The following is a 144,179-nucleotide window of genomic DNA, read 5'->3' on the forward strand; positions in this document are numbered from 1 at the left end:
GAGCTGGGTTTGCAATCATCATTTTGAAATCTGTTTGATTAGTCTTGAAGGAGACTTTCCGGCTGGACGCTAGAAAAGGGAGAGAATGCTATACTGGCTGAATCTTGGGTGATGGGTAGGGTTCAGACACACACTGATAAGTGTAAAGGACATTCCCAGTGCAGGAAGCAGCATGATTAATGGCATAGAGAAGGGAATGTGCAGGGCAAATACAGGAACCTGTCTAGAAATGAAGAAACTGTACCACGTGCAGCTGTGGAGTTCAGCAGGCCTGGCCTCGCCTTGCAGCTCAGGCCCTTCCGCTGCAGCTGATTCATTGTGGGGAGCTTTCAGATGTGCTGTCATATGCTCAGTGGGCCTGGAGCCAGCCACTTCACATTTAAACCTCATAGATTGAAAAAAAAAAAACCAGCCAATTGCAGCCGAGGGTCATTTTCATTTTCACTTGATAATTCAGTTCTCTCTGGCTGTGCTGCCAATTTCTAGGTGAGGACAGATAGAACAACATCTCCACTAGATCCTTCTTATGTCTTCTCTTCTATTTCTTTTCGATAACAAGCCTCTGATGTATTCCCAACCTTGGGACGTTTGCATTTCTATTGTCTCTATTGATATACGTGTCTAATGTGCTGTGAGAGGAAGTGACTAGTTATGCATTAGAAGGAGGAACAATTTCTCAGTTCACAGAAGGTTGCAGTGTTTAGTGCCTAAGGCCAAATGTTTAAAAGTGAAAAAAATCCAAATTGCTTAGACTAATTTTGTAACAGTTTGTTGAAGTATAATATAATTCACCTCTGGTACAATTCACCCATTTAAAGTGCACAGTTCCAATGTTTTTGGTATATTACAGTATTAATATTTTTCAATTGTGGTAAAGATGTATAGAACAACATCATGAATGTAATTAAAATTTGCCGTCATGACCATCTTAGGTGTACTATTCAGTGCCACTAATTCATGATGTTGTGCAACCATCAACATGATGTTTCCAAACTTTTTCATCACCCTAAACAAAATGCCTAGAATATTGCTATGCTAACCATTCTGCTTTGCTCCACTCCAAGCCCAAAGGACAGGCTGCTGGAGGCTTGTTGCCTTCTGGAGATCACAGAGGCAGAGGAAAGGGCACCAAGTACAAGGGCCCACGGCCTTCAGATCTAAGCCCTGTATTTTGCACAAGAATTTATTCAACCATTCCCCACTCCTATTTCTAACTCCCATAGGCAACCATTTTCAGGTCTTTATGTACATTATTCTGTTTTATGTTGTTGTAAAATGTATACAGCTTTTTGTACTCTGGCGTTTTTAAGCTGTGTAAGGTATCTAGGCCTAGAACTAGATAAAGGGGTAAGGTTTTCCTTCACTGTTTCTAGACTGTCACTGAAATCGGCCTTTCCCCCATACATTCTCCTGGACACACCTTTCTGATTTACATTAAAGAAAAGCACACACACATTTCTCTATTGTGATCTTCCCTTCAACTAGATGTCTTTTATGAGCAGTATAGAGCTTAAAAGAGAAACTATACTCCTTGGTTCCTTTCTTCTGAATTCTAACTCACTATTCCAGGTGGTCTGTGTCCAACAGGTCTTGGCGACTGAGTGAAGCAGAAATGGAAAGTACTGAAGACACGTGGGGTAGCTCACGGAATCACGGAAAGGCTGGAGGTCCTAGATCACAGGAGGCTACAGAACTGGTCTGGGAAGGCCATCATTGTTGCTGAGGAAGAACTGACTAGCTGCCATCCTGCCATCAGTTCGTGTGGGATGGTGCTCTGTCCTCACTGCCTTTGGAAATCAGATTCGTTATTCTTCACTGCTTTGGGTCACAATGGGGGGCTGGTGCATTTGGCCAAACAGAGGCCTGCAAAAGAAATGTCTGGCTGGCTTTTTTTTAGCATCTAGAGTGGGAGGCGAACTCTGTCTCTTGCTAAGACTCAAAAAGTGAGGAATTTCTCTAACATAGGAAAACAGCTCCCAGGGTGAGCAGCCAGAAGGGTCAGAAGGGTCACAGATGCCCCTACACGTCAGAAGCAGCAGGTGTTCTGTACAGATCTGAGTCAGTTTAACGTTTTCCAACTTAGTTAAGTACTCTACATTGAAGTTTGCTGGCCTCTCTTTCCTTCTGCTATTAAAATAAAAAGTTATGCTTAGACAATTTATTTTAACAAGTTCTTTTAGTAAGGTAAAAATTCTGACATCGAAATCTCACAGTATTTTTTTCTTTTTCAAGTTTACATTGTTGTGTTTGAAATATAACTGCAGAGCAAGACTTTTCCTAGTAAGCTTAACATAGCTTATCTCCAAGATTCTAATCAGCTTCTTAATCTGAACCAATATTTACAGTTTTGTAATTTTCAAAGTTGATTTTTCTATTGCCTTTCTTGCTTTAAACTAGCACTGTCAGATTTTCTTTTAAAAAGTGTGTATAGCTTGTATTAGTATAAGGCAGAAAAAGAGAAAACAATGTCAGAGTTAAGAATGAAATATAGGGGAAAAATACTGCTATTTTTGTAACCAAATCCTAGGTGAACAATAATTTCTATTAGTGAAACATCACTTTATCCAGATTGCATTATTTCTCAGGTAAATAGGAGAATTTCTTGTCTGTGAAGAGCTAGTTTGTATTTGTTTACTAGTTAGGAAGTTCACTCTTTATTTTGTGAAGCTTCAGAATCTTAGTTTGCTTCACCTAAGTCCTATTTATCTGACAATTTCTAAATAAGTAATGGCATCTGAGCTATCACTGCTCAAATTCATATTAAATGTACCTTCTCACCATTTCCTGCAGCTTTCTGGAAATACACTAAATTTACTCAATGATATCATATCTCATTTGCCCCACAAACCTTAAACTCTAATGAAACTGATGAAACTCTGGGGAGGAATTAGGCACTTGCCTGACATTAGACCACTGTCCATTATAAACTAGACCAGATTCCAGACCTACCTATGTTCCTGGATAGAGAGAACAGCGGTGTTGAATGAGATAACAGGCATCAGAAAGACAGCATTGCTGGTGGGAGGGGAGGTACTTTGTGTCATTTCCTTTCAAATGTCAGAAATCCACGGCCCATGGTGCTGCTGAAGCCTGTTCTTGTCTCTTCTTAGGACAGGCAAACTTATCTGACCCCCGCCCCCCTCCAAGTCAGGTAATGTAGAAAGAAGCTGGTGTGGGAGGGAAGGGGAAGCCAGCCAGATGGTGGAGGCATGGAGATAAGGATGGTCGGGTGAGTGTGAGTGTAGGTGTGCAAATTAGCTTTTCTTACCTCACCAAGAGCCAGTGGTAGACAGATGACTGCACCCTTAATACTACCCTTTTTTAATCCAGCAGGCAGTAGTGGTTGATTTTGTGGTTTTGCAGAATGCATGTACTTTTTTCCTTTTCAAAAGGTGGAAGTGGTGGAGGGACGTACAAAGGGAAAAATCTAGATTTAAATATTGTATCTAAGAAAAATTGATCTTATGTCCTTCCATCTTTTGCAAGGTGTCCCATTAACTAGGTGCCCATTCATACTTTGACAATACTAATGGAAATTTCTATTCCTTCTATTAAAAAAGTCAATCCAAATTAATCAAACTATGCCTGAATATCTAAAAACAAAAACCAAAGAAATGATAAAAACTGACTATGAAATCCAAACTCAACAACCATAGTATCTCATTGGCTTACAGATAATGGTAAAAAGATTCAGCAGAGCACATGTCAGAAGTACTAACATAGGTCCTTCCTTGCACATCCTGTCAGTTTCTGTGGGGTGGGGACTGTGTCTTGATTATTTCATAATTTCTCTAGAGCTGGCTATTGTGGTATTCACTGAAAGTTTGTTAAAAGGAATCAAGTTAAAGTAAGTTGATCGCTACATATACTATTTAATATTTGTGTAGTTACTGACTCTTTGTCAAAATAAACAGCGAGCACATCAAAGCAGAATGGTTAACATTTTGAAAACTCAGTGTTGTAACAGGCACTGATTTTTCTCAGTACTGCTCTCATGCTTTATATGCTAAATTAAATAGTACCTTTCCAAATGGGGAAGTAAAGATTCTAATATCTATTTTTGAAGAGGAAAAGAAAGGAATAAATATTTCCTGAGCACTCACTAGGTACAAGATATATTTTACATGTATTAGTGTATTCAATCCTTTCAACATCCCTGTACATAGTTCTTTCTCTGGTTTTTACAGGTGAGAAATGAGGGTTCACTCATGTTAAGTAACTTGCTAGACGTCACATAGTGTGTGACTGAGCAGGATTCACACCTGGGTATTCCTGAATACCCTGCACTGTCCTGCCTTTATGCTACCTGAATGCTGCTATCTCTATTGGTCCCCCAGTTTCAGTTTTATTTTCTAGTGATTGGATAAATCAGCACACTCCACCTTTAAAGTATTCTTCATGCTTTTTCTCATCTCCAGTCCCAGTGGCAGACGTAGATCAGACACCAAGATCATCAACTGCTTAATCTCCTACACTCAAATCATTTTTTGAGCTTTAAAAGAAATAGGAAGGGAAATAGTGTATTGCTGGTGATCCACAAGAGTATAAAATCTGATCCTAATATGCAATTCTGTAATCTGCTTCTACCAAACTTCCAAACCTTGTCATTCACACTGTGCTTGCTAATATGTGACACGTGTGTCTTATTCTTGTATTTGATATGTATCCTATTGGATGAACATCTTTTAGATCGATCAACATGTCTGATGTTAACCAAATTGGGCCATCTGATATACCTGTGGGGCAGGTGATGTATCTATGGTTCTTGTTCTCATTGCTTAGCACACCACACTCAATTTTTTAAATATTCATCTTTAATCAAATGGTTGATTTCCTCTTGTGCCTTCATCAGTAATCATGATCAAGTTTGCTGCAAGCATTTGAGATGACATAGTAAACCTGAAACTGAAATAGGCTGCAGTTATTTAAAGAGAAAAGGTCTTACATGTTATGTACTGTATTTGGTTCTATTTTATCAACAATAGTCACTAAGATAAACATTACAGATCAGACTCTTATTTTCAGACAACAGTAACATAAAATAGTAAGTTTTTCAAATGGAATTCTTACAAAGTCTTTTAAGTAATTGTTTTGAGAATTTTAAAAAGTATCTCTTGACTCATGTCTACCAGCGGGCTTTGCTCAAACAAAGTATGTAGAAGTATCTCTTAGATAAGGAAGACTAGTTATTGGAAATGACTGATGGGTGAAGGGTCAGGGTACTTAAGTTGTCCATGGTTGTCTACCACTCTACTTAAATGTGAGGGCCTGTGGACAGAAAAGTGAGAGCATTTCACCATCTACAGTGTCTGCCTGGGACATTCTGCTACCTTGAAGAATCTTAAGATTTGGTTGAAATGATAGACCAAAAAGCAATATGCTAACTTCCAAATGACTACTATAGAGGATAAAGCCACAGGGGCTCATGGGAGGAATGACACCTTGATTATTTTGCGGGGAAGCTTTACTTTTAAAAGTAAAAATGTAGGACTCACCTCTGTGACTTTCCTTTCTCCTCTGACAACTGAGGCCTCTTTTCTCCATCTCTTACTTTGAGATAAACTCAACTGAAATTCCTTAATGGAAGCACACAGTAAATGAAAAAAACCTGAGAGGTTAAGATTAGAGAAATGAAACCAATTTCTTTTAAATGACAATGGGTTTTTGAAAATCTTGTGAAACAGTTGATTCAGGTTACCACAGGGTGATTTTTTTCAAGCAAATGTCACAATGACGAGACTTTTCTGCAGTCACGGCTATCACGGCTTGTCTGATCTAGTTACTTCTGGTATGTAACTGTATACACACTTACATGGTTCTGGGGGTAGCTCAGGAGCCCCCGTGAGACCAGGGGCAGGAACAATGTGCTGTATTTTCTCTGTGTTCTCCATGGCAGTGTCTTATAACTTTATCATCCATGATCTCTTCTGATAAACCCAAAATTCTCATCTGCCCCCAAAATCTGTAAAGCCCCTTAGGAACAGGAGGCTCTCTGTCTTTCCCCACCACAGCCAGTCGAGAATCACAGCTTTTACAAAGCCTGTCTGGTTAAGGAGACTTAGTCAAACTTTTAAATATGTACTACTAAAGCCATAGGTAATTTTTTTGCTTTCCGAATATAAAATATAAAATTATATATTAAATATCCTTTATCAGTCACAATGCTACCTCATGTTCTGCTAACTCCCCTTTTCTCCTCTTCATCTCCGTTGCGCTTTTTGAGTTAAGCTTGTGACACGTCTTCAGTTGTTTAGAAACTTGCTATGTTATTGAAAGATTTTAGGTCCCTGGATTAAGAGAGATCAGTATTTGTATCTGATCAATAGAAGGCTCAGTGCCCAAATACATAATCTGATAAAATAAAATGACAGTAGTAGTGAAAAACAATTTCATAGGTAGAAACTATTGTTTTAGATTTCTTTCTTTTTTATTAGGTGCTTAGTTTGTAGTGTTCACATTCCAGTCTTCCCAAGACAAAAATGGCAGCAGTTTTCGTCACTGGGTTTCACCCTTAACACCTCAAATACATCTTTTAAATCTGATCAAGCCCAGTTTAAAAAAAAAAGGCTGTATATGATTTCTAACACCTAAAAAAATTACACAGGTTTTATAGCATGGGTGTGAAAAATGAAGAGTCCACAGAAAACTTTAGAGGTCAGGCAATAAACAAGGTGGAAACTATCTACTTACAGAAAATAAAGAAGTTTCAAAGTATATTTTGTGAGTTTTTAAAGCTAATCTAGAAGAGAACAGAATGTTTTCATTTATTTTTTTGTGATAAGATCTACATAAAGTGAAATGATCAGATCTTGTGTACAATTTCATGAGCTCTGATAACTGTATTTATTCAAGTACCCATAACCCTATCATTTCAGAAAGTTCCTTAACAACCAGTTCCGATTTCTTTCACATTGATTACACCTACTTGTTCTTGAATTTCCTGTAGCTGAATCATATAAAATGTACTCTTTCTATTGCTGCACATAATGCTCATGAAATTCATACATGTTGGTGCATGTATCTGTAGTTCATTCTTTTTAATTATCTAATAGTACATATACCATGATTTATTTGTCTGTTCTGTTGATGGGCATTTGGACTGTTTCCAGTTTGGGCTGTTATCAATAAAGCTACTCTGATCTTCTTGTACAAGTCTTTTAGTAGAAATGCTTTCATTTGTTTGGGGAGTAGAATTTCTGGACTAGAGGGTAGGTGAATTTTTAGCTTTATAAGGAACAAACACTTTCTGAAGTGGTTGTTACCATTTTAACACTCCCATCAGCAATATATGAAAGATTCAATTGCTTTATTACTCAACATATTTTAGTAAATCAGAGAGATCCCTATTTACTTTTCAATGTCTTCTGTCTCTCTTCAGGGACTTTAACAGAATCTTTTTGGTAATGTTAAATTGCAAGTATGTGGGTGTCCGAATTCCAGATATTTCTTGCCCAGTTTCTAATATGCATTCTCAACATAAACAAGTAGAAGCATTTACACAGCATACAGTCATCTCATTTTTTTATTGGATAGTTCTGTCTCTGAAAAACTTGTGTAAGGCTAATTTTTTGTAAATCAAGTCACTTACTGAGATAAGTTTCCCCTATTTTAATGTTCAGTTCAAATCCTCTTTTTCCATGATGTCCTCTCTTGTCCTGGCCTCAAGAGATTTCTTCATTCTCTAAATTTTAGCAGTCCCAGTGATCAAATGTGACTCCTTTGGGCCTTTATCATGCATGACTTGATTGATTAACCTATTTATCTGCATGTATACATTTCATTTTCGCACAAATATATTCCATACTCAGTATCTTTATTGAGAGAATGAACCACATTTCATACTTAAAAAAAACAAACCACATACTTTAAAAAAATCTTTCATAGGATGCAGTGTAGTTCCTTGCATGCAGGATTTACTGAATAAAATTTCTGACTCAATTGGTTTTCTATTTTTGTTTTGCTTTCAGCAAGGCATAACTGTTATGGTTTGGCTTAAATAATTACTTGTTTTAATTCTATGGCAATTTCTTCAATTTTCCATTTTTCTTGACTAATGAAAGCCAGGCCTAAAGTTAAGATTGACTAGAATCTGCTTCCCAGACTTCCCTATTTCCTAGTTTAAAGCATTCCCCACACAATGTGGTTTGAAATAAAAAACATGCCATAAGGAGATTAGGGATTCCATCTGGGGTTCCCTTTAATTCTCCCCTGGGGCTGTGGATTGCCATTTACAGGCCTCCACAGAGTACTGGATCCATTTGTCAGTCCCTGGAGGTTGACATTCTTTGAAGCCCAGCTCACAGATCATCTGTCTTCAAGCAGTTGACTCCTCTTGGATGCAGAGGCCTGTCTCGTCCTTGGGGTACCTACACTAGGCTGTTCATGCCTCCTTTTCAGTGCCTGGTACTGTGAAGCAAAACTTATTTTTATGTATGTTTGTCCACAATTGGCTATGACTTTTCAGGTATTCTAAACCTTTAAGGGTTTCTATTTTAACATTTTTTAAAACATGCAAATCTCCGGAGAGGTTTCAGCTGGGGAAAAGACTAATCTTATGGCATTCTACATAACAGGGCTGGAAGTAGAACCATTAATAAGGACACTATCATCACTCAGAGCGCCCAAAGCTCACAGATGAGAAGCAGCCCCGTGACTTTCACTAATGTTTATGTACATGACTTGATTAATATTTAAAGAACATCTTGGTCTCATTTTTGCCACTGTTAAGGTAACTGACCTGTAATTACAGACAAGTTCCTAATGCGTTGTGAGGTGGCTTTTTAGGTTATTGTTAAGGGTGAGTGAGGCTTTGCAGTCATTTGAAACCGTCTGGTTTCAAGGGCAGTCCTGTCCCAGCTAGGCAGCCTTAAGGAAATTCATTTATAAAAAGGATGAATTTTCAAATGGAAATAATCCAATTCTCCTATTACAGAGCAGCTGTGTGGATGGATAACCCACGAAAAACCCAGTGCAGGGCACAGAGCTAATTCCAACAAATGTCAGCCTAAAAGTTAAAAACTTTTCAAAGGGATTAATCGACATTCTATTAGGAATAGTTGCCAATTACAATTTAGGTGGTCCTTTTTAAAAGGAAAAAGTCATTTCTACCTAAATTTTCACTACTTCAGGTTTGGCTGCATCGTATTTTAGTGAAGGATGACAACAGCTTGTGCTATGTACTTCAGTCACATTTTAATGATATCAATTGTGAGGTGGTTTTGATTTTATAAACCCCTAATTTGTTAAAAAATACACAGATCATGGACCGATCACCAGTACTGGTAGCAAATGATTTAATGACAGGGCTCCTGCTTTTTCTGGGGTCTTTATCTGTCGGTTTGCAGACCCGAGCACGTCAACTTGGCAGGGAGGAAGTGCTCTGACAACACCGGTTTCCATCTGAGAGGAAAAAAAAGGCTTGGACAACAGCGCCGATTACGTAACCACAGCGGCCGGGCCTCCAGACCCTTCTCCGACGCCGCTCCGCCCGGCGGGTATAAGGTTACAACGCCGAGGTCGTCCCGGCCTCCGCGAGTTCTTACGGGTGGCTGCCGTTGACGTTTACATTTGAATTTCCCTGAACTGCCGGGTGTGGGCGTGGGAGCGGGCCCGCCCCGGAAATCTCCGGGCTCCTTCCCGCCAGCCGCCGGCCCGCCCCATGCAGGGGTTCCCGCGGCGCGGTGGGACGGCCCGGCGCGCGTCGGGCCCAGGGTGGCCGGGCGGGCGAGCAGCCCGAGCCGCCCCTCCCGACCGCCCTCAGCGCTTCCCCCGCCACGCCCAGCCCAGCGCGCCCGGCCGACGGTTGCTCCGGAGTAGAATTTTGAATTCACAGGCCCCGCCCCCGGGCCGCCGGGCGCGCCGCCTGCTCCCCATTGGCTGATGACGGTCAGGTGGGGCGCAGAGCGCGCTGGCCATGTTGGGGAGCGGTTGGGGAGCGGTTGCCGTGGTCTGAGCTGCCTCCTCCTCCTCCCCATGGGCCCCTCTCCCCGGCCCGCCGCGCAGCGCCGCGAGCCTGAGAGGAAGCAAAGTGCTGCGGGCGGGAGACTCGGCGGCGGCGCCGGCGGCGCCCGTGGACCCTGCTCGACCTTCCCGGTAACCCTCTCCGCGGTCTTCCCGAGTGTGTGTGCGCGTGTTTCCTTACAAAGGGCATTTTATGACTGATCGCTTCGTAGGCCTCCCCTTTTGCCCTTTGTGCTGTAACCTCTCTCCCGCCATCGCAGGTGCTGCTTCCTCCCCACGCCGGCCTCTCCGCGCGCGCTGGTCGCCGGTGTGTGCCTTCGGTCCTGCCTTCGCTCCTGCAGCGCCCCCTGCTCATTCTCCGCCGCCGATCGCCCCACTGCCCACCATGGCGACCCCCGTGCCGCCGCGGGCGGGCAGCCGCGCCAGCGGCCTTGCCACTCGGCTGAGCCCTACGCGGTTGTCGCTGCTGCAGGAGAAGGAGCTGCGCGAGCTCAGTGACCGCTGGCCGTGTACATCGACAAGGTGCGCAGCCTGGAGACGGAGAACAGCGCGCTGCAGCTACAGGTGACGGAGCGGGAGGAGGTGCGCGGCCGCGAGCTCACCGGCCTCAAGGCGCTGTACGAGACCGAGCTGGCCGACGCGCGCCGCGCCCTGGACGACACGGCCCGCGAGCGCGCCAAGCTGCAGATCGACCTGGGCAAGATCAAAGCCGAGCACGACCAGCTGCTCCTCAAGTGAGTGCTCGCCAGGCGGCCGCGTGAACTCTCCCGAGGGGCTGGGGCTGCAGCCCGAGCGGGAGGACGGGGTCAGTGCCCACGCCCTTCGGAAGGGACAGGGTGTCCGTCTCCGGGAAAGCGAAGGGATCGAGTGTTTCTTACTGGGGGGGAGGGGTCGCTGAGGGGGCTCGAGTTGCCGCGATGGCAGGACCGGCTACACCTTTCCCGATCCGGGATACCTAGCAGGACCGGGTGAGGTGCGCTCATGTGGCTGCGGAAGAGGAACACGCCCGGCTTCGGGCTCGGGACCCCGAGATCCAGAAGGGTTCTCCGGCACGGAAGCCCCACGGGTCGCTGGGGTAGGGAGGTGGCGTCTGGGCGCGTGCTTGAACGCGGGCCCTGGTTTCCGGCCAGGCCCGACCTATTTACTTTTCTTTACATAAAAAAACGTAAGGGCAAAAAGACTGCGGTAGGGTGATACCAAAATTACTTACCTCTCCTCATCACCCTCCAGAAGTTTTCTGTAAGCTCTGATTTTCGTATCCAAGCCAACCTTTACATCGAGAAGCTGCTCATAGTCATTCAGCTGCTGCTGCATCTGGTCCCTTATTTCTGCCATCTCCCTCTTGTCAGACAGCGTGTGCCGAAAGTGGTCTCTTTCTTTGGCAAGGAAGTCCTCCAACTCTTGAATCCTCTCCAAAGATGCTCTATACTTCAGATTCAAGGGAACACATTGACTTTCTAGGAACATTAGTGTAAGGCTGGAGGCACCAGAGGGAGGAGTGAGCACGCCAGACACTGGCCTGATGACGTGCCAAAATCCCCAGCTACTGCCCCCTCTCAACCTGGATAAGGTACCTTAGGCTAGCCAATCCTCCCGCCGCTGTAAATCTAAGCTCTGGCTCCCCCTACCTCCTTTAAAAACTTGCTGCCTTCCCTGCTGGGCATGACTTCTTCGGCCTGTGACTAACCAGACCGGCGAACATGGCCCGGGATTGCGTCCTATTAAACTTTTGTCTCCTTTGTAACCTCCTCGCCTGGTGGTTTTGGCTTGATTTTACCTTACAGCTGGTGCTGAAACCCAGGAGGGAGATAAGGTGTGGATTTCCGGCTGGCCACCGGCAGTTCCCATCCCTCCTTCCCTGATCTGGGACCTCCTACTCTCAGCACCTCTGACAGCGATTCAGTGAGTCCCTCCTTTCCCCCTGTCTGTTTTCCTAGTCCTGTTCCACCTGGTTCGAAATCGTAGCTATGTCCAGATTCTCCAGGCATTAAGCCTGTTTTGGTCCCGAGATAGAGGAGACATCCTCACCCAGGCTTCCAGATCTCCGGCGAAGTGCTGGACACTTCCCTGTTTCCTTTTAACCTGAGTGAGCTTGGGATGCTGAATTCGCCAGTTTAGGGGCTCTGGGAAATGGGTAACAGACATGGAGAACCAATCCTCTAAATTGGAGGCTCAGACCCCTCTGTGGTGTCTCAAATCCAATCTGGCAACCCTAGATACAGTAGAGGAGATCCATAAATGGAAGCTGGTCCGACTCTGTTCTCAGACTTGGCCCCAGTATCCTCTAGACAATCAATCTCACTGGCCCTCGGAGGGAACTTTTGATTTTAGCCTCCTCACCAACGTAACTAATTTCTGTTGCTGAACTGAGAAGTAGTCTGAAGTCCCGTGTGTTCAGGCCTTTTGAACATTGCGCTCCCTCCTAGACCTTTACGTTAAGTGTTCAACGACCCAGGTTCTCCTGGCCCGATCTCCAGTTAAAGATTGTCAGCCTCTTCCTCTGCCCAGTCCTTCCTCCTTTTCAGATCCACTGGAGGACCTTGGTTGCCGGCCTCTCTCAGCTCGCGATCCCCTCCCCCTCACCTGCATTGCTGCCATCTTTAAGTTCTTTGCCCTCACACGTGCTGCTGCCATCTTAAAGTCCTACATTCTCAACCATGCTGTCTTCCTGCTCATCTCTTCTGGCGGCTGCACCACAATGGTTTACAATAGCCCACTTCTCAGTGTTCACTGAAAATTAAAGTTCCTAATGGTTTTAAGGTCTAATTAAAGCTACTTAAAGAAGAATACATCTCTACTTGCTAAAAAAAGATGTGTGTTTTAGTAAGAGAAAGTATGAACAATAGAAATTCGTTTTGTTGAGGGTAAAAGAAGGTAATTGTTCTAAAGTACAGCTATTTATTTAAAGAGGGAGATCACTGAATGTAAAAGGAAAGTTGTAGAAAGCTTGTGGAAGAATTTAATGTGGTCATGCTACATAAAATTAAATGAGTCTCCATATCAAGTACACAGCAAAATTATAATTTTGTTTTCAGTTAAAAAGACAAAGTTTTCTTAACTGTTAGTCTGCTCTTAATATTGAAAGATTGCAAAAGGTTCTCTAATTGTTTTATCAAAGCAGTTTCTCTTACTTAAAGTCTCAATGGGTTGAGTATTTAAGATAATGAGATCTTAATGTGAAAAGGACCAAAAGCTAAGCTTTGCTAATAACTGTAACCTTCTGTATTTGCCTTTAAAATCTTTTATTGTCATTCTAGTTAAGTAGATAAGTATTGTTTCATAGTGACTTATGATTCTATTTAGACAAATGACTTAAGAAACTTTAATAGCTTCCCAAAATCAAATTCAAAAAGGTGCTTTTACCTCTAGTTAACTCCGATATATTCCAGAGAGCCCCTGGAACATGTCAGAGGAATTTTTTCTCATTAGAGAAAGTATTTGGCCAATTTGGCTTTTTTTTTTCTCATTAGGGAAAGTATTTGGCCAATTTGGCTTATTTATCTGATATAAAATTACCTGCTTAATTACCTAGAAAGCACTGTCAAAGGGAATGATGCTAAACTTTGTTACTGAATGTTTTGTGTTACAGAAATATCCGAATTTCCTTGTCAGCTGTCTTACAGTAAGCTCTCATCAGATCTTTAACCATTGTCATTTGTAAGTCTTTCCTCATTTATAGTCACTGTTTTATTACTCCTAAACTAGTAAAGAACTAGATTTCACCAGAACAAGTATTAGTTACATGAGACTTAAGTTAAAAAGGCAGAAGAGGGACCCCAAACTCCACTCTGACCTGGTAACCATGGCCTTTAAAGTCTTTAATACCTGTGATGGAGAACATGAAAGGAGGACAGTGTCCTGAACTTGAGCCTTTGCGGCAGCCCTGTGGCCAGCAAGACGGGTCTCATCACACCAAAGATTGGACCAGAGCTCGTGAGCCTCCGGTGCGGCCAAGAAGGCCACTGGGCAAAGAGATGCCCCAACCTGACCAATAAGCCGACCAAACCCTGCCTAGATTGCGGTAAGAGAGGTCATTGGAAAGTAGTGCCTGGTTGGGGAAGGTCATACCCCCACAACAGAGTCTCGTGGGAGGCAGGTCCCCCTGAGGGACTCCCCTCTGAACCTGCTGAGCTTACTCAACGACTGGAGCTGCCTGGACTCCAACACCCCTATCACCCTTGCTGAGCCCAGGGCCACACTGGGGGTAGCAGGTAAGTCTATCTCCTTTGTGTGAACCTGACAATGCCTTCTGAGGTCTGCCTTATAGCGGAATCCTTTCCCAAATTCAAGGCATGTATGAGTGAGCTCTCCTGAATGAATTTTCAGGTGACTATTAAGTAGCTTCTTGCTTGCAAAACATGTCCCACACTGCATACATTGGGACTGTTTTGCTTATAGGGTCTGGGTCTCTCTCTGGGACTGTTTTGCTTATAGGGTCTGGGACTCTCTCTGGGACTGTTTTGCTTATAGGGTCTGGGACTCTCTGGGACTGTTTTGCTTATAGGGTCTGGGACTTTCTCTGTGACTGTTTTGCTTATAGGGTCTGGGACTGAGGGGCCCTTCCCTGCTGGAGCTCTTAGCTGCCTCTCCTAGAGAAGGGCTCTGATCATGGACAGGTGCTAGGCAATCCCAGGGCAGCTGCTCTGCGAGGGTTCCCAGTGGATTTTTCAGCTGTTTGGAGCGTTTGGGTAAATTGAGCCCATTTCCACCTATCACAGAGCCATGGACTCCTGGTATCCCTTCCTTGGAGTCCTGGAATTTCCTCTCCCATGGCTCTTGATGCCCTTCATGCATGGGGGCTACCTACTCTGTTTTACCTTCCTTTCATGGGTGTTTACATCCTTCCCAGGTCTCGGTTGTGAGTGTCATGGGAATCCTCTCTAAGCCTCTAGAGACAGGTCCGGTAGCCTGCATGTTTGAGAGCCATCCTCTTACCCACTCATTTCTAGTCATCCCATCCTGTCCCATCCCTTTGTTAGGGAGGGATCTACTCTCCAAGCTTGGTGCCTCTATCTCCCTGCCTCTTAGTCATCCCCAACCAAGCTCACTGATCATCTTAGCCAACATAAGTTGTAGCCCTGAGGCCTCCACAGACCCTCCTGTACCGTCGACCGGCGTTAACCTGATAGTCTGCGACACCTCTACTGTAGTGTCGAGCCATCATGCTCCGGTCCCATCTGCCTCAAAGACCCATCCTCCTCTCCTTCTAGACCCTGATTTCCTATTTCCCAAGCCCATCTCAAGGGCATCCAACCTATCCTTAACCATCTTCTTTCCCAAAGGCTTCTGGTACCAACTAATTCTCCCTGTAACACTCCAATCCTTCCAGTCAAGAAGCCATCGGGGGCCTACCAGCTTGTTCAAGACCTGCGGATAATCAATGAGGCTGTAGTCCCTCTTCACCCAGTCGTCCCTAACCCTTAAACTCTTACCGCAGGTTCCCCCGGACACCTCTCCTACCTACCTTACTTCTCGCTCCTAAGAAAGATACCCCCTTGTCCCACCCAATGCTTGTCTTTCCATTCTTTTGTCCAGGCTATGAACAAACCTCAGTCTGTCTCCCATTGTCCGGACAACAGTATTGGACAGGGCAAAGCCTGGGTGATCATGCTAGATATATCTGTCCTGAGAGACGATGACAACATATCTGCTAGAACCTTCAGCCACTGATAGGTCGGACAGTAGAAGTGCACAAGACCATGTGGGTACATCAGTACTCGCCCCTTCCCTCCAAGCTGCCTCTGGCCTCCCACCAGCCTCAACCCTACCCACGCCGCCCCTCCTCAGCCGGAAGTAGCCAGATCGAGTCAGCGCCCATTATAACCAAAAGGCTGGAATGTAAGGCTGGAGGCACCAGAGGGAGGAGTGAGCATGTCGGACACCGGCCTGATGACGTGCCAAAATCCCCAGCTACTGCCCACTCCCAACCAGGAAAAGGTGCCTTAGGCTAGCCAATCCTCCCGCCGCTGTAAATCTAAGCTCTGGCTCCCCCTACCTCCTTTAAAAACTCACTGCCTGCCCTGCTGGGTGCAACTTCTCCGGCCTGTGACTAACCAGACTGGCAAACATTGCCCGGGATTGCATCCTATTAAACTTTTGTCACCTTTGTAGCCTCCTCGCCTGGTTATTTTGGTTCGATTTTACCTTACAATTAGCATAGGTAGCTATTTTAAACTATTTCCTGGGCTGGAAAACAAATAGAACTCTAAGCAAACTCGAACATAGAATTCAAAGGATTTTTACTTTAAGAAATTAGAAATCACAATACCTCCAATACAAAATACAGACCTCAAGACAGTTTTGGCTTATAGAAGACTAAAAAAAGATGTCCATGAGTCCACTATTAAGTACCATAAATGTGCATGTAATTTTTCTGTATTTGAACAAATACAACAAATTTTTAAGCTGTGATTTTAGTAAAAGTCAAGTCTGGCTCCCCTATAAGCCTTTTAGCTTTAAAGTATAAACAACAAAACTAAACTAAAAAATAGGAAACTAATTCATTGACAAAAGAAACCTAAAAATGGAGGAAAGTATGCTTGAGAGAACTGCTAGAAGTATTCAGAAACTGAAGAGAAGGGATCTGGTTACCCCTCAGGCTGCTGTGCTCTCTCATCCTCAGCTGGCACACAGACTATACAGTATGGTGTGGTCCATAAATATTGTAAATATAGAAACTTTATATTTGGTAATTTAAAAATGAGAAATCACACACCTTACACCAGAAAGTTCATCTTAGCAACCTTGTTGCTCACAAGGTGATTATTCTGTAATTTTCCAAGATAGAATTCATCTTAGTAGCCTCAGAAAATGACAAAGGTTATCAGCTCATAAAGACTGCTGGACAGTGTAGGCCCTCAGAGTCACAAGGAGCGGCATTAGAGCAGGAGAAAATATTGTGCAAAAAACCAAATCTGTATGGCTAAAGATAAAAAAGAGCTCCATATTGTGCAGAGACACTAGCCTCAAGTTAGTAAATTTATTTCAAGCATGTAGAGGTTAAAAGTTTTGAAATTGCTTTACACATACACGGGTTAAACAACTTAAGTAGATGGGAGGGTAGAAACCAGATTTTTTAGTCTCAAGAGAAAGTTACAGATAAGCAAGAAGGAAACCTAAAAGAAACGCTGTGGTAGGGGGTTAGCATCACACATCTGCATGAACTCCTGTTCAGCTTAACATAAACACACACAGAGATAGTTCCAGTAAGTGTGCCAACATAGGTTAACACAACTATATACATTACCCAGCTCTGTCCACAAGGGGGCCCAGAAGCAGTGACCAGGTACCAACAGACATTCAGGGTGCTTGGCCCACTGGTTCAGGCAGTGGTGATAGGCATAGCGCCCGGGAAGCAGGAAACAGCTTTTTCCTACCCCAAGGCACCAATACCACTCCCTTGCAACCCCCAACATTGCTTCAGGGGCTGAGCAGCTCCAGAGAGTAGAGCTTCTGGATTTTAGAGGGTGCCATATACAAATATGGAATGCCAAAGGAACCTGGTTCAGAGTAAAATTGTTAATACAACTGAGCAAGACTTAAATGACATTGACCTTATGAATCTTGAAAGGGAGTTCAAATAAAAATCAACATGTTCATGGAGGTACTGAAAGATATTCAAGAACTCAGGAATGAATTCTGGTTGGAGATCCAATCGTTGAAGAGCACAATGGAGGGTATTAAAAGCAGATTAGATATGGTCAAGGAGAGAGTAAATGGAATAGAGAAGAGGAATACAAAGAAGCTGAGGCACAGAGAGAAAAAAGGATCTCTAAGAATGATAGAATATTGAGAACTGTGTGACCAATTAAAATGGAACTATTCACATTGTAGGGTTTTTTTGTTTTTTGTTTTCCTCTTTGGTATATGCTTATTTTCTGAGGGATTCCAGCTACCCCTAATGTTTCAATTTTCTTTTGAAATATTTCCCAAATTATGTTCTGTACAATACTTCGCAGCAATAAGTCTGGATAGAAAAATACATATAATCAAACACACTATAATAAAATCAAAATTATTGGTTATTTTGTTCTATAATGAAATACACTTAGAATTTTCTGTATGATTCATAATGTAAAGTAACAGTCATAAAGTAAATCTTATGATAGTTCTGAAGTAAAAAACCCTCAACGATATTTAAACTAATCCTTTCCAATTTCTGAAACATCACATCATGGTGCATTTATTAAATCTATTGAAATTGTGTATACTAGTTTGTCAAATATTGGCATAAAAATTGATAACTTATGTATGTTACATACATATACATAAGCTATAATATGTGTGTGTGTGTTTTATATATATATTCCATCCTTTTTTATCTAATATCCAAAACTGGATTTCCCAAATCTCTCATATACCCAAAGGCACTTCAAGATTATACTGTCAAGTATTAGGCCCGTTGCTACGTCAATGACCTAAAGTCAAAGACCACCAGTATATCTAGTTAACAAGTTGGGTTTATTTCTGGTTTCAGTGAGGGAGAGTGCATAACACAGTGAAATGTAGGGAATCTCACTACAAGGATGTTAGAACTCATTTAGGATTTGGGTTTAGTCTGAATAATTTTGGAGAGGATCTAAAGGAACAGGAGCTAGATCTAGGTTAGGTGCTATCAGCAGTCAAATCTATGATTGGGCATCTCAATTTATGTGTAGTAGGGCTGGCTAGAGGAGGATACAGCTGTAATTGGTAAAGAAGCAGAAACTCATTTTAGCTGAAAGAGGGGAATGTTGGTATTTTGTGGGTTTCATAATGATCACCTTTTTGTCTTAGTCATCATCATAGAGTTACCATTGTTCAATGTTAATGTTCGGTGAGATTGTTTATGTCCAAGTGCAGAAAAACACGGCTTAGACTGCAGTGTGAATTTTGTGCCTTAGAGTTACGTAACTGTGAAGGGTGGAATTGAGTACCCGGTTAAGTCCAGAATATTTTGAAATGGAAATAACAGACTTTCTTAATATCCAAGACTATTAATAATATTAGAAAATGAATAAAAGCTGTATCAATATGGGTGAAAAGGGGTTGAGCAGTGGATCAAATGAATCCTCATAAAAAAACAGACGTTAGCTAATATAAAATGACTCTAGGTTATACTGGCTTTTTAAAATTGATGTTACATCAATCTGAAAATAACAGTTCTAAACTGATGTGCTGAAACCTTTCCAAGACTTAGGAAGCTAAAATTTGATGAACAAGGAGATGCTGCCAAGAGTATATTTACATGAAATAGGAAAAGAATGCTTCTATATCTAGTACTAATATTAAATTTTATTAGCTCTGTGGCCCTGGGTAAGTCACTTCGTCTTTCTGAACCTCAGGTTCCTTACCTGTAAAACTATGGGAGTGAATGGATGCTGTACATAGACTATCTTAATTCCATAAGATAGAAGGTACAAAAGGCTCCCCTAACATGCTGCAAATGCTTTAGAAGTCTACCTCAGATTTCTTCCATGAAGAAATAGCAGGTTTCCACTTAGCATCATTATGTTCTATTTAATCTAAAAGAAATAATGGTGAAGGATAATTTAAGGTGTTCCCTACTTGCCTTTTCTGCTTCTCCTGTTTAGAAGACAAAATCTATTCCAGTGAGACATCAAAGCGGTCCCTTCAGAGATTCAGCATGCACTGAATTAGCTGCTGCACAACCAGCCTCTTTTTACTCACTGTTCCCTTCCTCCGTACCTTATCTCTAGTTGGTCTCACTTGTTTTTTATTTTAGCCTTTGAAATATTGATTTATGTAGTTTCAGACTCTGTTTAGTGTAAAATATCCTAGATTGATAATTCTATAATAACTGTGACAGAGATTGAGAGTTTCTCCTACTACCAATTTTCCTCTTCTGATATTGTAAAATTATTGAAGTTTAAAGCAGAGACAACTAAAAATATATTCATCTACCCAGAATATATTCTGTTTTAGCCTCCTTTACAGATAGGTTGGCCACCTTACCAATTTCTGACCAAAGGGACATAAATGTCAGTGGTAGATACAGCTTATGTTGACGTGAACGTGCCTGGTGCTCTTCCTACTTTCTACTGGCTGGAATGTTGAAATAATGGCAGGAGCTCCAGCCATATTTGATAACATACAGATGAAGGCCTCATAAAGTAATGGTGAAGTCAAAATTTTGAAGGGCTTTGGGTCCCTGATTATTTTGTTGAACTTGTCATACCAAGTCTAGGCTTTGGCTTGAGTAAAGAGAAGTAAAAAACAAAAATTGTGTGTTTCAGCCATGGTAAATATGGATTTTCTGTATCATTAGGGTGAACCTAATTTTCTCTGATATGATGATAATGGTAGCCATATTAAGAGATATTATTCCCTTGATTTGCCTACCCATTTATCACTTTCTTTCCTGTATAAGTATCTATCTATCCAAAGGAACTCAGTGCAGTATGGTGAGATAATGTTAGACATCGAACTTACATAATATAAAAACAAGAATATCTGCCTCCTTTCCCCTTCTCCCCCAATACTTCCACCTGAATCCGAAGAGCTTTTTCCCTTCCCCAGCCAAAAGGACAGGAATTACCAAACATATATGTAAAGGCTGCAGAAAGTTTTAAGTAAACAAACAAACAGGAACAAAAAGAAGAAAGAAGGGAAGGGGGAGAGAGGGGAAAAGAAGAGGGAGAAGAAATAGCCACTGGTCAAAGCAGAATTCAGAAATCTTATAATATACACAGGCAATGTTAATTTTCTTGCTTGGATAAACTGGATAGAGTGAATGGGCAGAGAGGAAAAGGAGTTGAGAGAACCATGGGGCAAAAGAGAATGTGATGGAGAAATTGAGAGTCTCTGCCAAAGTTTCAGAAAACTGAGTTTCTTGGTTATCAAAAGCCAGTTTTTGCCTATGGAATGTTTGATTTCAATTAAGATTTGACTGTCTTAGTCTCCCATCTCCAGACAATACATCCTCTTAAAGGCGACCCTTTCTCTGATGACCCAGGACAATTGTAAGCCTCTACAAAGAGGCTTAGACCCTGAAATTTGATTTTTTTATGTGAATGGAAACCTTGCATATATTCAATGCAGGACAAATGAAAACAGTTTTGAATCACACATGAAGTGGAGCTGTTTTGAAGTTTACAAATATACAAAGTATTGTAGGATAAAACAGAAAATAAACGAGATAAAGGAAAAGAAGGGCAGGTCCCAAAATAAGATGAGAATAGATTGATGGTTAATAGACAAAATGGATGCCACAATGTCCTGTTTTTTTTTTAATGATGAGCCATGAATTAATCTCTTAAGATTATAGTGCTAATGTACATGGAAAAATACAGCAATTTTATGCTCAACGTGTCCATAATATATATCCTGCTGTTTAGAAGTATAATTAATGCTGACACTAAGATAGCAAAGAAACACATTAGTGGGTCCTTCTCCCTGAAACCATAATTTCATGGAAGACATTCTCAACATCTGTAGAGTAAATGTTCATTTTTCTTGTTCTTTACTCTGTAACTGTCATTAAAAAGATGCTTATGTATTTGTGTTCTACAGCTGGGCAGCATCCTAGACCTTGATTCACCAAATGTTGTTTCAAAATATATTAAAAAATGGCAGGGGATTAATCTTTCAGCCTTGAGAGACTAACAGGATCTGGGATAACTTTTTGCAGTAAACAATCAGAAAACTATATGAAATGTATGGAAGTTCATATGTAATTCATACATAATTTTCACACATTGGACAATAGAATAGCACAGGGGTGTAATTCCTGAAAGAAAGCAAGTGAATGAATATATACCTACTTATGGAGTTTCTTTATGCTGTCAGTATCAGTATTAATTATACTTTTAAACAAGGTGTATTTTATGTTATAGATGTTTTCAGTTTTTAAAATGTTTACTATTAATTTGTCCCCTGACCTCTATATTTTCTGTAATTTGATACTTAGATCTGGAAGCTAAGTAGGATTCTGATTTTTTTAAAATAAAACACTTGGTAGTACTGTGTACCTCCATGGGAAGGCATGAATATTTGACACCTTCTTTGACATCAGTACCTATTTTGATTATTGTCTAGCTCTGTTAAGCTCTTAATGGTTCCAAAATGGTGACATTTTAATTAATCATTAGTTTTTCATTTAGGAGTTATCCTACTTCTATAGAGAAACTTTCCTTTTCAATTATTTGCTTATTTTAGGGTACAGTTGTAGGAGAGGCAAGTTAAGTACTTTATAGTCTTTATCACTTTTAAAAATGAAGTTATTTTCAGCATGCTTGAAAAATTGACCAAGGAGTTTTCTGGGCTTTTTGTTTGTTTGTTTGTTTTGTTTTAATGCTTTAGAAGACAAGTGCCAACTTTGGAAAAAAGTTTGCCTCGCTGGGGTCTTAATCCTGTTCAGTTGATCAGTTGGTCAGGGAGTAAGTAAAGACAGATACTATTTTCCATAGACATCAAATGTTACATATAGGCTACTCAACTACATTCTTCCTCTCTTTTCCTAGATTCATTTCAACCAAATTGAAATGTTACTGTTCCTTAGTAGTTTTCTTTTTCCTAGGAGAAATACAAAGTGAACAAGAATCCTAGGGAAAAAAATAAGTTAGGCAGAGGGGTATGTATCATCTTGAGGTGAGGATTCACAAACTAATTAGGGTGTTGGGGAGACCAAAGTTAGGTTGAAGTTTGACTAGTCATATTGATTTCCAGGGTGAACCAGTATAGAAAGACCCCTCTCGAACCAGCTGTGTTTTAGGACATAGCAAAGGTGAAAAACAGGGAAGCTAGTTTCTATTACTAAACTCAAGAAATGATTGCTGGACTGAAGGACATTACTGCTGGAAGTAGAAAAAAGAATGCTAGAGACTGCATAGGCCCTAGAATGAAGAGATCAAGATCAATGGTAAAGTCAGAGTCTAATAAAGGAATTGTTTTAAAAAGCTGAGGAATCCAAGGGTCATTTTCACGGGGCCATTTACACAAGACTTGAACAGAAAAATATGAAAGGAAGAAATTCTCAAAATGCTCAAGGGCTTAGTCCTTAATTTATTGTTGGGTGACCTAGTTTTTTTTCACATTTGGGGGAGGTTGTTGATGATGTATGTTTGACTATATGGTAATTTATATGCTTTATATATCTTTATCAGACTAGAACTCAATTTTAAATGGATTTGCTCCAGTTTTTGCTATTTGGATGATAAAAATTCTGTTAATTCTAATAGTGCTTAAATTAAGCAATCATGAATAATAACCTCTTGTCAGTAATCCTAGATGGAATGATAACAATTGCTTGACATCATCATCAGCCTGCAATGTTAAAAACCACCTTTATTTTCAATATTGAGATTTAGCAGCATAATTCAGGCCAACAGTGAGGATCTAAATAAAACAAGGTGCTAGAATTTTTTCACTTGCTTAAAATTTGTTATATTGTTTGTAGCTCAAAGAGTATTATATCTTACTTAGTATATGTCCAGTCATTAATATAAGAAATATTAATAATTAAAAAAAAAAATTATAAGTTCAAGACCAAAGAAGCAGTAGTATAAATAATGTTCTATCAGGGGAGACAGATCAACAAGGTTGAATAGGTAGGATAAAACTAGATAATTAGAAATTATGAAAAGGTCTAATAAGAAATTATGCATTTCATGTGAGTGCTACATGTGTCTTTCCTACGGAAAGTATGTCAAATCCAATTACTGATTGAAGTATTTTAAGAAATTACAATTTTTTTATTAAGGTATTGTTGAAATACAATCTTATGAAGGTTTCACAAGAAAAACAATGTGGTGACTACATTCACCCTTATTATCGAGTCCCCCACTGTACCCCATTGCAGTCACTGTCCCATCAGTGTAGTAAGGTGCCACAGAGTCCCTGCTTGTCTTCTCTGTGCTATACTGTCTTCCACGTAACCCCCCACACACCATGTGCACTAATCATAATATCCCTCAATCCCCTTCTCCCTCCCTCCTCACCTGCCCTCCCTCTCCCCTCCCCTTTGGTAACCATTAGTCCCTTCTTGGAGTCTGTGAGTCTGCTGCTATTTTGTTCCTTCAGTTTAGCTTTGTTGTTGTACTCCACAAATGAGGGAAATCTTTTGATATTTGTCTTCTCCACCTGGCTTATTTCACTGAGCATAATATCTTCTAGCTCCATCCACGTTGTTTCAAATAGTAGGATTTGTTTCTTTCTTATGGCTGAATAGTATTCCATTGTGTATATGTATCACCTCTTCTTTATCCATTCATCTACTGATGGATACTTAGGTTGCTACCATATCTTGGCTCTTATAAATAGGGCTGCAATAAACATAGGAGCGTTATGTCTTTTTGAATCTGAGAACTTGTTTTCTTTGGTAAATTTCTAGGAGTGGGATTCCCAGGTCAAATGGTATTTCTATTTTTAGTTTTTTGAGGAAACTCCATATAGCTTTCCACAATGGTAGAACTAGTTTACATTCCCAGCAGCAGTGTAGGAGGGTTCCCCTTTCTCCACATCCTTGCCATCACTTATTGTTCCTTGTCTTTTCCATGTTGGACTTGGCCATCCTAACTGGTGTGAGGTGATATCTCATTGTGGTTTCACTTTCCATTTCCCTGAAAATTTATGATGTGGAGCATCTTTACATGTGCCTCTTGGCCATCTGAATTTCTTCTTTGGAGAAGTGTCTGTTCATATCCTCTGCCCATTTTTTAATAGGGTTAGTTGCCTTTTGGGTTTTGAGGCCTGTGAGTTCTTTATATATATTGGATGTTAACCTCTTGTCAGATATGTTATTTACAAATATATTCTCCCATACTGTAGGATGCCTTTTGTTCTACTGATGGTGTCCTTTGCTGTACAGAAGCTTTTTAGCTTGATGTTTTCCCATTTGTTCATTTTAGCTTTTGTTTCCCTTGCCCAAGGAGATGCATTGAGGAAAAAGTTGCTCATGTTTATATTCAAGAGATTTTTGCCTATGTTTTCTTCTAAGAGTTTAATGGTTTCATGACAAACATCCAGGTCTTTGATCCATTTCAAGTTTACTTTTGTGTATGGTGTTAGACAATAATCCAGTTTCATTCTCATCCATGTAGCTGTGCAGTTTTGCCAACACCAGCTATTGAAAAGGCTGTCATTTCCCCATTGTATATCCAATCCTCCTTTATTGTACATTAATTGACCATATATACTTGGGTTAATAGCTGGACTCTCTATTATGTTCCATTCATCTATAGTTCTGTTCTTGTGCCAGTACCAAACTGTCTTGATTACTGTGGCTTTGTAGTACAGCTTGAAGATGGGGAGCAAGAACCCCCCCCACACACTTTATTCTTCCTTCTCAGGATTTCTTTGGCTATTCGGGCTCTTTTGTGGTTCCATATGAATTTTAGAACTATTTGTTCCAGAATGCTGTTGGTGTTTTGATAGGGATTGCATTGGATCTGTAGGTTGCTTTAGGCAGGATGGCCATTTTGACAATACTAATGCTTCCTACCCAAGAGCATGGGATGGATTTCCAATTATTAGTGTCCTCTTTAATTTCTCTCAAGAGTGTCTTGTAGTTTTCAGAGTATAGGTTTTTCACTTCCTTGGTTAGGTTTATTCCTAGGTATTTTATTCTTTTTGATGCAATTGTGAATGGAATTGTTTTTCTGATTTCTCTTTCTGCTAGTTCATCATTAGTGTATAGGAATGCAACAGATTTCTGTGTATTAATTTTGTATCCTGCAACTTTGCTGAATTCAGATATTAGATATAGTAGTTTTCAAGTGGATTCTTTAGGGTTTTTTATGTACAATATCATGTCATCCACAAACAGTGGCAGTTTGACTTCTTCCTTACCAGTCTGGATGCCTTTTATTTCTTTGTGTTGTCTGATTGCCATTGATAGGATCTCCAGTACTATTTTGAAGAAAAATGGGGAGTGTGGGCATCCTTGTCTTGTTCCTGATCTTAAAGGAAAAGCTTTCAGCTCTTGCTGCTAAGTATGATGCAGGCTAGGAGTCTGTCTTGTATGGCCTTTATTATGTTGAGGTGCTTGCCCTGTTTACCCATTTTGTTGAGGTTTTATCATGAACAGATGTGGAATTTTGTCAATGCTTTTTCAGCATCTATGGAGATGATCATGTGGTTTTTGTCTTTCTTTTTGTTGATGTGGTGGATGATGTGGATGGATTTTTGAATATTTTACCATCCTTGCATCCCTGGAATAAATCCTGCTTGATCATGATGGATGATGTTTTTGATGTATTTTTGAATTCAGTTTGCTAATATTTTGTTGCATATGTTTGCATCTTTTTTCACCAGGGATATTGGTCTGTGGTTTTTTTTTTTTTGTGGTGACATTGCCTGATTTTCATATTAGAGTTATGCTGGCCTTGTAGAATGAGTTTGGGAGTGTTCCCTCCTTTCCACTTTTTGGAAAACTTTAAGGAGGATGGGTACTAGGTCTCCAATAAATGTTTGATAAAATTTAGCAGTGAAGCCATCTGTTTCAGGGTTTTGTTCTTGTGTAGTTTTTTGATTACCAGTTCAATTTCGTTCCTGATAATTGGTCTTTTCAGATTTGCTGTTTCTTCCTGGGTCACCTTGGAAGGTTGTATTTTTCTAGAAAGTTGTCCATTTCTTCTAGGTTGTCCAGTTTGTTAGCGTATAATTTTTCATAGTATTCTCTCATAATTCTTATGTTTCTGTGGTGTCTGTAGTGATTTTTCCTTTCTCATTTCTGATTCTGTTTATCTGTATATACTTTTTTTCTTGATTAGCCTGACTAGGGGTTTATCTATTTTGTTTATTTTCTTGTAGAACCAGCTCTTGCTTTCATTGATTCTTTCTGTTGTTTTATTCTTCTCGATTTTATTTATGTCTGCTATAATCTTTATTATGTCCTCTTTCTAATGACTTTGGGCCTCATTTGTTCTTCTTTTTCTAGTTTCATTAATTGTGAGTTTAGACTGTTCATATGGGGTTATTCTTCTTTCCTGACATAGGCCTGTATTGCAATATACTTCCCTCCTAGGATGGTCTTTGCTGCATCCCACAGATTTTGCAGTATTGAATTATTGTTGCCATTTATCTCCATATATGGATCTCTGTTTTCATTTGGTCATTGATCCATTGGTTATTTAGGAACATGTTGTTAAGCCTCCATGTGTTTGTGGGATTTTTCATTTCTTTTGCATAATTTATTTCTAGTTTTATACCTTTGTGCTCTGAGAAGCTGGTTGGTATAATTTCAATGTTTTGGAATTTGCTGAGTCTCTTTTTGTGGCATATTATGTGATCTATTCTTGAACATGTTCCATGTGCACTTGAGAAGAATGTGTATCCTGCTGCTTTTGTGTGTAGAGTTCTGTAGATCTCTGTTAGGTACATCTGTTCTGATGTGTTGTTCAATGCCTCTGTCTCCTTATTTTCTGTCTGATTGATCTGTCCTTTGGAGTTAATGGAGTGTTGAATTCTCCTAGAAAGAATGCATTGCATTCTATTTCCCTTTTTCATTCTGTTTGTATTTGTTTCACATACATAGGTACTCCTGTGTTGCGTGCACCGATATTTATAATGGTTATATTCTCTTGTTGCATTGACCCCTTTATTTTTATATAATGTCCTTCTTTGTCTCTTGTTACTTTCTTTGTTTTGAAGTCTGTTTTGTCTGATACAAGTACTGCAACTCCAGTGTTTTTCTCCGTATTAGTTGCATGAAATATCTTTTTCCATCCCTTCACTTTTAGCCTGTGTATGTCTTTGGGTTTGAAGTGAGTCTCTTGCAGGCTGCATATAGGTGGGTCATTTTTTTATCCATTAAGTGACTCTATATATTTTGATTGGTACATTCAGACCATGTACATTTAGGGTGATTATCGATAGGTATGTATTTATTGCCATTGCAGGCTTAAGATTTGTGGTTACCAAACATTCAAGGGTAACTTCCTTACTATCTAAGAGTCTAACTTAACTCACTTAGTGTGCTACTACAAATGCAATCTAAAGGGTTTTCTTTTCTCCTCCTTTTTATTACTCCTCTATTCTTTATATATTAGGCATCATATTGTCTACTCTTTATCTATCTCTTGATTGACTTTAGGGGTAGCCAATTTAATCTTGCATTTGCTTAGTAATAAATTGTTCTACTTTCTTTACTGTGGTTTTATTGTGTCTGCTGATAGCTAAATAGCCTTAGGGACACTTCCTGCTATAGCAGTCTCTCCAAAATACACTGTACAAATGGTTTGTGGAAGGTAAATTATCTCAGCTTTTGCTTATCTAGTAATTGTTTTATCCCTCCTTCAAAGTTAAATGATAATCCTGCCGGGTAGAGTATTCTTGGTGCAAGGCCCTTATGTTTCATTGCATTAAATATATCATGCCACTCCTTTCTGGCCTGTAAGGTTTCTGCTGAGAAGTTTGATGACAGTCTGGTGGGTTTTCCTTTGTATGTGATCTTTTTTCTCTCTCTGGATGCTTTTAATAGTCTGCCCTTATCCTTGATCCTTGCCATTTTAATTATTATATTTCCTGGTGTTGTCTTCCTTGGGTCCCTTGTGTTGGGAGATCTGTGCATTTCCATGTCCTGAGAGACTATCTCCTTCCCCAGATTGGGGAAGTTTACAGCAATTACCTCCTCAGAGACACTTTCTATCCCTTTTTCTCTCTTTTCTTCTGGTTCCCCTATAATGCAAATATTGTTCCATTTGGATTGGTCACACATTTCTCTCAGTAATCTTTCATTTCCAGAGATCCTTTTTTCTCTCTATGCGTCATCTTTTTTGTATTCCTCTTTTCTAATTTCTATTTCATTTATCATCTCCACCACAGTATCTAATATGCTTTTAAATCCCTCCATTGTATTCTGTAATGATTGGATCTCCATTCTGAATTCATTCCTGAATTCTTGAATATTTTTCTGTACCTCCAAGAGCATGTTTCTGATTTTTATTTTGAAATCTCTTTCAGGAAGATTGATGAGTTTTGTTTCACTTGAACCATTTTCCGGTGTTTGTGGGATTTTGGTTTGAACCAGGTTCCTTTGACATTTCATATTTCTATGTGGCGCCCTCTAGTGCCCAGAAGCTCCACGCTCTTGAGCTGCTCAGCCCCTGTAGCAATGTCGGGGGTCGCAGGGAAGTGGTGCTGGTGCCTGGGGGGAGGAAAGTGCTGTTTCCTGCTTCCCAGCTGCTATGCCTGTCTCCACTGCAAGAACCAGTGGGCCGAACACACAGGTGTAAGCCTCTATGTTTTGTGTTTTTAGCTTCAGTAGGTGGGGCTTCCCTCTGGCTGGTCTGATGACAGGCCAGGGGCTGCTAGTTTGTGAAAGAGCTGCGGGCTGGCCGGGTCAAAGGCACATCAGGCTGCATTTCACAGTGGATGTCCTTGGAGCTGTGTAGCCAGCCAGGGGGATGGAGCACCTGAAGCTTCTGAAAGTTCCCAATCTGCTGTGCAGAGTGAGCCCATACAATTTTGTCTACCTGTCCTTTCTTCTGAGCATTAAGCTCTGTGTAAACCTTGCCCCTTTGACAGCCCTCTTGCTGTTAGGAAATCTCTCAGATGGCCTGCTTTTCTTTTGTCCCAGAGCAGTCAGATGTGGATCCAGAGTATTCCTCCAGGGCCAGGTGTTCAGCAGTCCCAGGCCTCCACTTCCTCCCCACTCCATTTCTCTTCCTCTCTTTGGTGAGCTGGTGTTGGAGAAGGGCTTGGGTCCTGCAAGATCATGCTTTGGTACGTTACCCTGTTCCATGAGGTTTGTTCTTTTCTCCAGGTGTATGCACTCTGGCACAGCCTTCTTTCTGTTGCTCTTTCTGGTTTAGTTGTATTAATTATATTTTTGTATTATATGTCATTTTGGGAGCAGGCCTCTGTCTTTATTCTCACACCGCCATCTTTAATCTTCTCCCTATCTCTAGGCTGGCGTCTTAATACTGCCACTTTCAGAAGGGTGGACGTGCAAGTGCGTATATTAAGGATGATCCACAATTTGCATTGTTATAAAACAATATTCAACCGAGTAAATTTGAAGATCTAATATGCTTTATTAACTGATTTGTGAATGGGACAGAAGCCCATTTATCATGTGGAAAGATGCTTCAAGGTGGTATACAAAAATGGAAGGTTTTTATAGACAGAACGGCGGGGCAAAATGTTATAAACAAAAGAAAAGAAGGGACTGTTTCAGGCAAGGTCACTCTCACTTAGTGGAAGAGCATGGGGGTCTTATCATATAGATGACCTCTTCTTCTTTTTGGGGGTGAAGAGTGCTCATGTGAGAGATTACCTCATTGATGCTGGCCAGAAAATGCCTGATTAACTAAGACTACATTTTGGGGGGAGGTTGAAACTGCAGTTAGGCTGGGCATTAAGGCCTGGTCTGGTGACCTGGCCCAGCACATGCTCATGGGCCAGTGGCTTTCCATTTTAACAGCAACAACTATTTAGAAGAGGTTGAAAAGTAACTGAAATATAGAGAATTTTGAAATTTTCTATTGCAGCAAATTAAAATTTGGCTTTAAAGCATTCTTGTTTCTTTATCCTTGGCATGGATTTATTTTCTAGGCATTCTGTCTAGAGCCTCCTCAACATGGATACTTGTAGGGAGGAAAGATACACATACTTAATCTGAGACTGAACTTCATAAAGATTGTGCCACATAAAATAGGTGCTGAATAAATCCTTTTTTGATAGTTTGAGGATGGTATTAGTCTTCTGAATTGCACTCTCATTTTAGACTAATCTATAATTCTGGTTTATGACTTTGTCATATCCATCACTGCTTTGTGGAAATGTATACCCAGATCTTAGATTACAATGTGGCATTGATTCTGCAGTAAATTTTATGTTCATACTGTATCATATCATAGTCAATTAAGGAACTAGCAAATATTTTTCGATGGTGATTTAATTTATTTGGATTTTATAGTAATTTTACATGTGTAGGTATACACGGACTGAAAAATAAAATGATCAAGAATCAGAAATCTCAGACCCTGGTGGGAGTTTCATGTAAGGAATTTAACTTCTTCAAAATAATAGCTCTTACTGTCTTGGAATTTTAACTTTTCTAAGTTTGATGGAGTTCAGTATTTTTTTCAGAAAGACAGAATGGTTTTAAATTTGTCTTTTACAAATTTCAAATTAATATCTAAAATTAACTGACAGAACCTTATTTTAGATCATTCAGAGGACCACTTATAACCAAGTAGTAAGATGAGATTTGACAGTTGGCAGTTGATGTTTGCCTTGGCCAAGTTTCTCAGCCCCCACACTCCTGATGTTTTGGAATAGGTGATGATTACATTTGTAAACTCTGCAATATGCAGTAGGTATCTCTAACAATGAAATAATGCGAATATTTTTTATTCACTTAGCTCTGAAAATTTAACTGCCCATATCCACTAGTGGGTAGGATTCCTTCTATGTACAGATTGGAGTCTGTTGCAATAAAAACATGATAAAAATACATTTTTAATATAAAAAATCATCTACCCTTGGGTGTACCTTTGCAACTATATGCTACTATGTGATTATTACACATTCAAGCTGAATATGTATGTCATAAAGACACTACGAGAAAGGAAGGAGAAATAATACTTGTTATAATAGATATCAAAGTCTTATTAATAAAAATGAAATGTAGTGTGTTAGGTGTTATATAGAAGAATGGTTTGATAGACTTGGCCTGTTCCACTGCAAAGAAAACAAATGATAGAGAAGCTAAAATATGTAGAAAGAGATTTTTAATATATACTGTCTTGGATTTGAATAGTTAATGTTAAAATAAATACCAGAAATGCCTCTGTGGTTTCTAATGTGTTTCACTTATAATTAAACACAAGTCTCTCAGTAAGCTGGCTTACTTGGCCATTTGTATATAATAAATGTGCAGTTTCTTGGAACTGTGATTTGTATAACATGGAAACAAAGTAGACACAAATATAGTATTTTAAGTTATTAAATACTGAGTGCCATATTTTCATATGATGTATTGAAGAGAAGAAAATGAAGTCAACTACATTGTCTCATGGGAATGTCCTTTTATAATGCAGAGGAAGCCTCCAATGCTGTGCATTCTTAATTGTTCTCTAAGAAGGAATGTTATCCAAAGGATCCAAGTCAGAGAAAAATATTCTGGGGTTCCACTGTCCTTGTGTGGTGTTACAGGAGAGGGTCCATAGCACTTCACTGTAGTTGGTTAAATGGCAAAACATAGTAATTTGGCTTCTTTTGTATTTCTGTGCACTTCTGGGTCTTTTATATTTTGGGATTGCAAGCTATAACTAGTTTCTAAAAATATGAGAGTGACATGGCTTTGGTAAGTGCATAATAATGAGACTGTAGCAGCTGTAAGGTGGCATTAGAGTAATAATCACTTTCAAAAGCTTATATTACAATTGTTACACACCTCACACAGTGATCATATAAATTATGTGTAAAAAGTTATTTATTATTTACCTCTTAAGGAAAATAACCTGTTATACAATAATATTTAAATTCAAATATCAAGTCTGGAAATCTCTGAAAAGCAAGATGCTAGACACAGACCTGTTTCTCTCATTTCCCATCTTCATTTACAGACACCGTGAGTTAGGTGTGCTTTAGTAATTGAAGTGATACTCTTTTTTTTATTATTATTATTACAAGCAGAGTAGTTTAATAAGGCAAAGTACACACTCGAGGAGGGAGTGCAGGCTTGCTCTGGAGATGTGGTGAGCAGCCTGAAGTGATACTATTCTGTTAACTTTTTGCTTACCTTTCTAACTCAGATTTAACCCAGCTAACTTCCTTCTCTTCACATTTGGCAGGACAGCCCTGACTAGTAGTTTCACTGGGTAGTTCCCCAGCACACACCTCGGAATTAAGAAAAGAAGGAGGTTCGGGAGAACTTCTGCTGTTCAGTCCACTATGGTCACAATGAATTGTTCAGTTCCTCAGGCTGGGGTAATCTCTTCCAAGGCTGGCAGCCCCATAAACCTTAATGCCTCCTTCCTCGCTGCCCAACAGGCTTCTGGCCTGTGGCTGGAGCTCCCATGGTAAGGGGCATAGCCTTCAGATTGCAAGTGCCTTTCCTGGGTGCAGTGAAGTAGTTTTATTAAGGTATCTGCTTTTCTAAGACCCCTGTTGCTTCTCCCTTACCTTTGAAATCCAGTTCTCTTTCTCCTTGTCCTTGGATCATCATTTCCTTCTCCCTCAAAGCTTTGATGCCAGTCTAGGACATTGCAGAGCACCAAATCCTCTTTTCAGGTTCTATGGAAGCCCAGATATCCAAGGGCCAGAAATGTGGCTGCTCTAAGGAGAAGAAAGGAGTGAAAGGGGAAAAAATTATTTTGATGTACAAGAACAACAAAAAGAAATATGAATTTTTCAGAACATTCTGCAAAATCTAGTCACCAAAGCATCCTTAGATTTTTTTTTTTTTTTGAAGCACTTAATGTATACACTCTTATAACCAAGGCATGGGAATGTTCTTCCAAAAAATAATGTTAACAATCAAGTAAAAAAATCTATTAAAAAATATGAAAGAGTGGCATATGCTTTCAGACTGCAATTGGAAGAATATGCTTGTTATAGTCTGTTCAGGCTGCTGTAACAAAATACCTTAGTCTGGGTGGCTGAAAACAGAAATTTTTTTCTCACAGTTCAGAGGCTGAAAAATACAAGGTCAGTCAAGGCACGAGCATTCAGTGTCTGGCCACAGGTCCTTCCTGGCTTGTAGACAGACAGCTGCCTTCTCTGTGTGGTCTCATGGCCTTGCCTCAGGGCATGCTATTGGAGAGAGCATTCCTGTTTCTTCCTTTTCTTGCAAGGGCATTAATCCCACCTCCAGGGAACTACCCTCAGGACCTCACTTTAACCAAACCACCTCCCAAAGTCACCACCATCAAGTGTCGTCACATTAAGGATTAGGGTTTCAGCATACGAATTTTAAGGTGATACAAATACTGCATTCACAGCGATGGTTACAGGAGTACTTTTATTTAATAAACTATTTTCAGGTGTAATAATTCACTTTTATCACCAAAGCAATCATGCTGGCCACCATTTTTCTCTGTTGACTTCTATTGTTATGTGATAGAGTACGAATGGCAGAGTCTTTATCCAGACCTGGTCTCTTTTTCCCTGGAGTTATAATGTCATCTATATCTGCCAATTCAGTATTTCCCCTAATATGTCTTGCCATTTCTTTAAATTCAATAAGCCAAAAACTGAATTTTTCCTATTTTTCTTGGAACATCCCTCCTGGAATTCTTATTTCTCTGGTGTGGGCCAACAAATCACCCACTCATTCAGTTTCCAAATTCAGTCAACCTTGAAATATTCCTATATTTTATCCCATGTCAAGTATGGTCCTTAAGTAGAATATACTTGATCTTCCTCTCTATTGTTACTGATTCTACTGTTAGCACTTGTAATTCAGGCACTTATTATTTTATGTCAAGATTATTGCCATTGTCTCTTTTCTATTTCAACTCCTTAAAGACTATTGTGGCACTTGATTATTCCTCCTGTAGCTTACCTTGGTTCATGTCACTCCCATCCTTAAGGTTGTGGATCTATTCTCCTCCTTACATGTCTATGAAAACAGTTGCTTAATTCTGGCCATCAAAGTCCTATGATCTAGGCTCATTTCCCTGTTATATTCAGCTATATTAAATCCACTGACAAAAATCTTCCTTTCTTGCCTTTATTCCCCATTCCTGGTACACTCTCTGAGCTCCTTTCTGCCAGTCCTTATTTTTGTGTTCTTTGAGGCCCAGTTTTATTCTCACCATCTTTATTAACTTTCCTTGATGTTCCAGTCATTAACTCTCTCTGTCAGGAGAACTACTGCTTCGTATAATTCTTATGTTATCCACTGGACATGTGACATCCACTGATTTGCATTTTATTTTATTTGGTTTCTAAGGTAAGTTTAAATTTACATTTGCAATTCAAGACATGTAGATGTGTAATTTTCTTTATTTTTTTACCCCTGAGATTGTGTTGTTCGGAACTGGGCCAAGTTCTCAAGTTCACATTTTCTCTTATGAAGGGTCTATTGATTCTCAACCACCTTCCATACCAGAGAAGGTCCCAGGAAATTTTTTAGGTCTCTTCCATGGCTCTCTGAAAGTGTGTGTTAAGCTAGATGAGATGGTGCTACCACTGGGTCTGCTGTATTGTGGTCAACTCATAACAGCATGTATCCAAACATGGTCACTTCCTCTCAGCTTTCTGAGGAGGAAGTAAGAGACTAAAGCCAGTGTAAGAGATGCATCTCACGTACCTCTTTAAATTCTTGTAGCCTCCTTTGCCTCACAACTCTTGACCTGTTGCTTAGCCTCAGTTATAGCCATGGCTTTCCAATTCTGTACATTTGCCCAGTTCGGCTACCTATGGCTGACTACTGCCTGCTAACTCAAACCTCTTGCGTCTCCTGCCAATTGCATGTTGGGACTCAGAAAAAACACTACCCTACTAGCTGGATGATACAGATTGGAACTGTGAAGTAGCTGACTTCCTATGGCGAACACTGAATATTCCAAAAAGCTATGAAGACAAATATTATCTCTCTCCTGCTTCCCTCTGAAGAACTTCCCCAATGTATAATTTACCTGTGGAATTTGTTAAAAGATTTCCCTCATTGCCAAGTAGATGCCTTTGCTGAGAAAACAGCTCATGTAAACAATGGCCAACATGGGACCATGAAGCAAAATGATGAGTTGCTTCCCATCATTTCTCATGTATTCTTTCACTGACCAGCTCTAAGATTATACCTTACCAAATCTTATGGGTGTTCTGGTAGCAGTTCCAGTGTAGGTTGGCAGTGGTTTTTCTCCACAACATCAAACAATTCTCTGATGCCAGCTGGGTGTCCTATAGCTCAACTCAATTCTGACACTTTTTCTGGAGATAGTGTCAGATTCCACATTCCACATTAGAGGCTCAGTCCTATGAGACTGCTCCCCCACCCCCACCCCCTGCCACACACACATACACACTGTCACCTGTGCTTCTAACTGACCAGCTGTAGATGGGAGTCTCCAGTAGCCCCCTCCTCAGGTTAGATTAATTTTCTAGAGTGGCTTATGGAACTCAGAGAAATATTTTACTTACTAGATTACCAGTTTATTATAAAAGGATGTAACTCAGGAACAGCCAGATGGAAGAGATGGATTGGGCCAGGTATGGGGAAAGACCTTGGAGCGTCCATGCTGTCTGAGAGCACCACTCTCCCCAATCTCCATGTGCTCACCAACCTGGAAGCTCTCTGAACCCCATTCTTTAGGGTTTTTATAGAGGCTTCATTACACAGTCATGGTTGATTAAACCATTAGCCATTGGCAATTGATTCAACCTCCAGCCCCTCTCCCCTCCTTGGAGGTAAGGGGGTAGGACTGAAAGTTCCAAACACCTAATCACAAGGTTGGCTCAACTGTCAACCTGTCAGGTACTTTTCAAAAGCCACCTCATTAACTCAACACAAGACAATTTATTGTTCTCATCACTGGAAATTTGAAGGGTTTTAAGATCTCAGTTCCAGGGAAAAGGTGGGGTGGGAGTGGAGGACACATGACAGTACCACAAAGACCAAATATTTATTATGAATATTATGATTAATATGAATCACAACATCACACCAAGAAGGCATCAATGCTTACTTGCTCCTGCAGGCTGGCTTTCTAGAAAACCTTGGCTGGATCACTCCATAAGTCACCCAGCTGGGGTACTGGACTTAATTGGTAGATTTCCCTGTTGCACTCTAGGATGTGAAACCTGAATAAAAGATCATAATCAGGCTCTAGATTGAAGTTCAAACTCTCTCTTTTCTCTAGTCCTCTCCAAGTGTTATAGGAGATAGACAGCCAGACATGAGCAGGGAGCGGGGCAGGACTTCAGCCAGTGTTTATATTAGGCGAGATGCTTCCTTATATTCTACACATTCTCTGGAAGCTTTCTCTTGGGATCAAGGGGAGTGGAAATATAGGTAACAGACTGGCCAAAACTGGCTAGTTCCAACTTGGTGGAGAAATTGACCCAAATTTCACTCCAGAATCCACTAACATAGTAAAAATCACACCTCCTGCTCCTTGACAGTTCCAATGAAAACTAAATTTAGCCAAAACTCCCCCAACCACCTACATTTCTGTGTTTTATTCATTCATTAAGCACTCATCAAATTATGGTAGAATAGATGCCAGACTGATAGTGTTTGTCAAGCTAGTTGTACTGATGTGTATTAATAATTAAACATTGATTAATTCAATGACATTTTATCTTGAAAAATATGTAATACAAATTTCAGTAAATCCCATTTTGTATTAGTTTTTCTGCTCAATTTTGGAAGACTTTAAATCACTAGGGCTTTGTTCAGAAACCTATAGCCTGTTGGAAAGAGTCAGTTTACATACAGTTGGGTTTTTGAAGGGGGAGAAAAAAAGTATAATTACTAGCAGTGATAAAAGCAAAACAGAGAGAGTTCGCTCACAAATAAGTTGGTTTCACAAATAAATTATGAAAATCTTCAGCAGTTTGTCAACTGTTACAGTCAAATCATATATAAGCATTGATGTGCTGGATAGTTAAGCACTAAAGTAAAGCTGTAATCAAACTTCCTGAGTATTTCAATAAAGAGAGTCTTATTAATTTTGCTTCTGCAGGTAAAGTGACATTTTTCAAAGAGGGTAGTATTGGCCCTCAAGACTGGGGCTGCTTTTAACAGCAGAGACAACAGGGAGCCAATGCCTTTCTCCTCCTCCTTTGCCACCACATGAAAACATGGCTGTGAGGCTGTGGCCTGAAGCAGATGGAAGGACGGGTGACCCATTTTCCTCATGATCATCACCGGGGCCCACCTTTCTTCCCACCCCTCCTAAGATGCTACTGTAAGCTAAAATTAAATTTGGCTTAAAGCCCAGTGAAAAGGGATGCTATAGAAGTGGTTTCTGCTCTGCTCTGACCATGCTTTGGGCTCTGCAGGCAGCAGAACAATTAGATAGAGTCAGTACTTTGTGCTTTGAGCTCAAACTGTCTTGAGGGGTGACTACTTTTATCTAACTTTAAACTTTCTCAAAACCATGAATTGTTCAGTATGTGTGCATATGTGTGTGTGTGTCTCTGTGTCTGTATTTGTGGTGCGTAGACACAGCCATACATGGTACTGGGGAGGGAGTCACTGTTGATGTCTACTTATACAGAACTGTCCAGGCTGGCGCTACACCCTTAACAATTTATTCCCCCTGTCTTTATCCCCACATGTGTGCAATGCAGCAGAAAAGGAGATCTGCTCATAAGGTATATTGTCTTTCTATTCCAGCCTTTTTTTCTTCTATTACTGTTAAGGGTAGAAATGTGCCACTTTTTAGGGCCTGATTCAATAATTCAATTTTTTTCTGCAGGAAAGTCCTTAAAGGACAACTATTCAGCTAGGGAGACTTATGACATGATTTTTTTTTTTAATTGGTCAAGATATGCTAATCTTAGAAAAGTTTCCCAGTTCTATCTAGTACTTTTTATTGTCAGTGCTTCAGGCAAGAAGAGTGTGGTATATTCTTTAAAGAGACTAAAAAGACAATTGAAGAATTAGGATCCAGACAATGTAACCTAATTTTCCACTCTGTCATTGAAGCAGATGTCACAGAATTCAGTAATCAGGGTGATATGGTTTTATTTTTTGAAACATGTAGAGTAAAACAATGTAAGAACAGAAATGGAAATGGTGCCAATTTAAACAACTTTCTAGTGAAGCATAAGAAAAAAATATAGTGTTATTAACACATTTCTTTGACAAATGTTTATACTTATTTTGTTATATAAATCCCAATGTATGCTAAGGGTTTCTTAACATATACTCATGATTACTCCTCTACACAAAAGATGAAAAAATTTTTCCATGAAGGGCACATTGCATTTTGGCCCAGAGTGATGGAATTTGATAATCCTTCACTGTTGGAAAATTTAGATATAATGTTGGAAAATGATGATGGTGTCCTGAAAGCTGCAGGGCAAACAGAAACAACCACTGCATTTTTAGAATAAACATATCAATATATGACAATGCAGATATTAGGATATTCTTTCAAAACAATCAGTAGCTGTAGTCTTGGTCTCCAGTCATTCTAGGTAAATGCATTCATAGCAAGAGCTTACATGGCTTTATTTGGGGAAAGAACCAGAGTGTGTCTTCTTCCTTATTTGAAAATCTGGCTGTAGCTAGAGACCTCATTCCCCTTTTCCCAAGTCTTCCACCCCTGATCAGGCAAAACTATTAAAGTATTTCTTGACTTAGACACGAAAGCAGGGATTGGCACACTTTTTCTCTTTATAAAGGGCCAGATAGTAAAGATTTTAGACTTTTCAGGCCACTTGTTCTCTGTCACAACTACCCGAGTCTGTGTGCCAGTCAATAGTAGCAAAAGCAGCTATTGAGGACATGTAAATGATGGGCCAGGTTGCATTCCAATAAAACTTTATTACAAAAGCAGAATGTAGGGCTGTCAAGGGTTTGCTAACATCTACTATAGGGCATTGGATCATGCTTTATATCATCTGTCAGGTTAGCTCTAAAAGTAATTTCCTAAGAAAACTGAAGACTTCTCCACTACCCACATTTTACTAGATTCAATTTCCAGCCAATGTAATAACACCAAGTGGCAAATATTTGTTACTCTGGCAAGAAACAGCCTCCTATTCTTCCTGAATGTGGATGTGTTAAATCTGCAAAACAACTGTGAGATAAAAACTTGCAGTAAAATGCAAAAATTAGCTATGTGTATTTAGAGCTGGCTTGGAAAACAGCTCAACCAGGGACTGAATCATTGGAACAAGGTCTGGGCTGGTCCTCATTCTTCCATGTGAAGTGCCAGTCATAGTACTCCTTTCTTCAATCATATATAATAGAGACAGGCTATGGAAGAGCTGCATATACTCAGCTGAAAAACTCTCAGCAGGGACTGCCAGGGAAAGAAAATGGTTAGTTTAAGAAGGAACTAGAACTAATTGTAGTATTGTTGGAATAGTTATCACTTACTGCATGTCTATACTAGACACTGTATGATCATAGTCCTATTTAATCTTCAGTTACTCTTTGAAGTAAACATTGGGAGCCCCCATTACTTAGAGAAAAGGCTAATAATGCCAAAGGATTGGTCCCAATAAACTGAAAGGAGATGATGGATTCAAGTTGTATGAATTACAACAAATTCAAGGAGGATGGCACCAGTGTGCTATTCAAATCTGATGGTGGTTGGGGCCACACCAGTAGTTTGTTTTACAGTCTATCACCCTAGCCAGTAGCTGGGTGGGGCACGGTGGGGGAGGGGGGACCCTGAGGGAAAAGACTTTGCAAGGGCTGTAGGTCCAGAGAAAGGATCCAGCCCTATCAGTAATGAGGCACTTACATAAGTATTTTGGAGAGCCCACGGATTAGGGTAACCAAATGTCCCAGTTTGGCTGGGACTAAAAGCTTTTTTAGAACATAGGACATTCAGTGCTAAAACCTGAAAAGTTCTGAGCAAACCAGGAAGGGAATTGTGTGTGCATAGGTGTTTGGGGCTTACTAGAAGCTCATAAGCAGTGCTGTGCTAAAGCTGGTCCACAACTGCTCATGAGAGCCCATTGTTAAATTTTCAGAAATTTTATAAGTCATTTGTTAAACTGTTATTAAAAATTAAATGATATAAATGTACAGTAAACTATAGTGACATGTTAATAAATACTTATAAGTTACCACTTTCTAATTTAGGGATTTCCTCTCACTTATGATACTGAGGTTATTTATGTTTATTGTATCAATCCGGATGGTAAAAACACTACAAAACGGTGGGCTTTTGCCTATCTTTTCCCAAATGTGCATTCAATGGCACCATGCTGGTAGCTTGAAATAGGAAGGAAAGCGTCTTGTTGTTTGTCTAGAGAGTGATGGGGACAATGTTAATAATGCAGATTTTATTTGTTTGTTATAATGAGTAAAATGAACAGTGAAGGCACATGTTGGAACTTGACTCAGTTGTCAATGACCTGAGCAACATTTTTTACGGAGGAAGATAAAGGTTCTCAAATACTGAAGAATAGTTCCTCTTTTTTCATTCGTGCTATATACAGTATAACAGCTGCAGTCTCTGATTGGGCTCCGGGTATAGCTAAGTCTGGGCACTTGCAAGCAGAAAGGGATTGTGCGAAGAAAGTTATATAACAAACAACAGAAGAGACAGCCATCTTAGTGGTGCCCATGCTCTTCATTCTTCCCAGATTATATAATTATGTTCTGAAGTGGTACTTCTTCCCTGAAAGTCCTCTGTGGTTAAGTCCATTTATACCTGTAACCAACGAGGTCACTTAGAATGTAAATTCCCTAAAGGAGAGGCTGAGATTATTTTGTTTGTTGCCGAATCCCCAAGACACAGAGTAGGCTCTAAATACCTGTGCACTGGGTGCATGAATAAATGATTGAATGAGTAAATTCAATTTCATCATCCTTTCTTAGTGCCAGAAGTGGCGACCTCTCATTTCCTAAGATTTCCTTGTTAGGACAGGAGTAATAGTAACATTATTTACACAAGTACATTAATCCACTTAAATTAGAGCTGGGCTTCTCAATGTTTTCCCTATCTTTAAGGACAGAGCCAGCGGCTTGGTCTGGGGTGGAAGTGGCCTGCTTTGAGAATACAATGTCTTTGTACTTTTGTCTTTATACTTAAAAACTCACATTGATCTTTGCATTTTTCTCCAAAGAGCACTGCATTTTTATTACCTTATAAGATCTGTGAAGAGCTGTTGATGAAGTACATTAACTAACTTCTCTTCTGTAAATCTTTGAATAAGACTGTTGTTCCAATTAAATACTCTTAGTTTACCCTATGAGAGCTTATTCACACACACTGGGCATGCACTCCAAGGTTTCCTGTAACCTTGTTTGAAAGTTTTGCAAAGCTACTCATAAAATCCTCTCTGAATAATTTACACAAATATTGGATTCCTCTGTAAGGATTTACATTTTAGGTAAAAACAAATAAACAAATAGATATTCCCTCCACCATCACTGTTAAAAAATAAAGACATCATAAAAATGCAAACTGAATGAAAACTGTATTTTTTTCTGTAGGTTTTTAAGGACCCTACTAAATGTGAATTCTATTTTTAATGTTATCTTACTATATTCAAATGATTCATAATATATTAAAGGGCCAGTTACTTATTAAAATTAGATATTTTAAAGTCTTTGAATGTTTTACATAATTTTATTCTTTTCTTAATTTAATTGCTTCACATTAAAATTGAACACTTACGGAAAGAATGTGATACTAAGTTACTATGATAATATATTTCAGAGCTAATTGGTAACATCCTTGATGATAAAACTAAGCAATATGGTAAATCTTTGAATAAGACTGTTGTTCCAATTAAATACTCTTAGTTTACCCTATGAGAGCTTATTCACACACATTGGGCATGCACTCCAAGGTTTCCTGTAACCCTGTTTGAAAGTTTTACAAAGCTACTCATAAAATCCTCTCTGAATAATTTATACAAATATTGGATTTCTCTTTGATTGGGCAATGACCCTATCAAAATATTTTAGAATGAGAAAGTGTGAATTTTATTTAGATAGATTAGTTCAGCTCTTGTTTCTTTGGTAATTATACCTTTTCAGTGGTTTCGGAGACAAGTTGTGCCAAGAATAGCAGATAGGTGCTAACAAACACAAGTGGTCTAGAATATTTCTTGGCACAAATTTCCTTTTAAGTCCTTGATGAGGATAAATATGTCATTTAGGATGTTTCCATGCTTTCAGAATTATCCATGCTAAGCAGAATTCCCCTTTAAAACATATTTTAAGTAGAGTCTTAATTTTTTTTTGAGGTGCTAGAATTAATGGTGCCTCAACCATTTGAACCTATGGAGGCTCAAAAGTATAAAATTGTCCTCAGCTTTCTGATGAGTCCATATGTATAATTCAAAAATGTCATTAAGATAACATAAGAATGCATTACCTTCTTATAATTCATCCATTTTCTTTTTTGACTGAAGGTTTGCCTGGAATCATATTTGTCCCTTGGGATGAGCAATAAATATTATTCACTCTCTAAATTTCTCAGAAAATACTAAAAGCACTGTGAACTGTTATCTGTTAGCCTGGAGCAATTTCAGTACGTCATAAATTTTAAATAAGACAAATGTCATAAATTTTTTTAAAGAACTTTAAAATAGGTTTTAAAAATTAAATGATACCTAAAAGCTGTTTTGGAAAATTTTATAAAATCAAAATCCTTTCTGTTTCTTTCCAAATACCCAGTCCTAATGAAAACTATAGAGGAAAACCATTTATATAATTTCTTCTAAATTATAATTAGATAACTATTTCCAGAATTACTTGTTGAATTTCAAAGAGTGATATATAGAATCTAGGGAGACAATTTATTTTTATTTATTTTTGAAATTAATAGACTGTATTTTTTTAGAGAAGTTTTAGATTTACAGAAAATAAAGCAGGCTAGAGAGGCTGGACTTGGGTATTTACACTCTGGTCACATTTCATGGACAACCAGGGTTTCTTTTCTTTTGGAAACATAAGACTAAGACCTAAAAATAATCTCTGAAGCTTTTTCATTTGTAGTATCTGCTGTTCATTTTTCTGAATTTAGTTGACATTTCTCAGACTATTATTTCTGTTTACCATTATCATCATCCAACCACCATCCTTTGGACATACATTCTGGATAACCTACATATCTTAGAAGAAGTTGCTAATTTGCAAGAAATGTCACAAGAGAAAATCATGGCACCATTGAACCTGAACTAATCTATCTAAATAAAATTCACACTTTCTGATTCTAAAATATTTTGATAGGGTCATTACCCAAGCTGGAACACAGTGTAGTGTACCGAAATTTAATGTGACATTTATAAATGCCATCCAATGTTTCTTAGCAGTTAACAAGTAGAGAAAGATTTGTGGTCAACTTTTGAAAAATATATATTCCTATAGATGCTTACAAGATTTCCCCTAAGAATCGTTATTGTGAAATGATTTTTATTTACTTAATTGTATGTGTGTGTGAAAGAAATAGTATTTACACTCTATAAATAACTATAATGGCTTGTTTTTGTACAAGTATTTCCAATAACAAAATCAAGACTGTATTTTTACAATAAAATTTTCCTTTTGGAAAATATTTTAATTGAAGATATTGCAAAATTTAAATAATGCCTTATCAGATATTATCAGTTAATTTAAACAAATTTAAAGTGAACTCCATCAAATTTTGTATTCATAAATAAACAATCCCAAGGAGGAGGAAACTGTTATTGCTCCTTAGTGTGAAACTTCTTGTTTAATCCCCTTCTTCATTGTGGCTCCTCCCACTGTTAGATCCAACTCTGCCCAGGCCTTGCCTGTTCTTGCCCATTCCTACACCTCCCTCCATCTAACTCTTTGAGACTCTCTCAGCTGTCATTAGAAACCCCTTTCTGCTGTACATATCCTTCATTTCACCTTCAATTTCTCCTTTTTTCTCTTCCCTTCTACCTTCTATTCCTACTGATGTCAGGAAGGGATGACTTACCCAATAATTAATTATTTTAATCTGTATTTAAGTATCCTTCATTCAAATCAATTCCCCTCCCCAAATTTTACATTAATAGTCATAGTGTGTCATGAGAACACAACTTTAAGTCCTTCTACCAGGATTTCGGGACAGGAGCATTATTCACACAGTATTAAATTTTGGAAACACAATTACTCTTACCCCTGCTGATTCCCTTTCCCACAAAGTAAATGCCTACACGAGGAGTCTCCTGACACCACCTTGGCTCATGTGAGAAGTAGGAAGGTTTTATTAATTTTTAAAGTTCACATAACTAAAACTTTTACAAAATTAAATTTCCTCTTAGAGCAAGTCATCCACTCTCTGAATCTCTTTTCCAAGGGCTTCTGTATCTGTCTTAAATTTTCATTTCCTCTTGGCCAGTTTCTATCAACTTGACTGCATCCCACTGATAACCACAGACCCTGCAAATTTCATAATCCCTCTCCAAATCTAATGATACTTCATCTGAGCTATTTCAGCCATTTGTCAACACAGCCAACCATTGAATTTTATAATTACCTGAAGGAATTTCATCTGCAAATGCACCAAATCTTGGTAATTCATAAATAAAGAATCCCAAGGAGGAGGAATTTGTTAGTTTCTTTTATTCTTTTATTTCTTTTATTTCTTCCTTGTTGATTTTTCTATCATTTTCTCCTACTGAGAATGTCCAATAATTTTCCAACCTTCTTCTGAAATTTGTCTATTCCCATGACAGAACATGTCTGCAGATGGCTCTATTCAGTAAATTTAGAACTTTCCTAAATTTCTGCTCTCAACCTAAGATTATTTTGATTCATCCTGCTATTTCTTTGGCTAATTTTCAAATTGTGCTCTTGTTTGCCTGCTCTTCTGTAATCTGGAAAGACTCATCTGTTAGCATTTACTTTCTCTTACCTCTTCATTAGTTACTCTTTCTCTGATATAGTGATCCTCGAACTTTGCTATTCTAAAATTTTTGTAATAGCTGTAAGAGAGGAAACACCAGAACCAGGGAAGGAAAGAGGCTATTAGGTTGATATTTGTTTGGATTATGTGGCTGGGTTTATATATTCCATGTGTCACTAAATTATCTTCTGATCTAAAATTTCATTGTATATATCATGTGTATATGAATCTATTTTGTAGATTATGAGAATATAGACAATTATCTTTTCGGCTTCATTTTTTTCAATAAAAGCATGTAGTTGTGAGATTAGCAGGAATAAATTATTTCAGCGTTAGATGTTCCAAGAAGGCAGGCACTCAATTGACCTTGTTCTCAGCCGTATCATAAAGACAGACAGTTTAGCAATCTTCCCTTTTCAAATTATATCAATGAAAGGAACACTGGGAAGAACTTAGATTGGGAACTAGATAAATCTGTTTTTGCATATCATCTTGTAAATTCACCTTAAAATATCTCTCCACTAATTCCTGTATAATATGGAAGTATTTTAGTCTGATGTTTGGGTCTCTTTCAAGGCCTCTTCTTTGACAACCCCACTTTAAATATTCATTTATTTGGGAGGTCTGCCTTAGGTTTTTCTGTGTTAGGTCCATTAGTATTCTTAGGTTCCACAACGATACAAGCAAAGAAAATTACATGACCGTTATTTTTTAGGATTTTATGTACAGAGTTTCAAATAACAATTTGAAAATAGCTTCCTTGCTAGTTGTAAGTATGAATTTGAAGATATTATTATCTTTATTTGTCTTTCATAAGCTTTCTTTAGCTTTTTATTTTTTCTAGTCAAATATTGGGTCAGTTTTGAAAAATAGATTCCATTTCTTTCAGTTGAATTTTGATATTGGGATAGATAAGCATGATGTGGCTATTTTTTTTCTTTTTTATGAAAAGCTTTAACAAACTCTGCGGCCAATACTCTACCTATAATTTTGAATCCACAGATTATGGCACAGATACTGTCTTTAGTGGGAAAGATGCTTTGGATAGAGTTCAATAATATATCAAATGCTTCAGAAAGGAAAGTCTTATAACCCTGTCTTTGTTCTAAATTTACCATAAAATTACATAATATAATCAAGGTAGGGTTACTTCAAAAGGTGGATTGATTTTATCTTTAGAAATGGAAAAAATGCAATACGAAAAATGATTGATGCTAGTGTATAGAGATGAGTTCCATGTTCTCTGCCCCTTACAGCAAAGGGAAATATGTATGAATAAAGCTTTTTGGTGGTGGCTGCACCTGTGAGAACAACTGAGTGTTTGGGATGAGCTCAGAGGAAGGAAAGTAAAGAGGAAAGGCATATGCACCCATGGGATAAAGAGTTGAGATTGATAAATGACAGTCAATGAGAGGCACGAGGAAATGTTACGGGATTGAAAGCGGCATTGTATAAAGACTTAGAGTTAGAAACCCCAGCTTTAGGTGGAGTCATTTAACAACTTTAACTTAGGAGTAATAAGTTTGTTGTGATGACTTATAAAAATGATTTAGCATCATCATTATTGTGGTTTATGGAAAGCACTTTTCAGAGAGTGGTTCAAAATCATGTATTACTTAGGATGGATGGCCATAAAAATGAGGACTGAAGCTTTAGAGCAATGCCTGTGTTGTAAATATTTATATTTCACATTTTTAGATAGTTCTCACTTTTTCATAGACTGTCATTAAATTTGTTTTTTTCTAAATACATTGTAAGTCTCTAATGCATTGTTTCTTTTCACTTGGACCTAAAGATGCTCTCTTTTTTTTTTTCCTTTGATTGGAGACTTCCTAAATCATAGGAATGTGAAGTATTCTTGAAAGTATGAAAAAAAGTTTTCATTTTAACTTTTCTCTATAGTTGTATGAAAACACTGTTTTTTTCCGGATAGAAAATCAATGGGAAAATTAACAAGTGAGCAAAGCAAATGTGAGACAACAATTATCTTCATATGAGATAGCTTGTACCGTTTCTATAGAAATTAGAAAAAAATAATATGCAAAGAAATAAATAGAAAGTAAAGGAATAAATTTGTGGAGATTGCATTAATGGAAGTCATATTTTTAGGAAGCTGGGTTTTTATTTTTATTGAGCTCTTGTGAATTTCCCTTTTGGTTTAAATTTTAATATGCATTGTTCCATTTCACTTATATTCTTAAGCTACTTGTTAAAAAAAATAGTTCAAAACATAAATTCTAATTTTTCCTATTTTATGACATTATAAAACAGGTTATATAAACATGCTTTTTTATTACTAATAATCAAAGACTTTCTTTTTTAATGGAATATCAGTTGGGAAAGTAGGTATAATGCCATTTTTCATCACAAAAGGATAGAATATATGGCTAAGTGGGCAGTAGTAGAGAATATTGATTACTCTTTTCCATACTTGTTATTGCAAAAAGCTCATCTTTTAAATACACATTCTCTGATCAAATCATTATACAAAATGTATTATAATTTACATATAAATTTAAGATTGTCTGCCTGTAAGAAGATGATAATTATATTTTGTGTATAGGATTGCTGTCCTTCAGAACTTTACTTACTAATCTTAGAATACTGTCATTCACTTTTTCTATCTTTAAACATACTCAAAATTTTGGAAAAATAATGTTTTAAAACTTAATGGCTTATATTATTAAAGTGACCATGAAGACAGTTATAAGCAATTGATTAACTATATATTCCATATATTCTAATTGATACATTTTATTTTTAGATGTACTCTTTGGAAAATTATGGGGTAGTTAGAGGTGAGACATATTCAAGCATTTTGTAAGACAAATAATTAAATGCCTATAGGAGACACTTTTTATGTTCACCCTCTATAGCCTCCACTCAACTCTGAGTAAACACTGGAGACAATTAATGTACAGGTGATATTTGTCCACATCAAGTTCCTGACGCTTTCTGCTCCTCTGCGTGAGGGTTTTCTCTAGAACCATGAGTGCTGTAAGGGATATGGCCCCAAGAATGCAGAATTATATTGGCTAGCTTTTGTTTACTTCCCCAAAAGTTTTGAAGAAAGATGGCAATATCAGAACAGCCAACTCTTCACTCAGAGCATGCTCTAAAAAGCAAAACATATCTATGACTGCATTTAAAGATATTCTCATCTCCTGAAGCAGAAGAGAAGATTATGCTAAAAATTAGGACTAGGACTTGATTATAAGAGTAATGAAGCTATAGATATAGAGTAGATGGAATGCATAGTTTTGAGTATCTCCTGTATGAGAGGTCCTGAAAGGGAAATAAGTGAAACCCTAAAACATTTTACCAGAGGGGAGATACTCAATACAAATGGAACTCTGAGGTGGCAGAACAGTCTTAGTGTACATCCTTAACCATTTTCATTGATGCTTTGGAAAAGCTGTTTTGTTTTGTTTTTTTTCCTAGGAAATGAAAAGTGATTGTCAGTTACAAGCTATATGTGAAAGGCTGAAGTCCTCCTTGGTAGCAAACAAAGAGGCTAATGTCTCCTGCAGTAGGAGAGAATATCAAGCTGAGAATCAGACTTAGAGCCTGATTATCAGAAAAGACAATTTCCAAAAGAAGCTAAACTCTCAGCAAAGGCAGGATCTGCTTGTGATGGTTAGGACCCTGGTTGGGAAAGAATGGGACCCAGATACATGGAAAGGGGATGAGCTGATGTCCCTCCAAATCAAGAATTCTCAAATCCTTCTGAGTTCTCTGAGCCTACAGAAATGGTGTTCCCTTCCCTTCTAAGAGGCAAAATTCTTCCATTGCTTTAAAATTATGTAAGATAATGCAAATGCTTTTCCCCTACAGGTCATGTGTGTCACTCAGGGTTAGTCCCTCTGCCCTTTCAGGACACTAGGTCATAACCTAGGGTTAAGTTATGACCTAAGCCATGTCTGTCCCATAAACTGTCAGGAATCAGCACAATATAAGTGGGCTTTCATTTTGGGACCACTCTCATGGGGTATGATTAAATACCTTGGTAAGGACATATGGAAAACTGATGACTCATGCTAAGTGAGGTAGAAATGTCAGAGTTGTGGTGACATGTCGGGGAAGAAAAGATTTAAAGGGTCTGAGAAGTGGGCAAGCTGGAGAGAATATACTATACAAGGCTGGAAAACCAAACATGATGTTATGGAAGGCCAAGGGGACTGACACAGGCTCACAAATAATAATGGGGATGACCGAATCCTGAAAAAGTAGAAGCCACATAGGAGCAGTTAACCTCCATAAGCTGGATGGCATTTGTCACAAGGAGGGGTAGCATAGGAGTGGCAAATAAAGGGGGTTTGACTGCCAAGTATTACAGATGTTTAACAGAATATGTCATCCCTAGGGAAAAGTCAGTGAGAAGCTAATGAGGGTACTATTCAGTTTGTACCAGTAGAAGGTAAAGATGTGGACATCTTGGAGACTGAATTCTGGCTTTCACGATGCCTTGTCCAGTTTCTAGACCTGAACAAGTTTTCCAACTTAGAACTCTCTGAAGTGGCCATCGTGGCAGAGAAAAGAGGCCATGTATAGGTCCAACAGCATAGGCTTTCTTTAACCAAGGCTCAGTTAGTTCCTGCTGCTACCACATAGCACAATTATTCAGAAATTCCTACTGTCCACCTGGGGACAAGTTGATGCATTGGACTCCTTCCTTTCTGGAAAGGTCACATATTTATTCTTATAGGAAAATATATATTTCAAGTATGTTTGCTTTCATCCACACAGAGCTCCAGTCAATACCATTACCCAGAGAGGGTGTTTGGTCCACCAGCAGGGGATATCACATATTAAAACAGACCAGGGGACCCTCTTTCCCTCAGTGGAAGTACAGAAGTACACCCAGGACTGTGGGATCTCCATTTTCTACCATATACTGCACCATTCAGAAATTATCCTGATGGTAGAGTGGGAGAATAACTAACCAAAGATCCTGTTAAAATGCCAAGCTAAAGGCAATACTTTGTCAGTTTAGTGATCCTACTGTCTTGTAGGCAGTATGTAAATTGTAGCAAATACTCCAGTACTATACTTTGTCCTTAATAGGAAGAACATAGGGGGTGGAATGGGAGGTGGCCCACTTAGCATCACTTCCAGTGACTCACAGGGAGACATTTTTCTTCTTGTCTGTGAAACTGCACTCCACATGATTAGGGGGTCTGATCCCCAAGGGGACAGTCTTTTCCATGTGAACACACCAAATGTCTCATTGAGCTATAAATTATGGCTGCCACCTGGGCACTTTGGACTGTTTGTGTACATGAACTAATAGGCAACATGAGGAATTACCATCTTGCCTTTTGGGTACAAATTGTTCTGGGCTGGATTTTCTGGAGCAGACAGAAGTAGGTTTGGAGTGTAGCATGTTATTTAGCAGCTCAGTCTATGAAAAGAAGAGGAAAACAGGGTTGAGTACAGGGAGAAGCTGAGCTGTGAGGATATCTCACAAGTCATGGTCAGATAGTGGGGAGCTTTGGAGCACATACTGCTGGTCAGAGTGGTCCTGTGTCAGGAAGAAATGGCTGGGCTTTATGCTCCTAGATCAAGTCACCAAATACTGACTATCCCAGGAAGATGCTGAAACTGAGAGCTGGGGCTTCTGTTGATTGCACTTCTGAGAGAAAGCAGAAATTTATTCCTTGAAAGGAGATCTGAGTAGAGTTTCTGCATGTCTACATCAAATGTGATCCTTCACAACATTGACTTAGAACCACATTTATTATAAGGAGCTTATAATAAAAAGGTAGGATAGGCATGCAGTCCTATCACACCATCTGGAGGCTGCTGGCTGAGGGAACATTGGGATGGCTTCTCAAAGCTCAGCTAGGGAACTACATAGGAATGATGGTCTTGGTTGAAGCCTGAATGTATATTTGATAACAGGATACAGTGTATAGTGAACCACTGGCTACTGAATAGTGTTGTGTCCCCCTTAGTTTAAAAAGTCTGCTCTTTCTAATAGAGCAGGAGAGAAGGAAGAAGTTACTGTATTCTTGGATGTAATCAACACTGATAATCATGAAGACCTAAGGTTGCTGATATGGCAGAAAGGGTAGAGCAGGTCTGGAGGCTGGAAATCACTGTGGTGCCTCTTAATATTTCAACAACTGTCAGTGGAAACAGTAAATGTGCAATTGCAGCAATCCAAGATAACTAGGGGCTGGTACTTCTCAGAGATTAAAGCTAGTCCATTCCACAGGGTAAACAACCTAGATCAGTGAAAGTAATGACAGAAAGAAAAAGATTTCTAGAATGGGAGATAAAAGAAAGCTGATAAACATCACTTACTGTCTTGGCACCTCTTGGAGCTATAAAACTCCAACTCCAGCTTCTTTAGTAACTTGCAAGAATTAGTTATTAATTTAGCTTTCCTAACCATCTGGATAATGCCTTGAAATATTAATAACCAAATGCACACAACATGGGGCATAAACAGATTTGGGAGTTTCAAGGGATGGATTGTAGCAAACTAGCAATTCCTTTTTCTGTATCCTCCAGCTTGCCTCTGAATTCACTTGAAACTGTACTGTTCAATTACCCTGCATTCTGCATTCCGTATCATGCAGCAAGTATCTCCATCTGTCTTCTTCTCTGCTTAGTGCTTTCACCAAAGAAGTACTTGATATTTAAGCTAGGGAAATTCTCAACAACCTCAGCCATTAGGGTCAGTATTCTCCATCCCTCTGTAGGGCACCCGTGAGACAATTCTATTCCCAATTGTCCGTAGTGGTAACCCACTGCTTATCTTGTATTGGTTCTTCTGTCTTCCCTCTCCTTTCTGACTTCCCTGTTTGTTTATTCTTATCACTACTCAGCTACACCACTTGTGCCAAATACTATGTCTTGGTGTCTGTTTTGGGGAAATTCAAACAAGACAATGATAGCTTCCATAATTACATTTATTCCGAAGTTTTTGAAGTTCCTAAAGCAAACAATGTTCCCAAAGCAAAATTATAATTAAGATGCTACAACTAAATTGTCGACTTTGTTAATACTGCTTCCAAGAAACAAAGGCTAGTGAAGTAAAGCACACTCTGAGATTATCATGTTCCGTTGACAATTGTCTGAGTCAGTTTATCAGGACGCTACTTAACGTATCAAAGAGTTTTGCATGTACATTGTACATTAGGCTTCCAAAGAAACTGTTTAACCTTTGTTCAAAGAGGTGCATTTTGAGAACATCAATGCAGTTCACCTGATTATACATACTTCTTATGGAATGAATTGTCAAATCACTGTTGTATACCACAAACCAATGTAATATTGTATGTCAAGTATATTTCAATTTTAAAAAGATAAATGAATTTAATGACCTGCCTGAAGCATTACTCTAAATTAATCTTCCAAGCTGAAGCTTTGGGTACCCCTCCTGTAGACTTGGCCTTACCTTGCACACTTGAACCAGCTGCCTCCACAGACAGGTGTTTAAGGAGCAGTGGGTTCCTGGCCTCACCTGGGGTACTGTCCTGACTTTGTACCATTCTCCACCAAAGTTGCTATTCTAATCTTCTTGCCTGTAACCCTGTCCAGTTTCTTTTGCTGTAGACCTTTCAACTAACTTCCTCTACACACAAGTCTGATAATAAATATTTTGGCAATTTAATCATTTTCTTGGTAATATGCTTAGAAATGCAAACTTGATTTTATAGAGATTCTCATAATTATAGTTTATATTATCCAGTCCTCTCATTTGTAGTTGTTACACTTTGATAATATACTCCCTTGAACCTCAGAATACATTCTTTTCTATCACAATGTGAGACTCTTAAATTTGTGCCTATTGGGATTAAAGAATGACTTGGGGATAGAACACAGATGGCTGTCATAATGACATCAGTGGCACCATTTGGGAAAAAGAGTCACTCCTCTCCTCTTTTTTTTTCTGTTCATTAGACCAATTGTATAACAGCTTTCAAAAAGGGTAACATGAAGGCAACTTTTAAACTAAATTTAAGACTTAGTTTTCATCCAATTGAGTGAATCTCAGAAACAAAGAGTTTTTTTGCCTACCTACCATTTTGAATTTTAACATCATAGAAACATATCGCTTCTCTTCATTAATGATTCCATAAAATGCTATAGCATTTTATTTTCAACCCAGCAAGTCAGAAAAAAATTCACTTAAAATCTTAATTAAAACCAAATCTACAACAATTAACAACTTTTTCTTCCTCTCAGTATTTCTATTTACCTGTTTGCGTTTCATTTTAATTCTCTTTAGGACTCTTCGAAAGTTTTCTTAGAGTTAATTACTGGACAGCAAAGTCATATGAGTAACTGAAGAACAGTGTAAGAGTTCTCTTATGTGTTCATGCAGTGCTGTGTTAAAAAGTTTCTTTTTTACATAATAGTATATTGAAAATGATTATATTTTATAACATACTGGGGTTAACAGAAAAGACTGGTCACTGTTAGATGGATATAACCCCTTGAGGAGTCTGTCTAGTCCAGCCCTTTCCTGAATATGCAAAGCCCAGTGATATTGATATCCCAGCACGCCTGTAAACCATCAACACCATCCTAGTGTGCTTGACACATTTGTTGAGAAAGTCCTCTCTACTGCTTTATGAGACTTGCTGATTAACCTGTGTACATTTTTCAACTCATGTTTGGGTAATGATTCAGGATGATTTAGGCGTGAAGGGTGTATGAAATCTCTCATTTTTCACCTTAATTGGAAATGGCTTATATCTTAAACAATATAACTATTATTTTTCTATAATAAGAAATGTTAAGGCATCCAAATTTCTCTTCCTTTCTTCTTTCTTTTACCATCTGGTATTAGATAATAACATTACATTTGTATAATGATTTTCTTGAAATTGCTAAATATGTTAGCACATCTTTGTTTAGTTGTAAATTATATACTTTGGCTCTTGAATATAGTAGATAAATAAGTTAATCAACAGACTTCCTTTACCTCAAATAGTTTTTCATTCTTTTCTTTCCAAGTTATTAGTTCTATCTAAACATATTGTTGAAACATATAATATTTATGTTCTGTGTTGTAATTTTAATCCTTAACATTTGTCTTAGATTGTAATACTACACTGAAACAAACACAGTGATCTTTGTCAATCCTTTAGCAATGGTTTTCAAGTCAATTTTTGACTGAAAGTTCTTTCTATACTTGAAGGACAGACAGCCGGAAATAAGCTACTTGACTCACATTTTCTTTCCTTGAGTATCTTGTTGGATTGAATATTACTTTGTGGAAATCTGAGGCTATCCTACTTTCCTCCAGTTATAAGCTTATATCATTTTTTTGCTAGGTTACCCAAAGAATGCTTTATCTTTAGATTCTACTAACAATTTTGAAAGAATGTGTCAACACAAACCACTCTGAATTCATTTTATCTAACACATAATGTACATTTCTTCAATATGCATATTCAAGTCTTCTTACTTTTTTGTTTCTGGAAGGGTAAAAAAATTTTTTTTTGGAAAGCATACAAACCTTGTTTTGATTTTCTTTTGGAAAGTGATGTAAATGTGTATATATTGGATCTCCTATGTCTCCTTTGTATTCTTTCTAATATTATTTTTAATTTTAAAATTATTTCTATTTTTTAGCTGTGGTATAACATAATTTTATAATAACACATAACATTATATTAGTTTCAGGTGTACAACATAATGATTTGATATTTGTACATGCTGTAAAATGATCACCACAGTAAGTCCAGTTACCATCATGACCATACAAAAGTTACAATTTTTTTTTCTTGGGATGAGTACTTTCAAGATTTACTCCTAGCAGATTTCTAATATGCAGTGCAATATGATTGAGTGCAGTTACAGTGCTATACACTACATCCCCATGATTTATTTTATAACTGAAGTTCAGCTTTTGACTCACTTTACTCATTTTGCATTTGCCTAAATCCCCTCGCTTCTGAACCGCCAGTATGTTTTCTATATCTATGAGTTCATTTTTGTGTTTGTTCATTTGTTTTCCTTATTAGATAATAATAAGCATTACATATATAAGCACAATCATATGCTATTTGTCTTTCTCTTATTTCATTTAGCATAATACCTTCAAGGTCCATCCAGGTTGTCACAAAAGGCAAGATTTTATTTTTTTTTATGGTTGAATAGTATTCCTTTGAGTGTGTGTGTATGTGTGTGTATAAAATACACACACACACACATTTATCCATTCATTCATTAGTGGGCACTTAGTTGTTTCCATATCTTAGTTATTATAAATAATACTGTATAGATCTTTTCAAATTAGTGTTTTCATTTTCTTTGGATGAATATCCAGAGTGGAATTGTATCATATGGTATTTTTGGTTTTAATTTTTTGAGGAACTTCATACTGTTTTCAATAGTGACTACATCAATTTACATTCCCACTAACAGTGCCCAGTGGTTCCCTTTTCTCCATATCCTCACCAACACTTGTTATGTCTTACTATTTTGAAAATAGTTTTATAGGTTTGGGATAATTTTGATTGTGGTTTGATTTGCATTTCCCTAATGATTAGTGATGTTAAGCATCTTTTCATGTGTCCATTGGCCATCTGTATGTCTTCTCTGGAAAAATGTCTATTCAGGACCGCCACCCATTTTTAACCAGATTGTTTGGGTTTTTATTTTTCTGTGGAGTTGTATGAGTTGTTTATGTATTTTGTATGTTAACCCTTTATTGGATAGATAATTTACAAGAATTCCGCCCCCCCCCACCAGTAAGTTGCCTTTTCATTTTGTTGGTTTCCTCTATTGTGCAGAAGCATTGTAGTCTGACGTAGTCCCACTTGTTTTTGCTTCTGTTGCCTTTGCTTTTGGGGTCAGATCCGAAATATCATCAGTATTTACTAGTTATAACAGTATTTTTGTGGAGTCTTTAGTTTTCTACATATAAAATGAAGTTGTTTGAATGCAGTGACAGTTCTACATCTTCCTTTCCAATCTGGATGCCCTTTATTTCCTTTTCTGGCCGAATTGTTCTGGGTAGGACTCCCAACACTATGTTGAATGAAAGTGGAGGGAGGGACGCCAGGCCCGGCCCGGCCCCCGGACAGGCGCCCCGTGCTCCCACGGCCCGCCTGCTGCTCCGAGCCGCCGCGGCGGCGGCGGGCGGCCCGCGCGAGTGAGATGCGGCCTCGGGCAGCCGGGGCGCGGGCAGCGGCAGACGCTGCAGCGGGGAAGGCGGGCGCGGCCTCCTCCGCGCGGAGCGCGCAGTGCGTGCGGGCGAGTCCGCCGGCACCGGGCAGCCGCCGGCCACGCCGCCTGCATACCCACTTGTTTAGGCCTCGTTAGCCCCGCCGAGGTACCGACTCCCCCTCCGTGGAGGCCCCTCCGGACCCCAGGCCTCACGCCTCAGCCTTGTTCGCGGCCGCTGCGCCCCGAGGTGGCGCGGCCCCTTGAGGAGCAGGAAAAGATGTAAGAAAAACAATAGATTTTTTTAAAGTGACGAAAATTTTGAATTCAGAGTTGAATTCACAGATTTGCAGAAAGTGAGTGATGCTGCAGGTGATATTGTTGACAGAAGAAATTAAAAGTGGCTTTGAATTTAAACCAAAACACCGAATTGCTCATAAACCTCACTCCAAACCAAAACCTTCAGATATTTTTGAAGCAGAATTTGCAAACGATGTAAAATCCAGGGATTTGCTTGCTGATAAGGAACGGTGTGAGCTTGACTTGAAGAACGAGAGACAAGAATTGCTGGGTGAACTGGATAGCAAGCCTGATGCTGTGACGGCAAAGAGAAGATCCAACATCTGAGGAGGAAAAGGAAGATTAGAACATAAATGTGGATGTGATGCACCAAGCAACGGGCCCTGTTACTCCCAGCAGTTGTTGTAAGGATGTTACAAATTCAGAACGCTTCAATTGTCACGTGAACAGTCAACTGAACTGTTCAATGAATGGTTCAAATTCTTATCACAGTCATGAGGAGGAGGAGGAGGATGGTGATAATAAAAATAGCCATGATGCTTTGGGGGCTGGAGGTAATGCTGTACCAATAATCACACTGTCTAACCTAAGAGGGTCCGAATAAATACTTGGAAAAATACGACTTTAAAATTCAGTGACAAGAAAGAAGCTAAGTGTAAACGAAAGAACAGCTCTGGCAGAGGTCATTCTGCTCAAGAGCTGCTTACTATCCGGTTTCCTGCTGACATTTACACAGCCTTTGTTGATGTTGTGAGTGGAGAGTATGTCCCTTCTAAGTCAATCCTGAAGTGTCGCAGCAGGGAGAACAGTGTTTGTAGTGATACCAGCGAAAGCAGTGCTGCTGACTTCAGTGACAGGAGGGGCATTTTGAGGAGCATTAACTGTGAAGAGGTTACTTGTAGTGACACCAGTGAGAGCGTTTTAGAGGAGGAGCACGAAAACCATCAAAAGAAACATTTGCCCTTATCAGGGACACCTGAGGCTTTTTCTGGAACTGTGATAGAAAAAGAATGTGTATCACCCTCCTTAACACCACACCCAGCCATGGTTATCCTGTGCTACCCACTATTCCAGAACGAAAAGAAGTTCTGTCACAAGTATCAGAAGAAACTATAAAGAGAGTTTCAAAGTTCAAAGCTGCCAGAATGCAGCAGAAAAACTAGGCCTGCCTAGGAAATGGGAGTTTACATCCTAGAACCCAGTTTTGCATCTCTTTAGAATATGTATTGCAACATACGTGTAGTATGAAATAAGGCATCCTGAATTAATTTGGCAGCAGGTTCTCTTTTATCAGTGGTGTTAAACAAAATCAAAGTAAATGTTTGAATACCTTAATATTCAACTTGTTTTTTTAATTCTCTTAGTACTGTCAACACTGTTGTCTAAGTTTGCCTTATGAAGCAATGGAAGTATTTCAAATTATTTTTCAAAGAATGTGTTCATATGAATTGTTTTTGTGTTTTGAACTAATTAAAAAGCAATTTTGTACCAGCTGTGAAGTTGTGCATACCATATGGACTATTTTAAAGAAATTCTTTAAATTTCAGAGAGATTCTACAATTATATTACTTGCTTGAGCATTTTAAAGGCACCTTAAAAACATCTACTACTTCTAGGTTTTGCAGTTAGGTGGCTATTTAAATAAACCTCTCCCCTTTGACTGTCATCTGTCATCTCTATGGCAAAAAAGCTACAGGTACCCATGGGAAAGTTCTTTGATTGGAAGAATAATGGTATTTTGTAAAACAATTTTTTCAAGTAAAAATTTTATGAATCTTGGTCTCTAAAAAAAAAAAAGTGGAGAGAGTGTGCATCCTTGTCTTATTCCTGATGTTAGAGGAAAAGCTTTGATCTTTTCACCATTGAATATAATGTCAGCTCTGGGTTTGTCATATATGTCCTTTAATATGTTGAGGTACATTCCCTCCATAGCCACTTTATTGAACGTTTTTATCATAAATGGGTGTTGAATTTTGTCAAATGCTTTTTCTGCATCTGTTGTAATTATTATATGACTTTCATCCTTCAATTTAGCAAACCATACCTGAAATAAATCCCACTTTATTAGGATGTATGATCTTTTCAATGTATTGTTGAATTCATTTTGCTAATATTTTCTTGAGGATTTTTTGCATCTGTGCTCATTAGGGTTATTAGCCTGGAGTTGTCTTTTTGTATGGTGTACTTGTCTGGTTTTGGTATGAGGGTAATGCTGATCTCATAAAATGAATTTGGAAGCATTCCCTCCTAAGTTTTTTGGAAGAATATAAGAAGGAAAGGTATTAACTCTTTCATTATTTGGTAGAATTTGCCAGCAAAGTCGTCTGGTCTTTGGCTTTGTTGGGAGTTTTCTGATTACTGATTCAGAATCGCCTTACTAGTAATTTTTGTATTTCTTCATGAATTCAGTCTGAGAAGATTGTATGTTTCTAGGGATTTGTCTATTTCTTCTAGGTTGTCCAATTTGTTGGCTATAATTGTTTGTAGCTGTTTCTCACAATCCTTTGAGTCTCTGGTATAGTTATGATGTCTCTTCTTATTTTTTTGAGTCCTCTTTCTTTTCTCCTCTGTAAGTCTACCTAAAGGTTTATCGTTTTTTAAAAATCTTTTCAAAGAACCTGCTCTTAGTTTCAATGCCCTTTTCTATTGCTTTTTTGTCTTTATTTCATTTATTTCTGCACTTTATTATTTCTTCCCTTCTACCGACTCTGGGCTTTGTTTTCCTTTTACTAGTTCCTTTAGGGTACAGGGTTAGATTGCTTATTGGAGATCTTTCTTGTTTTTTTGAGGTATCTCTATAAACTTCCTTCTTAGAACTGATTTCCTGTATCCCAATCATTGTGTTTCTATTTTCATTAGTCTCCAGGTATTTTTTGATTTTCTCTTTATTTGCTGAACCTTTCATTAGGTGTGTGTGGTTTAGTCTCCACATGTTTGTGTTTTCTCCAGTTTTCTTCTGTAGCTGATTTCTAGTTTTATTCCGTTGTGGTTGGAAAAGATGATATGATTTTGGTCCTCTTAAATATTCTTAAATTTATTAAGACCTATTTTGTGGCCAAACATGTGGTCTATCATTAAGAAAGTTCCATGTGCATTTGAAAAGAATATGTGTTCTGCTGCTTTTGGAAGGACTGCACTCTGTGTATCTGTTAAGTCCATCTGATTAATGTGTCATTTAAAACCAATGTTTCCTTATTGATTTTCAATCTAGGTGATCTGTCCATTGACATGAGATATCAAAATCCCCTACTATTATTGTATTGCTGTCAATTTCTCCCTATATGCCTGTTAACTATCACTTTATATATTTGGGTGCTCCCACATTAGGTACATAAATATTTTTAAACGTTATACTTTCTTTTTGGATTGATCCCCTTATCACTATGTAATGCCCTTGTCTTTTTTACAGTCTTTGGTTTAAAGTCTATTTTGTCTGATATAATTACTGCTACCCCATCTTCCTTTTCATTTCCATTTGCATGGAATAACTTTTTCTATAACTTCACTTTGAATTTCTGTGTATCTCTAGATATGAAGTGAGTCTTTTGTAGAGAGATGGGTGTTGTTTTTATCCATTCAGCCATCTTATGTGTTTTGATTGGGGCATTTAGGCCATTTACATTTACCGTAATCATTGATAGGTATGCACTTACTGCGATTTTGTTGATTGTTTTCTGATTGGTTTGATAGTTCTTCTCTGTTCCTTTCTTCTTCTCTTGCTCTTTTGTGGTTTGGTGTTTTTCTTTAATGTTATGGCTGGATTCCTTATCCAGCCATATGTGACTGGGCAGTGTGCATTGTGGATCTCCTGGGTTCTTGTCTTGAAGGAAAGAATTCAGTTTAGAGACCCGATAGAGAGTTAAAGCTGCAGGGTGTTTTTATTTAGCAAAGCAAAAGACAGTACACTCCTGAGACTGAGAAGCAGGCTGACCCCAAGGGTGGGTAGCCACTCATTGGGCTTTACATTGTGTCTTTTATGGGGTTTATTTGGTTTCCTCCCTCCCATTTGATCATTCTAACATGGTCTTTTGGATGTCTTGTTTCCTCCTCTTCAGCCTCTTTGTACAAGTTGTGTTTGTCATTGAACATCTAAGAGAGATGCATGGTGGGGTCAAAACTTTAATGTAAATGATACAATAATGATATGGTGGCATCAGGGTCATTAACAACAAGGTCTTCTGTAAGTGCATGTGCTCTAAAATCAGGAAGGTCCCAGTAACCGTATCTTCTGTTTATCAGTTTGTGCTGAACCACTGAATGGGTTGGTCTGAAGGAGACAGGGCAGTCTCTGGCCAGAGACTGGGTGGGTGGCTGCCTTCCTCTCTCCTCTCCTGCTCCTGTCTCTCTAACTGCCTACTCTAACATTGCCACTTTATTTTTTGTGTTATCTATTATGTGTTTTTGGTTTGTGGTTAGTATGAGATTCATATATGCCAAGCTACATGTGTGTGTGTGTGTCCATCCTCTTCTCAAAGGAAAGAATTCCAGATACAGAGTTAAAGCCACAGGAGTTTTTAATCTAGCACATGTATGTAAGATACTCTATTTTCAGTTGCCTGAGAGAATCCCACCAGGCCCCGGCCCCTCCAGCAGACTATTTCAGATTACCAAATGAATTTCCTTCTCATACAGTCTGGACGTATTTCAAATTGCTGCTTTTGCACTGGTCCCAGGGTGAACGAGTTTATGTGTGAACCCTTGAAAATCAGAATCTCAATTTCCTATAGCCTTTTGAGTCTCCTTGAAATAAGTCCCATTGTTTTTCAAAGCAGATGTTCTGAGGGGTCATCTTTCCACTGCAGGTCCCAAAGATTGGGTACCTGACGTGGGGCACAGACCCCTTACTCCGTGGAGAGCTCCGCATGTGTGAGCTCCCTCCTCACTGTGGGTCACTGCCCTGGAAGGAGGGCTGTTGGCAAGACTGTCTCTGCCTCTCCTTCCATCTCAGTGTGGCCCTTTCATCGTCTGTTCAGAGGAGCTATTCAGCTAGTGTCCAGGTCTTTTTCAGAGGGAACGCTCCTGTATGTAGCTGTAGCTTTGGTGTATCCATGGAAGAAGGTGAATTCAGGCCCTTCTTATGCCTCCATCTTAAACCACCTCCCCTCTCTATCATTCTTTACTGTTTAGTTCTATTTCTTTTTGGTTGCATTGTAAATTACATTTGCATAATGTTTGTTTCTTTTGTGTGCTGTCCAATATTGTTTTCAATTCTGAGGTTTCCCTTTTCATTCCTAACTTGTGTCAGACTCAGATTATCACTCTGCTCAAAGCCCACGTCATCTTGATTTCTAAGATTTTACACACTCTTCTTTTCTATTACCTCCCTAAGTGTCTACTCCTCTCATTTTTTCAGTTCCAGAACACTTCTTTTTGGTGTTCCTGGAATGGGCGAGCCATGCTCTTGGGAGACTTGGCTCCTCTCTCTCGGTACAATGTTTTTATCTCAGATGTCGGGATTCCAGATTGTCTCAGTTCCTTCAGGTCTTTTCCTACAAAGTCATAGTGAAGCCTTCCCTGGCTACCCAATCTACAATTTCAGTCCTCTTCCAAAATGTCATATCCCCCTCTTTTTTCTTCTTACCTTCCAACACTATCTTTTTTTTTTTTTTTTGGTATAATCAATCTACAATTACAGAAAGAACATTATGTTTACTAGGTTCCCCCCTTTACCAAGTCCCCCCCACCATATACCCCTTCACAGTCACTGTCCATCTGCGTAGTAAGATGTGGTAAAATCACTACTTATCTTCTCTGTGTTGCGCAGCCCTCCCCGTGCCCCCCACGCACTATACAGGCTAATTATAATGCCCTCTTTCTTTTTCCCCACCCTTATCCCTCCCTTCCCACCCATGGTCCCCAGTCCCTTTCCCTTTGGTAACTATTAGTCCATTCTTGGGTTCTGTGATTCTGCTGCTGTTTTGTTCCTTCAGTTTTCCTTTGTTCTTATACTCCACATATGAGTGAAATCATTTGGTACTTGTCCTTCTCCACTTGGCTTATTTGACTGAGCATAATACCCTCTAGCTCCATCCATGTTGTTGCGAATGGTAGGATCTGTTTTTTTCTTATGGCTGAGTAATATTCCATTGTGTATATGTACCACCTCTTCTTTATCCAATCATCTACTGATGGACATTTAGGTTGCTTCCATATCTTGGCTCTTGTAAATAATGTAGCGATAACATAGGGGTGCATCTGTCTTTTTCAAACTGGAGTGCTGCATTCTTAGGGTAAATTCCTAGAAGTGGAATTCCTGGATCAAATGGTATTTCTATTTGGAGCATTCTGAGGAACCTCCATACTGCTTTCCACAATGGTGGAACTAGTTTACATTCCCACCAACAGTGTAGGAGGGTTCCCCTTTCTCCACAACCTCGCCAACATTTGTTGTTTGTCTTTTCGATGATGGCGATCCTTACTGGTGTGAGGTGATATCTCATTGTGTTTTTAATTTGCATTTCTCTGATGACTAGTGATGTGGAGCATCTTTTCATATGCCTGTTGGCCATCTGGATTTCTTCTTTAGAGAACTGTCTATTCAGCTCCTCTGCCCATTTTTTAATTGGATTATTTGCTTTTTGTTTGTTGAGGTGTGTGAGGTCTTTATATATTTTGGATGTCAATTATTTATCAGATCTGTCATTTATGAATATATTCTCCCATACTGTAGGATACCTTTTTGTTCTATTGATGGTGTCCTTTGCTGTACAGAAGCTTTTTAGCTTGATATAGTCCCACTTGCTCATTTTTGCCTTTGTTTCCCTTGCCCGGGAAGATATGTTCATGAAGAAGTCACTCATGTTTATGTCCATGAGATTTTTGCCTATGTTTTTTTCTAAGAGTTTTATGGTTTCGTGACTTACATTCAGGTCTTTGATCCATTTGGAGTTTACTTTTGTGTATGTTGTTAGACAGTGATCTAGTTTTATTCTCTTACATGTAGCTGTCCAGTTTTGCCAGCACCATCTGTTGAAGAGACTGTCATTTCCCCATTGTATGTCCATGGCTCCTTTATCAAATATTAATTGGCCATATATGTTTGGGTTAATGTCTGGAGTCTCTATTCTGTTCCACTGGTCTGTGGGTCTGTTCTTGTGCCAGTACCAAATTGTCTTGATTACTGTGACTTTGTAGTAGAGCTTGAAGTTGGGGAGTGAGATCCCCCCACTTTATTCTTCCTTCTCAGGATTGCTTTGGCTATTCGGGGTCTTTGACGGTTCCCTATGAATTTTTGAACTATTTTTTCCAGTTCATTGAAGAATGCTGTTGGTGATTTGATAGGGATTGCATCGAATCTGTATATTGCTTTGGGCACCAACACTATCTTTACACTATTTCATTTCTTTACCTTGATCATGTCTCCCCCGCCTCCAAAATTTGTGTCTTTACTACTATATTTCTAGGAGTTCATTGAATAATGTTAAACAAATGAATAAAGGGATTATAGATTTTTTCAACTTTATTTTCCAGCTATTGTATTTAAATATAATTCTTTCCCATTAGATTTTGAACTTTTCAATAAGTTATTTTCCAGAATCTGATGCTCTTATAGCCTTCTATACCACTTAATTTTATTGATGTGTTACTTTCCCTATTTTCTTGAAGCTATTAAATCATTTAACACTTTTCATCTGATCATTGCTTTGACCAAATCACCAACTTCATTTAATCTAGTCTTTATACTTTTTCAGAAAGATACATGGAACATTAAAATAGATCATTGGAATTTTGGGTATGGTTGTAGTTTATGGATTTGCTGGTCTTCATTGTAGGTATTAGGTCTGGGCCTTTTTTATTGTCAAATACCCACCTCTCAATGTCTTAAGGTTTTTCTTTGGAGCTGGTGAGATTCCCTGGAGAGAAATTATCCACTCTAGTACTTAAAAGGCGTAACTTTAGCTGCTGGTATTCTCAGGCCAAGTAGAAGGAAGGACATTGTACCTCACCGTTTAATAGGAAGAATTTCCTTTAATCTCTTTCAGTCTGGTTTCCACATCCTCACTGGTGTCCATGTGTTTCCCAGTTCTGCATCTCTCTTGTTAAATCTCTCCAAGAGGAAAATTCTGATTTTCTTCTAAGGAGGGAGAAAATTGATTTCTTATCCACAGGATAGGACAGAAAATCTGTAGCTGAGTTTCAGGGGGGCTGTTCCTCCAAAGTCCTTAATTTTTCTCTGATTCTTCAGTGTTTGCTCTCTATTTCTTCCCTGGCCAGTCTAGAGTTTGGTTAAGTCATCTAATACTAGTATATCCGTCTTCCAAATTTTATATTTAATTTCTGTAATCACCTTTCCTATTCTCTTTCCTTTTTGGCTTATGCATTTTTCTTTCTTAAATCTCTTTACTGCAATTTCAGGAGGGAGCAGAGAAAAACACATTTCAATTACTTCATTTAAAAAAGTAAAATTATTTAAACAGTTCTGGTTTTGCATATGTAATGAACAATTTTTAGTATACTTTATACGTAATAATTTCCAGTTAAATTCAGAGCAATAGAATTTGGGCCATTCAGTGTCTTGTATTCCTTATTTATAAGAAAGGAGAGTTAACACAATAGAGTAGAAAAAAGAAAGCAGAGTGACTTAGGATATGTAAAGGCCAGGATCTGAGCTGTGAAGGTGCCGTTTACTCTGTCTCTAGGCAGTTCTTCACGGTTCTGGGTCTCCATGTCCTTCCTCCTGAACTGGTTTAGGTTTAGATAAGTGGTTCCCAAGATCATTCTTAAATAGATATTTTAATTTTTATTAATATAAATAGGATTCCATTGGTTTGTGTATTTTAGCATAGATTCCATGGGATCACTCCCCAAATATGTAAGTTGATTATATTGTGCTACTACTATATTGAGATTTCTGACTCCATTTTTTTATTGCATGTCTTATGATGGAGTTATGATAATTTGCCTCCCTACAGCAATACTGAAAGAATTTAATCAGACTCAGCTAAGTTTTGCTGTGCTCACAGGCCCTATTGAAGTTATTATTTGTCAGATAAATATGGAAATCATTAAAGCAGGATAATTACCTAGAGATCATTGACCCAACTTTCTCCTATCACAGATGAGGAAACTTAAGACTGTATAGTGATAAGGATTGCTCAAGATCAGTGAGATTTAATTCCATCTCAAGATTTAATTCCATCTACTGACAAGACCCTGAACTGAATTATTCCAAATCATGACCCGATCAGGATTCTGTCACTGTTGTAGTCACTTTATTTGTCATATTATGTTTTTGTTTCTTTCATTGCACACAGTGATTTTTAGGTGTCACTGATGTCCACCTTTTAAATTGGTAAAGTAGCCTCATAGCTTATTAATTCTTGTAAACACTTTATGTTTTTCCATTATTGAGTTCTAATTCAGTTCGTTAGTCCTGAGCATCTCTTGTTATTTTACTCCCAAAATGTAGTAAAAGGGAGCTATCAAAAATGACAAAATGTCATCATCAGAAATTTCAGATGACAGCTGAAGAAATGAGAATTCTTGTTGAAACATTAAACCTGTCCCCTTTAGATTTATCCAATTAGTTCAATTAGAACTGCAATAAAGAAATAACATTTTAGCATTTTTATTCTCCAAACTTTATTGCCAATTTTATGTAGTGTAAAATGACGTCTTTACTTTAAGACTTTGTTTTAAGAACAAAAGCTATCTTCTTCAGGAGTCAGTATTTTCAATCATATGATAACTATAGTGGTTAGGGGTGGGTAGGGAGGTATTCAGTTTTATTTAAAATTAAATTTGTGATGTAATTTACCAGAGTGTAGCTCTTCTCTGTAGATAGTAATGCTCATCTGGGAGATTTCTTTCTTGCATGTTTTAAAGCAATTTGTGAATTCCATCAGGAATGGCACAAAAAATGTTAGATTAGGAATATGCACCAGTAAATTTACTTAATTCCATTAAATATCTGAGGTACCTAATTAGATTCTGAATGTTGGTTAAGAAGCCTACACATTTAGAAAGCTTTTACATCAAAATTCTTTTTTTTTTTTTTTTTTATTGAAGGGTAGTTGACACACAGTATTACATTACATTAGTTTCAGGTGTACAACATAGTGATTCAACATTTATATACATGACAATTCTAGGTACCAGCTATCACCATACCAAGCTGTTACAATATCTTGACTATATTCATTACATCCCGGTTACTTATTATTTTACCATTGGAAGTGTGTACTTTTGTGTGCATACCACATTTCTCTCTTTATTATTATTCTTAATAAAATGCTGAAGTGGTAGGTAGATACAAGATAAAGGTAGAAAACATAGTTTAGTGTTGTAAGAGAGCAAATGTAGATGATCAGGTGTGTGCCTGTAGACTATGTGTTAATCCAAGCTAGACAAGGGCAATAAAACATCCACGTATAAAGAAGATTTCGCTCAGAACAGGGGGGGTGAGGTTCTAAGCCTCACCTCTGCTGATCCCCAATTTCTCACCTGATGGCCCCCCTGCGACTGTGCCTGTCTTAGGTTGTTCCTCCCTTGAGGAATCTTACCCGTCTCTGGCTAACCAGTCATCTTCCGGGGCCATACAGGGAAATGTAAAGTTGGTAAATGAGAGAGAAGCCTTATTGTTTGAAATGGTCAGCTTTTTATTTCTTTGCATATTTATGCCCTGTAGCTTCTATGCCCAGCATTTGTCTTGAGGTATCTTTACCACTTGGAAGAATTACGATACTCGGTAAATTTGATATGAGGCACGAATTCTATTTAAGGGTTGTAATTAGGAAGGAAGAAGAAAAGCTATAGAAGTAGCAGGCAGAAGAAAACATGGGAAGATTGATTATTTCTTTGACATATCTTCTTGTAGAGTAACTTCAGCATGTATAGGTTTTCAGCTACTACTTAAATTGCGCACACACATTAACATAATAGGAGTATAGTTACATAACCAAAGCATACCTGTAATTACCAGCCATCTCCAGTGAAACCAAGAAAACCAGTTAGGCACCTTAGGCATTTGTGAAAACTTATCTATGATATGGTGGATATTGTCCAACTGAACTTGAACATACATCAAAATTCTTAAATTCCTAAATATAAACTTGCATTTTTGGCCACAGGAACAGTTCTGTTGATGTATTCTGCTCTTCAAAGTTGGGTGGGAAAGGCGTCCCCCACCTGGCCCCACTGGGGGCAAGGGAATTTCTCTGCCTACCGGGACTGCCCCCCTGGGTGGGGGCGTTAAGACCGTGCACTCCGCTCCCCGCCCTCGGAGCAGCCCGACCTGGGGGCGCGGCCGCCGCTGTGCAGGGGCCGTCCCGGCGGCAGGTGCGGTGCGCGGGCCCTGGCCTCCCCGCGCGCGGCCTCCCGGGCGGTAGGCCGCGAGGTCCAGACAGGCGGAGCGGGGGACGGCACCCGAGGGCCCGGAGGCCGAGGAGGACAGGTCGGCGGGCCCCCTGGCTGTCGCTGTCGGAGCCCGAGCGCGACCTCCAGGATCCGACAGTTCGCCGGCCGCGGCCGGACGCCGGGAGGAGGAGCGCGAGTATCCGCGGCACCTCCCGCCGGCCCCGAGCCCGCGCCGCGACCCACGCTGCCTTCCCGGCCGGCCCCCCAGTGACACCCGCCTCTGGCCCAGCGTCGGGGAGCCCGGCCCCAGGCCGCGTGCGGGGCAGCGGCCGAGCGGGAGGAGCCGAGCCGCCCGGCCGCAGCCCGCGCTCCCGCGGGCCTGGCGCGCCCCCGCCGACAGACAGATCCCGCCCCCCCGGGGATCGCTGGCTCGTTCCCGGCGTCGCCGCGGTCCGTCCTCGTTCCAGCCGTGCTGCCCCGGCGCGCAGCCTCTGTGGCGCCCTTGCTGGGCTCCGCTGTCAGCCCATTTTTAAGAAGCATCAGGGCAGCATCCGCTGTGATTGTACGCTTTGTTTTTTTACCAAAAGATTGGCTGACTTAATCTCTCGCTTCTCTACCCAAAGTTGTGGCCATATGACAAATCTGTTTGAAAAACTTGGGTCCTTTCTCTCTAGGCAAGTGTTTGCTGCCAGTGAGTATCGCGCTCCACTGTGAGGGTCCCGCAGGAGGTCCTGACACATTTTTTAAGCCCTGAACCTGAGCTCAAGGGTTCCCCAAATTATCCCGATTGTCACCCGACCGCTGTGAAGGGAACAGCAATCAAACGCGGCAGCTCTTGAGTGTTCACGGAAACCATCAGCGTCACTTTCTGAGAACCGGTTGCTCCCCACAGGCGGGGCCCGGCCTGTGCTCTGTAGCGCCGCCTTCCGGCCCGTAGCATCCTCACTGCCTTCCACCCACGTAGTCTCCCTTCATTCGCCTTTTGAATGCTGGCGCCCCAGTGCTGGGGACAGCAGTGACCGTTCACCTTACGAAGCCTATCCTGTATAGACCGTATGTATGGGCTCTATAGGCACAGTTCTTTCAAGCCCTACTTTTAAAAATTCTGATATTGGTAAATCTAGTAATTGCATACCTGTAAGTTTAAAACTCCAGCATTGCAGAAGGGGGCGTGTCATCCTCCCTGAGTTCCCGGCTTCCCCTTCACAGACACAATCAAGAGTCCAGGCTCATATATATCCTCCCGGTTACCGGCTGTGCGTGTGCAAGCACGTATGTATATACTCTCCACTTGGTTTACACAAGCTGTGGGATGTTATACTGCTTTTTTATTTAAGGATACATCTTAGAGATCTTTTTGTATCTGCATCATAAATCCTCCTTGGTCTTTTTAACTCCACATAATAAATGCTTCATAACATAGGTGTGCTATATTTGAGTTAACTCGATAATTATGGACTTCTAGGTTGTTAACAGTTTTTTGCTCTTGCAAACAATGCTACAATAAATGTCCTTATATAAATGGCAAAAAAAAGGGGGGGAATACCTCACATTGTACACTAGAGATGAAAATGGGGATCCTAGCAATCCTACTTTCATTTAAAGGTTTGCAGGCTAAGTGGTCATCTAAATAACCCAAATCATAAATGAAACTTCACTAAAACGCACACAAAAAAGCTGAGTAATTGTAAAATAATTTTGCATTTTGGAATTTTAGGTCAATCCCAGTAGATTACAGGGCTCACAAGCTTAATATTGACACCAAAGCTATAGGACACTCTTTGAGTCTTTGCTTCTATGATGTGTTTCAAGGGATATGATTTGAGTAAGGCCTGTTACATTTGTATTCACCTTCGTTTTTCTAGTTTAGCTACTTTCGGTTTTGTTAACAGTTCCTTTTTTTTGTCTTAGCCTTCACTGTTGTGAAGCAGCAAACTTTCTCTCCACTCTTAAAAAGAAGTGACTTTTCACTAACATTACACATCTTATCAAATGGCCTAACAGAAATCTTAGATTAAAAGGGTCAAGGGAAGCAGAAGAAAGACTTCGTAGCTGCTACAACTTATCCATGTTCAGTGTAATTTCACATACTGTTCAGTAGCTTTTCTTTCTCCAGTTTTTAGGGTTTCTTAAATCTCTCTTTTCCAAAATACAGAAGGATTGTTCTGAGTTAACAGGGAACTTTTCCCTTTGTATATCAACTATTTTTGCCAGGGAAGGCACCTTTTTCCTGAGGGTAATGCAGGTGGGTGTCTATACTGACAGAGGAAGACAGATTGTGGAAGGTTTTTAACTACCTTCTATCAGGTATGTTTCACTGGCAAAATAATACTTAATGTATGCTTGCTTCTGGTGATAATTGGAATATGATCTCAAGATAATATTCAAAACCCCAGAATAAATTAAAGGAAAAGCGTTATAGCTAGCATAATTTTACAAACGAATGAACAGTTAACTGAGGATATTCATGTTATATTTAAATCAATGGAAAAGGTAGAATTGATTTAAAAATACACACAAATTATAGTAGGAAAAAAAAACCTAGAAAATGCTCATAGTTTCTTTGTCCCAAATTGGTATGTTTTCTCCTTTAAGAATTAGATCTTAGGCCACTAGCTTTGTTATTGTGCTAAAATTAGGAACATAATTAGATTATGTCCTGGTTTGATTTCTATACTGGGAATAAATTTACCACAGAGTGTGTTTGTGGCGTTTGATAAAGGTATTTTTATTATATAGTTTGTTGGTTCGTTCTCATCTCAGAATCTGCCTTCTTTTTATAAGGAAATTTTGTTTGTAAGCAAATTTCTTTGGGACTGTGTGTTGGATAGACACTTAAAACATGCATCAACTCCCTTAAGGTAATAGCCTGTGAGGTTTAGACCGCCCATTCTTGGTACAGAATCTAAAGGAGATGTTTGCATTTTGCTCATTGCATTTTGCTCAGTGTCATGCTTTTCTGCATTTCTGTTTCCCTCTTTGTACTTTTCACCCTTTTTGCATAGTTAAACCTACAAATCTGGTAAAAAAAAAAAGAAGCTCCACCAAGATTTTCCAAGTTTACAAGGATTATGTTTACTAAAATAATACTTCATTCAAAATTGGCAAATTACTTCTGCCTTTCAATATATCCAGCAGCACCCAGTTTCACTGAATTTGGGGATGTATGTTCACAGCATTACATTTCAGCAGTACTAAGATAAAAATGGCATTACGGGGTTTGTCCAAAGATGCTCCCCATCAGTTCAGGCGAAATTCCAGTTGATTTAATGCATATATTAAACCACCCGTGTGCATTTTAAAGGAATTCTAATTTATAAAATGAGTAACTTACTAATAGAAGAAAATAGGGCTCAATATATACTTCTAAATTGCAGGCTCAATAGGGAAAAAATTCAGAAAAGACTAAGTGTTGACGTCATCAGGGAAAACACTTAGACATTGTAGCTTAACTTAAAGAAATGGAAGAACATGGTTAAGACAAGAGAAAGGAAATATTTGAACAAATCATACCAGCAGGGGGATTGCTCTACACTGAAAGGCTATCTCACCGCGACCCTCCTTACCCAGAATGACTCAGGAGCCACAGGCCCACGCAAGAGACTTTATTATCTGAAAGAGAGAGTGGCTGTCCCAGGGGGGGGTGGGGAGAGACGGAGCAGCAGAGAGAGAGAGAGAGAGGGAGAGAGAGGGACAGAGACAAAGAGAGAGAGGGCAGCAGAGAGACAGTCAGACACAGAGACAGAGAGAGACAGCAGAGAGAGAGAGAGACAGAGAGAGAGCAGCAGAGAGACAGACAGAGACACAAGAGAGAGGGGGCAGCAGCGTGGTACCTTTTATTTTGGCGGATCTGCTCGGCCTGTTGCTTTGGGGGAGGGTCGGGATGTTTAGAGATAAGGCGGGGTAAACCCAGTCAAGCCCCAGGCAAGCCCAGGCATAATTCTCACCGGCTTATGTGCTTGGGACCATGGGGTAGATGGAGGATAAATTACTATATTCTTACATACACCAGATAGAACTGCATTACCCTGTTAGGCTCACTGTTACATAGCTCACAATAATGGGCCTTTATTTTCCTTTTTCAGTGGCTGGCTGTTGAATTCCTGGAGATTTCACGTCTGGTTGTCATATAAACTTAAGCTCTGGCCTAGTGAGGATTTAAGTCTCCGTGAGATCCTGACAGGGCAGCACTTACTGGTCAAAGAGGGTGAGGGAAAGTCTTGAATGAATAGGATGATATTCTTGGACAGAAATTTTATCTTGAGAGCTCTACTCTGAATGAAAGGAAGCAGATACCATCTCACATCCCACCACCAGTGTGTAGGAAGAAACCCAGTACAGGACATTTACACCTTGGTGGAGAGAGCAGATTCTGAGTTATCCAGCATGTCAACTGAGGTCTGTTGGTAATCTCCAGCTATCAAACTCCAGTTTACAGGAGAGAGGTTACCTCATGGGAAAATAAGCGTCGGAGCTCTCTGCCCCGAGAAACAGTCCCATGCCCATTGTCCCAGCTTGGAGGCTAGGACTTGGACATTGTTTCTCTACACAGATTCAAATCACTAGGCTAGCAGGCCAGTATCCCCAAGAAAAAGAGAGCTCAGAAAAGTAAAAATGTATTTTAACAAAGTAACCGCTATAAAGGAAACACAGTAAAATGAAAAATCTTAACTGGTTAACTAGTTTTATTGGACCAGGCAGAAGAAATATAGGGGGTGATACTGGGATCACGAATCAAGAAAAATTATATATTAAAAGTATTGACTGGAAATACTGAGTCTGCATAATAATATATCTGATTAAAAAACCGAACTCACTAAATGAATTGCAGAATAGATTCAGCTGAAGAACAAGTACATGAACTAAGAGGAAAGGTCAAGTAAATCTCCCACAGCAAAGACAATCATGACCAGGTGGGATTTATTCGAAGAACCACAAGTATTCAGTATTAAAAAGTGTAGTAGTAAAATTCACCGTATTATATCCAAGAATAAATCCCATGTGACAAATCCTGACAAAGCATATCACAAAAGTTAACATCCATTCTTGATTTTCAAATGATTAAATAAAATTAAAACTGATGAGTATTTCCTTAACATAATAAAAGCTTTAACTTAAAATCTAACAGCTTAGTGGAGGAAAACCTGGGGCATTCCCTCTCTAATCAGGAAAAACACAAATGTATTACCATTACTATCACTGTTACTACTTAATATATTACTTGAAGTATTAGCTAACACAATTAGAAAACACAAGCATATTAGAGGAATAATATTGTGGGTTAAACCAAACATAAAACTAACATATAGATCAATAATCATGTATAAAAGCACTTACTTGGACAGTACATTGAAGGTATACCCCATTTAAAACAGTAAAATTAAGTATCTTTGACTATGCTCAACAAGAAATATGTAAGTATGTAAAAGTTGACAAACACTATAATGCTTTTGTTAGGATGGAAAGAACTGAGCTCTGTGTCACAGGGAAGTCAGATAAAGTGAGATGAGAAACCACGTTAAGAAAGCAAGGTGAATTTTAACACTTCACACAGAGTAACAGAGCAGGCCTGCCTAAGGTGAGACCGGCCTAGATGCTCATTCTGAGGCTTCTTTGATGTGGTTTTGGCCGGGCAGAGAGGTCCTTGATTGACAGCTGTCAGCTCTCTAGGCTTGTTCTGATTGGTGAAATGAGGACAGGGGCTGTGCTGTGCCTGTGCTTCTGATGTTTCTTATCTGGGGAGACCCTAGACAGTTCCTGAGTCACTCTTGGACCCTGTGGCTTCATCTGATAAACTCTCTGAGTCATTTCTGGCTTTCTGGCTCTATTTGATCAACTCCCTGAGTCATCTTTGGCGGGCCCTCTCTCCTTTTCATCTACTCATTTCTGTCTTTGTGCCTGACACTTCAGAAGAAATCAAAAGGAGACTTGAAAAAATAGAAATGCTTTCAATATTTTGGATATGTAGTTTTAGCATGAAACAGATGTCCATTATCTTTAAGTTTATTTATAAATATAACAGAAACCTAATAAATATACCAAGAGAATTCTTTCATTTTTTTTTCCCCCTGGAAATACTGAGCAAATGGACATTGGATAGGAGGGAGGAAGCAGTGTCCACTTGAGATACCACAGGGGAAGCAGTGACATCAAAGTGATGGACAGGGCACATACTGAAAGGAAGCCAGGGACACAGAGAGAGTTGGTGGCAATGGAACATTCCAGGAGGGGATTCTAGAAGAGTAAAGAGGTTGGGCCAGAGAAAAGCAAGTCTAGAACACTATGAGGATGCTGAATGGTACCTGGTAGACCAAGATATTTGACCACAGAAAAGTACTTTGGATTTAATCTTCTCGGAGATTTTATAATAACCCTCCAAGGTGGAGGGTTTTTATAGATGTAGCTGTTATTGGCAAGAAGAAGGTAGAGAGAAGGAGGAAATGCCAGTCATTAATCCCGAGCATGTATGGTGCCATACCTGCATCAGTTTGGAGTGTTATATGATAAAGGCAATCACTTCAAAGATCCCCTGGGTGGGCGCTGGGCTCATAGTCATATTACTGATGAGAGTGGAAAGCTGAAAAGATATTTGTGAGGTAAAATATAGGTCTGTATGTGTTTTGGCAATGTTGTACTTTACCTGATTCCTACTGCTGGAAAACAGTGATGATTAATAGTGCCTTCCCCTAACCCCACCTTTTTGTGTTTTAGGAAACAACTTGATGCAGAGAACCACCCTGTGACTTAGACAACCCTGTGATGGTCCCCTTGATTACCTGTGGTGATGCAAGGAGAAATCACAGCGTGAAGTAACTGTATCAGTGTGCAAAAACAGAAAGAAGCCAAATACTGGCAAAGAAACCAGTAAATAATTCAAAATAGGAAATAGCAAGATGGAACTCCAATCCAAAGTAGTGGCATTCCAAATTCTCCACCATAGCCTTCTGAAAATGATTTTTGTAGTTACCAATGAATCTCAAAAGAAAGGTGTGACCTGAAAATGAAAACATGAAGTAAAACAACAACAACAACAGGGTGGGGGTGGGCATCTGATAGACCTTCTTGGCAGTAAGAATGATGGAGAAGAATTACACGAAGACAGGTTCACAGTCTTTCCTCTGAGAAAGTGATAGTGGTGACAACTTCTTTATTATGAACTCAGGAAAGTGGTTGCCATTCTTCAGTTACGGAACAAGAAAAATAAACCCACAAAGGGTTATCTGAAAAAGATGTACGTGAACTCTATGCCAACGTGAGAAATGACAAAAACAACGACAGAAGCCAGGAAGGAATCAGTGTTCTTCCATTCTTTATTTGAATATAGAAAACTCTAGAAGCAATTACAGAGAGCCAACTCTGAAACTCCATGTTTTCAGCACTATGAATCAAGAAATCAGTTTCTTTAAAACTAAAACACAGCAATTGAAGTGAAGGAAACAAGAGGTGAAAACATAAACAATCTACAATTATTGCTTCAGGGGGAAAATTTGCATCAGTGATTGATTAGTAAGTTCTTTTTGTGAACATTTCCATCTTAAACGTCCCTTGTCTTTTTGTTTTGTTTCTAAACTACCCTATTATTTAAACATGCATTTGACTAAGTCTCTGTGGAGGTGTTATAAGAAATAAGGTGTTTTTGTTTCTTTCCTTTTTTATGTTCAAGTTATGTTTACCTAAACCTTTTACAAGTCAAGTACATATGCAAACTGATTTTCAATAATATGCTCCAGAATGTTTTCTCTATGAAATAATTTGGGGACTATACTTGCCTCATATTTCTCATTTGTGCTAATCATGAAGTGTATGTAGTTCACTGCTTCAGCTCTGCTTTTTTGCCTTGAAATTGCCTTGAAATTAAATGTTGAGATACATTTAATAATAGAAAATTATGAGGCAATTGTAGCTATTTAAAAGAGATTATCTTTGTTAAAAGTTATTCTTGTTAACTAGGATAGAAACTTATTATGGGTATGCAGATAATGGATTATACAAATAAAAATTAATTTATTATACTTTAAAAAGTAAGACAAAATAAAGTAAAACAGAACCCCAAGAAATCTCAAATAGTGGCACTAGGCATCTAGTACTTATGCCTCTGCTAAAAGATGTATGTTTGCGTATCATCTGTTTGTGAGTAACTGCTTCCTCTTGTGGTGACTGAGTTAGTTTATTAAAAACTTGTGGAACATTACTTTTTCTTATTATGCAAACTCCCATAAAGAAACTTAACTACAGGTAACTTGACAAAATGAAATGGTAAATATCCTTTTATCACCATGGGAAGAGATGTTTTTATCACCACAGTTAGTAAAAGACAGCCATTCCCAGAAAACATCACTTTTTGCACCTAATTTGTCAGCACACACAAATTAAAGTGCAAATTTAAAGTAAATTTAAATGAAGAAAACAGTGACATATTCATCAAAGCGGCACAATGCCAATTTTCAGGAGAATTTTAGAAAAGAAATTATTTCATAAGATTGTCAAAAGCAAGTAAGAATTGCCATCTTGGCCTAATAACCGAGAACAAGGAAAGGGAATTGACCAAAATGACTAACATTAAGATTAAGTAGGATGTGAAAATATTTTGACAGAATAAGTACTGAAGGTACATTAGCTATTTCAAATATCTTTACATTAGTTTTACCAAATTTGCTTTGCTAAACTCTTAAATTTGCATTTGACTTAGATTTGTCATTTCTTATATCCATCTTACGTGAAAATACTCAGTATGCAATAAACTCTTGATATATGTGTATCCTCTTTATAGATACATGGATGAGAGTTATTAACTACCCATGAAGGGTATGCAGACTTTTATCCCTTAATCTTCAACTCTAGGATTGCCAGCCACCACTTTAATATGCAGGTTGGGACAAAGAAAGTTCAACTTGCTTGCCTAATATCCAATAGGTACTAAGTGACACATTTGGGATTCACGCAGAGAGCTTTCTCCCAAGTCCGTGCTCTTAAACTACTCTGAGTTACATTTATAAATCTGATTCAAGCCAGGTTATCATAGGAATTAAACTCACTTGTCTCTTTCCTTTCAAGCTACACATTCAATATGGAGTTATGATGGAGTTTGAAGTAGATCGGAGGAAGGGTTTGGGATATCAGCCCCCTCGTGTTTTCTTTGCTTATCTGACCTACTATTCTACCTTCTACCAGTTGTCAGAGGCAGAGGCTAAGTGGCCAAGAAACAAGAAGGTAACTCACAGCCTACTTTTCATGTCCTGTTTTTCTTCCTTGTACTCAGCCTCACACTTTTCTTTGGACAGCTTTACTTTAATAGAGAGACTTGGTAGAAAATGGATGTTCACAGTAGGTTGTGAGTCTGTTATCTAAGCTTACCTCGTGAAAGCCAGCATCAAGCAGGCATTATTCTGGTCAGTGTTTTGACCTTTACACAGTGTGCTGTTTGGGAATGTTTAAAAGTGAAGCATTATTAAAAATTCCATACCTGGTTTATGACATCAGGATTTCCACTGATATAGAAACCTGATAAGAAATGAGTTTAGTAAGATTATACACTGTATAATTAAGAGCAGCATTCACAACAGAACACAGTTTCTCTAGGTCCGGGAAAGACCATTTTCATTTCATTTTGTCTTAGTTTAGTAGCAAGACTCCACATTCACTAGTCATACGGTCAAGAGGATTGCTTAACAGTCTGAGACTTTCTCAACCTTTCTTCTATATAAAATATGACATATCCAGTTTTTGAATTTTAAGTTTTAAAGCTAAAATATTTTGTTAGAGTACATACATGTTCTATTATGAGATTCATTGTTTCTTCAGCTAATGTAAATTAACCAATTAAAGCCAGAGAAGAGCTCAACATACTTGTGATTATCTGAATTCATTCATCTTTATTCCAGGTGTCTACTACTGTTGCTAATGGTAGAGATATACCAATGCACAAGGTAGGTCATGGAGCCAGCCTTTAGAGGGTTTACATATTGGTGGACGTCTTGTTTCCTGGGGACTTTTTTACCATTAAAATTTCAGTAGTAAGCAATTTATCATTGACTCAGCCCAACTTTGTATATACTTGTAGTTGTACATTTAGAACTCATGTCATGGCCTAAGTGACTACTAAATGTTAAAGGGCCGAGGTCAGAAAAAAGTCTTGACCCTATGAGAATGTCTTCATGGAAAGGAACCTCATTGGGCAGTCATAGTTAAATAATTATATGTATTTTACTATCATTGGATGGTGTACCACACTGAGTCAGTAATGTTACTGAATGTGTTTCTGTGCTTTCATAGATCATTTTTGAAGTTATTTTACATAAATATAATCAGCTATCACATAAATTCCACCTTGTACTGATAAGAGGACAATCATAAAAGTACTAATCAAGACTAGTAGATTCCTTTAAAAATCAGAAACTTTCAAAGATGTGATGACAATACTAAGAAAAATACTTCTAAAGGAGGGGGTACTAAAGGAATGCTAAACTGATTATCCAAAGTTTTCAAACTATTTTCCTCAGATTACATTATTGAACTTTAGTATGAATTTAGTGTTTTTATATAAGTAATACATATTAAAATGGAACCCAAAAGTTCTTAAGAGTTATATTTCAAAATTACTCCAAATTACTCAAATATAACCATTTTTGACATTTGGTTGGATGTCTTCCTAGTTGAATACCCATAGCTGTGCCTAAATACAAAGAGAAGGAAAAATGAATAGATGGGTGTAAAAAAGGAATGGAGTATAGAAAGAGGAACAGAAAGTTATTTTTCAGAAACTGAATCATACTGCAGTTATTTAATTAAAATACTAAGCTTAATTATACTTGAATTTATCTGAAAAAAATAGGAATGAAGCTAAGAGTGTTGAACTTTAAATATTTCATAGAAGTTTATTAATACTTAAAATACCCCTTATGATTAAGAGTAACAGAAAACAGATGGGTATAATTTTAAGTTTCATTTTTACATAGTATCAATGCAATCCTGCCATTATGGATGAAGCAAGCACATTTTTCTCTATCTCCTTTCTACCTGGCTCCTACTTTGTGCAGCTGTTTCTACTTTGTAAAAATGTCTAAAATCTGTACTCTCCTCTGTGATCATAATCTCTGTACTTGGGTTTTATTTTGGTATTGAAATCAATTCAGTGCTCCTCTGGTCATTTTACCATATTCACAGTATAGGAGGGATTTTTAAAAATCACTTCTTGATTGCCTGGATTTCATTGTCAAGTTTTTTGGAGGCATTTTCAAGTAAGGCTCATCCTGGATGCTATAAGGCTGAGAATTCTGTTGGCTCTTAAAACTTTATGGTTACTCATGCTTGGCTTTTATTTAACTTCTGAGGACCCACTACCATGCCTGGCTGAGGATACAGAGATGTATACATTGAAATTCCTGACTTGGAAAACTTTAAAGCTGACTGATAAACCATATACTGTACTGAATACAATAACAATTAAGCCCCCATTGTTGTGTGTTTGAGACAGAAACACTGACTGAGCAAAAGCACAGAGATGACAAACATGATGCACAGGGAACTTTAGATTTTAGATAGTGCTGTGCACAGGGAAAGACAGAAAAGGACAACAAAGTCTAGAGCAGGGGACCTACACTGGCCCTTGAGGTCCCGAGATCCAAACTGTCTTCATAGGAATTAGTGCAACGCAGTTGAGTCAATCAATTCCCACTTCCGTCTCCACCCTCAGGTGCTTATTGTCAATATTGTACTGCATTTTGGCATGAAGCATTGCATTTGTGCTTTGTTTCTGTTTCTTTTCCATGGCATTTCCATTCATGTTTTGAGTTGGCTCTATGGCAGAGTTAAGTGACTTTTTCAGGAATGACTCTTGTAACAATTTTTTTTGATGCACATTTGACAATTTCTGCCAGTTGCTTTTACACTTGAAAACAACTTGTCTGCAGATCATACTGCAGTATTACACCTTCTTTTTCCAAGCATCTGCAGATACTCTACCATTTTCAAGCAATATATGTTGCTTTATGGAAGAGTAAAGTCAGCTTGATGTTTAGCACTTGCCATGACTTGCTTTTCCTCTTAGGATACCTGAAGAATTTTGTTTGTTTTATCATTTTAGGAAAAAAAAGTAACTGCAATTTAGGAATTTGTGGTTACAGGTCTTCATCGTAAGGGGTGTTTTACTGTGGCATACCTTGCATACTTGTCTGGTTTATTGGCTAACCTTTTTATTGTTACATTACATCATTTCAACTTTCTTTTTTTATCTGTCTTCTCATTGTGTATTTGCCCTTCCCTTTATAACTGTTCTCAAGTGGATATGTCAGTTTTTCAGTTGGAAGATGTATTCTGTTATTCTGTTTCTTTCTGGTCTTAAGTTGTTTATTTATCCTGTTTTGACCTTGTCTACATTTTTATTTCCCCTCTGCTTTCCATTTTTATTTCTTTGGTTTGTCATCTTGTCTTGACGTCCTTGTTGTACCAAAGCCAGTTGCCAGTTCTATGGCATGAAGAATTCTAATGTACTTCTTTGTCTATTCCTTGGGTTACATTTTTCAAACAGAGTTTTTTTTTCTTTATTTCATTCAACTTTGTTTTCCTCAGTATGTTTACCTAATTGTTATGCTCTCTTTTTTTCCTATTGCTCTTTATAATTAGGGATTTCCATTCTCACTCAGCCTACTGTATTTTACTGCTGGTGAATTTACTTTGACACTCTCTGTGCTTGTCTTGGTCTGGGAGCTGAGAAAAAATTCTCTTTCCACTCACCCCCTTGGAAAAGAAGTCAACCTCCTCATCCCTGGAACCTGTGAATGTTACTGCAAGTGTCAAAAGAGCCTTTTTGGGTGGGATTTATTTCAAGGTTTTGAAAGGGGCAGATTATCCTGGATTGCCTGTGTGGGAATGATGTAATCACAAGAGTCCTTATGGGAGGAGGTAGTGGGGAGAGAGAGAGAGAGGCCATGTGACAGTGGAAGTGGATGTTGTAGTGATGTGTGCTAAAGATGAAGGAAATGAAGGTGCGCCAGCAATGTAGGCAGCCTCTAGAACCTGGAAAAGGGAACAGATTCACCCCTACAGCCTCCAGGTGGGACCAGTTCTGCTAACATCTTGATTTTAGGCAGTAAGACCCATAATGGAGTTATGGTCCCCAGAACTGCAAGATAAGAAATTTGTATTTTAAGCCACTTACACAGGGGTAATCTGCTGTAACAGCGATAGGAAGCTCATATTATAGGGTATCTTTAGAATAATCCTTTCTCTTAGTTCTAGACCTAATCTAAACCATTTTATTTTGAGAAATAACTTTAGTTAATTATTGACTACTAAAGAATTCTCCTTAGTCACTAGCGTATGGTTATTTCATTGATTTATATTTTCTTTCTGTTCCTGATCTCCAATTCCTTCCTGATGCCCTGCCCTGTAGGCATATAGTATAATGGGCTTGGCTTTTATTCTTAGAAATGTATTCTGTTGTATTTATCAACCATATGTTGCTTAATCATTCTTTTTGAGTTAAAAACTAAAATGCCCCTTCCCTTCCATTATAAATAATGCTGTGAATATCACCCTTGTAAAGATCACGTTTTAGAATGAGATTATAGGTTCATAGGTTATATGTATATTTAATTTCATTAAATGTTGGCTAATTGTTCTCCAACACAGCTACATAGGTCGATACTTCATTTTATATCATGAAGGTTCCTTTTTTAATCCATATCCTTACAATTCTTTATATAGGTTTATCTAACTTTTACCAATTTGGTATGTGTAAAATAATATCTAATTTTTGGTTTGGGTTTTTCCAATAGCTGACAAGGCTGAGACTATCTTGGGAAATGTGCCTACCATTTAGTGGCTGCAAGAGTCTGAGCCCATGTGTGTGGAACAGCGTGAGGCAGGACCTACTTGAGGTAAAGAGGGCTGAAGCTGGCTGGATCACGGCCTGGCTCTAGAGCAACTGCTCAGTTTGAAGGAAATACATATTGCCCCTCAGGGAGCAGACAGTCAGTGGGAAGGTGGAAGCAGAATGGAGCTAACTAGAGTTCAAACCCTGTGCAGAGCCCATTGGTTTCCAGGAGACGGGGGCCTAGAACAGAAGCCGGGGAATGAACCCTTCATGCTTGACGAGCTCAGGATTCACGATGAGGGCCATGGGAGGTAAATCCAGGGGCTTCCTCTTTCCCTGAAGGCTCTGGGGAAGTGATGGGGAAGAGAGTTTCAAAAGAGACAATGGGTTGTTGAAATACATGAGCCTATTCCCTATAGTGGGGAAAATTCAATAAATGTTGGGGCTGTGGAATCACAAGGTGTTTCCTAACCCACTATACACCTACACCTCACATATAACTTATATGTGTACATATTATATGGTACTGCTAAGATATGACAGTTATCATTTTGTATGGGGCAGGAAGGTTCTAAGCCTGGTTCAGGTAATGCCTTATTCTCACCCTTGGGGAGATTTAGTAATGTGGTTACACTAGATACATAAAGTAATTATCTTTTCTTTAATCCACATCATTGGTTCCCAAGTTTTGATATGAAGTGCAAGATAAAAATTCAAGTTGATAAGAGTTTGTGTTGGGTAAAAGCCCCCCCCATCAGTGGTCTGCTCTGATGCATGTGTCAGAATGCTCTGGAACCCTGTCTCACATCATAATGGCCCTCCTGGTGTACTTAAGCACCAGCCAGGCCAGTGAGTGAGTGAGTGTGGAGAGAGCCTCTCTAGTTGCTTGTTGTTCTTGGATAGTGAGTGCGGAGAGAGCCTTTCCAGTTGCTTGTTGGTGGATATACTGACTTCATTCTTCACTGCCATCACTCGAACCTCTGGCAGCAGAGTTCCAGGGAGGAAGGCTCACTTCTCTGAAGTGTTCAGCCATGAAGCACAAAAGGAAAAGGAAACATCTTGAAACCACACGTTCCCCCAAAGCTGCCAGGATGTCAGGAGGTGTGTCAGTGATATTCTCTGAGCATTGGGGATCTAAAAATTGTCTTCTAAAGAAAAAGAGCAAGGATTCCCACTTATGGGAGAGAAAGGGCAGGAAGGCAGGAGGGAGAAAAAGTGTGAGTGCATCGGTCTTTCTAAGGGATCCTATCATCTGAGGGTCAAGAGCAGGTTCCTGTGACTAGGTCCTTGTCTCTGTGGCATAGGACCTGTGTTCCCTACATCGTGCCGCTCTGGGTTCCTGTATCACAGATGTAGTGCCTGATTAGTATATCTTTTCTTATATAATATATTTCCCTTTATTTGTTTTTTTACAAAACAGAGGGCATTTGTTAAGTAAGTGGATATTGTTATATGTTTTCCAATAATACTTTTTCCAGTTTATGAAGAATGTGTGGCTCATAGAGGTAAGTAAATATTTAGGAAAAAAGTTTGGGTACCTAAAATTGGAGATGCAGGGATGAGAGTGTGAAGTCAGATAGAAAATGACTCGATTTCTTAGATTGTCTCCAACATGAAGACCTTTCTTTCATTGTCTCAGAGCATACAGATGTAAATGTGAGGCTCCTTTATGAAATGTACATAAAAAACCAGCAGGGCACACACACATGCACTTGCACACATATGTACATACAATACCATTTAACCACAATGGTTGAATTGAGAATGTTCGGTTCTTTCAAAGTGGGAAACTGAAATAATTGTGACTGTGAGGTTTAAAAAGTAAACAAGTCCTGTGAGGAAGAGCCAGTGCTCAGCAGTGGGAGGAGACAGATCAGGACCAGAACTGAGGGTCCCAGTGGTGGCTCATGAAGGGAACGTGACATTTGGATTTCAGCACACCCCAGTGGGGCCTTGGGGGGAGGCTTGGAAAGTGAGTCTGTCTTCAATTCAGCTTCAATACAAATAGTGCTTGTTCAGAGATATTTTTTGTGTAAACTATGAAACATGTAAACCGCATTCACACCAATTTGTACATGCACACACACATGTAGCATAAATAACCAAAGGGGAAGACAGTAATTTCTAACGTAATGGCTTTCTTAATATGTACCAGGTCCAATTATATCACTAACGGAGTAGATTCATTAGTTGGAGTCCATTAGGCCTTAGTAACTAATACACGAAGGAATGTATCTACTTCTTATGTAACAATGAGTGTATGTGAAGGAACAGGGCAAGCCTCCCTGCTGACAAAAACTTTTTATCATTAACAGTCAGCTTTCAAATAGACCCCAGGTTATCAACATGCCAGTTAGCTGGAAAAGGGAAGAACACGGCGGGGCACAGAGGAGGACTTCATGCCTATGCCTGGTTGGGGCACGTGTCCTGGCCACTCATTTCCCACTGCAGAAAACTTAGTCACATGGTCAGAACTACTGTAGCTCCAGGGGGAAAGGCATTCCAGGCCCAGGGCCTCGGCCCCCTCTGGAACCGGTGAAACCAAGACAAGTCCAGGAAGAGAGCAGGTTGGGAGAAAGGCTTTTCTTCCTTGCAGTCACTGGCAGCTCATGCTCCCCAGCCTGGCACACACTCCACTGCCCCACCTCTGCTGGAGACAGTCTGAGTCACCGTGGTGTTGGCTGAGAGTGAGAAGGGGCTGAGGAGGAGCCAGGCGGGGAGACAGGGTAATGCGATGGCCCAGGCTCAGAACTGAGTCCCTTCCTTCAGCAGGGGCCATAAATGACCCCTTGCCCAAGAACTGCCCGGGGGGGGGGGGTCCGTTTCCAATCTACGGGCAGAAATGTGTAGTGTGGGTGTGTCTGCCTCCTTCGAAAGAATTTTTAAAAGAGCTGAATAGGGAGGCTAAGAGTCTTGGAGAAATACAGAAATACATTCTCACAAGAGGAGTCTGGGGCAAGTGTATAAAATCTTCATTAGAGCATCTCCAGCACCATGGCTGATGCCCAGGAATTCCCTGCAAAAATGCTGTATCTCTACCCCTTTCTATATTTATATTGACATCCCTATCTTTCCATACATCAATATATATACCAATCTAGATAGATAGACAGACATGCAGAATTCTTTTAAAACCTGTACACCCATGTCCTCTAATTATATAATTTCACATGAGGACAAAGGAGCTAATAGCCAATTTTAGTCACTAGTTTTTGATATTCTGTGTACATCTTTAGAAATATAACACACAAGATTCCCAAAACACTGACATCTACTACACACAATTTTCATAATTGTTGTTTCCTTGTATTTGGGAGCAAGTGAGTTTTCAAATGCTTCATTTCATGGGGGGTTTCAATGCCTAACATGATTGTCCACTCAACATATCTTTTTGAATCGATACAGGTCACAGAAAATGCTTCATCTTTTTTTTATATTCCTTCCTCAGAATTCGAGAAGACTCAAGGGGATTCTCCTGAGCCGGAGGCACAAGTGGTGGTCGGAGACTACAGTCACACACGAGAACAGTCCTCAGCCTCTGAGTATTTCTCCCGTGCGTCCTCTCCAGGACAGCTTCGTGCTGCTGCTGAGGACAGTAAGGAAGATCACAAAGGTTGGGCGGGATGAGTAGCTGGGGTGGCTCAGCCCAATATCCCTGCTTATCTCACTTTCCCTTCTAAAATAGGAAAGGGCTTCAGGGCAGAGGAACTAAGACGGAAGCCTCTGTGGAGGGACAAATTTGGGGTGTGCTTTCAAGGATAGGACAGTTCCCCATGTGAACACTGGGACAGCTGTGAGATAGTGGGCTGTGCTGATAACAGTGTGGGAATTCAGTTACCACCTCTTCCCTCAGGTCAGCACAATCTCACACATGCACGCATGCACGCCAGCACACACACACAGACACACACACACACACACACACACACACACACCCTATATTCCTCCATACCAGGTACAGCTGCATTATTCCTTTTCACTTTCTCTCTCATATGCACAAACCTTCATTCCAGATGCGTCTTTCCCATTCTCTACAAGTGTTACACAGGTACACACTTGCGCCTTCCCTCCTCATACAATCATTCTCAGACTCTGCTGTCTACAGACTAACCCATAAATAATGTACACCCTTTCACACAGGTAGCTTGTTTTAGCTCCCTCAGAGCCAGCGTACACGCTCAAAAACTCCTAATGCCCTGATGGGAATGCACTTTCATGTGCAGTCTTTCTTTTCCACGTACCACCTCACCCATAAAACCTTCAGCCCAAAGCCTTCAGCCCTTCAGAGAGCTGCGCTTCTGGGGAGCCCCGGCACACTTCCTCCAACACGCTCCGTCTTAACTGTTTCACAATAAGTACATGTACCATCCCTGTTCACTTGTATTGTCTCACCACACACACATGTACACAGTCATTCACCACTCCCTTACCTATATGAGAAACACTCACCAGGTATGTCCCAGAACATACATAGACCTCCACACCCTCATTCCCACATAATCACACCACACACATACCTCAGATAAAATATACCACACACAGCATTCATTGACTTCACATACATATGTACCTGGGGGCCATGTGCCCACATAGGAATATTCTCATGACCATCCCAACTCCTACAGACTTCACACACTTATTCTAGTTTTCTTGTTTGAAACTTCTTTTCCCAGGAATCACCCAGTTACCTGAAGATGTTCCTCGTGTTGGGGCCCTTGAGATGACTCCGCCCCAGGTCTGGGAGGAGTGGGAAGCTTCCTCCTCCTCTCCCTCTTCCTCCTCCTCCTCCTCCTCCTCCTCCTCCGCCTCCTCCTCTCCCTCCTCTCCCTCCTCCTCCTCCTCCTCCGCCTCCTCCTCCTCCTCCTCTCCAGTCCCTGTGAGTCAGCAGGGTGAGTCCTCTCTGTTCCCACAACACATGGACACAGCACCCATCAGGGAAATTTATTACAGGCGTGTCTTTCTGAAAAGAGATGTGACTGTCTGGTGGGGTGGGGTGGAAGTGTTGGAGCCCACCTCTAAAAAGACCAAACTGGTGCAGTGTGTTTTTCCTCAAGCGGCCCGAAAAACATCTGGGCCTTTTTAACACCAAAAAGCCAGAATGCTTTTCTGAGGAGACCCTCTTATGTGTCTACACCGAAACGCCTCACTGACATGGAGTGCAGCCCAGATAACAATGCCCTGCAGTGGGGGCAGCCGGCTGGCAGTGCAGGGGAGCCTCCAGCCCAGAAGGAGGGCTCCAGGGCCAAGACACCCCAGGGGCTGGGGACCCTGGACAGCGGCTTCAGGTGCCTGGGCTGCTGCCTGGTTTTCCGCAGCTTGGAGGTCCTGCAGGACCACGTGGAAAATGCAGCCCGTGAGCGCTTCAGCTGCCACGTTTTCAACCGTGCCTTTGCTCAGATGCTCAGCAAGCACAAGAAGAGAGCCCGAGAGCTGGGAGGAGAAAATCAGGATGAGAACGTTTCCCTGCCAGACCAAAAACGTTCTCGCAGTAAGACATCCTCCTGCAAGTAAACAGACGTTTCAGGCCCCAGAAGAGTGAAAGTGAAGCAGGCCAGCCTCTACTGAGCCACCACTACTGGCCCTTTCAGCTCCTCTTTTTTGAAGGACTTGGCTGTTTTAGCTGTTACTTTAATTGATTAAGCATCCTCACTAACCCTTCAATAAATCATTTTGCCTCAATTAGCCAGTCATTTACTGTTGTTTGTAATCTAATGTATCTTAACGGATGCAAATTAGCTTTAACATGATAATTTATTTTTAATCATTGAAATGGTATAGGGTAGAAAGGAGTAGCACACTATAGTCCTCTCAGTTTGTACTGAAATAATTAGGGGTATATACTTACACTTGGTATGTATACTATGTTCTTGATTAGTTAGGAAGCTGTGTTGAAAGGTTTACATATGTATACAAAATAACTGGAGTTCAATAGAGTAGACCTGGGCTTAAATTCTTTACGAACTCTTAGCAGTTTTGCACATTTTTGGGTCAGTGCTCTCATCTTCAAAGAGGAGAGAATGTTACCTTAAATAATGGGAATTGTGAGGGTAATAGACACAGGTAAAAGCACCTAGTATGGTGTCTGGCATAAATGGAGGCTGAAAATAATTTCTTATTCCTTTTTGAGATTTGTTTTCTTTACCTCTGAGAATCAGCAGTTTGATTAAGATGTGTCTGCATAGGGTCTTTAAAGTTTTTAGTTTATATTATTTAAGATTTGCTGAACTTAAAAAAAGACCCTTTTAAATGTTGACATAAACTCACAAGAAGTTGCAGAAACCCCATGAGGCAGCTCCCCCAACGTGATCACAGCGCATTTATCCGAACAAGGAAATTGTTTGGAACAACACCATAGGCCAGACTACAGGCCTTCCTCAGATTTCACTACTATGGCAGGTGTCATTCTGCTTATGTTTTCATGTATATTTCTATGACATTTTACCATGTATAGATTTATATGCCCATCATTGCAATCAAGATAAAGAGATGTCCTCAAAGCAAATCCCTCATGTGGCTCCTGTTACATCTGTCCTTCCTTTCTCTAACTCTGGGTGACCACTTACCTACTCCCCATCTCTATTTTTCTTCTCACGTCAAGAATTTTATATAAATGGAGTCATTTAGTATATAAATTGTGAGATTTTTATTTTTTTTATTTCAAACATAACCCTTAAGACCCAGCCAGGTTGTTGCATATATTGATAGTCTATTACTTTTATTGCTGAGTATTCCATTTCATGATGTAGAACAGTTCAGCCTATCATATATTCAAAGGCATTATGCTGTTTGGCATGATTTTTGATTATAGGTAAAGCTGTGACATTAGTGTTGAGGTTTTTGTTATAAATTGTTTTTGTCTTTTTCATACAAATACCTAAGAGTGTTAGTGTTTGGTCATATGGTAAGAATGTATCTTCCTTAAAATCTCACCAGTTTCCATAATGACCTTACCATTTTTGCATTCCCACTGATGTATGAGTAATTCTGTTTGCCTGCATCCTCACCAGTATGTGATAGTGTGAGTGTTTTTAAGCCATTTTAACAGAACGCAGAAGTGTTTTGTGTGGTTTTAACGTGCATTTCCTTAATAACTAGTTTTGCTAAGCATCTTTTTCTGTACTTGTCATTTGCATATTTCCTTTCTGAGTTTTCTGTGTAAGCTTTTTGCCCATCTATTAGTTGGGTTGCTTATTATTGATAGAGCTCTTTATATGTTCTGGATATGAATTATTTGTTGTATATGTAATTTGAAGATATTTTCTCCCAGTTAGTGGCTTGTTGTTCTCATTCTCTTGACATGGTCATACACAGAACAAACGTTTTTAATTTTTATGAACCAGACATACCAGCTGTTTTCCTTTATGGAGACTGCCTTTGGTGTCATGTCTAAGAACTTGTCACCTAACTCTTAAGTTCCAAAGATTTTCTCCTCTCCTCTTCAAGTTTATAGTTTTAGATTTTACACATAGTTCCATATCTGATCCACTACAGTTCATTTTTGTATGAGGTGTGAGGTTTAGATGGATAATTTTTGGTTACTCATGTCCACTTGTCCCAGCACCATTTTATAAAAAAAGGCTCTTCCTCCTCCACTGAATCACTTTTGTAACCTTGGTCAAAAAATCCTCTTGTCACATTTGTGTGGGTCTGTTCCTGGTGCTGCCACTCTGTGTCACTGATCTTTGTGTCTGTCCCATGCTGTACTGTTTGCCGTAAATACTGGTGACTACATCTTATCAAATGTGATATCCTAAGTTTAATATATTTTGCATAATTAAAAGCTTTTGATTTTGTGGCAATTATTGATAATTAGAAATTAAAGATACTAGTGTTCTTGTTTCTAAAAACATTCATGTAAATAGTGTCATATTACTACTGAGAGGTGGACTTGAGAATATAAGGTACATAAAGGTAATTTCATAATGACACGCCATGCTCACTTGTGTTTCTTTTGTGTGTTTCAAAGCAGACAGAAGTAACATATTAGATGGGAGTTGTTGCGTTTATTCAAAATACAGGTAAGGTAGGTAGGTCGGTAGATAGGCAATTACATACATAATCCCAATAGCTTTAAATTCTTTAAGAGCTTCCTGCAGTTACTCTGAGAGGTCGGTGTTGACATTTGTAAATTAATAATCTCAGCATTTAGAAGGTGGGTTTTCATGTATGTTATGTACAGTAAGTCCAAAAAATTGGAAACCATAGGATAAACTGCTTTAGAATTCCATTTTCCTTATGCTTCTACACTCCTTGTGTACTCTTATGTTTTTAGTTGTTTTGCAAACCCTTTTCTGATCATAAAATGAAACCATAGTACAAGACCAGAATACAAAATTCCCTTTCAACCAGGAATAAAGTATCCAATAGTTAATCTGAAAAATACTATAAATACGTTAAAACATCCAGGAAGACTAGAAACATAGTGAAGATAATTTGTGCACTTTACTTTTCTCAGATTAAAATTAAAACTAATGATACTTCATGTGAATCTGTGTCTATTGTTGCCTATGAGAAAAATGTCATCCTCATTCCTCTGTGTCAGTTTTTTCCTGTGATTTTTCTGTCATTATCATTAATTCAGGCGGTGCCTTGATTGAACTGCCTGTATGTTTCTTGTAATTGGGGTCCATTTCTTATGTTTGCCCATTTGTAGACTTTATCAAACCTAGGAAAATTTTAACCATTATTGCCCATCCCTGGCGCCGTGCCCCCTGGCGGCCCCCCCTGCCCCCCCTACCCGCAGGCCCGCTGCACTGTGGGTAGGCGGCGGCCCCGGCCCCCCTCCCCCCAGCGGGCACTCTGCACTGTGAGTACGCGGTGGCTGCGGCCGCGCTGAGGAGCCCGCGGCGGCGGCGGGGCGCGGGCGGGGCTGCGTGAGCAGGGGGCTGAGGAGCAGAAGCACGACGGGCGGCTGAAGATCGGGCACTGCGTGCTGGGGAACACGCAGCTCTTCAGAGTCATCCCGAGTTGGGCGGTGATGGCCTTTATCCTCTGGGTGGATTGGCTTATTGGATGTAAGCCCCTCGGATAGGGCATCCCTTTGATGAGGCCGCTCTTCACAGTGGAAGCAGGCTCGGAGGGGCTGTATGTTACCTGCTGGCTCCCTGTAGCTGGGACAGCAAATGCTTCGAAGCAGGATCTGGTAGGCACCATATTCTGTCCCCACAGAATATTAGTGATATATTTGTGAATATTCTAGTATGTCCTTTCTACTCCACCAGATAATATAAAAGCCTTGCCCCTCTGAAGGTTTTGTTCAAAGAGTCTTTACTTAACACTTTGACTTATGATACTCATAGCTTATGTCGTGATTTGAAATAATAAATACATGGAGATATCCGAGAATAAACACAGTGGACTCCACTACAATAATTCCTGTGGTCTCATTTTTTAATTGCTTTATTTACAAAATGAAGAAAATTAGTAAATGAAAATACAAGAGAGAAAAGTCATCACAAAAGTAAAATTATTCATATACCCTTTAACAGGAACATTCTCTGAACTCATTTAATCTGTTTAGCATATTTCCCTACTTTTTTGTTCATTAACGACATAGAAAAATATTATCCCATGTTAGCAAATACTCTTCTATAATGTGTTTTCAACTTCTATCCTGCATATGTTATAGAAAATATGACATTTAACTCTAGTGTTAGAAATTTATTTTTTAATGTTATAAATTTACAAATAATTGTTTACAACCATGTTGGCACATGTATTAGTTTTTAAAAATTTTTTGGAATGAATATCCTGTCCTTTCTCTTTTTTAAGTGGTATGCTCAAAAATTTTGGTTCATTTCATGTTTTTAGAGTTAATGACCCAAAATAGACTTGTGCCCAGGTGAAGAATACTAAGGATGTTCATAGAGTGACAGCCAAAGAGAAATGTCACAAGCTATAGACCTTTGTTCATGTATCAAAGACCCCAAAGGTAATAGTGTGTGTGCACTAAAGGCAGATAGCATGAAAATATGAGGAGAGAAGTATATTTCAATAGAGATGAATTTAAAAATTAATTTTATGACTTTCTGGAAGATAATTTCAAATATCCATTTTTTTCTCCATCACTTTGAGTAAATAAATGCAAAGAAAAAAATAGAAAACTTATCCAGAGTTTAAAAGATCTGCTAGAGTTTGGTGAGAACATTAAAACAGAATAGAAATACCTAACATAAAAATATATCTGGAAACAAAATTGGATACTAACATTTTGTGAAAGGAGTTTCTCTTACAATGTAAAATAAAAGAGTGACTTCATAGTCTAGAATACTTGAATTTTAAATGTCTAGAAACCTAAAAAAAAGCTTGTAAAAATTTAAATACCTGTGGCTAAAGCAAACAAAACAGTCATCTGTAGTGATTTGAAACATTTATTTTCTTAGGGATTGTATGTGCATGATCTATGAAAATTATCTATCTTTGGATTACACATACATTATTAAAGCATGCTGATTGTTAGTGGGATAAAACAAGTCCCTTATACAGTTTTAAGTGTGTATGACTTTTTTAAAAAGCTAGCATAAAAGAAAAATGTTTCCATTTTTAAAAATTATAGCGATGTGTGATTGAAAACTTTTTCCTTTTTTACTGCTGTTATTCCTCACATCTGGTATGGATTAAACATATCTAGGCCCCTGATCTTTAACCCTAAGTTGCTGAACAGAAATCTGATAGCCCATTCTTCTCTAAATTCTGTATTTATAGAAAGGAAAGAAAAATACTCAGCTTCCTCCAACATTTTAGCAGTCTTTTCTTTACACTAAAATGTCGCTTTTTTCATGATGTTTACTTAGATTAACCATTGCATAGTTACACACCCAAGATAGTCAGAATATTGACCCAACAGTCGTTCTTAGAGCAGGCACATAAAAATCAGCAGGATATAAACAACTTCATAAAGAATGATGAAGTTCTAATGGGGCTAAAAGAAATTGGGTTTGATTACCTTGATATCTCAAGGAAAACAAAATATGTACCTTTTTTTTTAAAGTTCTTTTTGCAAGTAATCTGTTTACATAATTGTTGGCTATTACAGTTGCTGTATGTAATATGTTTGTCCTAATGGAAATAATCTGAGTTGATAAAATTGGAAAGGTTCTGCCTTGATAATTTCTACAATGAGATTGTTACTGGTTTAGAAATTTGGCTCAGCTTTTCTGATAACAAGTTGTTGATAAATTGTTAGCTAAAACCTTGATAAAAGAAGAGCTGCCAGAGAGGAGTCACATTGCTGCACACATAGGCTTATGTTGTGGCTTTTGGCAATGATGTTGGAAAATAAGGCAGCCAATGTATTCCTGTTATTTCTCCTTGAACACAGAAAACCTCTTCATAACCATTGTGGATTCACTTGCACTGTGCTGTGCCTATTGCACAACTTCCCAGCCTCTCACTCTTCACCAGGAACCTGAGGATTGATGTTTATTTTGGCTCACTAGAACTCGGATCCAACAAGATGTGTTGAACCTCAGCATTTTAGGATGATCAAGGGCTCTGTGCTGCTTTTTAACTCACTGCTCTGCTCTTTTTATTCTTCATGTCTATTTTCAAAGTTTCTCTTCTCTCCATCCCATGTTTCTGTGTAACGTGTGGATAGAATTCAGTTCCACAAAAGCACGCAACTATCATCTATGCTTACCAGTCCCGGATCCAGCTGCTGTGTGCAGAGGTGGGGAGGGCTTAGTTCTGCCTTAGGCTCTTCCACGAGCCTTTGTCATTGCAACCAGATCACTTAAACCAACGGCATCGAGTAGGGCACGCAGTGTAAAGCATCATATGAGCCTTCTTGACTCTGAAGACTAATGCTTGTAGTTTTTGTGCTTTCTTTCTGTTTTTAGCATTTTAATGAAAGAGAATGAATAGGAACACTCTTGATTTTTATCATACACTAGGAACTTTGAATTTTTTTCTTAATCTAGGACTTTGAGGGCAGAATTTATGAAAGCTGTCATAAAGCCCCTTGTTTTCGTAAGACCACAGGCATCAATAATGTGTCAAAGATAAACTAGACTTTACACTTTTATCATCTCTAGGACTTAGAGATGTCATCTTTCATATCAGTCCATTTCCCAGCAGAAAACAGTACACTAACAAGGCACAATTGGCATGAGCTTAATGAAGGATTTTTAAATTTAATTAAATTATTATTGTTAGCTTTGGAGAGAGAAAAGTGTCTTTGTTGTGAACAATTTTGATTAGAAATTCAACCATGCATCTTACTACGTTGATAGACAGTAAGACACACCTCAATGGAGGGGTGAGGATTTGACAATATGGGTGAGTGTTGAAACCACACTGTTGTATATGTGAAACCATCATAAGATTCTGTATCAATGATACTTTATTTAAAAAAAAGTTCAGCCATGCCTTCATTTTTGTTTTTGTTGTTTTTCCTTCAGTTAAATTCATTACAATTAAATTGAATACTTTTAAATAAAAATAGAACCTATGAGCTCAATTTTATAAAAGCACATATATCCCTCTTTATGTAAATATATCAAAAAGGACTCCACCAATATTTACCTAATGTTAATAAGTTATTTTTGAATTTAAGATGTTTCAAATTGTATATATTTTTATTTTCTGCATCATTTCAGTTTGGTATAATAAGGTATAATTTCTGCAAAAAATTACATTAACTTAAAAAATAGATCTGAACAAAATTATGTAAAGATGTAAACAGTTAATTCTGGGTGGTGGAATGAAAGGTTTTTAGAAACTATTGTAAACTGTCAGGGAAGGTGAGTGAGTCCAGGGCTAATGAAAGTAGGAAGCTGCTCCTCTCTGCAGGTGTGAAGGGGCTGGAGGGGAGAGTCAGAGGGTGTCTGTGCAGGATTTGTGGCCCTTGGGAGAGTAACCCCTGTACTGACATTCGGCCGCCTCAGTGGGAAGGGAGCTGGGGAATAAGGACCAAACAGCTTTCTCCTCCTACTCTCTGATCTGTGATAGGAAATCACTGTTCAAACATGACCAAACTAAAGGATACAAAAGGTTTTTGTCTTTGTCCACAGAAAACAAACTCCTGTGGCACAAAACAAGGCAAAAATACTTGGAAAGGGGACAAGAAAAGGCAGATAGGGAATGACCAACACATGTGTGAGCTGAAGCTTTGAACCTAAAGATCTCAGTTCTTTGCTGCTCCATGATTGTGCCTGTGCCTGAAACATAGCTATCTGCCATACTTGAAATATATTCGTGCAATTTCTTATATGGTCTAATTGTAGAATGGTAAGTCTGATTTATTATTTCCATACTGGTGTATTTAAAACATGTTTTAGAATCCTCATTTGCATTTTTTTTAGTATTGATAGCTCCTGTGTAAATGGAAGTATCACAAGTATCTTGAATGATACACAGAAACTAATCCAGAAAAGTTGAGTTTAGGATTGCTCAAGTTTTTCCTTACAGTCAGAGAATAATCAGGATCTGATTTGCTCTCCTTCAGGATTGTTAAGATTAATGTCATGTTATTTTCTTGTTTGTGTAAATCTGTAGATTGGAGTATAGGCAGGGGCTGAGTTTAGGTTCTGGGAATCCTAAGGAACATTTATTTGCTTCTGAAAATATATATAATGCCACAGAAACATATAATATACAATATCTGGGGGAATGGATAGAGGCATTTTTTTGTCCCCTCATCAGGAATGGGTCTCTGTGAGAAGTAGATGTAATACAGTGGTTTTTCTGAAAAGTGGCAAAAACTCCTTGCTATTACTGAAACTTACCAAAGAACATATCTCTCTATATTACTAGGAAGGACACTGCTTGACAGGTGGCACTCATACTTCAGTGAAACAATTGTTTAGAAATGAATAAAGAACTATGTTTCATACCATACCTCATTGCCATATGGTTTCTATTTCTCTTGTATTTTCATCAATTTCTCCTAAATTACACAGTTTAATGTGATTTATTGTGCAAATGTTCATGAAATTCATTTAACTGCATTCATCAGTATGAAGTCATTTAACAGTTATATTTAAATTTCAAAAAATGAAATATTTTATTATTAACATAAAATAGTTCTCATAGAAGTACAGAAAATTGAAATGTCACTATGAATGTAGCTAAGAAAATTGGATTATAAGCAAGACATTTTTGGCAAAAATAAAAGACACTATTGATACAAACAATGGTAAGAAAATATGTAAAACAGTGAGCCACAGACTCTTTGCTTTTTAATTGGTAGAAGCAGGAAATTCAGATATTTATCCCATGGTATTTACAAAAGCATTTCGCAGCATTACTCTCTAACTGGAAAGGGAAAACGGAGCCAATTACTATTCTGATTGTTGTAGGAGATTCCAATGGACATATTCTATGTAGAACATAGGCCTAAAGAGAGAGTAATAACAAAATACATAAGGATTTCTAGGCCATTTCAAAATAATTACTCTCTTAGTAATTGATGTCCATATAGCTATTATTTTCAACTCAGAAATTCCAGCAGAACCACTGTCCAATGGAGCCATGGTGGGAATTTTCACTGAAATATTTGTAATTTGTTTCTGTTGGACCTGGATATTCAGCCCATTATCTATGTGGCTATCTGATGTATCTGGTTTCTCCAAATTGTGATTGAGTAAACTTTCCTCTTCAGAATTCTTTGATTTGTTGTTTTTTCAAGTCCTTCTCTGAAATTTTTATGTATTGGCAAATGGCAGTTTTTAGGATTAATTTTCAAAATTAACCTAAATGAAGGCATTTAGGAGCTGTACCATATGTTAGAATGCTCACATTACCATGAATGTGGTATTGGAAGCATATCTAACTTTTTAACACACCCTTTAAAACTGGAGTTTCCATGTTTAACAATAGTTGTTCCTGATTATGACAAGTTGAACCAGTTACAAAAAATGCAAACTTGCACACAGTCTCAATTATGGCTCCTCAAACACCAGAGTAAAATAGCATTAACTCTTTCTTTGTATTTCTTCTGTCAGACAAAGTAGTGTTTTTGGACCACTAACTGAAAACTGAATTGGTCAAGAATTACTGAACTATTTGTATTGTATTAAAATGATTTCACTTTATCATTATGATAGATTTGTCACTAATTTTAAATGACGATATTTTTTCTATTTCATCAATATAAACTCAATCCTAAATATGATAACTGCCACATAGTAAGAAATAAGTAAATATTTGTTGAATAAATGATAAGTGATTTTTAAAAATTGAATGATTTTGGTTCTAGTATTCTTCATACTTGTTTTCCCCAAAACAATGAATGATATTGGAAGATATTATACAAAATTAAGATGATATAATAAGTATTCAAATTAAGCAACCTAGTAAAATTTATAAAATGCTGTAAAAACTTAGATGTAATTGTATTTTTATAAAAATTATGCCTTATAATTTAAGTTAAAAATCAGATTTGGTGTTCTCTACTGTGCTAAAAAAACAGGATGCATATAATTAGAGTATGGCTGTCTTGACACAACTTTGTAATTTTATTGATGAGAATTTAAAGGATTAAGCCATAAGAAATGAATAAATATGCATCCTGTTTTACCAATTATTTTCCCCAGGACAAATGCATTAGTGTAACATTTAGCTTGAAGTCTTCTGTTGTCTTGTCAATGGGTTTCAGCTGCAAACAAGTTCACTATGGATTCAGTGAGACTGAGGAATGACAATGGAACATTCTTGGGATAAAAGGGTTTATTGCCCAACTTTGTTCTCCTGGCGATAGTTCAAGCACTAGGATGTGTCTGCATCCAGCAGTCTGCAGATCTGTGATCCTCCTTGTAGTCCTCCTTGTTTCTGCCTCCGCCTAGAGCACTGGGCAGAGCTCTTTATATAGTGACTCAGTCAGTAATAGCCTAGGAGTGTGGGAGCATTAGTCTAGCAGCAGGCCAGTTACATCATCAAGTATTTTAGGTTCAGGTGAGGATCCTGGCCATTGGAACTTCCATTTTCCCCACCTATGTTTTTCTCCCTTGTCACATTTACTACTTTGGTTAATAATAGGTTGATTTTATTTGCATTTATCCAGTGTTATTCCTTTTCAGTTATTTGAACTGATGGTACATGAGAAGTTAAAATATCGAAATTATCTAAAGTAGTAAAAAAGAGCCTTTAATAGAACAATATTGTTGCCACTAAATATGAAATACCCAAAGTACACAGTGTAGAAGTATTGTTGGGAAATCCAATTCTGGGAGGGCTCCTTGTGTGCTAAGTCAGACCTCTACCTGGGATAGGGGTCTTGACTCTGATGGAGAAAGACTTCATGAATAGGTGGAGCGGATGCAAGCAAGGAAGGGGTGTGGGCCTGCTTGAGAAGCGAGCAGCACAGTGCAGTTCTGGTTGATTAGTCCTGCAGCTGGAGTTTAAGCAGGGGGTAGAATATTCATTGGGATAGGTGGGATTTTCTCCCAAAACAGAGGGGATTTTGGGGAAAAGGGGCTATGCCCTCTCTTTGCCCTGATATGGTCAACCTTGGAACTGTCATGGCACCATGGGGTGTGATTTTAGTATGCTAATGAGAGTATAATAATCTTTCCCTGATTTCCCAAATCTCACTGATTTGAACTGGTTAGAAACTGCATTCTGTTTTGCCATCAGTTATTTTCCTGGAATCTAGCTGGTTTGTTTTCACTTAACCTGTCCTGCCAGCTGGCCACATGAACTGGCTTCAAGCTTTTCCTGACTTGCCCAGGGCCTGGCTGTTTTCTCGAACTACACTGCCAATGTCAGAAGGATTGAGTGCTTTCATCACCGTCATTTCAAAGATAGATCTGTCTACTGAAAACTAAAGTAATTAAAGCCCCGAACTATAACAATAAAAACATTTAAATGTGGTAGTCTGAATGCCCATGTAGCATTATATAATTTATTCATGAAAATTATACTTTATTAAATATATATTAGACAATGAGTAAGCAAATGAGCAACTTTGTTAGTGATATCTTTCATAAATGAACTTGATATGGACTATTTTTTATTCAAATCAGAAAAAATACTTGATATATAAGAAAAATAAGAATCTTAATCATAACTTGATTTCAAACTAGAGTAATTAAAGGGTACCCTTTAAGGGGGGCCTTGATTATGAAGAAAATCAGTCATGTAATCCATATTATTTTTCAAATGTGTACACACTTTTCCAGTCTTGCACATTTACAGAATGTAGAAAATTATATTCTTGTATTTATGAGGTGTATTTTTAAGTCATGTTTAAGTATTTTCCATACATATTCTTTGACTGAAGAAATTGAGGTTTATATTTTGGTTTATAAACCAAACTATTATTTTAGGACACATTTATTTGATAATCTGAAACTCTCATTTTAGTTTATTTGATATAATAAATGAAAGCTAAGTTTCTTCCTTGGTAGCCTTGTTTTATCACTTCACTCACTTCCTGGGAAATCTCACTTATTTTCATTCAAAAACTTACTCTGAGTTAATGTTTGACAAAAATATGTCATCAGATTACAATATTCTCTTGTCCTTGAGATTCATTTTACTCAACATTCTAAGTTTGAGTTTTACTATCCCATTATCTGAAAAAAGATTAAGATCACCATCCCCACCGGAGACCCCACCGTCTGTCTTCCAATGTAATGCTATGTCCACTTTGGCTTTTTATTCCTTATCACGGAGAACAATATCTGGGGTCACTGGACTATTTTTCTCCTTCACGGATAACATCTTGGCAGTCCTTATTTCTATGGATTCCAATTTCTTAATATTTCTCCTTTCTTTTTCTCTCTAACATTGGTATAGGTGGCTCATTGTCTTTTGACTATAAACCTGCTCTCTCTATGCAGGAAGCTTCAATATGCAGGAAGCTTCAATATGCAGGAAGCTAATAAGCAGTGAGGATCATTGTTGGAGAAAGTCACAGACAAAGATCAGATTGGATCCACAATGAATTTACGATTGCCAACTTTTTTTTTGAATGAGTCCCTACTATATTTAGTAAATGGCTACTGGTCTGCTGTGTTCTTATGCATGTGTATGAACCTGAAAAATTTCACAGTTTTCTTGAACATTCAACTCACCACAACATCAGCTCTTTGTTTGCGACTTCACCACCTATTTGAGGGAGAAAAGAGACAACAGGTAATTGGAATTGTACCGCTTTCTTGATACCAGACATAAAACCTACCTACCTATCTGCCCATCCAGTTCCCTTCCATAAAAATAAACTGTCCATCTTCTCATCTCCTCTGATTATTTTATTGCCCCTGCCTTTTTAAAGACTTTATACTATAAATTCCCTATTTCCTAAATACTGTTTTCCCATTTGTAAAAATTTCACTCAAGGCTCTCTCATTAAAAAAAAAAAAAAAAGCAAAACAAAAAACTCAATTTAAACTCTCATCACTCCTCAGCTAACCTCCGTTTTTTCACAACAAAATTATTGAAAACAGTTTCTCTACTTGGTGTCTTCATTTCCCCACCTGACTCTTTCTCTTACCTGAACTTAAGTTTCATCTTAACAGTAATCTATTCAGAAGTTATTGAAACAGCTCCTGCTAAAGTATTTATGACTTGGAAAATTCTCATCCTTCTTTACCTTTTAGCAGTATTTAACCAGTTAACTATGCCTTCAGTTTCCCTCATTATCCCAGTGTGGCTCCGGGAGGAAAGTGATTCATCACCTGGGCAAGTTCCCTCTAAATCTGATGAGACTAAAGGAAGACAAGGGTAAGAGGTTGGGGACAGGGTTTTTTCCTTGCTCATGGCTCAGCCTCCTCTCTCAGCGTGCTCCTAAGTCATCCCTCTCCTGCCTCAGCGTGCTCCCCGCCCCCGCCCACTCGGCTCCGCTCCCCAAACTCCAACCACCCCCCTACCCCTTCCTCCAGGAGGAACTCTGTGACCAGGTCCCTAAGAAGCCAGTAAGAAGCCGTGTCATCCTGGAGAGGTTTCGTCCTTGTCATTTGGTTTTCTTCAGGCTCTATGTTTCGTTGGGAACGTGTGCCTGTTCCTCACTCTGCTTCACTCCGTGTTGACTTCTGGGCAGGAGGTCAGCAGCCGCCTCTCTCAGGCTTGGAGGACTGGCCTTGTGTAGAAGATGAACCTCATGGTTCACCCCGCCCCAGCAACTGGTGGTCTCTGGGGAAACTTTGCAATCATCCACGGGGCCCGTTTTACCTTGAACAGCTTGGAGAAGTGGAGGGAGGGGCCAAGGCCTGCAGGGGCCCAAAGGGGCGGATCTCTGCACCTAAATACAGGCTAACGGGAGCGTGGGAAAGCATCAAAGCTCCTGGGCGTTACCAGCGCTCTGCCGGCGGCGGAGGGAGCGCGGGAAGGTGGCGCCGCCTGCGGGAGGGACGCCCGGAAGCTTCAACATGATGTCCGCGGGCTGCGTGTCTGGATGTTTTATTGCAATGATTTGGTAGCCAAAGCTGGGAGAATTGCCTTCTTTAAAATCTTCCAATACTAGGAAATGGCATATACCTGTATTGGGTCTTCTCAAATTTCTCTGAGTAATTTTTATAGTTTTCTGTAGTTGTATGAGATAGATCGGTTAAGTTTATGCCTAGCTTTTTGATGGTTTTCGATAATGTCAAGTGAAATATATATATGTTTTTAAATATCATTTTACAACTTTGTGTGGCTGGTACCTAGAAATACAGTGGATCTTTATATGTATATAGATAGATTTTGATTCAGCAGCTCCAAAATTAATTATAAGTTCAAATAGTTTACCTGCAGGTTACTTTTATTTTTCAGTATACATATTTGTGTAGCTTGCATGTCAGATTTTTCTACCTTTTAATTTTTCTATATATGATTTTGACTTATTGACTTTATACCCCAGTACAATGCTGTACCTAAGATATATTTTCTCATTCTGAAGTCAGAGCCAAATCTTGCAATATTTTAACATTTATTAGGTTATATCATACAGTTTTTAAAAAGACAACTTTATGAGCCTAAGGAATTTCACTTTTATTTCTCATTTGCTAAAATATTTTCACTTCCTTTTATCTTGCATATATATTGAATTCTATTAAATGCTTTTAGTCATTTATCAGTATGATTATATTATTTTCTTAATATGGTAAATTACATTGAGTTTGGAAATGTTAAATTTACTTCAAATGAAGCAAACTTTGGCATGATATGCTATGTAGACTTAGTTTGATAATATTTTGTTTAAAATTTTTGTATCTTTATGAGAAATATGGGTATATGATTTTCTTTTCTCTTAATGTATTTGTCATGTTTTGGTATCAGCATTATATTTACTTAATCAAAGGAACTGAAAACTTTCTCCCTTATATCTTCTTAACATAAAAAGATTGTATATGGTATGAGTATTTTGTGTAGGAAATATAGGGGGAAAATATACATTGATGTATCTATCTAGGCCTGGAGTTTTACCTGCTGTGAAGCTATTAATCAGATATTCAATTTATTTATTAGATATTAGACCATTTTTATTTTCACTTTTTAAATATAATTTTTCATAGCTTGTCTCTCTCAAGCTGTTAGGGTATTTCAAGTCCATTTTCATATTTATTGGCATAAAGTAGTTCATATAGAACTCCTATGTGTTCAATATTTGAAAAGATCTGTAGTGATGTTCCTTTTTCATTTCTAATATTGTTAGTTTCTACCTTCTGTCTGTAAGATAAATTCTAACCAAAATAAGCAGGTGACAAGAGGCAACAGAAGGCCTGGCAGTTTATTTGAGCACAATCCTGGGCGGCGAGAAGTTGTGCCCAGCAGGACAGGCAGCAAGATTTTAAAGAAGGTAGGGGGAGGAGGAGCCTAGATTTACAGCTGTGCAAGGACTGGCTAGCCAAAGGCACATTTTTCAGGTTGGGAGGGGGCAGCAGTCGGGGACTTTGGCACTTCATCAGTGTCCCACGTGCTCATCCCTCCCTCCGGTGCCTCCAACCTTACACTGTCCTTTTATTTTGATCATTCTTGCTAGGAACTTACCAATTTTACTAGCTTTTCGAACCAACATTGATTTTGTGGAATTTCTTTTGTTTATTGTTCTTTGGGGAGGTTCATTTTGGTTTTGTTTTTTTCTGTATTACAGATATTTATAATTATTTTTATTGGTTCTCTGTTTCAACCATCATGGAGTTTAATTTTATTTTCCAACTCCTTTAGCTCTATCATTAGACCATCAATATTCTTCTTTTCTAAAATGTACATTTAGTACTATACATTTTCCTGTAAACATTGCCTTAGATCCTCCCACACATTTTAAATATTGTATTTTTAGTATCATTCAGCAAAAGACAATTTCTGTTTATTTGATTTGCTTATTTAGTTAGAAGTACACTGCTTCATTTATAAATATAGGAGGATTTTCTAGTTCTCTTTAAAAAATTCCTTGCTGAAATACACTATGATTGGAGGATAGCTCTATATATTTGCAATTCTTTCTTTGAAAATGTTAAAACTTACTTTGTGGCCTAGTGTATGGTTTATCATGGTATCTGTTCAAAATTCACATGAAAATAGTGTGTATTACACAGTTATATGGTAAATGTTCCACATATGTCAATTAGATAAAAATATCTTAATGTCTATTCAAATACATCTTTCTAAACTGATATTTTATCTGCTTATTCGACTAGTTACTATTATCTTATCAGAATATTCTATCAGTTACTCTGAAAACTGTACTAAAATCCACTTTGCATTTGTCTATTTGTCTTTTTTTGTTCTGTCAGTTTTACTTTACATACTTTTAGCTGCTATTTGGTGATTGGAAATGGATCATTTTGTGTTTTCCTGATGACCTTGTACTTTTTAAATTATAAAAATATTTCTTGCTTTCTCTTCATATTTTTTTCCTTTAAAATCTAATTAGAGTATTTTACTTAAATTTTTCCACCACTAACATCTTAATTTCTATTCTTTATATTTAAGTGAGTCTCTTTCAGATGAATTTAGTTTTAAATTCAATTAATTAATTTTTGAGTATTTGTTGTCATGTTCTCTTTACATGCAGTCCATTTACATATATAGGTATGCTTTTAAAACTCCCACCTTGATATTTGTTTTCTGCTTGTCCAGGTTATTCTATATTCTCTTTTAGAAATCTCCATTCTTGCCTTCTTTAGGTGTTATCAAGTATTAGTTCATTAATAATTCTCTCCACTAGCTCCTTCATTCTAAATTCATTTTCTTCTTTAGTTAGCACCATGTGGTGACACTGATACAATGAGAAATCTTCTACTGAAGAACATTGCTGTGTGGCTCTTGTTTTCTACCTCTTCCTTCCACAGATGGTGGAATTCATTCCTTCATGAATGCCCTATACATAAAAATCTAGCTCAGAGTTGACTTCATAGAGAAGCAGGCAGTCAGAGGAAACTTATTGCAAGATTTAACAAAGATTTTCTGGAGGAGTTGTTCTGTGACTTTGGTGTTGACCTTGGCATTGAAGAATTGGGAGTCAGTCAACACTCCTCCCCTCTCCCCCCTCCCTGACACACACAAACACACAAGACAAAAATTTGGGAAAGTTGTAAGCATATAAACCATATCAGGGTTAAACCTTCTTATCAATTAGTGGCTAATTGGCAGCATTTCCCAATCTTCAGTCCTCTATCATTCTGTACAGCATGAGAAATAGTGAGAAAATGTATATTCTTGTTCTGGAAAACATCTTCCATAAAGTTATTTGTGCAAAATACTCATTTAAGGAATCCAGACTCATAAATGAGAAATTATTATGTCTCCTGAAGTATGATATATAATTAAAATTTAAAATTCAAATTGGTTAACTCATTTAATTTGCTATATTTATGTTACCTGTGGAACACATTGTGTTTCCCTGATTCTTGTGTTCTTGAAAGAAAGAATTCAGTCGAGAGACCAGACAGCAAGAAAAAGAAAAAGCAGTGGGGATTTATTTGGTTAAAGCTAAAAACACACTCTCTCTAAACCGAAGAACAAGCTGTCTGGAAACCAGAAGCAGCGCAGCTAATAGGATGGAATTGGCTTTTTTTTTTTTTTTTTGCTTAAGATGGCAGGAAGTCCTGCCCTGTGCCATATGTCCTTTGATTGACAGGTTGATTGACAGCTCTAGGTCTTAGTGCACAGGCACCTTACCTGTAAGTACCTAAGCGAAGCTCACAGAGGACCCAAACCACAATGCTGATTAGATTTAGTTGTCATTTTAATGAGGTGGGGTCACTTTTGGACAAGGTCTTTGGACCTTGTGTATGTCCTGGGTCTCTTGACAATCTAGGTGTCCTTGTCTGTCTGGGACTCCTGAGAAGCTAAGTGTCCTTGACTGTGGAGCTGGGGTCTAAGGAGGGCTTAGGGGTTGGCCAGGAAGGAGCCTTCTTTGGTGATGGGCTGGCCCCTTCTCCTGCTCATGTCTAACTACTGTCTACTCTAACATTTAGATTATATTTATATTGAAGCATTATTGCCAAAAGCTCTACAGCATTGTGCAATTTCTTTGTTAGGCTACAAAAGGTGTTTTGGACTTTTCTTCCTGTCCTTTCTTCATATAAAGGTACATTTCATCATGTTTTATTGTTGGATTCCTTTTTCAAACAGTTTTAGTGTCTGCTCACATATAAATCAATGTTATTTTATCTAGTCTCATCTGTTAGCATAATGAGGGATAATTCAATGATACATTTTCACCAGATTTAAGTTTTATCTTATAACTCACCGTACCAACAGGGGAGTGAGGATAAGATTTCAATCCCCTGCAAGGCAAAGCATATTGTCCTCATCATACACTCCATTTACTGGAGCTTGTCACTTATCCTTGCTGTTTCTGGGAAGGAAGAATTTTCCCCTGCGTTTCAAGATTCTTCCAGCTGGTCTAAGAATCAAATTGACATGAGACAGATAAATAGGAGAAAAAAAACCAAAGTTTAATTACATACGTATAGGGAAGCCATACATATGGGTTCCAAAGACAGGGAAAATGAGGTATGTATATCATCCTGTACCAAGGAGAAAGGGGTAGGGGCCTGAGACTTCAAAGGAAAGGGAAGTAATTCATAGGAATATGAAAACAGTAAATATTAGGTAATCAAATATTTACTGGGCCACACAATAACAATGAAGGGGCACAGGAATTTTAACAGACTTAGACACATCCCTCCAGTCTACCACACCTAGTTCACATTATAATACAGATATCTATGGTACTAGCTCTCCTCCTGGAGCAGGTGCTCTATCTAAATTATTTTTATGCAATTGTGGGGTGGGAGGTCAAACTTTCTTTCTCAGTCTTTTGGGCCTTGATAGTTCTTAACTCTGAAATAATCTTCATGTCACCATGGCACATCTTGATACAGCCTTCCCTTGGTCCCTACACTGTAAACTTATTTTTAGAAATAATTCATTCAAAACAAACCATAATCACTCAAGGAAATCTCTTTATATGCTACCTTAATCTTCTGAATTCTGTTATCAAATAGATCCCTTAAGTTATGGTGAATCCTGTCAACTATTTATTGAATCTCTATTGTTTGTCTGGAACTGTAGATGATTTTCTTTATTAAACAGCACTATTTTTCATAACAACCTAAGAGGGCATATAGTAGTATAACTCATTTTACAAATTAGAAAGTTTAATTTCAAAAGTAAAGCTACAGTAGATAAACAGTAGCTATTAACATTACACATGGAGGCAAAATCCTCTTTATCTTTCCAGTTTTCCATACTATTTTTCAGGCATCACTTGGTGCTCTTTACAGCCTGCCCTCCTAATGTTGTGACAAGGTGAGTAGCTTCAGCTATCAGAAGAGTAGTTTTCCAGCTTCTTTCAGCTGTCATTTCATGCCATCTATTCTTGGTATAGAAGAGCTTTTTAAAATTTACTGTTAAATATAAGTTGTAAATCAAAGCCAGTCTGACATTGACTTAACTTCTCCATATAGAGAACACTTTCAAAAATAAACAAATGTGTGTGAATGTGAGTGTGTGTGTAACTACACACAGCATTCTATTGCTGTAGTCAAATTTGAGGTGAAGAATGGGAAAAAATTAGATGACTCTAATTGGTGCACAAGAAACAGAGATTGAATTATATATAGGAAACTAAGGGAGGCATTTAACAGGAGCCTAGCACAGGAAAAGCTGCATTTTTGATAAAGCATTCCACCTGTTATGGAAGGGGGACATCAGTTGGAATAGTCAAGGGAAAAAATGAAAGGAATGTGGAATGCACCAATATATTTAAACACTGTGTACAATAAGCTCCTGTTAAGATGGTGTCTGGATCCTGAAAAGTATACCTTTCTATTGAAGAGAAAATAGGGATTTGGTACTCAGTTCTTATCCAAAAAGAAAATATAAAAACTGGCCTTCTATATCTCAGATTCTAGGTGTTTTTATCTTAAATTTGATGATCTGAAAAAATGTCTGTAAACAAGAAAGGCAATGGATCAGAGGAAACTTGAATGTGATTTATTAAAATGTGGTAGTTTGCCAGTTACCTCCCAGGAGATGCATAGGCAGTAAAATTAATGCAACACTTGCCTGGCATAAATAGTCATTTGTCCCTGGGAAGTGGACAGTTGCATATTTACAGGCTGTATTTCACAGATTGCAATTTCTCTCTCTACACTACTTCATATCCATTATACTGCACGGAACACCAACATTTGCTTTTATTTTATTTTATTTTTTTAACACAGTTCCTTGGTATTTACAGTATTTTTTCTTCTCTCATCACCCTCCCTTCAAAGCTGGTCAATTGCTTTTCAGGATTTTTTTTCACCTCACATTCAGGACGAGGAGGCATTTGCAGTTTTCTGTGGGTCAGGCTCTGCTTCTTTAATGTCGCCTCTTGGGGGATTTTCTGTGTGCTTCATTGAACAGATCTTTGTCTCCTGTGAAAGATTTTTGAGAATTGCACTCAGGAGAACTCAAATATTCTTCCTTTTTTGTCTCAGTTCTAGAGCTCTCATTGCTCATAGGAGTGTGTTCTTAGGCTTGTTCTTGTTCCATACTTCTGGAGTCACAGTGTCGATTGTCCTGGGCCGAGCGGACATCTGAGGTGGAGTTGGCCTCATGGGACCCAAAGGGTGAGACCGATCCCGGAAAACGGTTGACGGGCAGAGCTGTACGGTCTCCATCACTGCTTTCGGCTGGCATTCCCAGTCAAGGGCCGCTTTCTCCAGCAGATTTTTGGCCACAGCTAATTTTTGTTCCAGATCAGTAAGCTGCTGGGCCTTACATAATAAACCCCTCTTCCCACACGAGGCTCCTTCAGCGGGCTTGAATTTTTTCTGACTCTTGTGCATGGAGGCCACATAGCTTGGTTCCCGACAAGTTTGGTTGTCAAGCTCTTCTTCTCCACTCCTTCAGCAACCAGAGGCCTGCACGCCTGCCCCTTCTCGGTCAAACCCGCACAGAAACACACGGGTCCGCCTGCGCCGGGTCTTCATTTCCTATGAACGTTACTCGTTCTAAAGATCTCGGATCAATTTGCTCCTTCTTTCCACTTAAGTCTTTAAAATATTAATAGCAGCCTGTTGGTTTTCTGCTTTCTCAGATGTTTCTTTAAGGTGATTTTGCAGGACCTCCTGAGACACTTCATTTGTTATCTTTGTTTCTGACCGATTTCCAGGAGCTTCTGAACATCTCTTTTGGCCGATTTTTCCTCATTTCTCAAAAGTCTGAAGGTTGACTTTACCTCCATGAAGTTCCCTTGAGGTCCTTGTCAGCTGACCGGCAATGGCGCTTCGCTCCTGAAAGACGTCTTCCCGCTGCTTTCCCAGCGCTTCAAGGTCCCGCCCGGGGCTCCTTCCCCCGCCGCTGCCGCGCTGCCGCGCTGCCGCCGCCACCTCCTCCTCCCCCGGCCGCGGCCGCGCTCCCGCTGCCCCCTTTCCTTGCCGCCTCCGCCTCCCTCCGCCGCCCCCGCGGCGCTCCCGCCGCCCTTTCCCTGCCGCCGCCGCCGCCTTCCTCCTCCTCCTCCGCCGCCGCGCTCCCGCCGCCCCGGCTCCCTCCCCTGCCGCCTCTTTCCGTCGCCCCCTTCCCCCGCCGCCTCCCTCGCCGCCGCGCCGCGCTCCTGCCGACCCCTTTCCCCGCGGCCCCCTGCCCCCGCTGCCGCCGCACTCCCGCTGCCCCGCCTCCCTCCCCCGCCGCCGCGCTCCCGTCGCCTCTTTCCCCCGCCGCCGCCGCCTTCCCCCGCCGCCTCCACGCCCTGCCGCTGGAGGCGGTGCGCGGGGAGGGCGGGGTCCCGGCGGGGGCTCCCCCACATTTGCTTTTAAATGCGTTATGTGACATTTGATTTAGATTAAAGTATCTCAAAAAATTTCTTATTTTTTGAGATACTTAAATACACTATATTACTTCTGTGCCTTATGTACTTAGGAGAGAATCCAGACATGAGACTCCGAAGAATTCTTAAGTATTTTAAACAGGCACATTTCTACTTTCTCTAAAACCAAACTCAAAGTAGTAATAAAACCATTGCTTCTGAACAAAAGACCTAGCACATCTACTGATATAAATGGACTTCCTCAGTAAAATGCACGAATATTTTCTTTTCAAGGGAAATGTAGAAGTTACTTACTTTCACTTAATAATTTCAAAATATACAAAGCAGAAATTTATAGAATTACAAGGAAATTTCATAAACCCACAATCATATTTAAAATATCTCTAATATTAAATATATAAGTAATTTCAGTGTATAGCCGATTTGAATTACACAGTTGACATTTTTGATTACTGAACCCAAAACTAGACAATATACATTTTTTAATTAAATGATTTTCTTCAAAATTACTTATATACAAGTACAGAGTAAAAAAGATTCGCAGATTTTATATCACATAGCACCATCTCCAAACAAAATGAAATTCAGTTACAATACAATAAGGGAAAGGCTTGGAAAATGAAAAACACACTGCTCAGTCATCTATGGTATAGCATGTGCAGATTCTCATCTGAGTATGTGGGTAGAATTAACTGACATTGGCTAAAGATGAGGCCAGGAAGTGATAGTATGAATATTTAAAATGAATTTCTTACAGACACATGCTTTTTGTAAAAATAACTTACATTTCTTACTTATTCAGAGATAAAAGGGAATTTTTAAATACCAAGCATAAAAGCCTGAACATTGGGGGTTTTATCTGTGCTCATTAAGATGATGTTTAGAATTATGTCCAAGAATCTACAAAGTCATTTCACTGTTTTGATATGGGTCCCTTGACTGGAAAGGATTTGAAAATATAATTTATAACAAATGGGACATATTTTATTAAATATGAAGAATCTTAAAAACAGTCTTCAGACTTCTTTCATGATTCTAGAGCATGTGATTTGAGACTTTCTATTCAGTACAAAAGACAAAGTTTAAATACATACTTTGCATCAATTACTATTTGTAATGAGAAATATAGTAGCAAAACTGTATAGTAATCAAATAAAGATTACAGATGATGATCATGTCATATTAACAAAAAAATACTGTATTTACATGAATTCTGCCTTTGCAACAAAAATGTTAGCTTGTGGGAGTATCACTACTTCGAAGGTACATTCAGACCCTTTGCAGGTGTCTAGGGTCTTTTACTGGCAAAGTCAGTTTGGCATTCCAGTCACGGTAAACCAGCCCTGGAGGCCTTTTAAAGGCATGGATTAGAGAGCTCCTTTGGCATTAGGTAAGTAAGGTGGTGATGTCTGACAGATTAAATGGCAGCCTCTCACGCATTTCCTCCTGCTGTTCCTGAGAGTGGCAGGGGGTTTATAGCTCTGCTTCAGTGGGATGGGAACCCTCTCCCTGGACCAGCATGGCCTGTCTTACTGCTGTAGCTGAATGGCGAGACAAGTGAGCCTCGTCTACTCCCACTCATTGAGGATCCTTGTACATTCTGCCTCTTGATGAGCTTTGGCTTTGCTCTTTCCCTGGTCTCTAGATGGGCCAGGATAGAAGGATAGGCTCCTCAAATGCTCAGAATTGTTTTCTGGAACGTCTGACAGATGTCAGTAATATCCTCTTACCCCTGGAATCAGTCGGTGGAGGCAGGTCACAGTACAGGGGAACTTGGAAGGTTTGCTTCATCTTCATAACTGTCAGAGAAACACCAACTGAAGTAATGTATCACATATATATTGTTTTCATGGTAAAGTTCCTTCCTAGAAATTGATTGTAACCCAACATACTATTTTTGCAAAAGAAATCACTTCCTGACTCAGAATTAACAAAGAAAATCAAATGAGATTTATAGCTAATTTAATTTGATTTCTGGTTAGGATGAAGAAATTGTATTCTATAATAAAGATGAACAAGAAGAACATAAGTCACATTAAATGCAAATTAGACCGTAAAATCCACACGCGTCAGGCTGTCAGGAACTCTATAGCCTTACCCCATTCTGTTGTTCACTGTTTTTCAGGTTTTCCTAAAATATGTGTCAGATGGCATTGCCTCGCGTTTCTTGCGCATTCCCATCTCCACGGTGTGGCCATGTTTGGTCTCCTCAAAGTGTTACGAGGAGGCCCAGTATTATGAGCTGCCTTGAATTACATGTGCCTATAATATGTGGTGAAACCAGGACAGCCTGAAATGGCCTCACTTCAATTTACTTACCCATTTTGCTACCACAGATAAAGGCCCACAGTCAGACCACCTCCTTCTCCCAGAGACCAGACACAATTTCTGTTTCTCCTCAAGTAGTGGGGTTCACGTTTCTGACAACCCACAGAATTGCTCAAACCCACCATATCCTCCCTCAGAAACCAGGGGTCACCTTATCCTCTTGACAGTACAAAGGCCGCTCCCCACACTCCCTGCCAAGTCGTTCTGCTCCCAGGGGTGCCCTGCATGGGACCCTCCCTAGGATGAGGTGTCCCTCTGCCCCAGGCTGTGCCTGTGGTTACTGACCTGCCATCTGTCTCACCTGCTCAGGGTGAGTGTTAGTGTTTGGCCCTCCCTGTAGGCCTAGAGTGACTATCCATCTCTCGCCGGCAGCATGGGCAGGAGATGACTAAACCATGCATGCATTCTTTGGCCACATGTCCTTTATGCCCAGTTCTGGTTCTTCCTTTTAAAGGCATCTATCCTCAGCATAAGACACAATCATCTGTCTTCTCAAATCCCCATTAAGCTCCAAGTCTCTAATTTCAGCCCTTGCAATGTGGTGCTTTTTCTCCCTGGAGGAATGTAATGTCCGGTCCCCTTGCTGCCCTGAGCTTGGAATATCTTTGAGACCAGTCACTGGATCTGTTGCTTCTTTGTTCTGCAGTCTTTTGAATTGAAGACTTAGTCAGCAATTGTACAGCCAAATTGGTCTGAGGATAATAAAGCCAGATGGATTATTTTTTACCCTGGAACTTGCCTTCACTTTTAATCTGGGCCATCTTTTTAATAAATCATGCTTCTGGATCATGAGTGAAAATGGAGACATATTCCCCATGATTTCTGTAAGAAAAAATGCCTCAAAGTATGTTACATTGATAGTGAATCAATCTCATCGTTTGTGAATATCAGGGGCAGAAGAATATTATGTATTAATAATAGTTTCATTATTGTTTTCAGCTTTTTCTTTAGACACTTTTTTTTCTGTTGCTGGCTCTGATCTCTTTCCTTAATTATATGTATTCAAACACCAAGCCGAGGACTTGAATTATAGCTGTTTTTCTTCTATATACTTTCTCTAGGTGAACAAATAGTGTATTTAGTCTCAACTCTTCATAGTGAGGAGCCCTAATCTCTTACCTAAAACTATATAGCTTCATGTCTATGTTATGCATAGGTTTATGCAGGGATATTAGAAAGTTCAAATTCTTCATTCCAAAATTTAACTCACATTTCTTTTATATAGCTTGTTTCACACTATCTCTGTGTTAAAAAATTTATCAAGAAAAATAAGATAAAGGTCAGCTATTTGGTGTCTAATCTAAGCATAATTGTTGAAAACAAGTAATTTAAATAAATGTAAATAAGATAAAAGTTTATACTAAGTTGGACAAAATAATGGAAATTCACTGTAGATGATTTACAAATAAGATAGTATACTGAGACATTGGTTGCTAAATGTAGGTTTAAATGTGTCTAATTCTGGGTTCTTAATTTTTTATAGAGAGACAAAAGATGTTTAGGTCTACTAATAAGTACCTTTTGCCACATTAAAAACTGTACTATAAAAATGTCTCTAGAAAGCGTAAGTTTTATAAATATGTATTATACTATAGGATGCTAATATAAGGTTGTTCAAAATTGCCTGCTTCCTAGTTTACTTCACTGGAAAGTAAATGCAACTAACTAATAGTTAAAATCTATAATCAATATATAAAAATGGGACTTCTAGAAACAATAACAGCAAAGGGAACAACTTTATTTACAAAGCCTGGGAAGAAAATGGAATGTAGTGTTAGGTGAAGACTCTGGAAGGAATATAGGGAGAGTTTTTGCTAAGGAAAAACAATGTTGTTTAAAATAAAACGTGAGAGAGGAAACATCGTTTCAGAAAAGAAAAAAAGAATAAGACAGAACCTAAATGGATAAAGAAGTTGTAGAAACAATATGTTTTGCAATTAAAACTGGCTAAGTTAGATTGATTTATAAGGGTTTTTAAAATGTACTAATATCAAATTAGACCTTAATTTTTCTTTGTTAAAATCATATAAGTTCTTAGGTTATTGGTCTGTTCTTAATAAACAATTATAAAAACTTTTTCTTTGCCTTTAATGTAATGTGTCCAGGAAATAAAGATCCTATGTCTTAGAAAATATTCCTGTGTTCCATGTTGTGGTTATCAGGCTTTTGATTACTAAGAAAAACTGGGTCTTTCCAATATTAAAAGAGCTAAGATTTCTTATGACTATGTAATTTTCTGTATTTGCCTTTAAAATATTTTCATTACTTTAGTTGAATAAGTAAGTAAATGCTGATACACAGTGACTTGCACTGCTGTTTGTTCAAATGCTTGAAATCTTTTGACATTTTAGCAAACTTCACCAAATCAAATTCTGAATGAAATCTTTTTTACCTCAAACTGAGATTTTTCAGAAGTCCTCTGGAAGATCTCAAAAGAGTTGTTCTCTCTCCTTATAAAAAGAGAAATGTTAATTTATTTAGGCTTATTCAATATGTTAAGTTGCATGAGAGACATTGTCAAGTAAAATGTAATGCTTAACCTTCTTATATTTATTTGGGATATAGATCATTAAAATAACTGAGAAATTATATGAAATTTGTAAAAATCTTACACATTCTGGTATAATGTTACCAGTCATAATTCTAGTTGTTTTATAATATTGTATATCACAAAAGTAACAATTTGTTTCTCAATTGCATCATTTTTTTTTTTTTTTGGTGAACTCTCACCAGATTTTTAATCATGGTTTTTTTTAAGTCCTTTGTCAGTCACATTTACTGTTTTACTCTTATTGTCTAAAAGCATATACAATCAGCTACAGGCAAGAAATGCTTCATTTTCAAAGAGACACATGGAAAAGGCCCTGAAAACTGTTCTAGAATACAGGCTTCTGATAACTTTAAGATCATAACACTAAACTGGGTACAAACTTCTAAAACTGTAATGGAACACTCACCATAAATCTGCTAACCCATGATCAAAACAATAATTTATTACATGAGACTGAATAAACTGATGAAGATGATTATAATTTTATGACCTCATTTAAAACAGTTCTGTTCCTCAGTGTTTTGTTTCCCAGATTTAAAAGCTCCCTTTCTCTCCTCTCTTTTAAGCTATCAGTAATTTACAGCAATTTGACAAAGTATACTTCTGCAAACAAAAGTTGGAACATTTAATCTTTCTCTCCTTACCTGATCCCCCCTGAATTTGGAAACTCCTATTAAATATTCTTATTTTTCATGATAGTATGTATATATTTACAAAAGCCAAATAAGAATCTGCTCTCCTTGTAACAGGACACAATTAGACAAGTCAGACTTAGGTCAAATCTGTGTCTGATTAGAACTCATTTGATTTATTTGATTGATTAAATCTTGGCTCCTGGGAATCTCTGGGGAATTTTTCAATCTTTGGCTATTATTCTCCTTACCATCATCATATTAACCTCTCTGGTGTGTTGGGTCCTCTCAGGGGTTTTGAATATCTCTGGCAGTCACTCACATCAGGTGACATCCATGAGGGTCAGACAGCTTGGAGGAACCCAGTGACCTGACCGCCACATTCATGGTGACGCTACTCCTGGTGGTAACCTTCCATCCGAAGGACTCAACTAGCAGAAACAGCAAATGTGAGATTCTTTGACATCAGCAGTGGTAAGTGAAAATAACTGTTCTAGTTGAATCAAAGATATAATCCAATACGAAGGTTTACTAATGATTTCCAAGATACAAGTCATTTTAAAAAGAAAATTTCATATATAATAAAGTAAATAAGTATTAGAACATGATTTAATTTTGTAGCTGTGCACTGACAATGAATGAAATGTTGAGAAGATAGAAAAATAGGTCCTCTCAAACACTTTCTGTGAAAATAAAAATTGGTACAGTTATGTAGGTTAACTTTATTTTGCCTTTCAAATTTTAAAATGTACATACAACAATTGCCATGTAGGAATCCATATTCTCAATATAAATATACTGGAGCACTGATATATGTGGACAAGTATGTTGAAAGCAACATAAGAACAGAAACATAGAAAATACATATTAGAAGAATAATTCAATCAGTTAAGATACTCTCAAAGAATGGAAAGCTCTGTACAAGTTAAAAGCAATGATATGAGTGGACTGCTGGACAGATCTGTCTATTGTGAGCTTTAATTTTTAAACCATTACAATGAATTCTGTATAATTAAATATTTAGGTCAGGTGTATGAGTTAAAAGAAAAATTAGTTATATGAAAAAGGAAAGGTGGTTGGGTTGGGTGCATCACTATCTTACTCCACACTCTTAAAATTTTACAATAGGAATGCATTATTTTTGAAATAATAAAAAATATAAAAACAGTTTAAAACAAAGAAGTTATCATTTAACCAGAGAATTCAGAAAACAAAACAAATTGAGAAAATGACAAAAATAAAATCCAAATTTAATGCAACAGAAAAGCACTGAAAATTGAAAGTAAATCCAAGAACTGTTTGTTTAAATCGACCAGAAAATTCACAAGAAATAGATATCAAAACAAAATTAAAAAGGATGCTATTATAACAGAAAAAAATATTAAAGTAAATGAACAAATATTATTTTGTAGTAGCAAGTATGCTGTACTCGTTTGTAAATCTGCTCTGTGTTTATTTAGAATGATCAGGGGATGCTCTCTTCATTAGTAATATTCCTAATATATGTAGCATTCATATATGTTTTAAGATAAGTCTTGAAAAAATGGTAATGCAAAACAGGTCACTGTGAAAGCTGAAAGTTTAGAACTGCATAATCAGTACATGGTATTAGTTTTAATTTGAGATGGAGGAAAAATGCCTGCATTTTAGTTCATGAAGACTCAATCCTGAAAACTGGCAGCATGCAAACCTCAACAAATTCAGCATCATATGTCAGTACCATGTGCTAGAGAAGGAAATTTCCCAGTTTCTCTGCTTTTGTTCCATTTATAATGAATGCAATTATTTATTTATTTTTTTTGAGAGGGCATCTCTCATATTTATTGATCAAATGTTGTTAACAACAATAAAATTCTGTATAGGGAAGTCAATGCTCAATGCACAATCATTAATCCACCCCAAGCCTAATTCTCGTCAGTCTCCAATCTTCTGAAGCATAATGAACAAGTTCTTACATGGTGAACAAATTCTTACATAGTGAATAAGTTCTTACATGGTGAACAGTACAAGGGCAGTCATCACAGAAACTTTCGGTTTTGATCACGCATTATGAACTATAAACAATCAGGTCAAATACGAATATTCGTTTGATTTTTATACTTGATTTATATGTGGATCCCACATTTCTCCCTTTATTATTATTATTATTTTAAATAAAATGCTGAAGTGGTAGGTAGAAAACATAGTTTAGTGTTGTAAGAGAGCAAATGTAGATATCAGGTGTGTGCCTGTAGACTATGTGTTAATCCAAGCTAGACAAGGGCAATAAAACATCCACGGATTGAATGCAATTATTTAATCCATACAGATTGATATCAATTTTGGCATTATCACATATGCAGCTGAGGAAGCTCACAGTCCATGGGTAAGTCTCAATCTGAACAATATCTTTATGTAACCCAGATGGTCAGATCTCAGATGGTCAGACAGACAGGCTGGAACACTGAGGCAGATCCATATGGACCCATCTGGGCTAGCTCAGCTGCTGGCACAGATCGAGCAGTGGTAATATAATTTCCCAAGGTGGCAATGGTCTGGGTCATTGTGAGCAAGGTAAAAGATAATATAATAATTCATGGTAGCTACATGGTTTTGTTTGAATTACTTTTTGGTTGAATTTTGTTTTAATGATTGGCTGTCAAGTACTGTTATGTCCAGTTAATATAGACTGTCAATTTCTCTTTTCAGTGGTTCAAGGTCCCCAGGTTTGTAAGTGATGTCTTTATTCTTGGTCCACCTGATAAGGCTTTAGGGAGCCCATTCTGTCAGTAATCAAAGGTAGAAGACAGTCTCTAGTAAGAGGCTGGTTAGGGTATATACTAGAGCCAGTTTAGGGACCTGATACTGGTGAAGTCATATTTGTTCTGTCTCATTCTGGGCCACCTAGCTAAACAGTGTATGGAGGAAGCAGGGCTGTTGTGTACTCTCCCCCCTGATGAAGTATCTGAAGGTATGTCTGGGACAGGTGTCACAATTTCTAGTTACCAAAGTCTTACATGGGGAAAATATAATTAAGGGTTATTAAAACAATCTATCAACATGGTTAATTCCTTGTTACTCTGAAGACCATCAGCAATGTCATTAGCTGGGAGCCTGCTACAAATGCAGAATCTCAGGTCCAACCCCTGATCTACTAAATCAGAATCTGAAATATTAAAACTTGCCCAGGTGATAAGTAGGTATGTCAGAGTTTGAGAAGTGCAGTCCTTATATAACATATATACAGCTAGTATTTGGCCCATGCCACCAAAGAGTTTTTGAAGCATTTACTGTGTATTCTCACTGATTCATCAACAAATAATTAAATCTCCAAGGGCAGTTCAGGCTACAAGCATAACAATCTTTGGCAGTAGCACAGGTCAGAGAAATACACAGATGGGATCTTCTGATGAATTAGTTGCTTTCCTTTTTCCATTTCAACTGGTAATACTACTGCATTTAGGCAGGCATACACTTTGATATGTAGAAATGTAATTTTTTCTCTGGTGTTCAGAAAAGGTGATCTTCTCCTTGCCTATTGCTTTGACAATACTTTGCAGTTGGATGTGTGTCTGGTTTTCTCAACGCTATTACCAGAATGATTGTGAAGAAAATCTGGTGTACCTAACTTAGCAAGGGTCAAGAGGTTTTAACATATATTCCTTGTTCAGGACCCTGTGGGTCAGATTGTACAAGTGGATATTATTGTGTGGGATCTTCAGGGGTGGTGACTTTGACCTTTAAATGATAAGACTGAAGACAATGCTTACATCCTTGACAATATACAGTTAAGTTATTAGGTGTACATCCTTATAGGTTATCAAAGGTCTTGAGGCAAGGCAAGCAACTTATTCAGCTGCCTGTGATCATTTTCTCATAGGTACTCTGGTGTGGTCCTCATATTTCTTGAGACAAAGTTATTTTTCAGGAAATTTTACATGTATAGTTACAGTTTTTTGTTAATTTGTCCTTTAATATCTCCTTCCTTTTCTCAATTTCTCCCAGACTTTGAGAGTGATGATTGCATTGTAGGATTTTTTAATATAAATTTTTTTCTCATATTATTTTCTGCCTAAAACATGAGTAATGTCTGGCTTACTAGAAATAGGAACAGGGCATTTAAACAAGAATTAAATCATTAATTTTTGTAGTTCAGGTCTTTGTTTTTGGTAGCTGTTATATGATAAACTATTCTATAAGAATAAATAGCCTTTAAGTGGAATGACTGGGTCAAATAGTAATAAATTCATACAACACACATATATTTAATGCACAGTATTCATATCCATTTACCTTAGGATATTATACAAAACCCATTTGTAAAATTAAGGAAAGGCAACAAGGAGCAGTGTTGTCATTAATTGTGGCATAAGTTATATGCTCAAAAATCAGTCAGGAAAAGAGAAAGAGAAGAGCTTTAATTTGTAATCTGTAGCATTGCTGATTTAGGTGTTGTAAATATTTCACCATCCTGATTTTAAATTACCAGTGGCTTAACAACCATCTTGCAAAATTCCTGAAAGTTTAGCAATTGCATCACCTGAGCCAGGAGAACCCTGCTCTCACACACTACTGGCATGTGAGAGCCCCTCGCCTGCATTCTGAGCCTAACAGAGAGCTATGTAAGACAAAAGGCCAAAGAGATTTGCATGCATTTTTGTAGAATGTGTATTTCTTATGTAATTTCTCAGTCCTTTGTAAAACAAGGAAGCTGCATCTTTTATAACTGGCTGCAAGAAAACCCACTCAAGTTTTACCTTTTAGGAAGATAACATCTTTATTATACTGGACAGCAAGCAAATGTATTCTGATCTAGATGACATTGTTTCTACCTTCTGAGGCTCTTCACTATGCAAACATCCTGGAAAATATAGTGCAGACAAAGGCTGCCAAAGCCACTGATTCCAAGATGTGCAGAAATGCAAGTCACATGGAGAAATGCTTCCCCTTGCAGTTATAGGCAATATAGGTATTGTCTATAACTCCCATTTACTTTTTTGTTTTCATGGGTAAAAGTGCTATTATCACTCAAGTAGCTTTAGAGTCAAGTTCCAATTTTAATGGACATTAAATAATGATAGTAATTATGTCAGTGTCTTACCTACAGATCTGAAAACAAAATAAAGATGCCAGCAAAAGAAATGACATTCAGAAAAAGGATTTTTAGACCTTTAAAATTCACTCATTATATATAAGAAAGATTTTAACAGATCCTTATTTATATAATATGATCTAGAATAGCGTTGGCAAACTATGGCCCACTGGCCAAATCTGGCCAACCATTGGTTTTTGTAAACAAAATTTTACTGGAATACAGCCACACTCATTTAAATGTTTCATAATGTCTATGGCTGCTTTTTTACTAGACTGGCACAGTTAAGAAATTGTGACAGAGAACACATGGCCCTCACAGCCTAAAATATTTACTAGATAGTTGTTTACAGAAAGGTTTGATGACTCCTGATCTAGAAGCCACAGAACCAAATCATAATGGACACTAGAACTTTTCAGTTAATTTATTTCAGGGATCAGTTCTTATTTGTATTATCATTGGTGGATCTATTAATAGCTTCACAAGGAATTTTGGTTATTTTTAGTCTGTCAGAGATTGCCATTTTTACATGACACATACACATTTAGAAAATAATAGCTATTTTCAGTACAATTATCCATGTTTTTTTATGGATTGAACATGCTGTGTCCTTGTCCACAACACAAAGGCATTTACTCTAGGTTACCTGGCCAAAAAAGTTCAGTAAAATCCATATGAGAGGGATAGGGTTTTATCAACATCAAAAACACTGTGATTCCTAGTAATTTCTTTCAAAATTCCTGGATTTTGGGGAGTGGGTAAGGGAGTTGTGGAGTAAGAATACACTGTGCTTTTTGAGAACTTTACCTAAATGATTAGTCTGAGTTAGTAGAGGATGCCAGCATGCATATCCTGTTAGCATCTGCCTTCCATAAAGGAGACACAGACCTGAAGCTTCCTCGGGGCTTCTTGAGGTTCATGGTCACTTTCAGAGGCACTGGGACTTCCCATTTAGGAGACCTAGGACTTCTGGCCTCACCCTTTCCTCAGGGCATGCCAGGAAGAGCTTGTGGAGCTCTTCATTCTAGCAATTTTCATGTACGGTTATGCCCTCCTAGCTCCAGTCCCACCAAACATACACCTAGTTCAGCTTCTCTGATTTCATTCTTTCTTTTTTTTTCTAATTCTGTAAATTGGAGACCATATACTAGATGCTATCCAACAAAACAAAGTACCTATGACCCCAGCTCTAACCTCAAGTGGCTCACAGTCTTTCTCATGATTTTAGTAAATAAGGGAGAACTTAAAATGCAACGTGGCAACTGATACATCATCAATGAGAACTGATAAGGGCAGTGCAATTGATTTCTAGAGGCTTCATAGAGGCGACCTAAGAATTAAAGCCAATTGCTTTAACTTGAATATTCCTTATACAGAAGTAGGAATAAAAATCGAATCTAGTGTAACTTTTCTCTTTAGAATTTTTATGCAAGATAATCTATTTGTTTCTTTGTTTACTCTTTTATTCTGTTGTGTTCTGTCCTGTGTTATGAGGTGTATCATCTGCATTCAAAATAATACCTTTGAGGATAAAAACTTTTATGGAACTGTTATTCACACGATAGTACATACAAATATCCAGGTACTAAAGCAGTGCTTAAAAATAATGAGATAGCTTGCAGAGGTCTATGTTGGCTTCATCAGGTTGGAAGAAGGTATTATCCTTTGTGCTATTAGTGTCAGCAAATCCATAGTGATACCTAGACCCAAACTGTTTTTGGGCTCAAACATATATAAAGTTTCTTTCTCAGTTGCAAAACAGGCCAACACTGGTGTTCCTAGTTGACTATTAGCTTTTCTGCACTTACCTTTCAAGAACTAGGGCTCCATCCATCTTGTCAATTTACCATTTCCCTAGCGACCATCGTTTTCTGCATCTAGTAGGAGAGGAATGGTGAGAAGAGTAAGGAGGGTTCTACCTGCTTCTTGTAAGTTCTGCCCAGAAATGGTACTCATCATTTCTGCTCACAGTCCATTGGCTAGAATGCTGCCATATGACCTAATTTATTTACATGTGGGGCTGAAAATGCTTTTTATTGTAGCCCAGGAAAAAGATATGGTGAGTTTGTGGTAAATAGCTAGGAGTTTCTCACCCAGCCAACATCACTGAAGCCTATTTTATCAAGTCTAAATCTCTGCCCTTATCGATACCATTTTTTTCTGACAGATACTTGTACTCTAGGTATTTTTTAGACACACTGAGCTTGAGTTGACAGCACTTACTAGCTTTCAAAGCCTCAGCAGAAAGAACTATTTATGGAGGATTTTGTGCATTCTATTTCCCTAGGATGGTACTTCTTAATCATGATTCATTTTTGCCTCCACCACAGGGGATGTTTGATGATATTTGTATATGTTTTAGGCTGTCAAACTGGGAAAGTGGGTGGACTGACCTCTAGTGGGTGGAGGCCAGGGATGGTGATAAATGTTCTGTAATGCACAGGGCAGCTTCCTGCAACAAATAAATCAGGCTCAAAATACTAATCATGTTGAGGTTGAAAAACCCCATCCTGGATACTCTATGACCTTCGTTCAAAGTGAAGCCATGTCATTGTGAATGTGTAACTGGATTTTATTATAGTATATTATGTAGCATATTATATATACTGCATTATATTCCTTATCCAATGGTTTATATTGTTATGATATATTTGGACCCTCCTGAATGATGTTACAGGAAATCGTGGGGTTCGTCCCTATATTTATTATAAGGGAGATGCATTACATAGCATTAATTCTTTGAGGAGTTATAGTTAAAATCTCTTTTATGAGAATCAAAAATAAAATCAGAGTTATTGATTTCTTCTTCCTCTATAGACACTCCAATAATTACTTGTATTTCTCCATTTGTTTGGCTATTAGAAAGTTTAGAGTCAAATATGTTACCAACCTTTGAATGGCAAGAGGAGTTATTGCTTTTGTGATTGTTTTATGTGTTTTATCATTTGATATTTTTCCAGTCTTTGTCATGTATGTGTGTGTGTATAATTACTATATACCTAGATTTAGATTACCTTCTAAACATTTTTGTCACTTTCTATCAATCTTCTTACCTTTTTAAAGTATATTTTATCAAGCTATATTTTTAATGTTTTCATTAGAATCATTCTTAAACAATATGTAGTTAAATGAATTAATTAAACAATAATTTTGAAAAACCTCATCCTTACAGCATTTCCATTTCTCAATAAATAACATCCAAATGTAAGTTGACTTGTCTAATGTCACATGGTATATGGCAGGCTCAGGAGATGAGAAAAATGGGATGAGACCAACATATGGTTTGATTTGGAAGAAGCCAAAGTGTAAAGTAGTTTGTAGAAATATCTGGTTGCTTGGGGCAGATTTCCTAGTCATGTGGAATATAGTAACATATGCCTCAAAATGACATCAAAACCTGTCCCCTGTCCCCAACCAATTATTTTTCTACTTTTACTGAGTGAAACATGCAAGCTTTAATCAAGGTCAATTTTACTTTAATCATCACCTGAGATTCATAAGCTATCCTTTAGAATGTGCCAAGTTAGGTTAAGTGTCTTTTTTTTTTTTACCATAAACTCTTATATCGTCATAATTAGCTGATAATTTTTCAATATTCTCCAGAGTAGTTGATTTTCAGTTTTTGAAATTACATTGATGGATATAACCTAATGAATTCTCGAATGGATGTATGCTACACATATACAAAGATTTACTGTGCAGTTGAGATCCACGGACTATTTTCAAATGTTCTAGGTCTTATTTGAGGTTTTATATAAATTTAAACTAAAAAAGACAACAAAAGCTGTCTTTGAGGTTTTATATAAATTTCAACTAAAATACACAAACTGGCAGGCTATTTTCTTTGGCCTGCATAGCACTTTACTTTTTTAAATACTTGTAAAATTATTTGACATTTTTTTAAACATTGGCATATTTCTGGTAGGATAATCAGACTCATTAGGGCTCCTATTTTCAGATGGCATCAATCAGCTGAAGATAAATCGTACCTGCACCCTTTCCATTTAACCACAGGCAAACTCTGCCAAGTTCACTGACTTCATTACCTTGCTGGCACCTGTAGGGAGGTCATGATTTGCAACCCACCCCCATGATCACACATTTTAAAAACGGCAGATAAATTTTGAGTATTTGATTTTTATTAATGGATTTTGGTTTTGAAAATGGCAATACTGTTACTGTTATCTTGAGAAAGCATGTGATTGCAAAACTGCAGGTGATGTGAACACTGGGTCGGGATTTCATCAGAGCTGCATGTGAGAACTGATGAATCCTGGAGGCCAGGCCGTGGACAGCTCTGCTTCTCCTTCAGGTTTGTCTGCAGTGGAAAAATTAAGACCTTCAGAGTAGCCAGCAGGAAGTCAGACACCAGAATTTAGTGGCTTGAATGGTAATATCTTATTTTCATCATCTGTGGGTCCTCTGAGATTCTGGTGATGCAGGTTGATCTCAGCTGGACAATTGTGTTGGAAGCTGCCGCAGGTGGTGTGAACCTATTTCTCTTTGCAAGTGTGTGAGGGAGCTGCCTGCTCCAGATGTTTCTCCTTCTTGAATCAGTGGGTGAGCTGAAGCACGTGTTCTCAGCATGAGCGAGATGAAAGGGTCTCTCCTAGGTTTCTTAAGCCTGGATTAAGAGCTGACACACTGTTATTTCTACTCTGTTCTCCTGCTTTGTAAAATCATTTGGCTAAACCTAAAACTAAAAGGGATGGAGGAGAATTATACACCCATAATGAAACTTCAACAAAGGTAAGGATGATGAAGGGCTCCCCTTCCTCTGTCCTATTATGTGTTAAGACCAGAATTTGATAATAAAAACAGAACAATAGTTTATGTATCTGACTTCCTGCTGACTACTCTGAAGGTTATAATTTTTCCACCTAATATGAAATAAATTTATAACCAGAAACTTGAGCAACTCTGAATGTGCAGGTGAAACAAATAGAGATAGGCGTGAAAACAAGGAGACTCCCATACACTTTTACTTGTTAAAACTTTTCTGTTTACCCATCTGAATTCATTCTGTTTTTCAAATTTTTATTTTCTTTAAGGCAATAGTTATTGCACCATTGCTACATTTAATAAGATAACACAAGACACAGTTTAATGAACTTGTCAGAAAACACGGAATTAAATAACAATGTCTGATTGTCTAGTTCAAGCTTTTCCTTCAAGATGTTATTAAATATTTGAGAAATGTCTTTAATCTGAAATGTAGATATCCTTTGCAGTGAAAATATATAAAAACCATGTTTTCCAAGTTAAGAGTATTTGGTATACAGAGGCTTATAAAAATCAGAGTGTTTGTTGTGAGTTTTTTACAGAGAACTCAGATTTGCTGATCATTTTTTGGAAGTTATCCTGAATGTCTTTTTTTGTCCTGTTTAGTGACACCCCCCCACCACAGGCTCTATTTCCTGAGACCCAGAAATCAAGAGATATTTTAATCAAGAGATATTTTGTTGAATTCTAAGTGTGCTTTTAATTATAGTCATTTATTATAAGCTACCATGCATGGTTTTATTCTACCATCCCTTTGTTTTTGATTAATATGATCAGTCAATTTACTTCAAAGCTTAAAGTGGTCCTTATTTTTATCTTGGCTTTTGCCCCATATATTATTAACGCCCTCTTCTCACTGGTGTAATATGTTGCAGAAACCCAGGTTTTATTAGTCTCATTTCCACATTCTACAGAGGATAGTTACATGTTTATACCTTGTCCTTTCTGCATTAATTATGGAAAAATCAATGTTTTGTATTATTTTGAAATACATTTGAAAGATCCATGGTGTAGCATTAAGAACATTGCATTGCAAAAACTGGCTCTGGCATAACCTAAATATTTACTTAGCACATGTAACACTGAGTGCCTAGTTTCCTCATTTGTTTTCTCTCCCAGGTGGTTATATGCCCAGCAAGGAGCTTTGTTCATAGCAGAAGTATGTAATGAGTATCAGGAATTATTTAAAGACCTTTTTGTAATTCTCATAGCCTAGAAAATAAAGGGCTTTAAGAGCTTCTTGGCTTACTGATACTGTTCTAACAGCTCAGTATCTCTCCCACCTGTGCAAGAAACTGCCATGAAAGTATGTTTCAAATCTTAACTGAAAGCTAAAGAGATTTGAGCTTTATGCAAAAACACTCTGCTAGTGATAATTTTTTAAATCATCACTAGCATAATCATCTTTAAAATGTTAAAAAATTCTTCACAAAATATTACAGTCACCCTCAAATTGACTGAACCCATCCTTCTAAATTTTAAAGATGTTCGCTCACCCTGCAAATACAACCTAGTGTACTATGTATTTTCCACACATATATACTCTTTCCTAAATACAAACCTGGTCTTCGTATTTATTACTTCTAATGTATGTATATATAAGGTTCCTTGAAACTGATACAATGAGGATAATGTGTTTACTAATTTCCAGTTATTATGTTTTTTATTTGGTTATTGTACTGCAGTGCGTCTACCAGCTTCTTTCTTTTCTACATATATATCTTATAAATAAACTCCCAAAAACTAGCTAGAAAGTGTATTCTTCCTTAGGTTCATTTGATTTCACTGTATTTTTTAAATATATTCAGTCAATGAAAAGAAGTATCAGTAATACATTTGAAAAAGGTCAACATCAAACTAAGGATAATTTTAAGCCTGTGAGCAAATTTATTTGCCATCTGCATATGGATATATTGAGAATACTATTTCAAAATTTTTTTTTTTTTTTATTGAAGGGTAGTTGACACACAGTATTACATTACATTAGTTTCAGGTGTACAACATAGTGATTCAACATTTATATACATGACAATTCTAGGTACCAGCTATCACCATACCAAGCTGTTACAATATCTTGACTATATTCATTACATCCCGGTTACTTATTATTTTACCATTGGAAGTGTGTACTTTTTTTTTTTTTTTTTTGTGAGGGGGCATCTCTCATATTTATTGATCAAATGGTTGTTAACAACAATAAAATTCTGTATAGGGGAGTCAATGCTCAATGCACAATCATTAATCCACCCCAAGCCTAATTTTCATCAGTCTCCAATCTTCTGAGGCATAATAAACAAGTTCTTACATGGAGAACAAATTCTTACAAAGTGAATAAGTTCTTACATGGTGAACAGTACAAGGGCAGCCATCACAGAAACCTTCAGTTTTGCTCATGCATTATGAACTATAAACAGTCAGTTCAAATATGAATACTCATTTGATTTTTATACTTGATTTATATGTGGATAACACATTTCTCTCTTTATTATTATTATTTTTAATAAAATGTTGAAGTGGTAGGTAGATACAAGATAAAGGTAGAAAACATAGTTTAGTGTTGTAAGAGAGCAAATGTAGATGATCAGCTGTGTGCCTGTAGACTATGTGTTAATCCAGGCTAGACAAGGGCAATAAAACATCTACATATGCAGAAGATTTCTCTCAAAACAGGGGGGGTGAGGTTCTAAGCCTCACCTCTGTTGATCCCCAATTTCTCACCTGATGACCCCCCTGCGACTGTGCCTGTCTTAGGTTGTTCCTCCCTTGAGGAATCTTACCCGTCTCTGGCTAACCAGTCATCTTCCGGGGCCATTCAGGGAAATGTAAAGTTGGTAAGTGAGAGAGAAGCCTTATTGTTTGAAATGGTTAGCTTTTTATTTCTTTGCATATTTATGCCCTGTGGCTTCTATGCCCAGCATTTGTCTTGAGGTATCTTTACCACTTGGAAGAATTAAGATACTCGGTAAATTTGATATGAGGCACGAATTCTAATTAAGGGTTGTAATTAGGAAGGAAGAAGAAAAGCTATAGAAGTAGCAGGTGGAAGAAAACATGGGAAGATTGATTATTTCTTTGACATATCTTCTTGTAGAGTAACTTCAGCATGTATAGGTTTTAAGCTACTACTTAAATTGCGCACACACATTAACATAATAGGAGTATAGTTACATAACCAAAGCATACCTGTAATTACCAGCCATCTCCAGTGAAACCAAGAAAACCAGTTAGGTACCTTAGGCATTTGTGAAAACTTATCTATGATATGGTGGATATTGTCCAACTGAACTTGAACAGTCTGAGAGAAATCAGACAAATCAAAACAACCCATTCCTGGGGAATGTTCACATCCCTTATGTTCTTTTACCAGTAAATAGTATGTGGTTGTAAGATTTTGGAGTGCTACAATTTGCACTTCTCCTAGTTCTTGGTTGAGTTCCAACAGTATAGATCCAGTCAAATTTGTTGTTTTACTGTATGCACAGGCCAGCTTAGATATCTCCTTCCTCATTCCCATGGCAAGTCCAGGAACTGGTGGGATGAGTGCATCTACAGCTGTAGCAGTGTGTGGATCTTTGTTGGGGTTTTTTGATGATCATCTTCTGGCATGAGTCTTCCCGAGAGTGCTGATGTTGGAAGTTCTTTTTCATATCGTATCTTAGTTCATTTTCAGGGTAGCCCAATTAGGCTTTGATCCTCTGTATAAACACAAACAGACCCTTTGCCTACACTTTTATATGCCCTTTATACTCTTGTGTAGAACTCATTGGAGGTTACCACACAGGAACTGCCCTTTTTTTTTTTTTGGTATCACTAATCTACACTTACATGACAAATATTATGTTTACTAGGCTCTCCCCTATACCAGGTCCCCCATAAACCCCTTTACAGTCACTGTCCATCAGCATAGCAAAATGTTGTAGAATCACTACTTGCCTTCTCTGTGTTGTACAGCCCTCCCTTTTCTCCTACCCCCCCATGCATGCTAATCTTAATAACCCCCTACTTCTCCCCCCCATCTTATCCCTCCCTACCCACCCATCCTCTCCAGTCCCTTTCCCTTTGGTACCTGTTAGTCCATTCTTGAGTTCTGTGATTCTGCTGCTGTTTTGTTCTTTCAGTTTTTCCTTTGTTCTTATATTCCACAGATAAGTGAAATCGTTTGGTATTTCTCTTTCTCCGCTTGGCTTGTTTCACTGAGCATAATACCCTCCAGCTCCATCCATGTTGCTGCAAATGGTTGGATTTGCCCTTTTCTTATGGCTGAGTAGTATTCCATTGTATATATGTACCACATCTTCTTTATCCATTCATCTATCGATGGACATTTAGGTTGCTTCCAATTCTTGGCTCCTTGTAATAGTGCTGTGATAAACATAGGGGTGCACTGATCTTTCTCATACTTGATTGCTGCATTCTTAGGGTAAATTCCTAGGAGTGCAATTCCTGGGTCAAATGGTAGGTCTGTTTTGAGCATTTTGATGTACCTCCATACTGCTTTCCACAAAGGTTGAACTAACTTACATTCCCACCAGCAGTGCAAGAGGGTTCCCCTTTCTCCACGGCCTCGCCAACATTTGTTGTTCTCTGTCTTTTGGATGGCAGCCATCCTTACTGGTGTGAGGTGATACCTCATTGTAGTTTTAATTTGCATTTCTCTGATAATTAGCGATGTGGAGCATCTTTTCATGTGTCTGTTGGCCATGTGTATTTCTTTTTTGGAGAACTGTTCAGTTCCTCTGCCCATTTTTTAATCGGGTTATTTGTTTTTTGTTTGTTGAGGCGTGTGAGCTCTTTATATATTCTGGACGTCAAGCCTTTATCGGATGTGTCGTTTTCAAATATATTCTCCCATACTGTAGGGTTCCTTTTTGTTCTATTGATGGTGTCTTTTGCTGTACAGAAGCTTTTCAGCTTAATATAGTCCCACTTATTCATTTTTGCTGTTGTTTTCCTTGCCTGGGGAGATATGTTCAAGAAGAGGTCACTCATGTTTATGTCTAAGAGGTTTTTGCCTATGTTTTTTTCCAAGAGTTTAATGGTTTCATGACTTACATTCAGGTCTTTGATCCATTTTGAGTTTACTTTTGTATATGGGGTTAGACAGTGGTCCAGCTTCATTCTCCTACATGTAGCTGTCCAGTTTTGCCAGCACCATCTGTTGAAGAGACTGTCATTTTGCCATTGTATGTCCATGTTTCCTTTATCAAATATTAATTGACCATATATGTCTGGGTTAATGTCTGGATTCTCTAGTCTGTTCCATTGGTCTGTGGCTCTGCTCTTGTGCCAGTACCAAGTTGTCTTGATTACTATGGCTTTATAGTAGAGCTTGAAGTTGGGGAGTGAGATCCCCCCTACTTTATTCTTCTTTCTCAGGATTGCTTTGGCTATTCGGGGTCTTTGGCGTTTCCATATGAATTTTTGAATTAATTGATCCAGTTCATTGAAGAATGTTGCTGGTAGTTTCATAGGGATTGCATCAAATCTGTATATTGCTTTAGGCAGGATGGCCATTTTGATGATATTAATTCTTCCTAGCCATGAGCATGGGATGAGTTTCCATCTGTTAGTGTCCCCTTTAATTTCTCTTAAGAGTGACTTGTAGTTTTCAGAGTATAAGTCTTTCACTTCCTTGGTTAGGTTTATTCCTAGGTATTTTATTTTTTTTGATGCAATTGTGAATGGAGTTGTTTTCCTGATTTCTCTTTCTGTTGGTTTATTGTTAGTGTATAGGAAAGCCACAGATTTCTGTGTATTGATTTTGTATTCTGCAACTTTGCTGTACTCCGATATCAGTTCTAGTAGTTTTGGGGTGGATTCTTTAGGGTTTTTTATTTACAGTATCATGTCATCTGCAAATAGTGAGAGTTTAACTCCTTCTTTACCAATCTGGATTCCTTGTATTTTTTTGTTTTGTCTGATTGCCATGGCTAGGACCTCCAGTACTATGTTAAATAACAGTGGAGAGAGTGGGCATCCCTGTCTAGTTCCCAATCTCAGAGGAAATGCTTTCAGCTTCTTGCTGTTCAATATAATGTTGGCTGTGGGTTTATCATAGATGGCCTTTATTATGTTGAGGTACTTGCCCTCCATTCCCATTTTGCTGAGAGTTTTTATCATGAATGGATGTTGAACTTTGTCAAATGCTTTTTCAGCATCTATGGAGATGATCATGTGGTTTTTGTCTTTCTTTTTGTTGATGTGGTGGATGATGTTGATGGACTTTCGAATGTTGTACCATCCTTGCATCCCTGGGATGAATCCCACTTGGTCATGGTGTATGATCCTTTTGATATACTTTTGTATTCGCTTTGCTAATAATTTATTATGTATTTTTGCATCTACGTTCATCAGGGATATTTGTCTGTAGTTTTCTTTTTTGGTGGGGTCTTTGCCTGGTTTTGGTATTAGGGTGATGTTAGCTTCATAGAATGAGTTTGGGAGTATCCCCTCCTCCTCTATTTTTTGGAAAACTCTAAGGAGAATGGGTATTTTGTCTTCCCTGTATGTCTGATAAAATTCCGAGGTAAATCCATCTGGCCCGGGGTTTTTGTTCTTTGGTAGTTTTTTGATTACCGCTTCAATTTCATTGCTGGTAATTGGTCTGTTTAGATTTTCTGTTTCTTTCTGGGTCAATTGTGGAAAGTTGTATTTTTCTAGGAAGCTGTCCATTTCTCCTAGGTTTCCCAGCTTGTTAGCATATAGGTTTTCATAGTATTCTCTAATAATTCTTTGTATTTCTGTGGGGTCCGTCATGATTTTTCCTTTCTCGTTTCTGATACTGTTGATTTGTGTTGACTCTCTTTTCTTCTTAATAAGTCTGGCTAGAGGCTTATCTGTTTTGTTTATTTTCTTGAAGAACCAGCTCTTGGTTTCATTGATTTTTGCTATTGTTTTATTCTTCTCAATTTTATTTATTTCTTCTCTAATCTTTATTATGTCCCTCCTTCTGCTGAACTTAGGCCTCATTTGTTCTTCTTTTTCCAATTTCGAAAATTGTGACATTACTTCATTCATTTGGGATTGTTCTTCCTTTTTTAAATATGCTTGGATTGCTGTATAGTTTCCTTTTAAGACTGCTTTTGCTGTGTCCCACAGAAGTTGGGGCTTAGTGCTGTTGTTGTCATTTGTTTCCATATATTGCTGGATCTCCATTTTGATTTGGTCATTGATCCATTGATTATTTAGGAGCGTGGTGTTAAGCCTCCATGTGTTTGTGGGCCTCTTTGCTTTCTTTGTACAGTTTATTTCTAGTTTTATGCCTTTGTGGTCTGAAAAGTTGGTTGGTAGGATTTCAATCTTTTGGAATTTTCTGAGGCTCTTTTTGTGGCCTAGTATGTGGTCTATTCTGGAGAATGTTCCATATGCACTTGAGAAGAATGTATATCCTGTTGCTTTTGGATGTAGAGTTCTGTAGATGTCTATTAGGTCCATCTGCTCTACTGTGTTGTTCAGTGCTTCCGTGTCCTTACTTATTTTCTGCCCAGTAGATCTATCCTTTGGGGTGAGTGGTGTGTTGAAGTCTCCTAGAATGAATGCGTTGCAGTCTATTTCCCCCTTTAGTTCTGTTAGTATTTGTTTCACATATGCTGGTGCTCCTGTGTTGGGTGCATATATATTTAGAATGGTTATATCCTCTTGTTGGACTGAGCCCTTTATCATTATGTTGTGTCCTTCTTTATCTCTTGTTACTTTCTTTGTTTTGAAGTCTATTTTGTCTGATATTAGTACTGCAACCCCTGCTTTCTTCTCACTGTTGTTTGCTTGAAATATGTTTTTCCATCCCTTGACTTTTAGTCTGTACATGTCTTTGGGTTTGAGGTGAGTTTCTTGTAAGCAGCATATAGATGGGTCTTGCTTTTTTATCCATTCTATTACTCTTTGTCTTTTGATTGGTACATTCAGCCCATTAACATTTAGGGTGACTATTGAAAGATATGTACTTATTTCCATTGTAGGCTTTCAATTCGTGGATACCAAAGGTTCAAGGTTAGCTTCTTTAGTATCTTACTGTGTAACTTAGCTCGCTTATTGAGCTGTTATATACACTGTCTGGAGATTCTTTTCTTCTCTCCCTTCTTATTCCTCCTCCTCGATTCTTCATATGTTGGGTGTTTTGTGCTGTGCTCTTTCTAGGAGTGCTCCCATCTAGAGCAGTCCCTGTAAGATGTCCTGTAGAGGTGGTTTGTGGGAAGCAAATTCCCTCAGCTTTTGTTTGTCTGGGAATTGTTTAATCCCACCATCATAGTTGAATGATAGTAATGCTTTATACAGTATCGTTGGTTCAAGGCCCTTCTGTTTCATTGTATTAAATATATCATGCCATTCTCTTCTGGCCTGTAGGGTTTCTGTCGAGAAGTCTGATGTTAGCCTGATGGGTTTTCCTTTATAGGTGACCTTTTTCTCTCTAGCTGCCTTTAAAACTCTTTCTTTGTCCTTGATCTTTGCCATTTTAATTATTATGTGTCTTGGTGTTGTCCTCCTTGGATCCTTTCTGTTATGGGTTCTGTGTATTTCCGTGGTCTGTTCGATTATTTCCTCCCCAGTTTGGGGAAGTTTTCAGCAATTATTTCTTCTAAGATACTCTCCATCTCTTTTCCTCTCTCTTCTTCTTCTGGAACCCCTATAATACGGATATTGTTCCTGTTGGATTGGTCACACAGTTCTCTTAACATTGTTTCATTCCTGCAGATCCTTTTCTCTCTCTCTATGTCAGCTTCTATGCGTTCCTGTTCTCTGGTTTCAATTCCATCAATGTCCTCTTGCATCCTATCCATTCTGCTTATAAACCCTTCCAAAGTTTGTTTCATTTCTGCATTCTCCTTTCTGGCATCTGTGATCTCCCTCTGGACTTCATCCCATTTCTCTTGCGTATTTCTCTGCATCTCTGTCAGCATGTTTATGATTCTTATTTTGAATTCTTTGTCAGGAAGACTGGTTAGGTCTGTCTCCTTCTCTGGTGTTGTCTCTGTGATCTTTGTCTGCCTGTAGCTTTGCCTTTTCATGGTGATAGGAATAGTTTGCAGAGCTGGGACGAGTGACGGCTGGAAGAACTTCCCTTCTTGTTGGTTTGTGGCCCTCCTCTCCTGGGAGAACAGCGACCTCTAGTGGCTAGTGCTGGGCAGCTGCGCACAGACAGGGTTTCTGCTTCCTGCCCGGCTGCTATGGAGTTTATCTCCACTGTTGCTGTGGGTGTGGCCTGGTTCGGGCCTCTGCTCCAAAGTGGTGGAGTGGCGTTGGAGCGGGAGCGGCTGGGAGGCTATTTATCTCCGTAAAGGGCCTCCCTGCTCCCTGCAGCCCAGGGGTTAGGGTGCCCAGAGATCCCTGGATTCCCTACATCTGGATTCAGTGTCCTGCCCTGCCCCTTTAAGACTTCCAAAAAGCACCTGCCAAAACAAAACAACGACCACAAAAAAAAAAAAAAAATGGGTGGCTGCTCGTTTTTCATTATTCTCCGGCGCCAGCCTCATGCATCTGCTCACCAGTGTTGCTGCCCTGTTTCCCTAATATTGGGGTCCCTATCCCTTTAAGACTTCCAGAAAGCGCTCGCTGAAACAAAACAGGAAAAAAAAAAAATGGTCGTTCGCTTTTCTGGTGTCCTCCGGCGCCTGGCATCCAGTGCCCGCTCACTGTTCTTGCTGCCCTGATTCCCTAGTATCCAGGGCCCCCTGGGCACGTACTGTGTCTGCACTCTGGCCCGGATGGCTGGGGCTGGGTGTTCGGCAGCCCTGGGCTCCGTCTCCCTCCCGCTCTGCCTATTCTTCTCCCGCCGCGAGTTGGGGGGATGGGCGCTCAGCTCCCGCCAGGCCGGGGCTTGTATCTTACCCCCTTCATGAGGCGCTGGGTTTTCTCAGGTGCGGATGTGGTCTGAATATTGTCCTGTGTCCTCTGGTCTTTATTCTAGGAAGGGTTGTCTTTGTTATATTTTCATAGATATATGTGGTTTTGGGAGATTTCCGCTGCTCTACTCACGCCGCCATCTTCCGCCCCTCTGTTTTTTGTTTTTTAAATAAACTTGCTCGCAGGTCTCACCTTCACTTCTGGGAGTTTGAGCTGAGGTATACTTAATCATCTGATTATTCCAGAATATTGAGATAACAAAAGTAAAGTTTTAATTCCAAAGAAAATCTTAAATGTATCATCCACATTTTACATAATGTTTTTTGCCAGAAAGTCTTCAGAGTACCTAGCTGGGGAATATATACTATAAGACTCTTAATAGGGAGTCTTTTCCCAAAATTCAGCACGCTTATATCATAAACTGCCACTCTTCCCTTCTTCTCACTCTCCCACACCAGCTGACACATCCCTTCATTTCTATTGGCCAATTGAGACTGACGTTCCTGTTGGCCTGATCAAACTTCAGGCAGATTTCTTACTGATTACAGGCTCGTGACCTCCCTTTTCTTAGAGCATTTACTTTAGGAAACTTAAAATTGTAAATTCTTTCTCTGCCTATTTGGAATGTAAATCTCCCAGACTTTTGCCAATTTTACCACCCAGTTTTGTCTTAAGGATTGGGCACCATTCCACTTAACTGTAATCATCAAGAAAGATAGTCTCTCTCTCTCAGGCTGTTATACAGACTAAGTTCAATTAGCCAAATAGTGACAATTAACAAACACAGATGATCTAATCACATTGACCAAGTGTTGATTTGACTTCTTCCAGTGCTTTCAGCTAGTGAACCCCATTACTTAAAACTTTCATGCCTTTTATATCAGTGGATTGAGTTTGATCTCTCTCTCCTGTTGAATCAAGTCTTGGCTGTTCAACTCCATCCACTGTAACTTTCTCTCCTATATCTCTGGAGAAGTTTGACTTAGATCACACAGAGTGAATCTAGCACATGGGGTAGCAACAAGGGTTTCATTTTAAACATCTTAGAGAATCATTGTAATTTGTATATCATGTTTAAATTATTATTTCTCTATTTTAAGTCCAGCATTGCTATGGAAATTGTGAGGTTTCCTCTTTGTATAATTGAAAGTTACTGCAATGCAAAAGTGTGAAAATAATTCACTGGCATGGGAAATACTCTGATTCTAATGCCTGTGTGTATAGGGGCTTGATCATTCAATCATTTTCTGTCTCACATGGATCCTGTGCTTCTTTGGGCTCCATTGTTAGGGAGGAGAATTGGAGAAGACATGGGAAGCTAAGGGAATAAGCTATCACATGAGATTCTTCCTCTTGAGTAATAGAGGGAAAGTATCTACAGTTAAGACAAGGCGTAGAAAACTGACCTCAGGACAAATCAGACCTCAGGACAAATCAGATGAAATACTCTGATTAATCTTTCATCTTATAATAGGATAAGATTATCTGTGGGTAATATATCTTCCTATTTTTCTGACTAAAACTATATGAAATTATGAAAAATTAGGTGTCTTGGTAAAACATCTGTATGCCATTTTCCTAAAGTCTTGTTTATGATAGCCTGACAATTATAAAGAACAGTTTTTTTTCTATTGATTATACAAGAGAATTCAAGATCTGTAGCATCAGACTGAGTGAACAAAATAAAGGAAAAGTTATTTCTTATATATAATAATCTAAAAACATAAATATCGCAGAAGAGTAAGTCAATGTATTAATAAGCCCATAAAGTTAGACTAATTATCAAACAATGAGATACTATTTCACATACTTTAATTTTCCATAAGTTAGAAATCTGATAGTACCAACTGTTAAGACTATGAGAAAGAGAAATCTTCCCACGTTGCTGATAGTTGTGTAAATTGATTAGATTGCTGTGGATAAGTCCTGGCAAGATTCTTTCATGTTAATAAGACTAAAATTATGGGTTTTTTAATTTTATTGTTTTCTGGATCTCATAGCTTTAGTAGGGGTTGGGAGCTGGGGATGACACCATAATGACATGCTCTCTGGAAGAGATGAAGCTAGAGAGGGGTGAGTTCCAGAGTAAAATAGTGTTAATTTTATTAGATTATGGGGCAAGAGTTGCTAGAAAAGCTAAACAATAGATGCCCTCTTTTAGCAACACTGAAAGTCAGTTCTATGTATAAATGCCTGAACTTGTGTGACATCTTCACTGCATAGCACATTTTCTTGAAACCAGAAGAAAAGAAATGTTTTTTACTTAAAGTTGGAATGACTTAGAGTTGGCATTGTGCTAATAAAGCTGAAGAGAAAGCAATTAAAAAATTAAATGTCTGAAAAATTACATCCATTAAATCTGCCTTATACTGCTATTAACTAAGGGATTCTGTTCTGTCATACAATAGATGTTTGAAATGATCAGTTTAGAAAAGATAAAATTGCCTCATTTACATATATTTGTTTTTCTCATGTTTACCATAGCTGTTTCTTTTTTATAAAACATAATAGTCACAAGTTGTACTTAATTTTGTATAAAGAAACTAAAAATTCATAGCTTTACATTGATAGCAATATGTACATTTGTATCTATGAGATTTACATTCTTTTCATGCTTAGATTTAATGTGGTCACTAGTCCAACTTTCCTTAGCTTAGTTGAACTAGGAGAATGAGAACATTTTAAAAGACTATGTTAAATATCAATACATGTCTTCCAAGTAAAATAAGATTGCTTAATTTTTGTAACCAAATGGCAGCACCTTTGGAAAATAACATATCCACTTCACTGAAAATATTACCTATGAAGCCACAGCAGGCCAGATTTCAAACTCTAGAAATGGTTGGAAGCAGAAAAGGTATAGTTAATTCTATACTATATTGACAGATATAAACTGCTTGGTTGTAACATTTGAAGTTATGGGGACATATTCACATAACAATACTGGAAACTATTTCTATTTACCTCTACTTAAAGGAAGAACATGTCCATAGCTTAACTATCTTCTATTTTTTTGATCATCTCATCTTTCCCCACTCTGCCTTTTCCTGGGTCAGTGTATTTCTCTTCAGACTTTTACTAACCATTTTCTATATATGGTTGGCATTGTGACCCCCAGACATTTAAGAAAAAAAACTTATTGGAAAGGAAGATGCCTGGCTAGTCTTACAGAATTTATCAATTTTACCTCAATAATTCCATGCTACTGGCTCTCAGAACTACAGTACAATTGCTACCATCTGCCTAGAAGCAGTCACATGTATAAATTATGGGCATTGGCTTTAGAGTCACATAGATTGTGGTGTATTTACCAGTGATGTGATATTGAGTAAACTATGTTTCTGATACTTTCTTCACATGTAAATAAATGTAACATTAGTACAACTGCAATATCAAAAACACTAGTTATTGAGTGTTTACATCTTCATATTAATAGCAATAGAAGTAGTTCCCTTCTGCAGAGCAGGAATGCCCAAGTTTGAGAGGCATGTATAAGACATGCATGGTATGAGGGTCTTCAGCCCATTGCTTAATGTTCTCTGAATGCTTTATTAAGCAAAACTAGTATCCAGGGTGCTGGGGAAACTTAAAAGTATGCCCTATCCCAATTTCTTTCAGAATAGTATCAAGCATTTATAAGACATTAAATAAAGATTTCTTTAATTTCTTCAATTTTCTATCGTAATCTATTTTACAGAACTAAACTTCTCCAGTGATCGATAGGGTCTGTACTTCTTTTCCAATGCAGCCCCTTTTTGTAACTGCAGCCTTATACCTAACATCATATCCCTGTTGAGTACCCACTATAAAAATATTTAAAATCCAAGCTTATAGTGGAGATATTCCATGTTCTATATTGTCACATTCCACAGGAAAGTCTATTGGTTTTCCCATGCTAGCTTTTTCCCCTACTCCACTCAACCAGGAAGTCTCAAACATCGACTATACCAGCCAAGATAGAAAATATACATAGCTTACCTCTACAGATCATAAAGAAAACTATAACATCAGCTTATGCTGAAAGGGAAAAATAAATATCCAAGATCGGCAGCATTAGAGCCAATACCCCAGAGCAGCTGTGAGTCTGATGGTGGAGGCACAGAGCAGGGAGCAGTAAGACCTTCCTAGAAGAGCCCTGATACTTCAACAGGGTTTGTTCCCAGAAAATGAAGGCCCCATCCAGAATGGGAACTGCTACTGTGCCAGCTCTGAGAAAGTACAGTGCAGAGTCATCAGTGGACAAATTGAAAGGAAAATGTGTGGCACATTGGGTTCCCTTGGAGGAAACAGCTGATATTAAGAGTTGGAAGAAAACAGCTAAGGCTAAAAACCCTTTTAAAATAAAATAGAGAAAGCCAACAACAAAAAGAGGTTTAGAATGTTATTGAAGCTTTCAGTTGCTGTAGAACCATAGGGGAAAATCATTTGACAGAAAGAGAGGCAACAATGACAGATGTTGGAATTTGCAGACATGATCTTTAAAACACTTATTAGATATTTGCTTCATCCACCCAAATAAAAAAAGGAAACATGAACTTAATGAGAAATGGTAAAAGAAAACACACAAAACAAAGACTCTGAAAATGAAATATGCAGTGTTCAAAAGGGAAAAAGTTCTTGAAGAAAAATGGAAAGCCATGGAAAGCTACCGACCCCTCCAAAACACCTCTTCCTAAAAGGTAGTTCAGGAAAAGCACACTCAGATATCAACATGAAAAATGAAATTCCAACACAATTATATAATATACCAAAAAATGGAGCAAGATTCAGGGGAAACACAATTTCATAAAAGTCAGATTGTTTTTTTATTTTTGGTTTTAATAACGTCTGACCCTACAGTTTATTGAATTTTAAATGGTACAGAACAATAGATAATCAAGAAATGTTCTGCTAAGAGACTAAAAAGAGTTCTGCTTCCAGGAATTTTGGAAAAACAAGTCCAGAATTACTGTTCTACCACAATAGCTTGAAGACTGCACAAAGTACATAAAATAACTCCTTTTAGTTATTATCCATGCAACACCACGGGAGTGTGGGGGGATCGGGAGAGTGGAGGTCAGCAGGACTGTTGCCCTGGATTTTTTCCTTCAGGCAATTTCTGGACCATGAAACAGGAGAGGGAACACAGGACAGAGTAGTTAGTGTTCCTGGGAGACCTCAGAAGGGAAGCCCCCTAGCAATGGTATAAACTCACGATGGTTAAGCTCACAGATGAGTTTGGCTACTCTGGACTCTCCCATTAAAGTGCCTGCAAACAAATCTCAGAAGAAACAAGCTAGTTTGTAAGTAACTTCCTGATGGAGCAAAGACCACACTCTTTGAAGTATGACAGCAAAATCCAGGCACTGAAAACGTAACATCACTGAGTCCAGCGTCCAACAAAAAATGACTAGACATGCCAAGATATAGAGTAACTTGACCCATAGGAGAACATCTGTTGACAGAAAAAGAAGCAGCAGTCACAGAGATGCTGTAATTTGCAGACATGAACTTTAGAAGTTATCCTACATATGCTTTATATGCCCAAAGATCAAAAGGAAGCATGAACATAATGAGGGGAAAAGAAGCTGACAGAAGGAAAAGAGTTAAATGGAAACTCTAGACATGAAATATGTAATATTCAAAATGAGTTTTTTATTAGATGGCAACAGAAAGAAGACATTATGGAAACATGAGTTAGTAGAAAGCCAGGATGGCTGAATGAGCGTCCACCAGAGGGCGTGTGAGGTGTCTGGCATCATCTTCTGATATGGGTGGTGGTCACATAGGAGAGCACTTTATAATCTATTGATCTGTATGCTTGATAATATAGATTTCTATGTATATGTAATATTTAAAATATAAGAGCTAAACATACACTAGATATTAGTCGATGAAATTAGGTAAGAGGAAGCAATTGTATACAAATTGTAAAGAAAGGGGTAAAAATAACTCCATTAAGAGATTATAGTTGAACCTTGAACAATGCTGGCTTGGGGGTGCTGACCCCCCATGCAGTCGAAAATGAACATATAACTGTTCACTCCCCCATACTTAACTACTAATAGCCTGTTGTTGACTGGAAGCCTTACTGATACTATAAACAGTTGAAACTTATATTAACACATAGTTTATGTTATGTGTATTACTGCATTCTTACAATGAAGTAAACTAGAGACAAAATGCTTTTTCAAGTTGTCATAAATCTCCAAAAACTTTTCCAATATATTTATTGAAAAAATCTGCCTATTATAAGGTCCCATATTGGTTCAAACTCGTATTGTTTGAGGGTCAGCTGTACTTTTTTTTATGTAGCAGGGAAACCAAAAAGGATCAGTGGAAAAAAATTATTACATCCATGAGAAAATTCAGTAAGAGAGTAGGCTATAATGTTAACTTAAGTCTATGTCATCTGTCTATCTGTCTTTTTATATACAAGCACAATCAATTAGAAGACATAGTGGAGGAGAAGACCCCATTTTCAATATAAAAATATGAATCCAACAATAAGAAACATGTTAAACTTATATGGGGAAAATGGTCAGTAGGTCCTGAGAAACAGCAATGGGCCTGGACAATACTAGACTAGCTGGTGACACCTACTAAAATCCTACTGGACATTCAAACATAAGCTGAAGCCTCGATAATAAAATCACTGTAAATGGCACAGATATTTAGGGGCAGATTAGTGGACTAGAATATAAAATCCAGATAGAGAACCCAGTACTTAAGAAATATAAAATGCAATAGAGATGGCATTTCAAATCAATGAGGAAAAGTAGATTTTTAATAAAAGGTGTTGGGTCAAGTAGGTAGCTCTTTGTAAAATATTACCTCACATTGTAGCTTAGAGTCATTTCCATATGGATCAGATGGTTAAATATAAACCATGTGATTAATTAAAACAACACTGGTTGAACTTTTTTATAATCTTGGAATGGAGAAATATTTTTAATTGCTCAAATTCTAGAAACAGTACAAGAAGGTAATTATTGGGATAATAAATTGAAAGATTTGTATAGAGAAAAAAATGTGATAAGCAAAAACCAAAACACAAAATTATGGGAACAAGATCAGTCAGTGTTCCTAAGGGGAGGATCTCATTTCTCCAAAGTTTGTTGTCAAATTGATTTTCATCAACCTGAGAGATGAGAAAAACATGTTTAGTATCATTTTGATTTTCTTTTATCAAGGGTCAATCTGAGCATTGTTTTCATGTTTAAAGGCTACTGGCATTTCTCTGTGAACTTTGTTTCATGTCTTTCTTTGTATAAGGAACTTGGACTTTTCTTTTTTATACTTGATTTCAAGGAGGTTTAAATGGGTTTATCGGATTAACCTTTTCCCTGCCATATAAATACCAATTATGTTCCCATAATTTTGTGTTTTGGTTTTGCTGTGACATCAGTAATAAAACAGACATAAGTGATTTACCTGATAAAGGGTTCATAAAAATAGTGCTAAGGATGCTCACCTGACTCAGTGAAAGAATGTACAAACTGACTCAGATCTTTAACAAAATGGTAGAAAATGTAAGAAAGTACCAACTAGCAATCACAGAGCTGAAGAATACAATGTTGAACTGAAAAACACTCTAGTGGGGTTCAAGACAATGTAGATCAGCAGGAGAAAGGACAGAGCAAAGGTCAGCACAAGCATGACACATCAAAGAATCCCGGGCCTAGGATGATCTCAGTTTGTACCTAGATTCAGGATGATTAGAAGCCATATTCTCAGGCAGCGGATTTAAAATACGTGACTATATCCCTTTCAAGGGATCATTTGGAGCTGCGAGTTTTTGTCTCCTTTTTCTGCATTGAACTGTAGGATGGTAGCCAGTTAAGAACTCTTTTTAGCTCCTGTCCCACTGAACTCATGAATGTAAGCACCACCGGTCACCAGTCAGCCTCAGACAATCAAGGGGCAACCCTTGGGTGGCAGCTACAAAAAATGGACCACCAAGTTTGAAATCTAGAGCTTCAGATGCATGTAAAACCCCCTCTGAGTGATGTCAGTGCTCTCCTGGAGCACATCTGAGGGAGAGGGCTATGAGCACCTGCCTTCTGGGCCTGTTTTGGAACACAATGGTACCTAAATGTGCATTTGATTACAAGACAGTCCCTCAGGCTACAGCTATGATAGTCCAATAAGCCTCAGTCACAGAAAAACTGGGCTCCTTCTTCCCCAGCCTCTCTGCTATGCCCTGGGGGTAATCACCAGTTAAGAACTCTTTCTCCATTTGGGTCCTGTGGAACCTGTGAGCACAAGCCATGAGGCCTCAGAACCTGGAAATGCAGGTGTATCCCAGGGCGGCAGGTTAAAAAATCAGCCAGACAAAGGTACAAGCTCCATTCTGGGAGATACTGGTGAGCTGGAGCAAGACACAGGCTCAGTGCGAAGATGGCATCACTGTCCTCTGTCCCCAGGGAACTACTTATCCGGCTTTCCATGAGTTCCAGAGCAGAAGCCTGCCCTTCCTAATGGAGCTGCAGGGCAAGCATGGGCCTTTTTCACAGGAATCCTGGGAGTGTGTTTCTGTCTGCTGTGTATGCAGTGCCCTGAGGTGGTAGTCAGCCAAGAACTGTCTGTGTCTGTAATAGTCCCATGGGGCCCAGAAAGGAAAGCCACTCTGGCCACTGGCACCAGGCTATCAAATGGTATCTCATGGGCAGCAGCCACAAAATTCTGTGTACCAGCAGAGGGTACCTGATCCTCTTGGGAAACCCTCTGTTCTCATGTGTCAGTAAAGGTCAAAATTTCCTTATTGATTTTTTCTGTCTGGGTGATCTATCTATTGATGTAAGTAGGTGTTACAGTCCCTACTATTATCACGTTGCTTCTCCTTATCCCTTTATATCTCAGTAGCTGCTTTATAGAATTAGGTGCTCTTAGCTTGGCTGTGTAGATATTCATAACTGTTATAAGTATTTTGTTACGGTAGATGTTTTGAAGTCTATTTTGTCCGATATGAGTCCAGCTTCCTTTGGTACCATTTGCATGGTAACTCTCCATCCTTTCACTTTAGGTCTGTGAGTGTCCTTAGGATTTAAGTAAGTCTGATGCAGGTGGTATAAAGAAGGGTCTAATTTTTTTCTCCATTCAGCCACCTTATGTCTTCAATTGGAGAATTTAGCCATTTACTGGCAAATGAATTATTGGCAGGTATGTACTTCCTGCCATTTTGTTAGTTGTTTTTTTCACTTTTTTTGTAGTTTCTCTCTGTTCCTTTCTTCTTTCTTGCTTCCCTTGTTATTTGAGCATTTTCATAGTGTTATGTTTAGATTCCTTTCTCTTTTTCATATGTGTATTTACTATAGGTTTTATCTTTGTGTTTTCTGTGAGGGTCACATATAACATCTATGTATGTCACAGTCTCTGTTAAGTTGATAGTAATATAATTTTAAACACATTCCCAAGCATTGTATTTTTACTCACTGTCCCATGTGTTATATTTTGGATGACACATCTGATATTTTATTATATGTATCCCTTAACTATTGTATCTTTAATTTATAATTTTGTTCTCTTATCTTTCATATTTGATTTATAAGTGATTAATCAACTACCTTTATTATTTACTTTAATCAGTTAGATATTTACTTTTGTAAGTCTTGTTATTTTTAACTAGTACCACTTATTAGCTCAGAAAATTCCTTTTAATACTTCCTGCAAAGCCAATTTAGTGGTGATAAACCCCTTTAGCTTTTTTTAATCTGGAAAACTCTTATCTTCATCAATCTGAATGATAACCTTGCCAGTTAGAGAATTCTTTGTCGTTAATCTTTCTTCCCTTTCATTATTTTAATTATGCCATGTGTCTCTTCTGGCCTGTTAAGTTTTGGCTGTTAAATCTGCTTATTGTCTTATGCGGTTTCCCTTATAGGTAATATGCTGGTTTTCTCTTCTGCATTTAAGATTCCTTTT

General features: G+C 38.4%; 1 protein-coding gene, 3 long non-coding RNA genes and 2 pseudogenes across 11 annotated transcripts; 2 read left to right on the forward strand and 4 right to left on the reverse strand.

Annotated features, from left to right (window-relative positions):
• Window positions 1-4,741: 4,741 nt before the first annotated feature.
• On the reverse strand, window positions 4,742-11,444 carry LOC130680157 (uncharacterized). Its single transcript, XR_008993216.1, has 3 exons — window positions 11,171-11,444; window positions 5,496-5,576; window positions 4,742-4,905 (listed from the first exon to the last, which is right to left on the reverse strand). It is a non-coding gene; the product is annotated as an uncharacterized LOC130680157 (long non-coding RNA).
• On the forward strand, window positions 9,508-87,567 carry LOC130680156 (uncharacterized). 8 transcript variants are annotated; one of them, XM_057490372.1, is made up of 6 exons: window positions 9,510-10,694; window positions 74,784-75,578; window positions 77,127-77,282; window positions 77,954-77,998; window positions 85,334-85,480; window positions 86,559-87,567. In XM_057490372.1, the coding sequence occupies exons 3-6, from the start codon at window positions 77,148-77,150 to the stop codon at window positions 86,607-86,609; spliced, it is 378 nt and encodes a 125-aa protein (XP_057346355.1). In that variant the 5' UTR covers window positions 9,510-10,694; window positions 74,784-75,578; window positions 77,127-77,147; the 3' UTR covers window positions 86,610-87,567. The 8 variants fall into 8 exon arrangements, 5 of the variants coding, with proteins under 5 accessions (XP_057346355.1, XP_057346353.1, XP_057346354.1 ...); XM_057490370.1 differs by lacking the exons at window positions 74,784-75,578; window positions 77,127-77,282; window positions 77,954-77,998 and having other exon boundaries at window positions 9,511-10,117; window positions 10,221-10,694; window positions 85,334-85,498; XM_057490371.1 differs by lacking the exons at window positions 74,784-75,578; window positions 77,127-77,282; window positions 77,954-77,998; window positions 85,334-85,480; window positions 86,559-87,567 and adding an exon at window positions 15,496-16,070 and having other exon boundaries at window positions 9,511-10,117; window positions 10,221-10,694.
• Window positions 21,519-40,169, reverse strand: LOC118922690 (uncharacterized). Its single transcript, XR_005028850.2, has 3 exons — window positions 36,537-40,169; window positions 33,031-33,183; window positions 21,519-22,473 (listed from the first exon to the last, which is right to left on the reverse strand). It is a non-coding gene; the product is annotated as an uncharacterized LOC118922690 (long non-coding RNA).
• Window positions 56,352-59,122, forward strand: LOC118922679 (unconventional prefoldin RPB5 interactor-like; annotated as a pseudogene).
• An 8,935-nt stretch (window positions 87,568-96,502) lies between the features above and the next one.
• LOC130680341 (uncharacterized) lies at window positions 96,503-101,162 on the reverse strand. The gene is made up of 3 exons (XR_008993306.1): window positions 100,695-101,162; window positions 99,900-99,933; window positions 96,503-97,712 (listed from the first exon to the last, which is right to left on the reverse strand). It is a non-coding gene; the product is annotated as an uncharacterized LOC130680341 (long non-coding RNA).
• Window positions 101,163-107,156: 5,994 nt separating this feature from the next.
• On the reverse strand, window positions 107,157-108,732 carry LOC118922681 (leucine zipper protein 2-like; annotated as a pseudogene).
• Window positions 108,733-144,179: the final 35,447 nt, after the last annotated feature.

The sequence above is a fragment of the Manis pentadactyla genome, chromosome 13 (genome assembly GCF_030020395.1).
Source record: "Manis pentadactyla isolate mManPen7 chromosome 13, mManPen7.hap1, whole genome shotgun sequence".
Classification (NCBI taxonomy): Eukaryota; Metazoa; Chordata; class Mammalia; order Pholidota; family Manidae; genus Manis; species Manis pentadactyla.

Coding starts and splice junctions, on each gene's coding strand:
- LOC130680156 (XM_057490367.1), top strand. CDS start 85,243: ATGCCTAACATGATTGTCCACTCAACATATCTTTTTGAATCGATACAG. Junction 85,499..86,558: donor CAGTAAGGAAGATCACAAAG/GTTGGGCGGGAT, acceptor TTCTTTTCCCAG/GAATCACCCAGTTACCTGAA.